The sequence below is a fragment of the Thamnophis sirtalis genome, unplaced genomic scaffold (genome assembly GCF_051295495.1).
Source record: "Thamnophis sirtalis isolate CommonGarterSnake01/CBP01778 unplaced genomic scaffold, rThaSir2_p1.2 scaffold_5, whole genome shotgun sequence".
NCBI lineage: Eukaryota > Metazoa > Chordata > Lepidosauria > Squamata > Natricidae > Thamnophis > Thamnophis sirtalis.
This window is the reverse complement of record NW_028261385.1, coordinates 17,289,941-17,434,119: the sequence shown is the minus strand read 5'-3', so window position 1 is coordinate 17,434,119 and position 144,179 is coordinate 17,289,941. Positions and strand designations below refer to the sequence as shown.

At 43.0% G+C, this 144,179-nt stretch overlaps 1 protein-coding gene across 2 annotated transcripts; it reads right to left on the bottom strand.

Moving 5' to 3' along the window:
- Nucleotides 1-53,350: 53,350 nt before the first annotated feature.
- Nucleotides 53,351-138,455, bottom strand: ONECUT2 (one cut homeobox 2). 2 transcript variants are annotated; one of them, XM_087715349.1, is made up of 2 exons: nucleotides 137,092-138,455; nucleotides 53,351-55,414 (listed from the first exon to the last, which is right to left on the bottom strand). In XM_087715349.1, exons 1-2 carry the CDS (start codon nucleotides 138,269-138,271, stop codon nucleotides 55,128-55,130), a joined length of 1,467 nt encoding a protein of 488 aa, XP_087571475.1. In that variant the 5' UTR covers nucleotides 138,272-138,455; the 3' UTR covers nucleotides 53,351-55,127. The 2 variants fall into 2 exon arrangements, with proteins under 2 accessions (XP_087571475.1, XP_087571476.1); XM_087715350.1 differs by lacking the exon at nucleotides 53,351-55,414 and adding an exon at nucleotides 105,279-105,565.
- Between the last annotated feature and the right edge of the window lie 5,724 nt (nucleotides 138,456-144,179).

Genomic DNA, 144,179 nt, shown 5'->3' with positions numbered 1-144,179 from the left:
GCCCCTTCTGCAACCTTCTGATAAGCAAAGTCAATGGGAAAGCCAGGTTCACTTAACAACCATATTACTAACTTAACAACTGAAGAGATTCACTTAACAACTGTGGCAAGAAAGGTTGTAAAATCGAGCAAAAGTCAATAAATGAATTACTTAGCAACAGAAATGTTGACCTCAATTGTGGTCATAAGTCGAGGATTAACTGTATATCGCTGTTATTTAACTGAATTCTAGAATTCCTTGACTATAATTTAGAGTAGAATCCAGATGTGGAATCCAACCTAACCCGTGTGTTCCTGTTCTGAACTAGGCTTCCTGTTACGGCAAAACACTCACAAGTCCAAAAACCCTCTTTTTAATTCAAAGGCTGTGAATAATATTCATTCACAGTCCGTAATGAGTTCCAAATAGTATTAAAGAGTTCTACAACAGGCTGCCAAAGTCCTTCGGCATAAGGCTGATAAGCATCCACCTTTATCTTCTTTGAAAATGCTGCCAAAGTCTTAATTGGCAATTCGCTTGGCAAAGAGTCTAAACGTATTTTCAGAAGGTAAACTGACCAGCATGAACCAAGTTGCTTCTTGCAAAGGCTCATGTGCCTTTGCTCCTCCCTTATGTCCTATGAGAGGGGCCAATCACCTCCAAACCTTACTGCCGAGTCGTTTCTTCTGTTTTAACTGTACTTGCCTTCTGGCAGCTCTGCGCATGCGCGCACTGGGAACAGGGGGAGCCTGTTCCTCTGCCTCGCTGCTTTCCGACTCTGGAGGCTCCGGAGGCAGCACATAACTCCCAGATGGCTCAGCCCCCCCCGCCTCTGACTCAGAGCCCTTGTCTGAGCCTACCCCAGACTCCAGGACTAGCCCATGTTCCTCCCCAACCTCCTCGCTGTCCGACTCTGCTGCCAGCTCCACAGGCCGCCGACGGAGCATAACAGTCCCATGAGGAGATGGGATAGCTAGTGACAGGACCAGATGGAGGATCTGATTCAAGTTTATTTCTGACATTGGAGCTGAGTGGTTGATATAGGGCCAGTCACTATCTCTCAGCCCAATCTACCTCACAGGTTTGTTGTGGAAAAAGATGAGAGGAAGGTATGAGATTTTTTTTGCACTTCTGGAGGCAGAAGTGATTGCAGGATGTGGTTAAGAAAAGTCAAGATGGCCACCACAATGGTATGATTGAAGTTCTACCCATTTTTTTTCATCTACGTCACACAACTCCTGTTGTTTCTGGGAAGAAATCTATTGTGAGCTGATGCGGGAGAGAGAAAAAAGGAAAGGACTTCTCAAATGTTCCTATGGGATAAACATGTACCCCTACACATATGATGTGGGAAGAAGACAATGATCTACACTTAGGTCATAAAATGGAGATTTCTCCACAGGCCATGTAGCAATTTGCCCCTTTCAGAATTCCCTAGGTCATTTATTCCTTCTCCCCTTGCTCTTTCCCCACACGCTGTCATTTTTAAGGATGATCCACTATGTGTGAACTCTCACCCACAATCGAGGCCTAATTACGCTTCTTAAGTGAGCGTGTTGCATTTCGAAGGAAGTCTTAAAATGAGCACTTATGCAGTAATGCTCCTGAGTGCTCAGTGCTGTGGATTTTAAAGCTTGTGGTGCATCCTGGAACCCACGCTGAGCTGAGAGCAGCCTACTCCCACAAGTACTTTTAGCACAGAGTTATTAGACCATTAACGGCCTTTGATTTTGGTTTTTGTCGGACAGTTAGGAAAGCAACGTGTAATTGGATCCAAAAGGCTGTTTGTTTGTTTTAATCTACTGTTTTAATATGGTATGGCTTCCTGCCACTACCTTTCTCCAAGAGATGGACTCTGGAGTAATTTGGAGGGGGTTTATTTAGGATGAAAGCCCTCCCCTCTTTTTTTTTTCTGCAGAAAGCCACGTGCCATGAGAAGAAATGTTGCTCTTGCTTCTGTTCAGGTCTGGAGAGGGAGCTACATAATGGAGTAAAAAGGCCAGAGATGGTATTCAGCAGGTTGTGACAGGTTCTGGAGAACAGGTAGTGGAAATTTTGAGTAGTTCGGAGAACCGGCAAATGCCGCCTCTGACTGGCCCCGCCCCAGTGGTGAAATTAAAATTCTTTTACTACCGGTTCTGTGGCCATGGCTTGGTGGGCATGGCTTGGTGGGCATGGCAGGGGAAGGATACTGCAAAATCTCTATTCCCACCCTACTCTGGGGCCAGCCAGAGGTGGCATTTGGCGGTTCTCCAAGCTACTCAAAATTTCCGCTACCGGTTCTCTAAACTACTCAAAATTACCACTACCGGTTCTCTGAACTACTCAAAATTTCTGCTACTGGTTCTCTAAATTACTCAATTTTTCCACTACCAGTTCTCCAGAACCTGCTGGATTTCACCCCTGCCCTGCTCCCATCTATTCTCTGCCTCCCAGCTGATCGGGAGGGAATGGGGATTTTGCAGTATCCTTCCCCTACCACACTCACCAAACCATGCCACGCCCACCCACGGAACCGATAGTAAAAAAAAAATTGAATCCACCACTGAAAAAGACCCACTGTGTGGTTTGCACGCTACAACTGTTGCTTTACACTTAGGATCTTGACATTGTAAGTCAGCTATTCTCTGAGGAAGTTCTGCTCTGTGAAGCTAATTCTTCTGAGAAAGATCTGTATATATTACAGGTAGTCCTTGACTTACAACCACAATTGTGTCCAAAATGTCTGTTTGTTAAGCGAGACATTTGTTCAGTGAGTTTTGCCCCATTTTATGACCCTTCCTGGCACAGTTGCTAAATGAATCCCGCAGTTGTTAAGTTAGTTACATGGTTGCTAAGTGAATCTGGTTTTTCCCATTGACTTTGCTTGTCAGGAGGTTGCATGCTGATCACATGCCTCCCCCCCCACCCAGGACACTGCAACCGTCATAAATATGAACTAGTTTTCAAGGAGCTGAATTTTGATCACATGACCATGGAGAATGCTGCAATGGTCGTAAGCTTGAAAAACGGTCATAAGTTACTTTTTTCAGTGGGGCTGTAACTGTGAATGGTTACTAAAGGAACTGTTGTAATTTGAGGGCTATCTGTACAGGTAATCCGCAACTTAAACAATTGTTTGATTAGAGATTGTTCAAAGTTACAATGCCACTGAACAAAAAAGTGATTTGCAACCAATCCTCAAACTTACAACCGTCATAGAATCCCCAGGGTTACTTGATCAGAATTTGAGTGCTTGGCAATCAGCACATGTGTACAGTTGTTGCAACATTCCAGAGTCCCATGACCGATATCTGTGGGGGAAGATGGATTAGCTGAATGATTGCATGATTCACTTAACAACCATGTCCAAAACGTCATTAAATCAGGTGCGACCAGCGGTGGGATTCACTTACTTTCCCTACCGGGTCGCAAATGTGAATGTGAAATGTGATATGCGCCTGCATATGTGCACTGCCTTCTGCGCGTGCGCAGTGCTTGTGCATTACATCACGGTGGGTGGGCGGAGCCTCTCGCAGCTGCCGCAACCAGTTCTTCCGAACCGGAGAAAACTGGCTGAATGCCACCTCTGGTTGTGTGATCCATTGAACAACCATTCTGCTTAGCCACAGAAATGCAGGTCTCATTTGGGTTGGGAAGTTGTGGACTATCTGTAGGTTTGAATTGTGCTGCTTTCCTGTGTTGGGTTGTATACAACAGTGGTATTCACAAGAGGGACCTCAAGCCCTTCATGGTAGTGGATCTGGGTACTTGAGAGACCGCCTACTGCCAATCACCTCCACGCGACCAATTAGATCCCATAGATTAGGCCTCCTCCGAGTTCCATCTGCCGGTCAATGCCGACTGGCAACTACGCGGAGGAGAGCCTTCTCGGTGGCAGCTCCGACCCTATGGAACGATCTCCCCGTGGAGATTCGTACCCTCACCACCCTCCAGACTTTCCGCACAGCCCTTAAAATCTGGCTATCCCGTCAGGCCTGGGGCTAAAGACTGTAACCCACCCGAATGGTATGAATGTTGTGCTTTTAATTATGTACTGTTTTACGTGTTAAATGTTTGTTCCCCACCCCCTTTGAGTTGTAAGCCGCCCTGAGTCTCCCCAGGGAAAAGGGTGGCATATAAATAAACTCTCAATCAATCAATCAATCAATCAAGGTCCGCCCACCCATTGCAAAGGGGGTTTGCCGGGTAGCTGCTCGTGAGCGTGGTTGCTTCATGGCTGTTGCGACAGCTCAACACAGCCATTCACCCATGAGGCTGTGCCCGGCTCTTTGGGAGCTCGCTTGCAAGAGAGCAGCCGCCCGGCAACCCCAAAACAATAAACCCTCCCCCCCCCATAATAAAGCCCAAGCCATATTTTGTAGGTAAAAAGAAAATAAGACCCTGTCATATTTTCGGGGAAACACGGTAGCAGATGGCTGGCAAACAGCTCCCCTCCTTTTCCTTTACAATTTTCAAAATCAACCATGGGGTGTTCTTGGTGCTCTCTGAGATTGGTTGTTCCCTTGCAGATGTTTTGTTACCCCTAACTAGGTCACCTAGCACTGAAGATGTGGCGTAGTTGTGATAATGAAACATCTGTGAGAAAACAGCCAAGCTCAGAGAATAATAGCAATAGCAATATAGCAATAGCAGTGGACTTATATACCGCTTCATAGGCCTTTCAGGCCTCTCTAAGCGGTTTACAGAGAGTCAGCATATTGCCCCCAACAATCCAGGTCCTCATTTTACCCACCTCGGAAGGATGGAAGGCTGAGTCAACCCTGAGCCGGTGAGATTTGAACCGCTGACCTGCTGATCTAGCAGTAGCCTGCAGTGCTGCATTTAACCACTGCGCCACCTTGGCTCTTGGCCCACCTTGGAGCACCAGGGACCCCCCATTTCAACCCTGAGCTACAACTATTCTCCTTTATTGAGTTGGAGGAAGTTAGCACCCACCCCTCTCCTAGAAGACTGAAATATTCTAGGAAATATTAAAAAGGCAGAATACTATCTTTCCCTGGATGAGAAATGGAGAAACATGGTGTTTTTTTTAAGCCAGGAAGCAGACTCACTCTTAATAGCCCCCACCCTCCTCAATAGCCCACAGAAAATGTCAGCACTTAAGTGATAAAGAGATAGGTAGGTTTATTCATAAGCAAATGCCCTCATCCAGGATCCAACAAAGGTAGGATTAGCCCTCAGCCATAATAGGAATTGCCCCAAACCCTCTTCATTACACCATCACCCAGCAAGATTCAACCAAGCTTGAGATTCAAGACACTACAAAGTTACCCCTGCTTGGCCCCATGGGAGTCTGACAACCAATTAGAATACATTTCTTACACAGGAACAGGAAGCTCCAAGGCGGGGCCCAAGAGAGGGTATATAAATCTAACTCCTTCTCTCACCCATGTGCTCTTTTTTTTGGCCTAGGACCTCAAGCCATGTGGTCTTGTCCACCACTAAATCATCTTTCCAGACAGCTTCCATGTTCCCAGTGTCTTTCTTCCCACATGGAACTGAACCCAGATGGACATTTCGTCCAACAGGGTCAAAATATCTTCTTTAAGCCAGATTCAAGCAAGCCCTTGCTGTAGTAGCTTACTCTCAGGGTTCCAACTGGATAATTTCTCATTCCAGATGTAAGAATCTGAATTAAGATGGCCTATTTAGCTGTCGTAACTAACACCTCTTCCCTCCACCCTTCAAACACTATTCCAAATTTTATAATTGCTTCCGAGTCCCTGTATTTAAAAGGAAAGAGAGGGAGAAACAGGATTGCCAGTCCGGTTGTTGTTTTCAAAAGACATACTCTGAGGATATGTAGATAAGTGCTGGAGGAGAATTTAAAAGGAACAAAATGCTCTCCTGGGGCCCATATTATGATTGCTTTCCCTCTATTGCCCTGTCTTGATTGATCCCTCTATTGAAACATACTTTTTAAAAGGTACTTCTTAATCTTGGCCATACATACAAATTAGAAGGTTGTCTCAACCGCCTAATAGCTCAGTTGGCTTAACATTGGCTATGCTTGTACACCATGCTAAACTGGGTCAGTGAACCGTTTTTTCTGCATCGCATCATAGATTAATCTAACAGTCTGTATTCCCACAAAACATTTAACTACAATCAACAGCAACAGATTTCATCTTTCTCGCCCCATTCTCCCACCCCAAAGTATGATAGAAAATTAGGATGATGGGCCTATGTCCCTACTAGGACATCGACTGACTTAAGTCTGTTGTGAAAATTCACACAATTAGTAGAAATGTACAAGAATTTCTGTAGGCAGCAAATCTGAATACCCTTCTTAGTAAGTAACACTAACACCAGCAGCAACTGAAGCCTGCTAGCACAAATCTTTCTTTGTCCATCCCAGAAACATGCAGGTGAAAAGAAAGTATATTATTAAAAACTTCATACAACCACTGTAGTTATTGTTGTTGTTTCTTATTTTATATTTTATCTTATCTTAGTGGGGGAAAGGTGTTTTTTTATACCTTCTGTGAGTTGTGCACTACCATATTTTGGGAGTATAAAATGCACCCTCCCCCCCCTAACAGAGGGTGAAAATCTGGGTGCATCTTGTACACTAAATAGAGCATTTTTGGCCTCCCAAAACCCTACTCCCTTCACAAATATGGACATGCAGAGGCTTTGGGAGGCTTTTAGAGTGCTCCTGGGGGCTGGGGAGAGCAAAAATGTGTGAAAAATGGGCCAGTTTTTGTTTCCCCGCCCCAGCCCCCAGGAGCACTCTACATGCCTCCCAAAGCCTATGCATGTCCTGTTTTTTGCAAAAATAGCAATAGCAGTGGACTTATATACTGCTTCATAGGCCTTTCAGGCCTCTCTAAGCGGTTTACAGAGAGTCAGCATATTGCCCCCAACAATCTGGGTCCTCATTTTACCCACCTCGGAAGGATGGAAGGCTGAGTCAACCCTGAGCCGGTGAGATTTGAACCGCTGACCTGCTGATCTAGCAGTAGCCTGCAGTGCTGCATTTAACCACTGCGCCACCTTGGCTACAGGTACAAGTACAGTAATAAGTATGTTCCAAACAGGCATGAAATGTGCTACTGATTCGGAACAGGGAGCGTGTGTGCTCATTTCGCTCACATTCTGCGCATGCGCAAGGGTCTGTGATGATGTCTGAGTGGGTGGGCGGAGCCTCCCGCCACTGCCACTACCGGTTCGCCTGAACCGGGGCAAATCGGCAGAATACCACCCCTGGTTCAAAAGTCCCAACATGTTACTGCATTTCAGGTGTTTAGCAACTGGCCCATATTTATGACTACTTGCAATGTCCTGTGGCAATGTCACTTAACAATCACATGGTTCACACATTCATGACTACCATAAAAACTCTCTAAAAATCAGGTCTGGTCCTGTTGGCGCCTTGACCGCAATGACATACGGCTCAAATTCCAGCCCCAATTGTATTCGTTGTCAGGCCTGGAAGCCATCTTTTGAGTTGGGCCTTCAGGCCTGCCACATTTATTGCAGTGGGAAAATGGAAGGGGGGGATTATATGGAGTGGAGTAGATATAGTCAAAATAACATTCCTTTCTCAGAGAGTCAAGGACATCTTTCCCTGCACCTTGCGTGACATGACTGGGAGGCATCTCCAGTTGGGACAGTGTGCCTGATTGGGCCATGTGATGGAAATGTGGGTGCTGGGCAGGGACTTAAACTTTCATTTGGGTGGGGGAAACCTGGAAACTTTCAGATTTGGGTTTTCCCAGATGTGTCAATATAACATCTCTAATAAAATGGAACTTTGAAGAACCTCAAACCTCGGAGTCTTCTTTTGTTGAGGGTGTTACTTGGGACCCTGACCGAAGGAAGAAAGGAAGGAAGGAAGGAAGGAAGGCAGGCAGATTGTAATGAGAGTGAGGGAAGACCTGCATTAGCATTTGGCCACCAAGGTGCCCCCAACATGAGTGATGTTAAACTTTTCCATTATGTGGTAAAATAAGGACCATCTGATGCAGGGGTGAAATCCAGCAGGTTCTGACAGGTTCTGGAGAACCGTTAGTGGAGGTTTTGAGTAGTTCAGAGAACCAGTAATGGACTTTTCAAGTAGTTTGGAGAACCGGCAAATGCCACCTCTGGCTGATCCCAGAGTGGGTTGGGAATGGAGATTTTACAGTATCCTTCCCCTGCCACGCCCATCAAGCCAAACCTACCAAGCCACGCCCACAGAACCGTTAGTAAAAAAATTGAATTTCACCATTGATCTGATGGCAACCACCATTTGCTCAAGTCTGTGCTTTTAAAAATGTTTGCTGAATTGCAAGGAGCGGAACTCTGGTTTAAAAAATGAAAACAAGAACTGGTGTTATCCGGTAGTGGGATTCAAAATTTCTTACTAATGGGTCAGTGGGCGTGGCTTGGTAGGTTTGGCTTGATGGGCGTAGCAGGGGAAGGATACTGTAAAATCTCCATTTCCTCCCAATCAGCTGGGATTCAGGAGGCAGAGAATAGATGGGGCCAGTCAGAGGTGGTATATTTACCAGTTCTCCAAACTACTCAAAATTTCCGCTACCAGTTCTCCAGAACTGGTGAATACCACCTCTGGTGTTATCCATTTCTGACCCTTGAAACATCATCCCACTTCTCTGTTTTGACTGCATTTGCAGCCAAACACCCAATTCTATCTTTGAAGAATGATCGGGCAAAATAAATCAATAAAAAAACAATATCTTAGCATTTTGAAAGAACTCATCAGGCCTTTCTATAATATTTCAGTGTACGGTGTTTATTATTTGGAACAATCCTTTCTTTCCCCTTCAAGGTCACATTTTTTGGGGTGGGTTTTTTGGCTTATTTCCTTTCTACATCGATTAAAAGTAAGAAACCAGCTAAACTTGAAATAATCATGCAAGATCTTGCCGGGTCAAGAAGCAAAGGGACCAGAGCAAGGTCACAGGAATAGAGTGATTGCACAAAATGAAGTTAATCTGGCTGGCACCGAGTGTAAAATGTTAATGGGGAATGGAGTATAAATGTCATGACCTTACACTGATAGAAACAACAGTACGACAGAAATGTAATTTTTGCCCTAGAAGCTCTCTTTAAAAAATATTATTGGTGTTTGCTAGCCAAGAGGGAAAGGCGTTTCCTGGGTGATGAATGGATGCTCCTTTCTATATTATTATTTTAGGTGGCATTGCTCAAAATTATTCTTATAGCCCTTGTATCCAGGTTTTGAAGAGTATGTGGAGAAGGATTTGGAAAGGATGATATTCTGAACTGGAGATGTCTTTCCTAAATGGGAAATGGCAAAAGAATGAGTTTATAAAAACCTGAATGCTACACAATAGAATTTGTGAAAAGAAATTATATTCCCCCAAAGTCTGTTAAACACCCAGTTGATTGGGAGAAAGGATGGAGGGAAGGATGGAAGGAAGGAAGGAGGGGAGAGGAGGGAGGGAAAGGAAGGGAGGAAAGGAAAGGGCGGAGGGAAGGAGAAGAAATGATGGAGGGAAGGAAGGCAGAAAGGAAGAAAGGGGGGAGGAAGTGGGGACAGAAGGAGATAGGGAAGGAAGGATACTTTACCAAGGCACACACACACATATGATAGATAGATAGATAGATAGATAGATAGATAGATAGATAGATAGATAGATAGATAGATAGATAGATAGATAGATAGATAGATAGATAGATATTCAAACTACATGGACAGTTATGGATTTGAGTATTGAGCAGTATCTGAGTGTTAATGTTATCCCTTCACTTTGTCCAACTCAAATATTCATTATCTTTTTCCAACAATGACTTAGCATCCAAATGAAAGTAACAGATGTAGAAATGGTTACTGTTCTGGAAATTTTAGCTGTGCTCATCACTGTTTCCAGGAATACAAAAACACCATCTCTGATTGAGCTCAGGAGCCCGTTTTCACTGGCAGAAGCACTGTGGGCCAGTCCATCTCTGTTTCCAGGGTGCCCCCGGGGGGCAGATCTAAGTACCCCGTAGGCTGCATCTGGCCCCCAGGCCTTGAGTTTGATACCCCTGGACTAGGGCATCAGCTTCTCTGGTCATATTACTTGGGTCTGAGTAGAATCAGAGACCCAAACATTTCTAATCTCTTCTTTAGGATTTCTGATTTCACTAGAATGTAACTTGGTTCTGCCAATGCTGTCTTTTTCCAACTTCCCACTTAAATTACCAGCCTGAAACAATCTATAAGCACTTCCACATTAACTATTTATAGCCTATCACTGCTATCCTGCAATGATATAGCACTAATGTGGATGGGTGGATGATGCTATAAATTGCTCATGTGGAAATCTTAGAGGTCTTCTGCAGAGCAGTAGCTATGCACCCTCCTCACAGAACAATTTTGTGCAGAGAGAGATATTGGTTAAAAAAAAAAGTTTGATGGAGCAGTTAAAGGTACTGGATTCAAAAGCAGGAGATATGGAATTCTGGTCCTGCCATAGGGGTGACTTTGGAATAGACAATCTCTCTCAGACCTAAAAATATTAGAATAAAGGCATCATCAAGAGCAGGGGTGAAATACTATCAGTTCGGGGTGGTTCGTCTGAACTGGTAGTAAAAAATGCTATTGGTTCGCCTGAACCAGTAGTAAATGCCTAAAAAAGTTTTTAAACAGTTCCGACGATTCCCTTACTGCTCACTGTTGCTGCCCCTGTGCAACGGAGCAATAAAGGCCAGGCCAGCCCCGCGCCACCTGCCTGCCTGCTTGCCGCTTTCCCTGCCAGCCACCCAGTTGACCAGGTGGGGCCCGGGTTGCAGCCGGCGGGGAGGGGGGGTTAGGCTAGCATGAATGCTGCTTACCTGTGTATAGGCAGGAGGAGGTAGTTCTGTAGATCCACATGGTGAAGGCGATGCAGGGTTAGCGTTGGAGTGGGCTGGTTCTGGGGCGTGGCCAGCCAGTGCAATAAAAATTGCTCTGCACATGCATAGGAGCAAAAAACAAGATGACAAGACACAGCTGTTCCCCCCCCCTCACTGTTCTACTTACCTTTGCAGATTCAGAAAAGGCTTCCTAGTGCCTGGGGTGTGTGTGTGCATGAAGTAAACCGGTAGCAGACTTCAGAGCATTTTACCTCTGATCAAGAGACTCCTACCAACACTGAAAGGCAAATCGTTTGTATATAAATAAAGAGCAAACCTCACTCTCCCCTAGCCCTGATGATGTTACCTAGATGGGTCATGAGATGTCTACAAGAAAGCAACCAAGTTCAGAGAGCAGCAAGGGCATCACACACCCCAAATATTCTGGATCGCCAATATGGCTTTATGTTTTTTTAGGTTTGAGGAAGTTGTATAGGTCAGAATAGATTTTTTCAAAGATCTCCTTTCATCTATGCAATTTTTCCGATTGAATCTGCTCCTCCTTGGGAACGCAGGACCATTCCAGGAAACTTTGGGGCAGATGGACATTTCCAGGGACAGGCAAATTTGAAAATCTCTACCTAGATTTTTGTTTCTTGACCTTGGCCACCTTAAGATGTGAGGACGTCAACTTCCGGAACTCTGGCTGGGGAACTCTGGAAGTTGAAGTCCACACAACTTAAAGTTGTTGAGTTTGAGAAGCACTGGCTTAGTCTGTTACAGTTAGTGTTCAATCCTTCCCACTTGGAATTGCATTTCCTCTTTAAAAGAAAATACTTCAAGTCTCCATGAGAATTATGGGTATCTCATGAGGGCCTTTTTGTACCTAGAGATGGTCTTTTGTACCCAGAGCCGAGGTGGCACAGTGGTTAGAGTGCAGTACTGCAGGCCACTTCAGCTGACTGTTATCTGCAGTTCAGCGGTTCTAATCTCACCGGCTCAAGTTTGACTCAGCCTTCCATCCCTCCGAGGTGGGTGAAATGAGGACCCAGACTGTGGGGGCAATATGCTGACTCTGTAAACCGCTTAGAGAGGGCTGAAAGCCCTATGAAGCGGTATATAAGTCTAACTGCTATTGCTATTGCTATCTTCTAAATTTAAGATATGCAGGGAACTAGTGCCATTCTTTTTTTAGGTGCAAAGTGACTTGGTACCAGGGGTGGGCTTCAAAAATTTTAGCAATGGGTTCTCTGTCCAGTTGCTGGGTGGGCATGACCATGGTAGGCATGGCCTAGTTGGCCTCCTGCACCAAGGTGATGGTGGTGGGGAATTTTCACCCTCCTCAGGTTCCGGAGGCTTTCCTTGAGCCTCCGGTAGGGTGAAAACGACCTCCCCCGGGCTACGGAGGCTCTCTGGAAATGGTTTCCAGCCTTCCGGAACTTCCAGGAGGCCTGTCTTTTGGCCTCCCCTAGCCTCTGTGTGGACCCTGTACAGGCATCCCAAACTGGCTGCATGGGTACTCCTGGGAGGGGCGGGGCATGATGGGCAGGGCGAGGCCAGCCAGGGGTGGGATTTGCGGGTTCTCTGAACTGAGCAGACTCTTAGCTAGGGGTTCTTCTGTGCGAACCCACAGCAGCTGATCCCTGCAGTTGGTACTTTGTATTGTCCCCTAATTTGTAATAGAAAAAAATAGATTTTTCCAGTCTTTGGGTTATTCAGATAGGGTTCAGAATGTGAAAGTAATTGGATGGAAAGCATTTCATATCAGCTGGCTTTTAAATACATACATTGAGAGGAGACTAATTAGGCTCTGAAGTCCAATGCTAAGTGGTTTATAACGACAGCCCATATAAAGAAGACCTATAAACATTCCAGAAAGATTTTCTGTCCAATCTCTTGTCTCTCTGCTGGGAAAGAAGATATATTTCGCCTAAGGCGACTACATTTTGTCTTCTTTCCTGACAAAAGATCTGGAAAATTAAGGCAAAGCTTTGTAAAACATGAGGTCTCTGTCCGTTAGACGGTTGTTAAAGGCAGAGACTTTTGATAAGGAAGACTAGTTGGTACCATTAGTACATGAACAAATCAATCCTTTGCATCCCTAAAATCACAGATTTGGTGGCAGTCTGGAGAGACCAGAAGGTATATGTGGACTCCTCAGTGCTTTCTGAGCTGGGTTGTTTACTTGCACACATTTCATTATTCTGCATTACCTAGCATGGATGATATTACCTAGTTAGGTAATGAAATGTCTGCAAGAAAACAACCCAACTCAGACAGCACCAAGAACTCTACAGTTCAACCCTGAGCTACATACATTCTCTTCTATTGGAACAAAAGAAATCTACTGGGGGTCAAGCAAGAAAGATGAACATACCCGAGTTTTGCTCACTCTGGGAACTAACAACCTGCTTTCCAGTTGATCAGACTTAACCAGTCTGGCATGGAGAAAGATATTTTCCATGTTATGGTCTGATACATCTCAAGAGCATCATTTTACCCTTCAGCAGGCAGAATTGGGATATGTTGAAACTGTTGTGGTTGCCTTCGAGTCAGTCTTTACTCCTATTGGCTGCCTGGACAAGTCCATGCAGGTTTTTTTGGCAAGATTTCTCTGAGGTGATTTGACCTTGCCTCTATCTAGCTCAAGCTTAAACACTCAAAGAGCCACAAAGGTCCTAACTTGAAGCCCCCCCCCTCCATTCAATTCTAGAACTGACAGGAAGTCTGGTTTCCCCACCATAGAGTCTCCTCCTAGTGCAGAGTCCTAACCAAAAGCCTTATCAATTGTGAAGCTGGAAAACACGCCCCTTGCCATAGAGTCTCCTCCTGGCACACCCTACTTCCTTCCCCAACCGGAAGCTCCTTTCAAAACTGTGGTGCTGATTGGTGACAGGGAGCCGCAGCAGAGGGATGGAAGAGCCACATACGGCTCCAAGAGCCACAGGCTGCTGACCCTGTTCTAGGTGATAAACTCTCAGAATTCATCAGCCAAGTCTCCTTCTAGGTGCTGAGAGAGAATGACTGGTTCAAGGTCATCCAGCTATTTCTGTGCCCAAGGCAGGATTAGAACTCACCTTCTTCCCCATTATAGCCTGGAGAACCTAATGGCTCTAGCACTGAATCATTAAACCAGATATCATATCACATTAAATGTGTTTGTTTGTTTGTTTTTATCATTAAATTTATATGCTGTCCATCTCACTGTTTCAGTGATTCTGGGTGGCTCCCCACAAAATGAACTTATAGAAAGGATAAACAGTTCAAAATTAAGAAAGGTTAATAAAGACTAAAAACCAAGCTTAGCTTAGTTTGCTATACAGAAAATCCTGACTTAATTGCTACCTTGTTTACTGACCATTCAACGTTACGATGGTCCTGAAAAAGTAACTTTATTCCCCAGTCCTCGCACTTGTGACTCATGCAGTGTCCTCATGGTCATGGTACCGAAATTCAGGTATTTTGTAACTGGTGGGCATTTACAAGTGTTGAAGCATCTCACAGTCGCATTTGTGTTGTGGCCCGCCTGCAGAGCTGATGGCAGACTCGGACAGTGAGGAGGTTGGGGAGGAACATGGGCCAGTCCTGGAGTCTGGGGAAGTGCTGTGCATTGAAGGCAGAGATGGGCCAGGGCCATCCGACAGTTATCAGCTCTACCTTCGGAGTCGGAGATAAGTGGGGCTGAAGAACACCAGGAGCTTGTTCCCGATGTGCACACGCTCAGAGCTGTCAGAAGAGAACAATTAAGTAACAGAGGTCGACTCGGGAGTAAAGGCACAAGGAGATGCTGAAGGGCCCCTCCCATAGGAAATAAATAGGAGAAAAAGAGGAGTGGTGTTTGCAGGAGACAATTAAAAGCCCCCAGGACCACTCTACAAGCCTCCTAAAGGCTATCTGTGCCCTTTTGGGGGGGGGGGGGGACAAAAATGGGCCTGTTTTCGCAAAAATGGGCCATTTTTGGGAGGTTTGCAGAGTGCAAAAACTTTTTATATAAAATTTGCCTCTTCAAAACCTTGGTGCGTCTTATACTCCAAAAAATACGGTGAGTGGATTTCACCGCTTTTTTGATGACATTTTCAAGCAAAGCAAGCGCAGGAATGATACCTGAAGCATGGAATGAGATGCTTTATGCTACTCCTGCATGGTTTTTTTTTTCCCACCCCAAATTGTCTCTACATTCATGTCTTATGTAGACTTGACCTAATCCTGCTCTCAACAGGATGGGGAAGTGTTGAGAAAAAGGACCTGCCAATCTTAGTTCACAAAGGAGGCAGGGTAATTAATGTAGTGAATTGATCTTGTCAGTAATTGCCACTTCAGATCCTCTCCAAGGCCATTTGTTTACATCCAGACATCCACTCCAGAAAATCATGGAGTGGTTTTCTTCGTGTAGTAAAGTAGTTCTCAAGTTACAATGGGGTGATCATGCTCCACGATTGTTATTTCTGTTTAGGAGGCAATCAAGCGGATTTCTGATGAACAGGAAAATGCCCCTTAGTAGCTAGGCACGTGTATATGACAAATTTATTTTATGTTTATTTATTTTATTTATTTCGTCAAGCATATATTAGATAACATATATGTATCAACATGATTTTGAATACATGAAATGGATATGAATAAAAGGGAACATTAGGACAGGAACGGTAGGCGTGCTTATGTGCTTATGCACGCCTCTTACAGACCTCTTAGGAATGGGGTGAGGTCAATTGTAGACAGTCTTAAGGTTAAAGATTTGGGGGGATGGGGAAGAAACCACAGAGTCAGGTAGTCCATTCCAGGCGTTGACCACTCTGTTGCTGAAGTCGTATTTTCTGCAATCGAGTTTGGAGCGGTTTACCTTAAGTTTCTATCTATTGTGTGCTCATGTATTGTTGTGGTTGAAGCTGAAGTAGTCATTGACAGGTAGGACGTTGTAGCATATAATTTTATGTACTACGCTTAGGTCAGACCGAAGGCGGTGTAGTTCTAAGTTGTCTAAGCCCAACATTTCAAGTCTGCTGGCATAAGGGATTCTGTTGAGAGCAGAGGAGTGTGGGACTCTTTTCATGAATTATCTCTGGACTCGCTCAATTGTATTAATGTCTGATATGCAGTGTGGGTTCCAGACAGATGAACTGTATTCAAGAATTGGTCCAGCAAATGCTCTGAATGCTCTGATTAATAGTACAGTGCAGTGGTGGGATTCAACTGGTTCGCACCTATTCGGGAGAACCGATTGCTAACTTTCTAAGCAGTCCGGAGAACCGATTGTTGGAAGAAATCTCCTTTTGTTTTTTTTCCACTTTACAGGGCTAATCCTGTAAGGAAGGCAGGAAGGAAACATTCTGGTGTTGTTTCTAGCCTCATCTTTATCACCCTGCTTACAGAAACTGCCTCTCCGGTTAACCCTGATTACATTGTAACAGCTAAGGCAAAGCACCCATCGACATGAGTGATGTTGAGTTGGCCATGCCCACCCAGTCACATGACCACCAAACCCTGCCTACCCAGCTGGTCATTAGGGCAGAGAACTGGTTGTTAAATTATTTGAATCCCACCACTAGTACAGTGTTACCAGAGAAGAAGGTACGCAAGATTAAGTTAACAACTCTTAATGCCTTTTTGGCATTAAATAATTTAATTGCTGCCTTTATGAAGGTTCATTTTTCTTGTTTCAGACAGGGTGATTTTTGAATGTCAGCTACATTCCCTGTAGTTACCATTCTATAATGATGATTACTAGCTGTGTTGACACAATGGTTAGAATACAGTATTGCAGGCTAATTCTGCCGACTGCCAGGAGGTCGATCCTAACTGGCTCAAGGTTGACTCAGCCTGTCATCCTTTTGAGGTCAGTAAAATGAGGACCCAGATTGTTGGGTGCAATAGGCTGATTTGGTAAACCATTTAGAGAGGGCTATAAAACCCCTCTAACCCATGATTCCCTGTGCTCAGTCATTCAGTCCCTAGTCATCTCACCACTGGACTACTTGAATGTGTTCTACATTCGGAAACGACAGCTGGTGCAGAGTGTTGGTGATTACTTTTAAAACCCTTCATGGCATCGATCCAGGTTATTTGAAGGGCTGTCTGAGATTGGCCCATACCACTCATGCCGGCAGAGGAGGCATGCTCTGGGTCCTGTCAGAACAATTCTTCAAGCTGGCGGGGTCCAGGAGGAGGGCTTTCTCTGCTGTGGGTCCTGCCCTCTGGAACATCTTGCCCCACCGATGTGAGGTTTCTCTCCCACAACCCTCAGATCTTTTCATAAGGGCTTAAAGATGTGGCTTTGCCAGTTGGTGATGGATCAGCGCAACAGAGGTGATTGATTGAATAATAACAGATCCCATCTCTCCCCCACTCCACCTCTATGCTCCCCATGAATCTGTGGTTTTAATGTTTGTTTTTTAATTGTTTATGTTTTAGCTGATATGTTTTAGCTGATATTAGCTGTTACTCTGTGTGTGTGTGTGTGTGTGTGTTTGTGTGTGCGTGTTCCAAGCATAACTCTGGAACGCCTTGAGCAATTTCAACCAAACTTGGTACACATATGGCTTACTCTCTGGAAACAAATATTGTGGGGGGTAAGACACCCCTAAAACTCCTCGGGTGTGTGCTCTGTTGCGCCTTAAATGGCTTCTACTGTATTGCTATAAAATGGCTTCCACTGTGCAGCGCAGAGTGCCATGGTAACGGCTTCACAGTACTCCACAAGGGGGCTCTGGTAAGGGGGAAAATACATTAGAAATTACATTTGGTCTGGACATTTTTCCCCTATAAATAAATACCCGGGCAATGTCAGATTATTTGGCTAGTAAATAAATAAATCAGTAAGATGGATGGATGGAAGGAAAAAAGAAAGAAAGAAAAAAGAAAGAAAGAAAGAAAGAAAGAAAGAACTATGAAGCAGTATATATAAGTCTAAAATGCTATTGCTATTACTAACCTGCTAGACTGAGAAATTTGATTCTCCTCAACCACCTCACTATTTTGATGGTAGACCTGAATAAGAATGTTCACTTCTGTTGACAATGAACGAGAGCTAGAATGATTCTATAATCACAGTAACTGCTCTCCTCTCACAATGCTGCATCAGTTATAATTCCAGATATGCTGTCCATTGGGGAAAAGGGGCTTTTGACAGATGGATCTTTCTAGGGACAAAGATAGTCCAGTGGTCACTACAGCTGGACCAAAAATTGGTTGATGTCCTTATATGCTCTGTTCTTCAAAAGATAAAAATCAAAGGCTATTACAGAAGATGGAGACATAATGGCTTACACTAAATCATAATCTCTATCCTGTCAAGAAAGGACTATGCAATTATAACACCTAGACTGATAAAATAAAAGTAGAAGATGCCAACAGGAACTCCCTAGGAAAACATGTCATTAAAAAAAGAGAGAGAGATTAATGGATTCTCTTCAAGAGCTGCTGCAACTATGCAAACAATGTAAGACACCTTTGAAGCAAAATAAATTTGATTATGACAGATAAAAGTGGAATGAGTCAGATGCAGCAGTCAATGAGAAACACGGCCATAAATCTGGGGACTTAATTGGATTCAATTCTGAAATAAACAACTTTAGAATGCAGAGACTGGGTGAATTACAGAGGTATCATATATTTTTTTCCTAACATTTTTGACAATCCTCTGATAAAATCAAAGTGGTTACTTATTTCCCTCTATAATTGCCAGTGACTGCTTCAAAATTAGCAAGCATTTAATTGGGATTTTTAAACCATGGAAGGCTCTATACAGGAATGCAATATTCTCTATATATGTATATGTATATGTATATGTGTATGTATGTGTATGTGTATATATATATATATATATATATATATATATATATATATATATATATATATATATATATATATATATATATATATGTATATATATATATATATATATATATATATATATATATATGTATATATATATATATATATGTATATATATATATATATATGTATATATATATATATATATATATATATATATATATATATATATATATATATATATATATATATATGTGTATATGTATGTATGTAGGTGTGTGTGTGTGTGTGTATGTATATATGTATATGTAGGTCTCTAGTTGTTCGGGTTTTCTCCCGCGTAGAATTGGAGATGTCTTGGCGACGTTTCGACGAAGTCTCATTCGTCAGCTTCAGGCTGCTTCAGGCTACTGCAGGCTTGGTGTTTCCAGGAGTAGTGTGAGATCTCAGCTGTTTCTTCCTTTTAACTGCGGGGGTTTGAACTGATTGGGTGGGGGCTTGGCTGTGTCTTGATTGGGTGGAGGTGTGTCCTTATTTGGTGGAGGTGTGTTCTGTTCTGATTGTTTGGGGGGTTGTGTTTCATGTGAGGGTAGGGGGGGGGTTAAAGAGGCTAATTGTGCTTTTGCAGTTTGGCTTCTGGTTCTGGGTCGTGCCTCCCCCAATGCTCCCCCCTAATGGCTAAGATCTCTGCCTAGAGTGCCTAGTATGCCATATAGCCCAGGTTCAAATCCCAGTAAGGGTATGGCTAGCTGATGAGAGCTAAATAGCTTGAAATAGATCTATACTAGTCTCCCTTTATTTATTTATCAGCACAAATAAAAAAACACAAATATAACAAAGGCAACAGTAAAATATTGGGTTTCTGTCGTGATGGACTCTTGTGACGAGCCGAAGGACAGATGATGGAAGCAGTTAGCTTCCTCCCATAATTGGGGCTTACCAGGGGTTGTAAAAATCTAATAGATACCTTTCACCCTGGCTTCGCTGATAAACGGATAAGAGCCTGTGGCCTAATGGCTAAGATCTCTGCCTAGAGTGCCTAGTATGCCATATAGCCCAGGTTCAAATCCCAGTAAGGGTATGGCTAGCTGATGAGAGCTAAATAGCTTGAAATAGATCTATACTAGTCTCCCTTTATTTATTTATCAGCACAAATAAAAAAACACAAATATATATATATATATATATATATATATATATATATATATATATATATATATATATATATATATATATATACACACACACGCATATCTATACCTATGCCTATACGTATATGTATATGTATACATATATGTATATATGGACTACACACACACACACATACACACAAACACACACACACCATAATCCACAGTGGTGCTTATTTTGGTTGCCAATTTGTTTATACACCTAAATAATATCATAGCATGTTTATAGGGTGGTAAGATTATTTTATTCAATTTAAATTAATTTGCTCTAATTTTTATGAAGAAAGATTATAGCCAAATCAGCTTATTAAATGTAGTCTCCAACATGTACAGTAAGTATCTTATCTACATTGAAACAGCAGCAAGAAGAAAACCCTGATTTTTGTATGAGAATCTGCCACTTTTATAAAGGGACATCCACATCTGATCATTTTTTTATTCTAAACATTTAATTTAATACACAAAAGGCCCTTCTAAGAATCTCTTTGGTGGTTTTGTGTATCTGTTTCTGCCTTTGATTCAGTGGGTAGTCATGGTTGAGACGTCTCAACTTAATCCTATATTTTAAGCAATATATTGTATATAGTGTCATCTCTGTTTCAAGGTGAAGAGCCAGCACTGTCTGAAGATGTCTCTGTAGTCATGTGGCCAGCATGACTAAATGCCAAGGGGGAACAGAATGCTGTTACCTTCCCACCAAAGGTACTATATACTAGACTCTAGTATCATCTAGATAAACACTAATGTTCCCGACTCTACGAATCGAATAGAATAATAGAGTTGGAAGGGATCTGGGAGGTCTTCTAGTCCAACCTCCACCTTAAGCAGGAAAACCTAAACCACTTCAGACAAATGGTTATCTAATCTCTTCTTTAAAACTTCCAGTGTTGGAGCACTCACAATTTCTGGAGACAAGTTGTTCCACTTATTAATTATTCTAACCAGTGGTGGGATTCACTTACCTTATGGTTCACAAATATGAGCGCATGTGGCAGGTCTGTGCATGCGCACCACCTTCTGCACATGCGCAATGCTTAGGCATTACATTGGGGTGGATGGGAGGAGCCCATGGGTGAAATTCAGCAAGTTCTGGAGAACCGTTAGCAGAAATTTGGAGTAGTTTGGAGAACCGGCAAATACCACCTCTGGCTGGCCCCAGAGTGGGGTGGGAATGTGGATTTTGCAATATCCTTTCCCTGCCATGCCCACCAAGCCACGCCCGCAGAATCAGTAGTAAAAAAATTTGAATTTCACCAATGGCGGAGCCTCCATAGCTGCCGCTACCACTTTGCCTGAACCAGAGAGAACTGCCTGAATACCATCTCTGGTTCTAACTGTCAGGAAATTTCTTATTAGTTCTAAGTTGCTTTTCTCCTTGGTTAGTTTCCACCCATTGCTTATTATCCTGCCCTCAGGTACTTTGGAGAATAGCTTGACTCCCTCTTCTTTGTGGCAGCCTTTTAGATATTGAAACACTGCTATCGTGTCTCCCCTAGTCCTTCTTTTCATCAGACTATGCATACCCAGTTCCTGCAACTGTTCTTCATCTATTGTAGCCTCCAGTCCCCTAATAATCTTTGTTGCTCTTCTCTGCACTCTTTCTAGAGTATCAACATCTTTTTTACATCATGACAACCAAAGCTGAATGCAGTATTCCAAATGTGGCCTTACCAAGCATTATAAAGTGATGTTAACACTTCACGTGATCTTGATTCTATCCCTCTAACAAAAGCATAAAGCAAGGCTTTTTATTGATCCCTATTTTTAATATATTGGTACAATGAAATGAAAATTTTTCTCTTCTATGTTGGTACACTAGAACCTTTAATTTTGTGGATTTCAGTTCAGTAGCTTTCAGTGGAGAAGACAAAATGTATATTTTGGTTAATAACAAATTTTGCCCCAGAGAACAGAGAAAGTGTGTGCTTAAATGTTACGTACATTACATTCTTATTGATTAGATTTGTTATCACCAGCCCACTGCAAAAGACAAATTTAGATGCATACTCCATACATTACATGTTAATGTGTGTGTTATATATTTTGCGTTACTTTACATATACTATGGCCAGCTTATGCCTATTTACCATTTCATGGCCATTTCGTTTATTACCCTTTCCCTCCATTAGCTCTTTAAATCAAGGTTTTAGGGTAATCTGATGGATGCTGAAAACAAATGGATTCTTCACATTGATGGTTCCCTTAAAACCCGAGAGGGTCCTTGGAAAAGAAAGGAACGTACAAGAATAAATTTAGATATAGAGGAAAGAGAGGGAATGCAGAAGTCTATCAAATATCATGTTGAATTTTGGATAGCATTCTCACTGAGGTGTCTCTTCCTAAATTAGGGGGCAAACTACTATTCTGACAGAAATGCATGAGAATTGTAAATTATTTTGACAGCTACTATGCAAAACAGTAGTTTAGAAATTATTACCTGGTCTTCAACCATTTAGAAAGGGGGCTGCTTTGAAATTGGTTTTCATATTTCACCATTAACCAGCTAGTATAGCCCAACTGGGATTAACAGATGGGCCCATCCAGGGAGATAAAAATAGCTGAAAAGCTATTTTTCTTAGATTTAAAACCCTATGTTAAATTAGAAACTTTAACTTGCCCAAGATGTTTCTGCTGAAGTTCCTGGTATATTATCTCAGGAATTTTGTAGTTACGTAGTCATAATTAGTCTTGCTTTAATTATTGGTTTATATCTTATGTAAAATACTTACTTTGCATTTTACTTTACATTGTTCCTTAAATAAACATGAATGCTGATTTAGGTCAATGGTTTCTGCAAGAAAGGAACATTTATAATCTGTCCCTGTGATCAGAATGGTTGTCCCCAGGGAAACATAAAAAATGGTGCATAGGAAATTAGGATATAAGCATGCCCTTTAAAACAAGGTCCCCAGTGGCTTTTGGTTGACATCTAAGTGAGATCAGACATGAGGAACAGGTCTCCGTGCTCCTGTGCCAAGTTCCCCATCAGCAGGCTCCAAAGGGAGCCAAAGCTGCACTGTAGGGGTGGTGAAGCAAAGAAGGGTGCTCTGTGAGGTCACGGAGAATCACAACTCTCTTTTCTGACCCAGGGTTCTTTTTCCCTCTCAGCCATGGTGGGAAGAGGCAGCCTAAAGATGGCTGCCATGAAGCTAGGACAACCGAGGAACAACTAAGACTGGTGCTGGAGCGAAGTAGGTGAACAGTGACTGGAATTGGGAGAGAGGATTCCTTTTTACTTAAAACCTAACCCCAAGGAATAATCTAGAACTACTTGCTTGCTACTAAAATTAGACTGACTAGTGGCAACACTGAAAGTTGAGAGTGCCACCTGCTGACAAAAGGAAAATAAACAAGTCTGGGAATACTTATATGAAGGACTATGAAAATATTTACTGGGTTATATCTAACCACCCGATGACTACTGGAGGCTTAAATATAAGAACAAGGAAGTTATTTAATTAAAGTGACCCCTGAATGCTATGCTAGAAAATTGAACCTATAAAGGGGAGATAAAGAGGCTTGGATAACTCCTGCGACTATTTAAATGGAACCGATTAATTACCTATCGGATACAAAGAACTGTGATTAGTTTACTTTTTGAAGGGCAACTTTAGGACTGAATAAATGGTTCTTGGACTACTGGATAAAAGTGGGATTTCTTAAAACAAAATAAGATGATTCATAAGGAGGAAATGAGTGGAACTTTGAAGGAGATGGCATTGATTTTACAAAGCACAAAAGACATTATGGAGAAAGGATTTAAGGAGATTATGGGGGGGAAATGGAAAATACTATATGAGAGATAAAGACCAAGATGCTCAGAAAAGGAAGGAGCTAACAGAAGGAATGGAGGAAAAGACAGAACCGAAGAACTAGTAAACAAAAGAAGAAGACAAGGAGGAGATAATAATAAAAATAGTAGTAATTGATTAATTTAACCAGGGGGAAAATATATTAAGAGAGTTAAAAAGAGAATTGGAGATACAGGAAGATACTTTTGAAAGCGATATAGGGGTTTGAGCAGATATTTTGAAAGCTAGGCAGTAGAAGAGGGTCAGAGGTGGGTTCCTACCAGTTCGCACCTATTCCCGTAGAACCGGTTCGTCAAATCTACCGAACCGGTTAGAAGAGGTTCCACCAGTGGACCCGGAAAGCAGGCCACACCTACAGAAGAGGTTCCAAAAAATTTTGAAACCCACCACTGGTCCTTGGATATGATTATTCTACACTATCATGCTCATGTTTATAAAACTCAGTGCCTCTGTGAAAGGTAAGGATGACTACTGCGTTTGTGGTGCAATCAGAACATTGCGTGTGTTGAAGTTGTTTTAACGCAAACCAAAGATGCCTTTTAAAAAACAAGTTTACATCATATTCTTATGCATGCCAGTGCTGTGTGAGAGGTAATTTAAGGTGGTTCTGACAAGTGTCGTCGGCATCTTCATATCCGGTCACATGGGCGGCAACCCACTCCCATCCGGTCACATGGGCGGCAAGCCACTCCCACAAAGGAGGCCACACCCACAGAGTAGGTTCGAACAATTTTTGAAACCCACCACTGAAGAGGGTAGAGATGGGAGAAACACCTGGATTGAATAGACAGGATGTAGATGCAGACAGAGATAAAGACCAAAGAGAGGACTATGGGAGGCAACTCAAAAAAAAAAGAATAGCAACCTAAGTACTGAAGCAGGAAGAGACGATGGATGGAAAGGAAAGGGTTTATTTTGTTGTTGTTTTGATCCCCCCCCCCTTTCTTTCCCTTCTTTATTAGAATGGTGGCATGATTAGAAGTTAGGTAAAAATAAGAGAATGGGGAAACATTTGTATATACATATCTCTATATAATGAAAGAAAAGTAATAATAAAATGGGAAATCTAGAGATTGAATGATGGTATTATTAAGTATGTTTAAATAATATTGTGATTGGAATAATATTGGAATAATATATTGAAACATTAAGTAATCAAATAATGAAAGAACATACGTTAATATAAATGTGTATTACTATCAGAACTATATAGATTTGATGATTGTAAAGAATATAATTAGAACAATTTTTCATGTTTAAATAATATTGTGATTAGTATTAGAACGGTGTATTGAAACATTGAATAATGAAAGATTGTATCTTAATATAAATAGATGCAAAGAGTGAAATAAAAATGAACAGGATTCAAAGCACCAGGTTGGCAAGAGATGGTGGATAGAAAGAAAACATATTTTAATAAAAGGGTGACATGATTAAAAGTCAGACTAGAGACAGAAATAGAGAATGGGGGAATATTAGTATATACATTTTATATAATAAAACAAAAGCAATAAAACAAAAGCAATAAAAAGAGGGAAGCTTAGAAATTGAATGGTGATATCATTATGTATGATCCAATAATATGGTGAGTGGCTTTAGAGAAATATATTGAAACATGGAATAATTAAATAATGAAAGGCTATAACTTAATATAAATGTGTATTATTAGAAATATATAAGTTGGTTGAATGTAACAACTATGATTAATATTATTAGTTTTATTTGTATCAGAATGTATGACACCCAGGTGCCACACTGTTCACTCATAGATATGTGTTCTGACCTCCTCCTCCGTCCAGTAACGAATGCTGAGACAAGCTTAAATGAGAATGTCCTTTAATAACAAATTCAGACTCTCAGTGGCTGAAAGCCAAGTAAACAAACAGATAAGGACCTTGGCAGCAAAACCGACAAACTTTGGCAGCAATTCAGACCAATTCTGATAGCAATCCAGCCTGCCAAGTTTGTTTCTCTTTAGTCAAAGCATTGACTTCTGCAAAAAGAGCGTGGCACAAGCAGTCTCTTTTATAGTCTGGAAAGGAGCCTAATGACCATCAGCTGAGCGTAATTACCTCCTGTAATTACGTAGTTGTTCTTGACGCTGAGTAGCCCTTTGACGGTGTGCATCCCGGAAGAACTCACAGTTGGTTTCTGGATCACTCTTCCTTGTCTCCTCCCCACTGATCCAAGGCTCAGGTGCCACCTGGTGGCCAACCAGTCTCTCTGTGCCCTGCTCAGAGTCAGAACCCTATCCAGGGTCCTCCACATCCTCCAGGGCCAACTCATAGGGCCCCTTGCTGTCGGAGTCTGATGACAGCTCCAACGGCTCCTGCTGGGCCACAACAAATATGTATATGTAAAATAAAATAAAAAACCTGAAACAAAATAAAGGTGTCCCCAACCATGGTTGACACCAGTCCACAGCATACCAGAAACCGGTCCATGCACACAAGCAAAGCCTCATCCACAGAATGCAATCAGCATGCAAAACCACACCCCCTTTGGTCCATGGAAAAATCTCTCTCCATGGAACCAGTCCATTGGGGCCCAAAAGTTTGGGACTCACTACTTTAAAATGTTTTCCAGATTGGAGAGATACAATGGGGTAGTGGTTACAGTGCTGGAACAGGTGCAGGAAAGGCCAAGTTTAAATCAGCTTTATGACCATGGAAGCATAGTTGATGGTTCTGAGCCAGCTCAGCTTAGTTCAAATGTGAGTGTGCATGGCGCTTGGCCTACTATGCATGCGCTTTGATCACGTGTGGGGTTTGCACATATGCACACTGCTTGAAAAGGTGCCTAAATAGGACAGCATAGAACTGGGGTGGATGGACAGGCCCACATGCAATTTCCATTACCGGTTCAGGTGAACTGGTTCGAACCGGCTAAATACTATCTCTGGCTTAATTCAGCTTATTTCACAAAGATATTGCAAAAAAAAAAAAAAAAATGAGGAGGAAGTCCTAGACTATACCCTCTTGAGGTCTTGGAAGAAAGGTAGAAGAGTTACTATTAATACATTAATAAAGGCTTCATCATTATTGATCAATTAACAATTAACTGACACCGTGATTAATTAATTCTACGAGCAACAAGCTATGAATAAGTAATGAATGTCTGAGTGTATATTTTAATAAATCACTTGCATGGAATTCTCACAAGGAGGCAGTGAAGAATGAAGTCTGTGCTACAATAGAAGAGATACTCCGTTCCCCCCACCCCTCTGAGAATGGATGATTGGTGGAGCTAGCCCTTTAAATCTTTGCCTGGAAAGCTCAGAGATTTAGGAAGCAAGCCACAAAGAAGACTCTTGAGATTCTGAAAAAGAGAGAGAGAGTTCATCAGGCAAAGGTCCCAGCAGTGTTGCTACAGAGAGAAACTGCCTCACGACCTACAACAATGAGATTTAATAAATCAATATTATAATATCGAGAGAGGTGGCTTTAAATGCCAGGGTACTGTTTACCAATTTATGTTATCAAGAACAGTTGAGATCAGAAAACCGGGCTCAAATTTGTCAATCAATACCAGATCTGTATTCTATTAGCCCTGCCCGAATGAAGAACACAAAACCTACCAGATTTATGATTATGACTCTTATGACTGACTTGGAAATCATCAGCAGGCCTCATTCTTGGGGTTGTATAATAAATTCAAACCCAATCAGGTTAATCCACCTTGTCTGAAAAAAAAAAACTAAACTTCCTTTAGCTGACGACAGCTTTTGCTGAACTGAGGTTTCAGCCCATCTGTATGGCAGTCCTAGATAGGGAGTTCTCTTATCTTTTTCTTGGTTAATTGTAAATGTATCTTTTCCAGTGAAGTAAATAAAAACACTTCGCTTTATTTACTCTCCTGTCAATCGTTTAGACCCAAAAAGGATTTGGTTGCATGCAGCTCCTTGTCACTCATGGCTACAAAATGAGTGATTGAATACAAGGCTCGCGTGATCTTATGAAATATGGATTTTCATGAAATGTGTGGCTGTAGCTATAACCAATATATTGCTGTTTTCTACAGCTTGTATTAATTTCAGTCCTTCTCAGCCTGGAAAAGCTTCACAGAAAGGATACTAGAGAAGCAGATATGACTGCATGTTTTCCAGTCCTGAGCTTTATGCAAGAAGTCTTCAAAATTCAACATCTGAGACTTTTAATACTGGAGGAAATAACAGGAGAAAGAGAGGACAATATATATATATATATATATATATATATATATATATATATATATATATATATATATATATATATATATATATATATATATATATATATATATATATATATATACATATACATATACATATACATATACATATACATATACATATACATATACATATACATATACATATACATATACATATACATATACACATACATACATACATACATACATACATACATACATACATACATACATACATACATACATATATATATATATATATATATATATATATATATATATATATATATATATAAAATATGAGTACTCAGATTTTCAAAAGCATTCCTCAAAGCTAGTAAATAAATGAAACTTGCTTCCCCCACCACCGGTGTTAACAATGGAATCTCATTAGAAAGCCAACCCAGAATTGTATCTCATATTTGTGTGTGTGTGTGTGTGTGTATGTGTGTGTGTGTGTGTGTGTGTGTGTGTGTATGTATGTATGTATGTATGTATGTATGTATGTATAGATTAGGATAGGACAGGACAAGACAGAATAGAATTATTTTTTGGCCAAGTGTGATTGGACACACAAGGACTTTTCTGTCTGGGGCATAAGCTCTCAGCGTACACACACTCTACCACAACAACAAAATGATAGGCCATAGATCATAAATCATAGTTACAGTCTAAATAAATAAATGCCCACCCATTTTATCCCAGGTCCTTAGCTTAATTCCAATTTGGTTCTTGATGGGTTTACTCTTTCTCAGACAGAGCTGGGATGTGATGTTTTTGTCCAGTTGATACTGGTGAACAAGATATGGCCACCATCTTGCTATTGGATTAATATATTGCACATTTGTGGGGGCTGATTTTGACAATGACTCAGAAACTTTGGCTGATCTAAAATGCAGCCAAACTCCTTTTAATAGACTAGCACCTACAGGGACGGATTTAGATGAAAAGAGGCTATTCCACTTATGAGGCCCTTTCACCTCCCATTTTTAAGTTTGTAAATTACATGAGAGACAATAAAATACATCATTACTGTGATATATATCAATATATATCAATATATATAGCTGGCCTCCCGATGGAGGGCGGCTCTGCTCTGCGGCAAAGGCAGCGAGGCCAGCCGCCTCCCCAGCTGCGCTCAGCTGCCCGGCTCGGCCCCCTTGCCCTCACCTTCCTGGCCGCTGGTGGGCTCCGGGTTGACGGGGCGGTTACTGGGAGCGGCCGCGCCTCTCGCCCGACCGCCAGTGCCGGGAACGTGGGCGGGCTCCCCAACTGCTGCGGCGCTGGAACAATCTTAACCAATACATTTTAATGTTTGTTTATTAGTCATGTGCGTAGAATTTCTCCTTATTTTTGGTTCAGTGTTTTAGTGTTCACTGTTTTTAGAATAGTGTAATTTTAATTTTGCTAACAATTTGAATGTAGGCCCCTCTTGATCTTGAGGCCCTAGGCTGAAGCCTAGTTAGCCTATAGGAAAATCTGGCCCTGAGCACCTATATTGTAGAGGAATAAACATGAGCGGCGTGGTAGCATAGTGGTGAAGATACTCACTTCAAAGCCTCTAGCTTTGAGAGTTCAAAGCTAGATAGCAGCCGCTGTCTCTCTCCTAGTGAACAAAGAAAAAAAAATTGTTGCAAACTCCGCATAGGCATCATGAAGGGCATCCAACCAGTAAACGCTCAACTGCATCCAGCCTCTCTGACTCTACCACAAATTAAGGAATTATACAGGGTCCTAAAAAGGGAGTTTTATTACAGAGGACGAAAGAGATAGTTGCCATCTTCAGGCTGGGTTTTGGGTTTAAAGTGTGATCGGAGGTGCCGTCTTTCTATAAATCTTGGTGGGGTGTGTGGAGTGCTGCCTTTGTTTCAGTAAGTGGAATTATTGGTTGTGTAGTTGTATCATGATTGGTAGTTTGGTGCTGATTGGTGCTGGCTGTGTTGTTTCGTGTTGTAACGGCCTGGATGGTGGGTGGGACTCGTTTGTTGACTAGGGCTGGTTTCCAGATGTCTGGTACGTGGGAGGTATCATCATGTTTATTCATATTGTGGGAGTGTTTCTCTATTTCGATAGCTTACATGATTATTCTCTTGTTGAAGTGTTCTGTTTTGGAGATTAACCTGGTTCCTTCAAAATTAATTTCATGTCCTGTAGCTTTAAGGTGCTGGAAAAGGGAGGTTTTTTTCTTTTTTTCTTACTGCGTTCTTGTGTTCTGCGATGCGTGCATTTATTCTCCTGGGGGCTGTTCCTCTGTCCTGGTCCTATTAGACCTCTCAGCGGCTTTCGATACCATCGACCAGGTATCCTACTGCGACGACTCGAGGGGTTGGGAGTGGGGGGCACCGCTTTACGGTGGTTCTCCTCCTACCTGTCAGATCGGTCGCAGTTTGTGTTGACTGGAGTGCAGGGATCGACCCCGAGGTGCGTCACTTCTTGGGTGCCCCAGGGGTCGGTTCTCTCACCCCTCCTGTTCAACATATATATGAAACCACTGGGTGAGATCATCCTGGTTTTGGGGTATGGTATCATCAATATGCTGATGATACCCAACTTTTCATCTCTACCCCAAACCACCCAAACAATGCCCTTGACGTGATGTCCCGATGTCTGGAGGCTGTGTGGAACTGAATGGGGAGGAACAGGCTCAAGATCAATCCCTCCAAGACGGAGTGGCTGTGGTTTCCGTCATCCCGATTTGTGCATCTTGTTCCATCTTTGATGATAGGGGGAGAAATTTTAGCCCACTCAGAGAGGGCCCGCAATCTGGGCGTCCTCCTGGATATGCGGCTTAGTATAGAAGAACACCTGAGGGCCATGACCAGGGGGGGCTTTTACTAGGTTTGCCTGGTATGTCAGTGGCACCTGTTTCTGGATCGGGATGCTCTGTGCACAGTCACTCATGCCCTCGTCCTTTCTCGCCTGGACTATTGTAATGCTCTCTACATGGGGCTGCCCTTGAAGAGCACCCGGAAGCTTCAACTGGTCCAGAATGCGATTTTGCGGATTGTCATGGGGGCACCCAGGTACTCCCATGTTACACCCCTTTTAGGCGGCCTGCACTGATTGCCGGTTTTCTTCCGGATGCGATTCAAGGTACTAATTATGACCTTTAAAGCGCTCCATGGCTTAGGCCCAGGGTACCTGCGAGACCACCTACTGCCACCGGTAGCCTCCCATCGTCCAGTGCGATCCCACAGAGTTGGCCTCCTCAGGGTGCCGTCGGCCAGACAGTGTCGACTGGTGACCCCCAGGGGGAGAGCCTTCTCTGTGGGAGCGCCTTCCCTCTGGAATGAGCTGCCCCTGGAGCTTCGTATAATCCCCGACCTCTGGTCCTTCCGACGTGCCCTAAAAAGTTGGCTTTTCCAGCAAGCCAGCCTGGCCTGAACAAAACAAATCAAATTATTGATTACTGTTAATTTTAATTTTAATTCTTTTTTTAAAAAGGTGTCATTGTCAATTTTAATTGGGTTTGGAATATCCTTTTTAATTTCTTTTTAACTTTTGTATTATGTGTTTCTTTTAATGTTGTACACTGCCCTGAGTCCTTGGGAGAAGGGCGGCATATAAATCAAATAAACCTAAACCTAAACCTAAACCTATTCGTTTGTCCTATGTAAGTTGCAGGGCAGAGTTTGCATGGTATTTCGTAGACTTCTTGGTTTTCTAGCTGGATTTTGTCTTTGGGGTTTCTTAAGAGGTTGGCTATTTTTTTCAAATGTTCTTCTCAGAAATAGTACTTAGACTTATATAGCGCTTTACAGTGCTTTTACAGCCCCTCTCGAGGCGGTTTACAGAGTCAGCCTATTTCCCCCAACAATCTGGGTCCACATTTTACCAACCTCGGAAGGATGGAAGGATGAGTCAACCTTGAGTCTGGTGAGATTTGAACTGCCAAATTGCAGGCAGACGGAAGTCAGCAGAAGTTGTCTGTAGTACTGCACTCTAACCACAACGCCACCGTGCTCATAAATGCATTTTTGTTTAAATACTGGTAGTTGAAAAAAAGTACTGAAAGAAAAAGGAAGCTTATTACTCCACTCTTTCTCTTCCTTGTTGTGGGGTGGGTTCCAGCAGTCACTACCGCCGGTTTGCTTGTGGCCATGCTGCTTGCACGTGCATGCACAGCGCAATAAAAATTGCTCTGCGCAGAAGCAAAAACCAAGATGGTGGCATCTATAGCACCGCCCAGAGAACCGGTTCAGGGGCGTGGCAGGCCTGGGTCACTGCCCGTTCCAGCGACCCAGGCCACCAAACTACTACCAGTTTGGCTGAATCAGTCCAAACCGCTAGGAACCCATCACTGGTGTGATGCCACTTGAGACAAACCTGAGGCTTTTCTCTCCCTTTTTTGAAAATTTTTTATTTTTATTTTGGGTTAAACAGACAAACACAACACAAATAAAATAAAATGAAATCATCTCTTCTGTGTGAAGTAAAATAAAGGCACTCTGGGGCTCCCAGATCTGGCCTGCAAAATTGCAGATGGCTGATAGATGGCAGCCCCCTAGCAGTCATTCAGATTTTCCGAGTTCAGATTTTGTAGATCTATAAATCAACTTCAGGTAACCACTTGGCTTCTTCTCCTTCTTGGCTTTACTCAGGTGTTAAAAGACAGATCTTCCCTTACAGTTTCTCCAAAAGCGGTTGAGCTATTTAGAAAAGGCATAGTTATTGGCTCTGTGCTGTGGCATGCTTTACTGTGCTTTGTTGTGACCAGGGGGGCATTTGCCCAGGTTCGCCTGGTGCACCAGTTGCGCCCCTACCTGAACCGGGAGGCACTCGCGACAGTCACTCACGCCCTCGTGACCTCAAGACTGGACTACTGCAATGCGCTCTACATGGGGCAGCCTTTGAAGAGTATTCGGAGACTACAACTTGTCCAGAATGCAGCCGCACGAGCGATTGTGGGTGCACCTCGGTACACCCACGTTACACCTATCCTCCGCGAGCTGCACTGGCTACCGATCAGTCTCCGGATACGCTTCAAAGTGCTAGTCGTCACTTATAAAGCCCTTCATGGTATTGGACCTGGGTACTTGAGAGACCGCCTGCTGCCAATTACCTCCCATAGACCCGTTAGATCGCACAGGGTTGGCCTCCTCCGGGTTCCGTCTACCAGCCAATGCCATCTGGCTACCACCCGGGGGAGGGCCTTCTCTGTAGCAGCTCCGGCCCTTTGGAATGAACTTCCCACAGAGATTCGGACCCTCACCTCTCTCCAGGCCTTCCGGAAAGCCGTCAAAACCTGGCTGTGCCGGCAGGCCTGGGGTTGATGAGTTCCCCTCCCCTCTCGACTTGTATGGCTGTATGAATCTCGTTTATTTTAATTATGTGTATTGTGTTTGTATCCCCTTTTCCCCTTTTAAGTTGTTCGCTGCCCTGAGTCCCTCCCGGAGAAGGGCGGCATACAAATAAACTAAATCTTAATCTTAATCTTACTGTCTGGATGTTAAGGTGTGGGTGCTAGTGGTATCAATGCATCCTCATAATATCAAACACTATCAGTTCAGTCCAATAATCCAAACAGACTAGATTTAATCCTGAATAGGCCAGTGTGGGTTCCAGATCCTGGTGCAACCAGTATGGTGCAATGGGGCCCGGTGTCCACCTGATGAATGCACACAGCGTGCGCGCACACACACGTAGCACGCACATGCGTACTTACTGTCTACGATGCTCCATGACGTCTCTGTGATGCTCCAGGTGCTCAGCGGAGCGTTGCGCAGCCACTGTATTCTCCATGCACATGCACAAAAGCCCCGAAGAGCTCAAATACTGGTAAGGACGGTGGGTGGGCAGGTGAGCCCTCCAGAGTCCCATACTGGAATGATACCCAGTGCTCCCGGCAGGCACCAGTACGCTTGTACCAGGGAGTACAGGATGTAACCCACCACTGGAATAGACCCCTCAGGGGTGGGATTCCACCGGTTTGGACCGGTTTGGGTGAACCAGTAGCTCTGACTATCAGCTGGGAGTGAGCTGGTTCACTCCGACTTTCAGCTGGGCCTGCCTGCCTGCTCCTGCGCTATACTCACCTATATTCCCTTCTCTGAATCCCAGCTGATAGGCATGGCAGAGTGGATTGCTGCGTCTCAGCTGTTTTCCTCCCCAGCAGTAATGCGGAAGGCAGGGGTGGGTTCCAGCTGCTGCTACTGCTGGTTCGCTCAGGGACGCACTGTATGCGTGTGCATGCACAGTACTAAAAAACTGCTTCTGTGCATGCACAGAAACAAAAAAACAAGATGGCGGCACCTATGGCGCCGCCCAGAGAACTGGTTCGGGGGCATGGCAGGCTGAGTTACTACCTATTCGGCCGAACCGGTCCAAACTGTTAGGAACCCACCTCTGGCAGAAGGTGATTTCTCCGTAAACCCTGCATGCATGCACAGCGCACGGAAAGTGCATGCTCAGCGAACTGGTTGTTAAACTGGTAGGACCCACTCATGGATAAAGTTAAATGAATTCCCCTTGTGCTGATTACAGATTAATTCTTAAACATTAAAATGAAGTCCTAGATAATCCCTATAAAACCAAGTCTTTCTAGGCACTCATTTCTATGGCTCTTTCAGTGTTCACCACTTGTATGAGAAGGAGGGGGAAAAAAAGAAAACCTGAATGTGGGGGGAAATGAGTAGAAATGTGAGAGGTGGGAGCAACTAAAGTGTCTGTAGTGTTAGAATCCTCAAATGCGCCATCCTGTTCGTTCTCGTTCTCTCTCTCTCTCTCTCTTTTTCTGTTAGGAACATCGGAGGGTAGTGGGACAGAAAATGACGACCATTGTGTTTCCTTTGTGATGGCTAGAAACTCTATAAAGATTGTGGCTTCTCTAGTCATCCTTGATCATGTGCTGTGGTCCATAATGAGGTATCTTCTGATTGAGTATGAATTGCCGGGCTGTGGGAACCAGAATTTCTAAAAATAAGTTATTCGTATCTAGCATTCAACTGTTAAAATAACAATGCAAGTAGCCCTCTACTTATGACCTGTCACGTAGTGACCACTTGAAGTTCCCATGAACCTACCTGGAGGATACTTACGACCCAGATTTGAAGTTCTGACAGACCACCGGTGCCTTGCAGTCAAGTGAACAAGCGTTGGACGCTCAACAAACAGGCCACATTTATGACCATTTGGGCAATGGTCTGCGGTCATGGGACCATGCTTTATGATGGATTTGCCAAAAACCTCCATTTACTACTATATTTTTTTGCAAAACCATGCCCATAGTGGTCCATTGGTTTTGTTTAATGACCACGGATTCGCTTAATGACCACCACAAGAATTGAAAAAAAAACTTATTACTGGTCTTCACACTATATAACAGTGATGGCTAACCTTTTTGTCCTTGTGTGTCAAAAGCGTGTGTGTGTACGCATGCCCACACCCATAATATAATGCACCCTGCCCCTCTGCACATGCCAGCGCATGTACATGACCCCCTCATGCCCCGTTTTGGGCCTAGCAGGCCTCCTTGAAGCCGCCTGGGACCAAAAACGGGCCACAGGGAGGTGTGCTGCACCCCCTCCTGTTCCCCATTTTAGGCCTAGCAGGCCTCCCTGTGCTCCCCCTGCTCCTGCGCATGCACACATTACTCCAACCCCCCACAAATGCATGCATATCTCCCGCATGTGCGGCAGAGACCCCAAAACCAGCTGTCTGGCTGGCATGCCTGCAGATTGGGCTCCATGCACCACCACAGTTCGCCATCACGGCTATATAACCATCCCAGCATCCGGATGGTCATGTGTTCAAAATTTGGACATTTGACAACCCATATTTATTTTTCACACTGTTGCAGGGTTCTGGGTTCATGTGCTTGTCATTTTCAACCTTCCCAGCTGGTTTCCAACAAGCAAAGTCAGTGTGGGAAGCCAGATTCACTTAATGACCACATCCACCCCACTCATTAGAATGGGGAGGCAAGGAATGTTGTGGGTCCCGTCCCCTAAGGAGATACATCTGGTGGGACCCAGAAGAGGGCCTTCTCTGTAGGGGCTCCTTCCCTCAGGAACATTATCCCTCCAGAAATTAGACTGACCCTCTTTTGTAAGATGTGATTTTGCCAGCTGGTCTGGGTAATCCAGAGTGGTATGGAACCCATTAAATGGTGGATTTGAGTGTGTGTTGTTGTTGAGGGGGGGTGAGGGTTAATTTTTTTAATTTATTATTTTTATTTTTTCTATATTGTGTTTTTATTATCAGTAAGCTGCTTAGAGTTCGCTCTACGTGAGTATATATCAATCAATCAATCAATCAAGCAGAGTAGAACTGGAAGGGACTTTGGAGGTCTTCTAGTCCAACCCCTGTTCGAGCAGGAGGCCCTATACCATTTCAGACAAGTGGCTGTCCAGTCTCTTCTTAAAAGCCTCCAGTGATGAAGCACCTATAACGTCTGAAGGCAAAGCTGTTCCACTGATTAATTGTCCTCACTATTAGGAAGTTTCTCCTTAATCCCAGGTTGCTTCTCTCCTTGATTAGTTTCCATCCATTGTTTCTTGTCCTGCCTTCTGATGCTTTGGAAAATAAGTTTACCACCTCCTCTTTGTGGCAGCCTCTCAAATACTGGAATACTGCTGTCATGTCACCCCCTAGTCCTTCTTTTCTCTAGATTTAGCCATACCCAATTCCTGCAACCCATCTTCATAAATTTTAGTCTCCAGAGCTTTAAGCATCTCAGTTGCTCTTCTCTGCACTTTTTCCAAAGTCTCAACAACTTTTTTTGTAATGTGGTGACCAAAACTGGATGCAGTATTCCAGATGTGGCTTTATTAATACTTCATAATTTATAATACTTCATGTGATTTTGATTCTATGCCTCTGTTTATACAACCAAGGATTGTATTAGCTTTTTTTTGGTTGCTGCTGGCATATTTAAGTGATTGTCCACTAGGACTCCAAGGTAAATAAATAAAGATAAACATAAACAATTGCATTGATTTGCTTAACAACCATAGCAAAGAAAGGTTGTAAAATTGGACACTACTCACTCAACAACCACTTTGCTTAGAAACAGAAATAAATTTCAGAACCTAGTTGTAATTAGCTTTTGGGAGTGGGCTCTGTCATAACTCTGAATGGTCGCAAAGGGACTGGTCATAAATTGAGGATTACTTTTAATTTATTTATTTATTTATTTATTTATTTATTTATTTATTTATTTATTTATTTATTTATTTATTTATTTATTTATTTATTTATTTATTTATTTATTTATTTATTTATTTATTTATTTATTTATTTGATGTTTATTCTGCTTTCATTAGTTCACAAATAACTTGTAAGTAAACTAATAAGGAACATTAGTTTATAAATAAATATATCTATTATTCTTTCCTACTTTTCCCACAATAACAACCCTATGAGGTAGGTTGGGCTGAGAGAGAGAGAGAGAGTAACTGGCCCAAAGTCACCCAGATGACTTTCATGCTTAAGGTGGAAAATAAATTCATAGTCTCCTGGTTTCTAAGCAATACCTTAACCACTCTAATATCTATCTCTCTCTCTCTCTCTCTCTCTCTCTCTCTCTCTCTCTCTCTCTCTCTCTCTCTCTCTCTCTCTCTCTCTCTCTCTCTCTCTCTCTCTCTCTCTCTCTCTCTTTCTCTCTCTCTCTCTCTCCTCCTCCTCCTCTTCCTCCTCCCTCCCTCCCTCTTTCTCTCTCTCAATCCCTCTATAAGAGGGATGTCTGCAGAATGTGATTCAAAAGACAATATGGAGGCCATAATACAAGGAGTCCTTAACTTACAACAGTGACCGTTCAGAGTTACAACGGCACTGGAAAAAAAGTGACATGGCCATTTTTCACACTTATGACCATTGCAGGATCCCCATTTCCATGTGATCAAAATTCCAATGTTTGGCAATAACTCATATTTATGACGTTTCCAGTGGCCAGGGGTCACATGCTCAGCTTTTGCAACCTTCTTCCAAGCAAAGTCAATGGGGAATCCAGATTCACATCCGATCGTGTTACTCACTCAGCAATTGCAGCGGTTCCCTTAACCACTGTGGCAAGAAAGGTCGTAAAACGGAGCAACATTCGTTGAACACATTTTCACTTAGCAACATAAATTAGATTTATTATTAACATTTGTATGCAGCCCCAATTTTGTGGTCGTAAGTAGAGGACTACCTGTAGGGTAGATGAAGCTCTGCCACACAATTAAAAGGTAAACAGAGCATCAATCGCACCACTGTGGCTGCCATTACCCTTGTGGAAACTTGTTAAAGAGAGATCCAACCTAGAAGCAAGGAGACATTTTCCGACAGTGAGAACAATTAATCAATGGACTAGCTTGCCTTCTGGGATCACGTTGTGGCCCGCCAGTAGAGCTGACGGCAGACTCAGACAGTGAGGAGGTTGAGGAGGAATATGGGCCAGTCCTGGAGTCTGGGGAAAGCTCTGAGCAGTGCTCTGAGAGGGGCCCAGGGCTGTCCAACAGTTATCAGCTACCTTTGGAATCAGATATTAGAGGCAGAAGAACAGCTGGAGCCTGTTCCCAATGTGCACAGGTGCGGAGCAGCCAGGGGAAGGGAACAGTTAAGGAACAAGGGTTGACTCAGGAGTAAAGGCACAGATGAACAGTGAATGGCCCCTCCCATAGGGAATAAAGGGGAGGGGAGTTTGCAGGAGGCAATTAGTTCAATTCATTAGGAGTATAAGACGCACCTTTCCCCCCCTAAAAGAGGGTGAAAATTTGGGTGCATCTTATACACTGAATGTATCCCCACCCACCCACTGGCCCCAACCCTTTGGCCTCTGCCTCCCAGCAATTTACCTCCTTGCAGAAATGAGGTGGGGGCCTTGCAGAGGTTTCAATAAGCTATAGCAGCGATGGCGAACCTTTTTTGGCTCGCGTGTCATAAGCGGGGGGAGTGCAGGGGGTGTGTGCATGGGTATGCCACACCCATAATGCAATGTGCGACCCCCCAGCACGCATGCATGCATGACAGGTGCAACCCCCATTTTTTGCATGGTTTTTATGCCCTCCCCAGGCTCCAGAAGCTTTATAGGAGCCTGGGGAGGGCAAAAACACCCTCCCCTCCCTTCTGGAGGCTTCAGGAGCTTCCCTGAAGCCTCCAGAGTGCAAAAAACTGGCCCTATGGGCAAACCGGAAGTTCAGGAACAGACTTCCGGTTTGCTCGTAGGGCTGGTTTAAGCCCTCTGGAGCCTTCAGGGGCCTTCCGGAGGCTTCCCTGAAGGCTCCAGAAGACTAAAAACAGCCCTACAAGCAAATTGAAAGTTTTTTTTAAATAAATGCTTTTATCTGAAGAGACCACGTGCTATTGTTTTAAAAAATGCTATTCTTTTAAATAGCAGAGAATAAGTATACTTCCAGAAAGCACATCAGTCTTAACAGCATCTGTAGAAGTATAGTCTGAAATATAACACTACAAATAGTGTATATTGTCTGTACTGTTTGTTGCAAGGAGGCAAATTGCTGAGAGGCAGAAGCAGATACTTTTCCCTAGGTGCGTCTTATACTTCGGAGCATCTTATACTCTGAAAAATATGGTAATTGCTGCTACAGCGTGGCATTTGGAAGATATCGGCCTGGCAGCTCTCCAAGCCTGATAAAGGTCTGTAGTTGTGAAATCTACTGAAAGACTGTTGGCTGGGACTTTGCTGGAGAGGATCTTGGGAAACCTAGGTCAGAACAGATTGTGGGTGCTCCATTGATGGAGGTTTTCAAAAGTAGACTGGACAACCATTTGACTGGGATGGTACAAGCCTTGTGCCTTGAGTAGAGGGTAGGACTAGAACAAGGCTGTCAAACTCCTGGGCCACGGGCTGGATGCATCATGCGCTGGCCACTCCCACGCCCGGGTTAGCAAAGGGGGGAAAAGTTGCAATATGTCACGTGAATGCAGCCGTGATGGTGTGAATTTGACACTCTTGGACTAGAAGATCTCTGAGGTCCTTCCAACCTTCTGATTCTATGCTTTGTGTTCTGAGCACACTCTGTGGACATTCCTGTTTGAGTAAATTCCACATGAAAGAATGGTGTTACATCTGAGGCTTGAGGAGATGAAGACAGAATAGTTACATTTCCCCTTTAACTAATGCAAATGCAAAGAGTCTATTTGCCTTGCTCAAGAGATATTCTCAAACTGAGAGAGAGAGAGACTAGTTAAAAAAAGAGACCATGTTTTAAATGATTGGTACACTGTCTAAAGGTAAAGGGGACGCGATGGCTCAGTGGCTAAGATGCTGAACTTGTCCATCAGAAAGGTCGGCAGTTCAACGGTTCAAATCCTTAGCGCCACATAACAGAGTGAGCTCCTGTTACTTGTCCCAGATTCTAGCAATCTAGCAGTTCGAAAGCATGTAAAAATGTAAATAGAAAAATAGGAACCACCTTTGGTGGGAAGGCATTCTGTGCACCTTCGGCATTTAGTCATGCTGGCCGCATGACTATGGAAATGTCTTCGGACAGCGCTGGCTCTTCAGCTTTGAAACAGAGATGAGCACTGCCCTCTAGAGTAGGGAACAACTAGCACATATGTGCGAGGGGAACCTTTACCTTTACCTTTATACTATCTTAAATAGAGCTTGAATCCAGAGACGTCTATTGGTATATTTGAGCCCTAATGGAAATAGAATTTTCTTAGAGATGATTAATTCCTAAACCCATATTATACTCTCAGTGGCATCTCTTCTTCTAACCCACATCTGAGAGTATCCTTTTTCATTGCACAAGGATGCAAAATAATAATAATAATAATATGCAGACTTTTCTTCATTTATTCAACTTTGACAAACCATACGTGTTTTTCTCTTTATTTTTCACATCAAGAACTATAAATTAAGACTTTGACACATATACAGTAATTTGTTATTAAGGTAAAGGATGTCTGTTGGCACAAATAATTGAGTAAAAACCATTTAATAATAAAATAACATTCATTCTGTAGCTACTTTATTTGTTTGGAACACGCGATTTAACATATCACCTTCACAAAATTAAAAAATAAAAAACAGAAATAACAAAACAAAACAAAAACAGAAACCCCAAGACATATAATGGCATTATAAAATATACCTTAAATTACAAGTATTCTTGGCAAAAACATAGTAAGCTGGGCCACCTACTCTTTGCTTCCAAGCTGTAGGTTTGGCCGTTTTCTCATACCCCTTATTTCCTTTGGATTGAAAGAATAAAAATGCATTTGAAGAGTACGCAAACGTTGCAACAACTGCATTTTGGTTAAGAATTATGGTTCTTGAATCTGTTTTTTTTTTTTAAGCATAACTGGAACTTACTTGAAAGAAATATTTGGTTTACTTATTGCGGAAGAACATATAAAGCTTTTGGGAAGTTTTTAACACTATTACAATCATTAACTGTCTTACAAAAAACCTATTTAAAATCCTTGTATCCATTACCATCTTTGGCAGATAAATAGGAAAACAAAAATAAACAGACCATAGTACAAAGTTTTGTTTATCACAATCTACTATTATAAGGCCAAATAAAAAATATGCTCCTTTGCACTAATGTAAGCACACGTCCAGTATATTCTTAATGACAAAAGACATATAAACACGCTATGGATGTTCAGGCTGGACATTGTTTTGTATAGCAGATTGCTGTTTTCCACACAGCCCTAATTCCTAAGTTGCACCCTCCTAGACAAAAGTAAAGTGTACTTAGCAGTTTTTTTGGCTTTATGGTGCAGTTGAACAGGTAGGTTTTAGGAAGAAAGTTTGCAATTTGGATCAGTGAGAGCCTAAACTTTACTATTTGAATTGGTGAGAGCCCAGCTATAAAGGTCTATCCATATGCTTTTTCTCTTTAAAATAGGCTTGTGATCATCCAGGCTGGTTCAAATGTGCCTTAGTAGGGTAGACTGAGTGGTGCAAGGTATACACTCAAGGCTTTCTTTAAGTTACAAATATTTTGACTCTAGTTTGCAGAAGAGTACCCAAAATAATCTTTCTAATGTGGGTTAGAGAGCAGCCTATCACATCTACATGTCTTATGCCAACCTGGTGTTTCACTCTCCAGGCAGTGGCCTGGTTCACCAGAAAGTCCTTGGGACTCTCTGCTTTTGCATTAAGAAAACTCAAATCAGCAAAGTCTCACCAGATAAATATAATACTCTTCATTATTCTTCACTGCCCCCCACCCCCCACCAATATATAGCTAAATCTTAATTTATAGACCTGGGTACTGTACATTGTTGGCAAAGGTCTAAAAATGACTCCTTATGGAGGAAGAGGAGGAGGAGGAAAGTAAAACAGAACATTTAACAACCACTCTTCAAACATGCTAGAGAATCAGGATCCAGTTGCATAGGCAAGGTAGATAAACAACCATTAAAACTGTGCTGAGTTATGTGTGTGTGAGAGAGAGTGTGTGTGCGCGCGTGTGTGATGTGTTTAGGCTGAAATATCCAAACAGTCTGTTGTCAGTCACAGCAGACAACACAACTGTAACAGACCCTGCTAATTCCGGTGGGGTTTGGTTTGTGCCAGATGTTGACTGTCTTATTACAGCCCTGCCCAGAAAGGAGCATCATTCTAACATTTGAAAATGGTCGGTCATTCCCTGCAAATGCTGAAAAACACTGCCAGGTCTCACCATCACTGTATAAATTTGCAATCATAGAAACTATATTGCTAGTTCTTGTTATGATCTACCATAAAGCCAAAGGAACTCCTTTTGTGTTAGAAAAAATGCACAGCTCACTCATTTCCAGTAAAAGGTGACTTTTCAAAACTGCCACACCTAAACAATGTTCGTCTTAGAAACAGGGGAGCTATCGGCTGATTTTATTTGTTCATCTTAATTTGAAGTCAAATTCAATATGTACCGGACATATGTTTATTTCTGAAATGTGCCCTAATCCAAATGCTTATTCAAAATGGAAATGCCTCGTGTTTGCAAATTGCTATTTCAACGTTATGAGACGGAACTGTGCACGTTTTCACAGCCTAAATGCATGTATACACAAAACTGCTCCACAACCGCTAACGGATAACAGGCTTCATGCATAAATGAAATTTCATTAAATGGAAAGGAAACATTTATTTCCAAATGAAAAAAAAATAGTTGCTATTAAGAACCACAATGCATTACACTGCTAAGTTTTTATTTTCTCTTTTGCTTCATGCATCAAAATGATAGCACTGAAATCATAGGAGTTGCTAATTATAATACTACACTGTTAAACACAGAACAATTAATTGTTCAGACCAAGTAGCACAAATGTAGAAAATAATCATACTTTTTTTTTTCCCAACAGAGCAAATTAACACAGATTGTTTCTTCAGCAAAATATGAAAACTGTAAACTTTGGGCTCATTCTGCAACTTTTCCCAATCCGGAATAAATAAAACACCCAAAAGGAAGAAGACTTACATACAACTTTAAGCGCACCGTTTTTTTTCTTTTTCCTGTCTATTACAAAAGCACAACCTAAAAAGCTTTTTTAAAATTTCTTTTAAATCACAGTTACCAAAATGAAACAAGTGAATAATTTATTACATACGCTATAATAACATTACTCTAAACACTATTATCTATGAGGTATATCTGAGAAAATTCGGTAAGGAATTGAGCGGTCTGCCTTGCCAACATGCCCAAGTTTTATATTTTAAAGCTTTGGAACCATGAAGAGAGAAAGAAGGAGAGAGAGAGAGAGGAAAAAGAGAAAAAGGACCTTTGGTATTATTATTACAAACCATGTCGTTTGCAGGGTTGCATCGCAAAGCACCACAGTACAATAAGACCACCTCTTTCAAGATGGTGGCCCAGTTGACGCTGAGGTATTCACAGGAAGAATTTAAAAAAAACACGAAAGCACAGAAAGGTCTAGACTGGCAAAATCGTTGCTTTGGTTAAAGCAAGGCACTCGTCCTGTGGTAAACTCACACTTTGCACATGAAACATGGGTCTGGTAGAAAAAAGCAATTGCCGTCAAAAAGTCCTGCTAATTTTGATGCTTTTCTTGTATTTGGGGGGCCTGGCCCTTCCTGGACATTCCCTTGAAGGGCAGGAAGCGTATGGGAGAGGCGGGAGAGGAGGCCGGGAGAGTTCATACAAAGATCTAACGTTGCCTTCCACCCCTGGAAGGCATCCTGAGAATTGTTATAGCTCTAGATTGAAGGCGTATTGCCATAAAATATGCACAGTAGGGCCCAAGAGAGGGGGAAGATGCTACCTTAGAGGGAAGGATGCGTCAAGGCAAAATCGAATGGTTGAAGGGTGGGCTGTTTTGTACTGATGAAGAGCACACTTTGTGTGGGAATCAAAAGATCATACTCTAACTGGAAATACCTTGTTGGAGGGGAAATAATCCTGAGGGGAGAGAACTATCTATCACCTTTCAGTTTGTCCATAGATATTTTATATTTTGCTATCCTGAATCTCACCCTAGTATCACTTTTGTTATTAAAATTAAAGGATCCTTGAGGAAATCATTCAAAAACTAGAGAGTGGGTAAAGTTATTTAATCTTTTGGGGTTGATTCCCCACCCCAACACACCCTGTTTGATGAAACAAGGCAGGGTAAAGCTAGAAAAAGCTGAATGTGTTCCATGGGCTCTATAAAAGTCAAAGTGGCCATAGTGTTAAATGTGTTGTTTCCTAATGTTGTTCAAAAAAGTAGTAGTGACATCTTAGTAGCATAGCCTTTATTGTCACTGTACATCATGTATATCTTGTGGCACTTCAGCTACAGGTTATTAGGGCCTCCCCGTGATTATGCTGCTCAGATTTGGTTGCAAACTACTGAATGATAGCATTGCGGACTTAGGTTTAAAAAAAAATAAGTCATCAAATAACTGTGTTTCTTTTCAATATACCTAGCATATCTCCTCTATAAAATTATTCTATAAAAACTCACTAGAATAGGCTGCTACCTCTGCCTCTGACTTCTCCAACAACATGGTTCCACTTCTTATCCTGAAGTTGGCTATAACAATGTCCTAATTAATATCTCCTCTTTGTTACCAGCCTTGGTAGGGAAGCTTCCATTAAAGTTCCCATCTTAAAGGTTTTCGCTGGAAGTCCAAATAGGTGGTCAATACACTTTCAAGTGTGAGATACGTGGATGTGATTTGCACATAAGTTACTTTTGTTTCACGAGGCCTTTTGGTTAATCAGCTGGCCACAGATTGATCAAAGAGACTGTTTTAGTGTATTTTATAGATTTTTTTTTGAATGTTCAGTCTATTACATTGTTTCAATAGCTTTACTCTTATTTGTTTCACTGCTGCATTTATTGCTATAATCTAAAACACAAGATTCTAATTTTACAAACTTTTTTGTTGCTGTTCATTTTTAACTTCATCGGTGATTCAGCATAATTCACATGGTAGTATTATATTTCGTTTTATCCCACGTTGGAATAAATCTAGGTGACTTGTTGTCTTAGCCATGAGACACTGTTTTACAGTATCTTGCTTCTTATGACGTTAATAGCACTTTTAGCTATAGCACTTAGACTTATATAGCGCTTCACAGTGCTTTTTACAGCCCTCTCTAAGAGGTTTACAGAGTCAGCCTATTGCCTCCAACAACCTGGGTCCTCATTTTACCCATCTTGGAAGGATGGAAGCCTGAGTCAACCTTCAGCCTGGTGAGATTTGAACTGCCAAACTGCAGGCAGTTGGTAGTCATCAGAAGTAGTCTGAGATGCTCTCAAAATCCTGCCCTCAAAAGATGTTTGGAGTAGCAATCTCATTTTGGTATTCTGTCCCAGGACAGTAAAGTGGTAGCAGCCATACTATATTTTAAAATGTATGTGCATGCATGTATATGTGTCTGAATATGTGTGTGCATGCATGCATGTGTATGTATGTCTACATGTATGTGTATCTATGTGGGTTCATGGACCTTTTGAAATCTCCCAGAAACCCCCAATGGGATTTGTTTAACAATTTAACAACTGGCAATAAAAAAAAAAAGAACTGAACCGAAAATTGCAGAATGTATTCTGGGAGCAAATGTATGGCCAGCTGGATCTTCCCTATTCATTCTAGTGTTGTGAATCACTCCAAGCGTTTCCCTTTGCCAGAATTTTATCTCTTAAACTTCACTTTCAGATGGACTGAGTGCAGTGCAACATAAAAGCACTTTGAACAAACTGAAATAAGATATAGTCCAATTATCCAGTCATGGATATTCCGAAACATGACTGATTGAAATTAATTCTATTTACTTCTAAGTGTGGATGAGGTCTTAAATATATCTAGCCTCCATTCTTGATTATAGTGTTTGGGCTTATTGGAGTGGAAGCTGAACCTGTTTGAAGGACATCCATTGATTACATCCAGTGGTGGGATTTAGCCAGTTCACACCTATTTGGGAGAACTGGTTGTTAACTTTCTAAGCAGTTCAGAGAACTGGTTATTGGAAGAAATCTCCTTTTGTTTTTTTCCACTTTACAGGGCTAATCCTGTAAGGAAGGCAGGAAGGAAACATTCTGGTGTTTCTAGCCTAATCTTTATTGCCCTGTTTACAGAAACTGCCTCTCTGGTTAACCTTTATTACATTGTAACAGCTAAAGCAAAGCACCCATCATCCTGAGTGATGTTGAGTTGACCATGCCCATATGGTCACATGACCACTGAGTCCTGCCTACCCAGCTGGTTATTAGGGCAGAGAATCAGTTATTAAATTATTTGAATCCCACCACTGGTTGACTGTTCATGCAACTTCTTAAACCAGTTCCCTTTGAAGTGTATATACCCAGGTCCTATAGCTCAAGCTTATTACTCTGAGTCTGACTACAGCTCTCTAGGGTGAGATTAGAGGACCTTTCTCCCCAACATCTTTTGAGTGGAAACCCCAAAATCATGAACCCACCACGCATGTTTTTTTCCCCCCCATTCTAAGCAGCTCCAAAATTTTCTCTAGAGTTTTTGGAATCCCAGTCAAGGCCCCAACCAGATTTAGCCAGAAATACAGGAGCTAACTCAAATATCAACTAGGGATTGCACAAAGGATTCCCATTTTCATCCGTACTATTTGGATTGCTTCTGGATGGCATGCCCATCCCTATCAACCAATTCAAAGTGGGTAGCAATAGCAGTTAGGCTTACATACTGCCCCATAATGCTTTTCAGCACTGTCTGGGTGATTTTTTTACAATGCAAGCATTATTTGCATATTGTCCCCAACAATCTGGGCCATGATTTCGGAAGGATAGAAAGCTGAGTCAACCTGGAGCAGGTTAGAATCGAACTCCTGGCAGTGAACAGTGAGTTAGCCTGCAATACTGCACTTTAACCACCGCACCACCAGGGCGCAATACTGCACTTTAAGCACCGCACCACTAGGGCTCCAGGTGAAAAGGTGAGCATCACAATGAATTTCTCTTCTTGAAGACTGTGCTTAAGATCAAGCTGATAGGTTGCGGCAGAAGGGGAAGGGGAACAGGGCGGGAAGGACAGGGACCAAGCTAAATACAAAAAAAATAAAAATAAAAAATCAGCTCCTTCAGAATTAGCAGGATCCCTCTAACGTTTTTCTTTTTGGGGATGGGTGGGTGGGTGAGTAACTGAGTTGCAGCTGTACAAACTGGATGTAAAAGAGAAAACGTTAAAACTATCAAGGGCACAAGCAAGATGCAGACCGCACAGAGAAAGAATTCTTTGGTATCTTTGGTATCATCAACACGATTAAAATTACAAATGGAAAAGTCAAGTGAGGTAGCCTCTTTGGTTCTCACTAGAAATAGAAAGTTTTTTTTTTCCTTTTTCCTGTTTTTTTTAAACCTTTTTTTTTGTTTGTTTGTTTTACATACACACACACACACACAAAGTTCATTCTTGGAAGCAGCTACTTTAAGGGTTTCTCTCTTTTTAAAATTACCTACTTTTTTTTTTTTTTTGCTCGTTGTTATTTTATATCTTTTTTCCCCCAGCTTAGGTTTTTAAAAAGCCACAAAGTTCAGGCAAAGTGTTGTAGTGTTTGGGTTTTTTTTTTTTTAAAGAAAAAAAATCCCTTGTTGTTCCTGAATGTAGAGTTTAGACAAAATATTCCGTGCTTGTCCATAAAAGAAAAGAAGAAGAAATAATAATAAATCTATTGTTCTGACAGCAAATAAATTGTAGTGCTTTAAATTGATTTATTAAAAAAAATAAAATCTAAACTATACAAGGGCACCTTTAGTAGATGCTGAATAAGTTAAATAAATAAGTTATATTATGAAGGCATTTATGTGCCATAATAATAATTAAAAGGTATACCTCACTATTTTTTTCTTTTATCTTTTAAGTGAGATGAAAAGGAGGAATTAATTTAAATAACTTAAGGGTTGATCATTTTATAAAGTATTGAGATTGATTAAAATATATAAAACATACCTCAGTTTGGGGAAAGGGATGTGAGAGATTTTTCTTTTCCTTAGTAACTTTATTATTGTTGTTGCTATTATTATTATTTTGGTAACCTGAAACTGTAACAGAATCTGGAAACTTTACCGATATTCCCTTTTGCCCCCAAATAAAATGTCTGAGCTAACTTTCAGTTTGCATCTAGGATGCACTACAATTCTAAGTTCATTAAATAAGCAAAAAATAATTCTAGCAAATAAAAGGCAGAATCCTGAAAGATGCTGATGAACAGGCCCCATTGAAATTTAAGACATATTTACGTAGAACATCCATTCATTTCAATGGCACATGCTCAGGAGCAGATCCAGGTGAATTGCAACTACAATAAACAAGAATGTCATCAAAATAATCACCAAAACCAATCAATTAGACCCCCTTCCCTGCAGTTTTAGCTCTAGCTAAAACTCTTATTTATAGTATACGATGGTATACTATAAATATACCATTTATATGTATGAGAGTTTGCCTCTCATGATAATATGGAATGAACGCTTAACTAGAGCTAAGACTTCAGTTTTGAATCCCCATCTAATTAGAATAAATTTCAGAACTGATCAACAAATATAATGGGTTATATAGCCCAAACATATCAGGACAGAAGTAAAGGCTTTGTAGTTATCCGGCAAAAAACATTTAAAGGATAACAAAGAAAATAATAATAATAATTCCCATAATAAATATATACTAGGCCAAGTGTCATCTAGAAAGATCACAAAATATTTAAATATGCTGACAAGCGAGAAAGAAGCTGCAGAATTTGTGTTTCCCCCATTGCTATGTCATTTCTACATCTTGTCTTTTTTGCTTGTTCCTTGGTTGGTTTTGGGTTTAAAAAAAAGAAAAGAAAAGAAAAGGAGGTTGTATTCCCATAGGTCGGTCTGAGCGTTACATTTTGCTGGTTTTGTCCTTCATAGTCTTTGGGTTTAGCTTTAGTTAAGAGAGATCGAGAATAAAGCTATTCAACCGAAGTAATCAAGCACATTCTTTGTTCCTCCACAGATGATTAAACAATATCCAAGGTTTCTTGAAAGTTGAATTCATCTTGGATGTGCCCATGAAAAATAACTCCAAGCATAAAGGTAAAAAGAGATGTTGGGATACTATTACACCATCATTCCTTTGAGAAAGAGAGCATATAAAATAGGCAGTACTCAAGGCAAGCAGACAGATGCTTAAATCAATACAGACACATAGCATGCTTAAAATACCGTCGCCATCTCCTAAAATCCCATTTGTACTTGGCTATTGTTTGACTTCCTGCCTGGGAAAAAAAAAACCATAGTTAGGTAAAACTGTCAAAGAAAGCAGCCGCACCAGACAATAACTGACCAGGACAAGGGAACATAAAATAATTCCAGAGTAGGGACCAGATGAAGCTGTTTAGATTGTAATGTAATGGATAGAGAGAGGATGAATAACTGGGAAGGTTCTGTGTGGGTTAAAAAGAGCTGTCTAAATTGGGATTACAACAAGATTTTAAATTTTAATACTTTTCATATATAATTAAAACCAGAATATGCCTCTGGACTGAATAAACAGAGCCCAGCTCACAGGTTCTAACTAGGATCTGCAATGGTTCATTATATATTTCCTTCAACATTAGCATTGATGGCTTAGATATAACATCACCATTTCTCTAGATCAGTGTCCCACAACTTTAAGCAATAGCAATAGCACTTAGACTTATATACCGCTTGATAGTGCTTTACAGCACTCTCTGAGCAGTTTACAAAGTCAGCATATTGTCCCCAACAATCTGAGTCCTCATTTTACCAACTTTGGAAGGATGGAAGGCTGAATTGAGTTAACCTTGTTTCCTGTCAGGATCGAATTCCAGACTGTGGGCAGAGTTAGCCTGCAATACTGCTTTCTGCCACCAGGGCTCCACCAGCAAGCTGGTGGAGGAATTATGGGAATTGAAGTCCTTATATTTTAAACTGCTAAAGTTGAGAAACACTGCTCTGTAGTAAGGATTACTGGTGGATCTACAGTTTGTATGTGTGAATATCTATCTATCTATCTATCTATCTATCTATCTATCTATCTATCTATCTATCTATCTATCTATCTATCTATCTATCATCTATCTATCTGTCTTCATGCACAATAAATATAAATGCATTCTACATAAAAAATGTACATCCCTACCACCTTCCATACCTAGATTTAACATAATGCTGAAGTAATTAAACCAAAGCTGAAGTAATCTTAAAATCCTATTTGTTTTCAGAAACAGGTCCTGCCTTTGGTTAAATTATGAATGTCCTGTGCTTGCCACAAACACTTTAAGAAATCTCAGTCAGACTGGCTTACTCTCTCTTCTGTTTTGAACAACATTAAAATAACACTGAAAAAAATATAAATCTTAGCATGTACAACAAGGACTATATTCTATATCGTCCTTTGAAAAAGGTGTTTAAAAACATGGATGAACTAAAAGTATTAATTGATCTGATCAATTTTGGGATGGGGTTTGTCCCCACTACTCCTCTAAAGATTGGATAAAGAGTGAATTAATGAGAACAAAATCCGTGGTTAGCTGAGCAAAAGCTTCATTTCCTGCTTAATGGTTAGATTTTTTTATTAGATCTTTTTAATGCACCTAACACATATGAGCACTTAGAGGAAAGCAAATATACCCATCCTTGTTCTCTGTAATATGTTGGCTTCTCAAATAATTATTTTTTTGTGGCAGGAATTCTGTTTATTATAGCTAACCTAAAAACCAGTAGAGAACTGAAGACTGTGGATAGCTTTTCTACCCTTTTCCCATGAAAAGCTTAGATCTGAAATGACTCTCTTTTCCCCTCACAGGTACAAACAGATTTATTGGGATGTTCTTTTATGTGGAGATTCTAGTTCAAGCATAGTGTCAATATGTCTTGAACAGTTCAGAATATCCATGTTACGTATATCGAGATAATATGAATCATCGTATGTATGTATGTATGTATGTATGTATGTATGTATGTATGTTGTACTTATATGCATATAAATATTAGCAAAATGGCTAGATTTCCACTGAAAAAAACTGAGTCTGCCATGTTCTTTCCTAGGGACAGATTTTTGAAATTCTGATTTTTCTTAATTTATTGCTCCAAAACATCGTGTATAATAGGAAGCAAATTCCACCTTTTTGTTCTTAAGCCCCTTGTATCCAGTTTATTCTATGGATATGAAAACTCTAAATTTCATATCCATAGAGAGCAAGCAAGAAAGACTTTGACTGAAATAGGCAGGAACTGTTACCTAGGCAAAAGCAGATAGAATTTTTTTTTTTAAGTCCAGAACAATGAGATAACATTCAGAAATCGCTCAGGCAGAAACCTCCTTGATTCACTGGTGTATAAGAAGGAGAAGGCAATAGGGCACAATCAAACTTGCAAGATTTGTGTCAACCCCATTAGGTAGATCAGTTCTGAAAATCAACTCCTTAGGAAGATTAAAACTGATTTAATGGAGATGGGCTATAATAACAGAGCCTTGCAAGTATGTTTCTGTACGTTCTAGATGATGGGGAAAAAAATCACATCAGCAGATCCATATTATGAGTTAGAAAGAGGAGCCGGGATTCTGGATTTTCAGAACAAAGTTTATAGGCTTATTACCGTGTTTCCCCCAAAATAAGACAGGGTCTTATTTTGATCCCTGAAATAAACACTTGACTTTATTTTCAGGGAGGTCTTATTATTTTTGAGGAGCAGGAGGCGATGAGTGTGGTCACCTGATGGCTGCTGATGCGTTGCAATATTTCGGGGAGGGCTTATTTTCAGGGGAGGGCTTATTTTAGCACATGCACTCAAAAGCCCGATTGGGCTTATTATCTGGGGAGGTCCTATTTTGGGGGAAACAAGTAAAGGCTAACATCCTTGACTGTTGAGTTCTGGAGGTCAGTGAGATGGGAACTGAACAGTGCTGAGCTCTTGTGATACAGGTGTGCTAGGCAAGACGGGAATATGGTAGAATGGGGCAATAGGGTATAAATTGAAATAGCTTAAGAAGGGAAGCATGATTTTCCAGGGATGCACTGATCTAGCAGGAAGGCCCTAGATTGTACTCATGTCTCAATAGTGAATCACACGAATTACTAAGTCAAACTGTCTGAACAACTACAAGTAGCCTTCAATCAACAACCATTCATTTAGTTTGAAATTACAGCAGCACTGGGGAAAAAAGGTGACTTATGATCATTTTTCACCTTACAATCTTTGCAGCATCCCCATGGTCATGTGATTAGAATCTGGGCACTTGGCCACTGGCATGCACTTATGACAGTTGCGCCATCCCAGGGTCATGTAATCACCATGTGTAACGTTCCCCAGCTGTCTTCCGACAAGCAAACTCAATGGGGGAAGTTGGGGATCTCTTATCAAACGCATGATTAACTTAACAAGTGCAGCGATCCATTCAACAATGGTGGCAAAAAAAAAGACCACAAAATTGGGCACAACTTGCTTAATGACTGTGTTGGTTAGCAATGGAAATTTTGAACTCAATTGTGGCTGTAAGTTGAGGGCTACCTATAATTGTTCCCTGGCCAGATTGTATGATGTGAGGCTCCTTTCCAACATATTCCTGTATCAACAAATACAAATATAATTTCTTCTACATTGATAATACTTTTTCCTCCAATCCCCAACCCTTAGATGAACATTTTCAAAAGCATAAAAAATCACATAGCCCTCTTGATTCAAAATTAACATTTGACTGATGAAGTTTTCCTTCCTACATCAGGTTTAGTTTAGTATCCCAACATCTTATACTTGGAGTTCATGGAATCCTGAGAAGATTCCATGTGGGAGCAGAAACTAGGAAAAATAAAATAAAAACAAGAAAAGAATTTTAAAAGTCATCCCTTTTGTGTGTGTTGGTTTGTTGTTGCTCAAAAGAAACATAAACCATTTACCTTCACACAGATCAATGGTGCTAAAAGCATTATTCGCTGTGCAAGGGGAGAGAATGAACTGAACTAAAAGTTGTGAGAAATCCTCATTCTTTGGTATTGTAGCTGTTGAGGTTTCGGTTGCTCTGTTCCTTGTTCTTTTGAAAAAACTGCATAGGCACAAATTAAAGACAATCTTCAACTTTAAGATTACTGAGTTGTCAAATGAAGCAGCAATCCTGTTGGCTTTTCCATTCGTTTCCTTTCTTGTCAACCCTTTCTTTGAACTCTGCTTCCTAAAAATGTACCAAGATGTCTGTCAAAACACAGTGTGTTATCATTGGTTTATTTATTTTTTCCTGACGTGTTTCCTTGTTTGGTTTGGTTTTTTTAAAATTATTATTCATTTCTTTCTTTTATTTTATTTTTTTCCCCTTAAACGGAACAGTTTGTTGCAGAAGAAATAGGTGCAGAAAAAGTTTCTTTGGTTTCGATTAAGTAGTACATAAAAGAGTCTCAAGTGTCTTTAAAGGATCATTACAGCATTTGGCTTGCTAGTAAACACTCAAGTGGTGTTTGAAGGAAAGGGGCTATTCACTGGTAAATGTGCACATTGTGTGACCAGAGGAATTCTGATGAGGACAATAGTGTTTATGCATCGGTAGGTGAGCACGGTACCCTAGTGCGATTAAAAGTTAGCATTGCTACTTCACTCGAGAAACTACATCTCTTTCAGCCCCCTGGGAAGGTGGGCTGAAAGAGCCATAGTTTGACCAACATTGTTGGCTAATGTATGCAAGATCTGACAAAATCGACAATGACAACAAAATGGCAATGAGATAAGGATATATAGACATTATGATGGTCTTTGGTTTGCAGTCTCCTGCATCTTTGGTAGTGTTGCATTTCTCTGACATGAAGTGATAAATGGAGATGGTTTTTTCGTCCATGGAACAGGCTTGGACCACACTTTTTAAAGGAAGTGCGCCCATGGTGAGAGACAGTTGAAGGCGTTTGTTTCTTTTTCCTGCTGAAACACCAACTAATAGAAATATAAAAATTATGTGGCAAAAAAAAAGAGATATCCTTAATCTACTTCGATAATAATGGCATGGTGAAATTAATGATTTGGTGGGTTTTTTTAAAAAAAACAACAACACATAGATCTTTGTTGCATTTGCTCTTTGTGTGGTAGCATCTAAACGGGCTTCCTGAGTGTGAGTCTGCACTATGTACACATAGAAATTGTGAAAAACCTGCAAAAGTGTGCTTGAAACCAACATGTTCACTAACAACCCCCTCCTGACTCCGAGCACGTCCTAGAAGAACAGGCAAACAACCCACAGCTGTTTACATCTATTGCTTTTGTGCTTGATAATTTGGCTTCTGGGAACCAAATCTTTGATCCTTGTCCTTAGACACAATTCTTTTTTTTTTTAAAGAAAAAAGCCCACATAGGCTAAGTTGGATGATACTGAAAAATATTGAGTCTCTAAAGTACAACCCAGTGTTCTTAGGTCTAGTTAACATTTGTGCTCAGTATTTGCTTATTTCCATGTTTGTTTGCTTTGGTATACGAGTGTGGAGAATCTAAGTGTTTAGAAAATGGATGGGGTCAGCTGGGTTTGAACCTTCGATAGTGAGCAATCTGTTCAATTAGGTGCCATTTTGTTGGCTGCTCCTTATGGCCCCAAAGATAATGAACTTTGATTGGCTCTATCACACCATCTATGAGTTAATCTAAGGCAGGGGTGTTCAACCTTGGCAACTTTAAGACTTGTGGGCCTCAACTCCAAGAACTCCCCAGCCAGCCATGTTGGTTGGGGAATTCTGGGACTTGAAATTCACAGCTCTTAAAGTTGCCAAGGTTGGGCACCCCTGATCTAAGGCATGAGAGAGCACCTCCTGTTTCTGACATGCTTAGTCTGCCTGGAATATATTTTTGACCTGCACGAGAAAGAAAGAAAGACAGACAGACAGACAGACAGAGAGAACCCCCAAAGCCTAATTCTCATCTGAATTAAATTAAACTGAATGCCCCGTGTTGCAAAGTAGTATTACGGTTTAGGAGAATTGTGCTTTCAAATCACCAGTGAAGGGCCCCGTTAAGAATCCGTTCCTTTTAAATAGATATTAGTTGAGTTGTGCCCAATTCAGATTCGGTTCTTTGATCATGCTTTGGTACAAGTGCTGGAGGTTGCCGAGGATCCCCCGGTGCTCAGATCATCCTGCCATTTCTCAAGACTCCGCCTCCTAGCATTCATGAAGAAGTTACTGACCGTAGTAAGTTCCAAGCCCAGCTGTTGTGAGATGGTGATCTGCATTTCTTTCGATGGACGTTTGTTCTCTTTGAAAATGGCAAAAAGTGTTCTGCGTTGGAGATCAGTGAAAACCAGACGAGATTTCTTCTGGGAGTTGTTCCTATCTTTGTTTGGTTCTTGCTCTTTGCGTTTGCATGCTTGGGGAAGGAAAGAGGGAGACAAAAGAAGAAGACAAGGATCAGTGCGTGTATAGGAAGCCACAGAGCTGATGATATGCGGGAAAATGCCAAGGAAACTAGAGACTAGGTCAGTGGTCAGTGGTCAGTGGTGGGTTTCCATTTTTTACTACCGGTTCACTTGTACATCTGTGATGCACTTCTGCGCATGAATCTGAGTGGGTGGACAGAGCCTCCCGCCACCTCCACTACTGGTTCGCCCAATCTGGGCTGAACCGGCTGAAACACCGGCTGAAACCCACCTCTGTCAGGGGTGTTAAACTGGATTGTTCAAGGGCCGGATCAGCATTCTCCTCCTCCTTGGGGTCGGAGGGGGGGGGAGACAGGATGGACACCTCCAGCAGCATCCTGCTGGCCAAAATAGGGCACATGAGTCCCCTTGTGTCCCATTTTGGCCAGCAAAGTGCCATAGGACACTATCCAGGCTGAAAATGGAGCATGGGGGGAGGCACATGCCCCCATGCCCTATTTTGGCTACCAGAGGCAGTGCAGGCCAGTCCTTTGCTATTTCCAGGCTGGCACTGAGGGCCAGATTTAAGCACTTCATGGGCTGCGTCCAGCCTGCAGGCCTGGAGTTTGACACCCCTGTTATGGTAACTAGTCTTTGCAAATTGCAGAATCATTAGGGTCTCTTCTGATTGAAATGATTAATAATACAGACTGTGGATATTGTTTGCAATTTTTAAATATATTTCAGTTAATACCAAATACGAGGTTACAGATAGTCCTATTATAGAACAGTGGTTCTCAACCTTTTCTTCAACACGGACTCCCTTCAACACCTTTTGTGACCATGGACTCCCAATAGGACCAGTTCAGGGGCGTAGCCAGCCGAGTTGCTACCTACTCGGCCGAACGGGCTGAACCAGTAGGAACCCCCTCTGTATTGACTTACCTTCCCTACTGGTTCACAAGCCTCTGCCATGTGGACAGCCTTCCACGTGAGTGCTTTTGGTGAAAAAAGTGCCTAAATGGGATGCCATAGAGCCGGCGGGAACGGGCGGGGCCACCTGAGATTTCCACTACTGGTTCAGGAGAACCGGTCTGAACCTGTAGAATACCACCTCTGACATGCATGTGCAACTCCATTTGCGTGAGCAGCAGGAGTTTGCACTCGTATGAGAAGCTCCATTTCCTGCCGCTCACATGGAACCATTCTCTCTCCTTCCCCACCAGTCCATCAAATTGGAAAGATTAGGGCCGGGTGTCCTGGGTGATATACGGCATACCAGCCTAGCTGCTCCCCTTTTATAGGGTTGGTAGTGCCATACAGTACATAAATAACAGGGAGTTCATGTACCTCTAATCTTGTTTGATAGCACAAGAAGAAACAGGGAGGGTAAGAATAACTGAGACAGAATTGGAGAGGATTCATTTTCCTCTTTTTGCCAGTCATGCACACTTTGGCCTATTGCCCTAGATTAATTTATAATGCAATCCTGTGCACATTGAAACAAAACAATTTGCATTGAGTTTAGTTTAGTAGGGGTTTGCTTCTAAGTAAGCACGCAAAGGTTAACTTCATTCTCTTAAAAGTGTTGCTGGCCAGCAGCGTGATGAAATAGACCTGATCCAACTGTTAAATGATGCAAAAGGTAAAGCGGGATGAGTCCCTGCGGATTTTATTTGGCTCGTCATAGCTGATTTTAAGGGGTGGGCTCATCTCTGTTTCTTTAAACCAGGGTGTCAAACTCAAGGCCACTGGGCCGGATTCCGCCCATGGGGTGCTTAGAACTAGCCCACAGGCCTGCCCTGGAAACAGCAAAGGACTGGCCTGCATTGCCTCTGCTAGTGAAAACAAAGTTTGAGAAGTCCACGTACGGCTCACCCAGGCTCTGTTTTCAGCCACAATGGCCTCCTGGAGCCCTCTGCCAGTGAAAACAGAGCCCGGGGACGCCTCCCCCGGCTCCATTTTCACTGGCAGAGGGCTCCAGGAGGCTGTCATAGTTGAAAATGGAGCCTTGATGAGTGATGTAAAGCTGGCCACACCCACCCAGGCCATGTCACCTGGTCCCCTGAGATCAAACACAATCCTGATGCGGCCCTCGATGAAATCAAATTTGACACTCTTGCTTTAAACCACTGAGCTAGTGCTGTCTGAAGACCTTTCCATGGTCATGTGGCCAACATGACATCATGCTACAGGGCAAAGCCTATAGTGAAATATGGAATGCTGTTACCTTCCCAATGAAGTGGAACCTATTTATCCACTTGCCTTTACATGTTTTTGAACTGCTAGGTTGGCAGGAGCTGGGACACATGATGTGAGCTCACTGTGTCCTACAGTGCTAGGACTCAAACTGCCAGAGTATAGAGACCTTCTCCAACATCCTTCCAGCCACTGAGCCACCACGCCTCCTGTTAAAGGATATACTTACTATGGTACAATAATGAGCTGTGGTGGCATAATAGTTAGAATGCAGTATTGCAGGCTAACTCACTGCTCATTACAGGTTTGACTTTGAGTGGCTCAAGGTTGACTCCATCCAGTGGTGGGATTCAGCCCGTTCGCACCACTTCGGGAGAACCGGGTGTTAACTTTCAGAGTAGTTTGGCAAACTGGTTGTTGGAAGAATCATGAAGGCAGAGAACCGGTTGTTAAATGATTTGAATCCCACCACTGATTCCATCCTTCTGAGGTCAGTAAAATGAGGACCTAGATTGTTGGGGGCAATAAGCTGACTCTGTAAACCACTTACAGAGCCGAGGTGGCGCAGTGGTTAAATGCAGCACTGCAGGCTACTGCTAGATCAGCAGTTCAGCGGTTCAAATCTCACCGGCTCAGGGTTGACTCAGCCTTCCATCCTTCCGAGGTGGGTAAAATGAGGACCCAGATTGTTGGGGGCAATATGCTGACTCTCTGTAAACTGCTTAGAGAGGGCTGAAAGCCCTATGAAGCGGTATATAAGTCTACTGCTATTGCTATTACTTAGAGAGGGCTGTAAAGCACCGTGAAGCATATATAAGTCTAAATGCTATTGCTATAATGGAGCAATCTTCCTTCCTTCTCCTAGAGTCCATATTGGTCAGGAATATTGTAAATTATAGCCAGCATATATAAAGTTGAGAAAAGGTATTCATACATCTTCTATGCATATCCATATAATTTGAGAGTGGGCAGAAGGATTGTCCTAATATATTGGATGCAATAACTTTGGACCTGAAGTGATACATGCACCATATAAGTACTAAAATAGTCCCTGTGAACATAAATTATCAGCCACATGCCTGTGTACATTACAAGAAGAACTAAGGACACATCATACAGCAAAAAAAAAAAAAAAAGTTAAAATAGATCTTTACAAATTTAGTTAGAAATAACTATTGGAAGTACCATCACATTCAATATTGTTTAGTTGTAGGTTTGCAGCCAGATTTTTTTTTAATACTATGAGCATGAACGTTCTGCTTTAGTGAAGATAAGGGTGTGGAAGTTAGTTTTATCAATTTATCCTTTATTTGCAATGGTCAACATTATCTTTCCCATTGAATCCACCAACCCTGTAGTGATATTGATATAGGTTGATTCAAATTGCCTAATAATGAGCTGAGATTTCTGAATATCAGTTGATGAACTGAATTAAGTTGGAGACTTGATTTGGCTAAGTCTGATCAGACACACAAGGATGTGAGTTAGACTTACTTTTACCTTCTCTTTCTATCTGGGAAATGCTATGCATGACATAAATGAAACCTTCCTCCAAAAGGAACAATCATTTGGTATCTCATAATCTATATATATAAAAACCAAGTATCACTCACTCATCACGAAATCTCCAGAAACGTAAAGCCTACAAACTTGAAATTTGGCACATATGTTCCTCTTGGCTTCTAGGTGCTCGCTAAGAAAGGATTTTTCGAAATGACCATCAGATCATTAGTATTTTTATACAGTAATACGTTCTGATACTAAGGAGTTCTACTTCCCCTCCCCACCTGAAAAGAACTCTGTTCCAACTACCAGTTGCCTCAAACACTCCTTTACCTGCAAAATAGCTGATATTCCACTGCTTCACTCAGCAGTGGTCTGGGGCTTCTTAGTCTACTAAACATCATTACCTCACCAAAATGTCTATGCCTTCCACCTATGGAATTGCTTCCAAACTCAAAGTGGCAGGAACGATATTCCCCTATGTATTCGAATCACCGACCGTCACTGATCCAATGGACTGTGAAATGAATTTCTCCTGCAAAGTCCAATCACATAGTTGCAAGCATGGGTATCCAGCTAGTATCAGCTAAATATGTTCTGTATAATAAGCTAGTTATGATGTTTCACTCTACCAGTAAGATTGAGAAGCACAGGTTGGGCAGCAAGAAAAATAAATTGGTCAATAATAGGAAATTTGTAAGGATGGATCATATGAAAAGACAGACCATGTTTCTCATCAAACCCATATTTGATTATGACATCACCACAAATCTAGTGAAACCCTTTTGTCAAATTGGAGATTAAACAAATTATATAGAATATCTTCTCAAAAATTCAAAGAGCTCTACACAGGCCAAATACATATTTACAAACCGGAGATTCCCCTGGATTGTAATCAAGAAGGCTAGTATGGAGCATCAGTCTTTTACAATTTGGTAGTCTGCACCCAATTAAAAACAAACAAACAAATTTTAGCCCTGAGAATTCAGGAAATGGCTCGATCTGAGATGTGGTTTGCTTATCAGAATGTGATTCTAAGAACAGGTTCAGAATTCCTTGAACCTGTAGCTGTATGATGGATCTTGAAAATCTTTTTTTTTTTTGATGACCTTAGTTCTTCCGTGAAACTAAAATGCAATTGACAGGTTGGATACAATCCATAAGTAGCATCTGAACATTGCTTGTCAAGTGCAACTCAAGAAAAGTTCCAAAAAATCTGTGAAGCATATGATTCATATAGTTGTCCACAGTCTAGAAAGCTACAACTTCCATGGTTGGCTATAGAATTATAAGGGGAATATATTATATTGGTTGGATATTTGTATATTTTACATTATTGTAAGTCTCTTTTCAATCTGTGAGATGGGAAGCAAATAAAAGTAAATAAATACTAATAATAATAACAGCAACAAAAAATTGCAGCTTCCTGCAGTAACACCAACAGAATTGTAAAAAACTGCACTACTTGGAACATCGTACATTTTAAGAAGGTACTTGGTTGATACCTACAATGTTGGCAGCAATCTGTATCAACTATTAGCAATGATATTGTGGTGGATTTTTGAATGTTCAGTTGACTGAGTTTCATATTTAATGAATAAAGATAATGATAATGATGATGATGATAATAATAACAACAACAACAACAACAACAACAAAAACTCCACCATTGCCGGTCCCAAGCCCAGATGAGAAAGGAGGAGGGTTGGGGTCAGGTTGGCAACCTGGCCCCATTAAAAAAAACCGCCAACCCATACAATATGGTGAAAGAAACGAATAAAAATTTTATACCGCATCGGTCATCGTGCGGGTTAACAAGGGCCGCAGCGGATGTTGGGGTCCCTGGACATCCATCGACAAGTGGGCTACAAGTGGACCAGCCAACAAAACGACAAAAATATAGTGCAGATGAAAAACGTGCCATAATGGCCTGTTACTACAACTCAGAGCCAGAAAAAAGAGGTTATTTAAAGTGAATGTATGAATTATGGAAACAACAATATCCAGATTCAAATGTTAGTGAACAATGACTAGCAGATCAAAGGGGATTTATTATACGGAATAAAGTGTTTAGTGAAGTTGAACTTGAGGAAATTCAGGCAAATTGCAAAACCAAAAAAACAATATCACAAGCAGAAATAACTGATATTCAAGACACAACTAAAGACATTATAGTAGAACTCCCAGAAGAAGCTCTCGGGGAGGAAATAACACTACCACCATTAGAACCAGTTATCACTGAACCAACTGATGAACTAACTCAAAAACAAAAAGAATTGAAGGATAATATCATGGAGCATTTTCTGCTTAATGAGGAAAGGCAATGTTTACCATCACTAAAAACTGTGCCTAAGAAAATTTTGAACCATTTTGAAAATGGTTAATGCAGTGTTTTCAACAATTGAATCGGGATCCATCTTGGAAACGAACCAGTTAATGTACAGCGCAGCTGTAATAGTCACTAATGAACTAGGCATTAAAATCAAAGTACCTAGTCACACAACAGAAAAAGCATCAAAGCCAAAGTGGAAAATCCGATTAGAACAAAAAGTCAAAAAATTAAGGGCAGATGCTAGTAACTTAAAGAACATGCATGAGCAACGGCTTAAAAACAACAAAATCATAGATCGGCTAATCAGAAGATATAGATTGGATACAAGAAACATCAATGAAGCTGTAGAGATTGTAAAACAGCAGATAACAGCAACAGCTAGAAAAATTGAAAGATATGAGGCACGAATCATCCAATATAAACAAAATCAGCAATTTCGATCAGACCAACGGCATTTTTATCAAAGTCTTAATGTGAATGGGGACACCAAAAGTGAAAAACCAGAAAAGCAGGCCACAGTTAAATTCTGGAAAGAATTGTGGGAAAATGCAAAGGACTACAATAAGGAAGCAAAGTGGATACATGACTTTGAGAAAAGCATTGGCAACAAACAAATGCAAGTATTAGAAATAACAAATGAGATGGTCAAAAATCGAGTAAAAAAGGTAAAGAATTGGACATCACCTGGAAAGGACCAATTACATGGTTTCTGGCTCAAATATCTGACCAGTTTACATGCAATATTGGCCAGGCAATTGAATGAAATTTTGCAAAAGGGCCAAATTGATGAATGGTTGACAACTGGAAAAACATATTTGATTCAGAAAGATGCAACTAAAGGAACAACACCTGAAAACTACAGACCAATAACATGCTTGCCAACAACCTTCAAATTACTCACAGGTATTATTGCAGACAACATGTTGTATTATTTGGAAACAAACAACATCTTGCCAGTAGAGCAAAAAGGCAACAACAGAAGGAGCAGGGGCACAAAAGATCAGCTCCTAATTGATAAAATGATATTAGAAAATTGTAAGAACAGAAAATGAACTTGTATATGGTCTGGATTGATTACAAAAAGGCATTTGACTCACTGCCACATAGTTGGATCATAAAATGCTTAGAAACAACTGGCATTAGCAAAAATATTACATCCTTTACTGAAAAGGCGATGAAACAATGGAGAACTGAATTGGCAGTAGGGAATGAGAACTACGGAATGGTTAATATCAAGCGAGGAATTTTCCAGGGTGATTCACTTTCACCGCTTCTCTTCATCATCGTGATGATCCCACTATCAGTAATTTAAAAAAAAAATGAAATTAGGCTACCAAACAGCCAAAGAAGATGAAAAAATTTCTAATTTATTATATATGGATGATTTGAAACTCTATGGAAAATCAGAAATAGAAATCCAATCACTGACAAACACAGTCCGAGTATTCAGCACCGATATTTCAATGCAGTTTGGCATGGAAAAATGCGCCACTGTATCCATAAAAAGGGGCACAATCACTACATGTGAGGGAATTGAAATGCCCAATGGCCAACTAATTAAATGCAATGAAATTGAAGCCTACAAATACTTAGGCATTCTACAGTTGGATAACATCAAGCATGGAGAAGTAAAAACTATTGTCAGGGGAGAGTACACCAACAAAGTTAGGAAAATTTTGAAATCTAAATTGAATGGTGGAAATACAATCAAGGCCATAAATACCTGGGCAATACCAGTTATAAGATACACAGCTGGTATAGTTAACTGGACACAAGCTGATTTGGACATTTTGGACCGAAAAACCAGGAAACTAATGACAATGCACTACAATTTACATCCACATGGGGATACTGATAGACTGTACCTGCCCCGAAAATCAGGTGGCAGAGGATTATTACAAGTGAAGCAAACAGTTGAAGAAGAAAAACATGCACTGGCTGATTATTTAAAAGAAACTCAAGAACATCTATTAATCGAAGTAAAGAAGAAAAATCTACTGAAGGCCCAACAGACGAAACAAGAATACAGAAAAGATGTGATAAAATCAAGAATGGAGAGTTGGCAGAACAAAGCACTGCATGGCCAATTTCTGGAAAAAATAAAAGATAAAGGGGACAATGAACAAACTTCGTTATGGTTAACAACAGGTACATTAAAGAAAGAAACAGAGTCACTAATCCTGGCTGTGCAAGAACAAGCTATCCGCACAAATGCCATTAAGGCCAAAATCGAAAAATCCTCTGATGATGCCAAATGCAGACTTTGCAAAGAAGCTGATGAAACTGTTGGTCACATCCTCGGCTGCTATAAAAAAAAATCGCGCAGGCTGATTATAAATCGCGGCACAATTCAGTAGCACAAATGATCCATTGGAATTTGTGCAAAAATTATAATGTTAAAACAGCAACAAACTGGTGGGAACATCAGCCCGAAAAAGTCACCGGAAATCAGATGGTCAAGATCTTGTGGGATTTCCGTATACGAACGGACAAAATACTGGCGCGTAATACACCAGACATCACACTGGTTGAGAAAAATAAGGTCACAATCATAGACATCGCAATACCAGGGGATAGCAGGGTCGCCGAGAAGGAACATGAAGAAATCGCAAAATACCAGGACTTGAAAATCGAAATTCAACGATTATGGCACAAACCAGCAGTGGTAATTCCAGTGGTAATTGGCACACTGGGTGCTATTCCAAAAGCACTGGAATTACATTTAAAACAGTTAAAAATTGACAAAATCACCATCAGTCAAATGCAAAAAGCCGCACTGCTTGGATCTGCACGCATATTACGAAAATACGTTACGACGTCCTAGGCCCCTGGGTGGGGCCCGACTAGTAACCAATGCCAAATCCGGCGAAACAACTGGCCGCTGTGATACAATTGTATAATAATAGCAACCTTGGGTGCAATCCCAAAACCAACTGGAGCACCAATTGAACACCATCAGCATTGACAATCAATTGCAAAATGCAGTTTTACTCACAACAGCTTACATCCTGCAACAATACTTTTAACACCATCATACATTCTCATATGCCTATCCCAGGTCCTTGGGAAGGACAAACATGCCAAATCCAGTCTAAACATATAGCTGATTATCCAACAAACCATCATAATGAAGTCATTCCAATTCATTGCTTCTGCACCTTTCTTTATACCAGTGTTTCTTAGTAACCTTGGCAACTTTAAAATGTATGGACTTCAACTTCCAGACATTTTCCAGCTGCTAGCCCCCATTGAAGTCTTTACATTTTAAAATTGAGAAACACTGTCTTACACTGAAAACTAAATGGTCATTCTTAGACAAAACAGTTCCCATCCTGACATATTTGAATCCAATTGCTAGAACATTAGATGAATAAATTTAGTCATGTGAAAATTAACCAGAAGGCTAGAGGACCAAGGGCAATGCTACCATTCTAATAAGGCTAGCAGTGCTACTTTTTCCACCTTAGGGTGTTTTGGAGAATAGGTTGAAACACGGTGTAGTATAACTATTGCACACTAAGAAACTCAATTAGGGTCACAGAGGACATCTATGTCAAAACTGTACAATCCTCTCTCAGTGAGTGGGGATGGGGGAGGGATATAGCATCATCTATCTCCAGTCTACAACACACTCCTTTCAACAGTTGGAAGAAGTCTCCACACCCATTTGTACCACTCAGGTGACCCTGATGACACAAATAAACCTCCAAGTGGCCTCAATGACTCTCTAAAAGAATGCAATTGACCAGGTGTATAAATCCTTCCATTCCCCACCATCCAGTTAGAGCTGAAGAAGCTTCTTGGATAAGAATAAAACATCTTCAAAGGAGAAAAAACAAGATAGTCCAGTTGCCTCTTGAAAAAAGTGCATTTGGGACAACCATGACCTGGATGACTGAGAATCTCCATAGACCTCCATCACTTGTTCTGAGACAGTAGCCCATTCTCTCAGCCCGTCTGCTATTATGAGGAGGAGCAATCTTCAGGACATGGTATGTATAGTTTTGCAGGCTTAAATTATACTAGAATTAAGAGTTCTAATTCAGTACAATTCTCCTGCGAGTCCTGTGGATTGCAAGGTGATCAAAACGGTCAGTCCTAGAGGAGATCAACCCTGATTGCTCTTTAGAAGGCCAGATCCTGAAGCTGAAACTCAAATATTTTGGCCACCTAATGAGAAGGAAGGACTCACAGGAGAAGAGCTGGGAACGATTGAGGGCAAAAGAAGAATGGGACGACAGAGAATGAGGTGGCTGGATGAAGTCACCAAAGCAGTAGGTGTGAGCTTAAATGGACTCCAGAGGATGGTAGAGGACAGGAAGGCCTGGAGGAATGTTGTCCATGGGGTCGTGGACATGATTTCACAACTAACAACAACAACAACAACAACAATTCAATATAATTGTTTTAAAAGAAATATTTGTTATACTAAGATTCAGACATATAATTGTAGAATCCATGGAATATCTATTTTGAAATTTACATTTCTTAATTCCATTCCAGCCCGCAGTGTACAAATGCCTGCTGAATGTGGTGTTTATCTACCATCAATGAGTGGTGTCAGAAGGGGAAGGAATCTTCTGGCCTTATTCATTTATTATTTAACATTTATTTATTATTTAACAAATCCCCTGCTTTTCCCCTTCTGAAAGCAGAGTTGCTCAAAAGTGCTTACAATATATAAAAAGCACAAAAATCTAACCCTGCAATTTAAGACCCAATCTTAGTAAAATTAAGCAAAAGCCCTAATCTGCTCAAGAGACAAATATCTTCCATTGCTGATGGAATACAAATTGAGGTAACCTTCAGATGAGCACTGTACAGGTGGAATAGCATCAAAACATGGTCTCTCTGAAGGCATTTTTTCCTGCAAAGAGGAATGTCCCTTTGAGTTTAGTGGAGGTAGAGGTTCTCTCAATAAACAGTTTCTTCAAGCCCCAACTCAATGAAGATGTTGCAAATGGTCCTTGACTTACAACCGTTCATTTAGTGACTCTTCAAAGTTACAACAATACAGTAGTGGGATTCAATTTTTTTTTACTACCGGTTCTGTGGGTGTGGCTTTGTGGGTGTGGCATGGTTTTGTGGGCATGGCAGGGGAAGGATACTGCAAAATCCCCATTCCCTCCCCATTTCTGGGGGAAGGTTACTACAAAGTCCCCATTCCCTCCCCACCCCACTAACCTGCTTTCCAGGTCCATTTTCCTGTTCAGGACAACAAAAGAAGATCAGCTGGGAGGCTGGGTGGCAGCAGGGGCGCGGCCAGCCTATTTGCCGTTTGTCTGAACTATTCAAAATTTCCGCTACCGGTTTTCCAGAACCTGTCAGAACTGGCTGAATACCACCTCTGCAACAATACTGAAAAAAGTAATTTATGACCATTTTTTTTTTGTACTTAAAACTGTTGCGACATCCCAATGCTCATGTAATCAAAATTCAAGTGCTTGCAACTGATATTCATATTTATGACGGTTGCAGTGTCTCTGGGTCATGTGATAACCTGTTGCAAAATCAACAAGCAAAATCAATGGGAAAGCTAAATTCATTTAATAATCATGTTACTAACTTAAGAACTGCAGTGATTCACTTAATGATAGTGGCAAGGCAGATCATAAAATGGGGCAAAACCAGAGGTGGTATTCAGCAGTTTCTGACCAGTTCTGGAGAACCGGTAGCAGAAATGTGAAGTAGTTTGGAGAACTGGTAAATACCATCTCTGACTGGCCCTGCCCCTATCTATTCTCTGCCTCCCAAGTCCCAGCTGATCGGGAGGAAATGGGGATTTTGCAGTAATCTTGCCCTGGAATGGAGAGAGAATGGAGATTTTACAGTATCCTTCCATTGGAGTGGGGAGGGAATGGAGATTTTGCAGTGTCCTTCCCCTGCCATGTCCACCAAGCCACACCCACAGAACCAGTAGTAAAAAAAATGAATCCCAACACTGGGCAAAACTCACTTAAAAACTGTCCCACTTAGCACATTTTGGGTTCATTTGTGGTCATAAGTCTAGGAATTACCTGTAATTGATTCTGGAGTTTGTTCCAGTCAAAATTCCTGCAGCTGCATTTTGCACCAAGGAAAGTTTTAGAGGCAGTTCAGCCTTTGGTCTCAGTATTCATCATTTGTTTAATACTCAATGCAGAAACTAGAAGTTGTCGGTGTCGACTGCCTTGTGACTCACTACATTATTCCTTATGGGAAATATTTGTTTGGTACTCATCATTTTTGGTACTCATTGCATCTACCAGAACCAATTAACGATGATGATTTGCTTGTGGCCGCTCGCACACTTGCGCATGCTTCTGTGCATGCGCAGAAGCATCTGGGCAGGTGGGAGGAGCCTCCCGCTGCTATCGCTACCAGTTCGCCTGATCCGGGCCGAACCGTGAGCAACCCATCTCTGATTTATGCCCAACCTCTTGGCACTGAGTAAAGAGGAAATTGTCCTGCACCACATATAAAATATATAATATACTTTTATAATGTAAAATCACGTAACAATGTTAAATATTTATGATCTTGTGAGTCCCACATTACTAGCTGTCCGCAGGCTTCAGGTTGGGCCTGTCCGGCCTAAAGTGTGGATTAGGGTGTCAAAAAAGTCAAGATGGAAGTCATAGCCATCCACTTGACAGCGTGTTCTTTATTTATGTATGTTGCTCACATGATGTACTAGCTGATAATCTGGCTCTGCCCGGGTATTTATTCATCCCAACCCTCCTTCCATGAACGTCGACGCAATTTCTAATATTGCATTTTCCCCCTTACCAGAGGGAGCCCCCTTGTGGAGTATGTGAAGCCTTTACCATGGCAACTCCACAGCGCTGTACAGTAGAAGCCATTTTAAGGCAGTACGGTAGAAGTCATTTTAAGGCACATTTTAAGGCTTAACAGAACACACACACACACATATGTATGTGTGTGTTAAAAAATGGCAGTAGGAAGCTATTTGTGTGACCTTGAGCAATGTTTTGAGTCTCTAACAACACCTCTTCTCCCCCCACTCCCCCCCATGAAAGCATCTGCCTGGTAATGTTACATCACACGGGGCAGTGGGGAATTTTGTTTCCTTGATAAAGGTTTGTTGAAATTCTGAGAAATGACCATTGGCTTTCATTTATTCTCACTTTTCCGCTTCCATTTGAGAGTTAGCATTTAGATAGGCCAGGTGCTGGGAAAGACTCCCTGTTCGTTCCAGGAAATGCTTCAGCCTCTTATCCAGAGGGGTCTGAGGGATTATTACAGGTTTAATCAGGTTATATGAAATTCCCCATTCCACCCCCCCACCCCTCCCCTCTGGCCTCATTCATCTTGCTTTCAGTTAAGTTATTTATTTATGATACTTATCTCCCATACAGTTCCTTCAGAAGCCAAGAGAAGTTATGGAATATGATCAGGCGCTCTTACCTATTCACAGTCGTTCCTAAAAGGGTTTTGGGGAGCTTATTTTATCACATAACTAATTCATGGCCTGAGGCATCCTGTATTTTATACTTATCAGTTGCTAATAATAAATAATGCAACAGCCACATGCTTTTCAGTGCAATTCGGTAAATACTTTCCTTTAGCTGTTAAGTTTACCCTGGAAAAGAGATCACGGAGCTCTGATTCCATTGCCCTCCCTCCCTCCCTCCCCCTGGGTGCCACAGATATGTGAGACTCTAAAAGGGAAAAAGAGAAAGCATTTGTCTATGGTGAGATGTTTTATGATGGAGGAAGTGCAGAAGAATTTGTGCTGAGGGCACGGCATAAAATATTCTGAGTCACTTTCTGTCACTAGCCGGCTCTTAGCCGTGAATTAAGACTCAGCAGACATTTTGTTATTTGAGGGTGGGATTTTTTGATGCCGAAAAGGAATATAGTTATCATTATTATCATCATTACCTCTTAGGACCTGGGGTGCAGTGAAGTGCACTTCTTAAAAAAAGAGAGAAGAGTGGAATGGAATAGAATAGAATGAGGACCTTGGAGGTCTTCTAGTCCAGCCCCCTGTTCAAGCAGAAGACCCAAACATTTCAGATAAGTAGAGTAGACTCTTTTTTAAAAACATCCAGTGATGAAGTGCCCATGATTTCTGGTGGCAAGCTGTTCCACTGGTTAATTGCCCTCACTGTTTGGAAGTTTCTCCTTAATTCCTGGTTGCTTCTCCCCTTGATTAGTTTCCAACCATTGTTTCTTGTCCTGCCCTCTGGTGCTTTGGATAATAATTTGACCCCCCTCTTCTTTGTGGCAGCACTGGAATATTGGAATACTGCTATCATATCATTCCTAATTCTTGTGAAATATTTGTTAAGTGAATTTTGCCCCATTTTACGACCTTTCAATCCTAGTTGTTAAGTGAAACTATCTTCTCCATTGACTTTGCTTGTCGGAGGATCGCAAAAGGATGCTACATTTGATCTTAACCAAAAGGCCGAGAAGCAAAAGGGGACCACATGATCCTGGGACACAGCCAAGGTCATAAATATAAACCAGTTGCCGAACATCTGCATTTTTGTCACTTGACCCTAGGGATGCTACAAAGGTTGTAACTGTAAAAACCGGTTGTAAGTCACTTTTTTCACTGCTGTTGTAACTTTGGAGGGTCACTAAATGAACTATTGTAAATTGAGGACTACCTGTACATATAGGCAGCCTTTGACTTACAGCTACAATTGGCCCAAAAACTTCCGTTGCTAAGCAAGACAGTTGTTAAATAAGAAGTGCTGTGCTTTACAGGCTTTTTGGCCACAGTTGTTAAGTGCATCATTGGACTTAATAAGTGAATCATGTGATTGTTAAGTGAATCTGGCTTCCTCACTGAAGGTCGCAATCGCATGATCCCAAGACAGTGCAACCATCATAAATGGGAACCAGCTACCAAGCACCTAAATTTTGATCATGTGACCCTGGGGGTGCTGCAACAGTCATTAAGTGTGAAACTGATCATTAATCACTTTTTTCCCCAATTCTGTTGAAATGTCCCAAGGAAAACAGGTTCCTTCTTGGCTATCACCTCCATCCAGATCTTCCTAAGGCTTCATTTAAGCTCCCCTCCAAAACTCTTCCAGGCATCTCTGGAGAAGCTGAACCAGTGGTGGGTTCTGGGCGGTACGGCCTGGTACGGGCGTACCGGTGGTAGCTGGGAGCAGCTGCTACCGTACCGGAACGGTGGGTCGTTTGGCCCATCCGCCTGCCCGTGTTTCTTACCACTTTTTGATGTGAATGGGCCAATTGCGCACATGCGCAAGCGTGCAGCGCCTGCGTGACCTCAGCCGAGCAGCTGAGTGTCGCTGGGTGGTGGTATGCGCATGCACGTGCAGCGTGCGTGCCTGTCAAGGACACCTGGCCCCGTCACAGCGTACCAGTTGCGACGGGATCCGGAACCCACTACTGAGCTGAACCCCCAAAGCTCAGTTGCTGAACTAGAGGAATTTTTCTCCTTCTTCTCTCCCCAAAGTCCACCTTGACTTTTCATCAGCCTTTTTTTAAAGTCCCAGCTTTGTTTTTATCATATAGATCTGTATAAATAAAATGGCCTCCTGTAGAAAAAAAATGATTGTAAGTTGAGGGCTGCCAGTACAGTGCTATAAATCGGCAATTTGCCTAAATCCTAGTAGTGCAATTGTGAAGGAAGGATTTGGAAGACTGCCCAAAAGGACTTGAAGGCACCAAAGTCCTCTGATTTTGGAAGCATCAAACGTGGGATGAGATCTCATGACTATGAGCAAGCAAAAGGAATCCTGAACACCTGAATATAAATTTCACACATAGATTACAGATTATATTCTTAATCTCCACCCCTTTTTTCCCAACCACTGGTAAAATAAGTTCCATGTTTTGATAATAATTCTGTGTCTTCTTTCCGTTTAATTTTCAATGTAAGTCTATCAATTTCTACACAATCTAGTATCTTCCTAATTACCTCTTTGTCTCATGGTATTTCTTCATTTTTCCAAAATTGTGCAAATATAATCCTCGCTGCAATTAGGACATGTAATATTAGTTTAGTTTAGTTTACTTTATTGTCATTGCACATCATACAACGAAATTAAATCCCATCTTCAGTGTAAAAATTAAAACACAAACACACAGTCTTCACATGCTATAGAATTGAATTTGAAAACCCGATATTGCATTAATATTGCACTGTATATTCAATATAGTTAATATTACATATATACTTTGCTTATCAGGTTTTTCTGGTATTATGCCTAATAAAAACTGTTCAGGTTTAAAAGTTGCCTATTCCTTGTTGGTTGGATGACAATTTCCAAAGCTGATAATGAACATTTTCACAATTTCTTTGCCATAAAATTCCAGACTACCCCACTGCCTGGTGAACATCCTCCGAAAACTGTTAAATGATGGAATATAATACTTGCAACACAACACTGTGTCTATCATTCTCTTCAGATCTAAAGGAGGCAGGGAACAAGAGGCTCTGAATAAGTCTGCATTGGATGTGTGGCAGTGGTGGGTTTCAAATTGTTTTAGAACCTCTTCTGTAGGTGTGACCTGCTTTGTGGGTGTGGCTTGCTGGCCATGTGACCAGGTGGGAGTGGCTTGCTGGCCATGTGACTGGGTGGGCATGGCAAACTTGTAAAATGTGGTGAAACTCACTTAACAATGCTCTTGCTTAGCAACCAAAATGTTGGCTCAAAAACTCTGGCATTTGAAGCACGCAAGTCTTAATGCTGTCAAGTTACAAGACCCTTGCACCCCTAACCCTTTAGAAAAAAAAAACCAGGGGAGTTCAAACTTGACAGCTTTAAGACTTGTGGACTTCAACTCCCAGAATTCCTCCTCTTGCTCTTCATCTTGATGATGTGGGGATGGGGGGGGAGCTGGAACTGGTTCTAAACAGCACTGTAGATTTGTGGAACCTCTTCTATAGAAGATCTTAGACCTGGCAGGAACCCACCCCTGATGTGTGGGCTGGCAAACCCAGCTCTGGGCTGAATCTCTTTGGTTCAGAATAGACCCCATATTTTTTTATTTACTACAATATTCATAGCCTACCCAATCTTAATGGATGTTGGACAGGATACAAAAAAAATCCTAAAATTTCATTAAATATTTATAATAACAGAAATCAACAACAAAGAAACCTTGAAGATCAAAGATGCCATAAGGGATAAATACCCTAATATGGAATAATATTTAATGAATAAGGGAACTCATCTTCTGAGCCAAATGTATTTCTGAGTTTGGGGCATGTGCTAAATGTGCCGATTTTCAAAGTGTAACACTGAAAAACCAAGACATTTTGTAAGGTAGGTTGTACCAATTCCAGGCGTGTCACATTTATCTTGGGGACAATCATGTCTACATCCATCAAAACTGTCATCTATAGGGCTGGGAAGACTCTCTTGAACAATTTGGGAGCTACAAGGAAATTGGATAGACATCCCCTTACCCAGAAGGGACCAGCTACCCCTTCCTCTGGACTACAACCTTTTCCAGATGGCAAATCATCACACAAATCTCTCATTTCTCAAACTATATACTCTGCCTTACTGTCGATGTTTCTAAATTTTACAGTTCTTATTAGTTTATAATATAAGACACAAAGAGAATACAAAAGCAAATATTAAGGAAATTAGGAAAGGAAAAGGGGAAGTGATTACCGGTAGTGGAGGAAAGGAAGGAAAAAAGAAAAAAAGGCATTGATTTCCAACTCTTTTGGTTCAGTAAAATCAGAGGTGGGTTCCTACCAGTTCGCACCAGTTCGGTAGAACCGGTTCGTCAAATCAACCAAACCGGTTAGAAGAGGTTTCACCAGTGGACCCGGAAAGCAGGCCACACCTACAGAAGAGGTTCCAAATTTTTTTTAAACCCACCACTCACACACACACACACACACACACACACACACACACACACACACACACACACACACACACAGACTCACACAGAGAGAGAAAGAGAAAGAGAGGAAGAAATAAATAAAGAAAAAAAGAAAAAAAAAGAAAAAGAGAGGGAGACGAAAGAAAAAAAGGAAAAAGGGACAGAGAGACAAAAGGAAGGAAAGAGAGAGAGAGAGAAAGAAAACACATGACCAGCAAGCCACTCCCACCAGGTCACATGGCCAGCAAGCCACTCCCACAAAGGAGGCCACACCCACAGAGTAGGTTCGAAATTTTTTTGAAACCCACCACTGAGTAGAATAAAGCATTAAGATCTACCCTCAACTTTTTACTTTTTTATAATAATAGAAACTAGCAATTTCTGCAACAACAAATCTATCTAATCGGTAAAACCCAAGGTCAAAGTTTCATATTTTTCTACCTCAAGCAAAAAGTCCTGAAGTAGTTTCCAAGTTGAGGTAAAGGTGTTTTTTTTTCTCTTTGAATAAAACAGTCAATTTAGCCATCTCTGCTAGCTCCATCAGATTTTGCAGCCATTCATCCATTGTGGGAGTCAAGGTGACCTTCCATTTCTGTACACAGAGTACAGACACTATGGCCATACTAACCTGAAAATGCCCGATCTCGACTGTCAATGTTTCAAGGTAGTCACAGACAGTAAATAATGACAACAACAATAATTCGAAAACAAGCACGGAAAATAGTTGAATTTTCAACTGATGTGCAAGTTCTCAGAGTAAAGTCAGCAACATAGTGGACTTCCATTCCACAACTTATTTCAATCGAAAAGTGGATTTAAACTTTTTGCTCCCCAGATCTGTATTTCACAAATCCAAATGTAGTTTATTTGTTTGTTCATTTGTTCGTTTATATCCCACCTTTATTATTCTTATAAACAACTCAAGGCGGAGAGAACACATCTAATATTCCTGCTTCCTCCTATTTTCCCCATAACAACAACCCTGTGAGGTGGGTTGGACTGAAAGTGAGTGACTGGCCCCAGGTCAACGAGCCAGCCTTCTTGTCTGAGGCTGGACTTGAACGATTCCTGGTTTCTAGCCTGTTTTTTAAAAACACTTAGCAATAGCATTAGCACAAAAAAATACTAAAAAACATGCCAGCAGTGTCGACTGGGGAACCAGTTTGGGGGTTTGGCTAGCGTGGTTTGCTGCCGGTTCTGCGACCAAGGCCAAAATACTACTACCGGTTTGCCCAAACCGGTGCAATCAGTACCAACCCACCTCTGATAGTATAGCCTTTATGTATACAATGTATACAATGAAATTGGTTTTAGCCTCCCTGGTCCAATCCATGACAAAAAATACAAACAACATAAATAATATAAAGAGTAATCCCTATGCAAGTAATTAGGAAAAAGAAAAAGAAAGAAAAAGAAAAACTATCAATATGTTTCGACGTGTCCGTGGAGTGATATGAGCCGAGGTGGCGCAATGGTTAAATGCAGCACTGCAGGCTACTTCAGCTGACTGCAGTTCTGCAGTTCGGGTGTTCAAATCTCATCGGCTCAGGGTTGACTCAGCCTTCCATCCTTCCGAGGTGGGTAAAATGAGGACCCGGATTGTTGTTGGGGGCAATATGCTGACTCTGTAAACCGCTTAGAGAGGGCTGAAAGCCCTATGAAGCGGTATATAAGTCTAACTGCTATTGCTATTGCTATTGATTGTGTTTAAGAGTCTGGCAGCCCAAGAATAGAAACTATTTTAAGCCTATTTGTTCAGCTGGCTATGCCTCAATATCTTCTGCCCAATGGTAGAAGTGCGAAGAGACACTGGCGAGGGTGTGAATCATCTCTGAGTAGCTTCCTTACTCTACTAAAACAGCGAGACCTGGCAATGTCATCCAGTGGTATTAGAGGGCAACCAATGGTTTCTTGTGCCGAACTGATCACTCTCTGTAGTGCCTTCCTGTCTACAACAGTTAAATCAGTGTATCTTACTGTAAGGCAGCATATGAGGACACTTTCTATCATGAACCGATAGAAAGAGGTCATCAGCCATTGTTCCACCTGATTTTTTCTCAGGACTCTAAGGAAATGAAGTCTCTGTTGGGCCTTGACAATCACCAGGACCATGTTGATTATCCAGGTGATATCCTGACTGATAAGCACCCCCAAGAATTTAGAGGAAGAAACCCTCTCCACACAGCCCCCCTCGATATACAGTGGGGCAGGTTTCTCTCTGTGCTTCCGGAAATCTAACACCATCTCCTTTGTCTTACTAATATTTAGATGTAAGTTGCTTTTTAAGTACCGTGCGGATACCTTTTGGACTTCTTCCCTGTATGCTGATTCATCCTCTAAGTTATGAGACCCAGCACCACTGTGTGGTCTGCAAACTTTATTATGATGTTGGATGGATCAGAGGATATGCAGTCATGTGTATATAGTGAGTACAGGTAGGAGCTGAGCACACAGCTCTGAGGCCTATTTAAGCATGCTAATTACCATTCTGCTGAGTGACATGCATGTGCACCAGGGGTGGGTTTCTCGCCCCGTTCCAACCGGATCGGTTGGAACGAGGCCGGCGGCGTCCTCATGGTGCGCGCATGCGTATTAGCGTCTGCGCGATGCTCCAGCTGCTCCTGGAGGATCGCGCAGGCGTTCTGTGCATGCATGGAAAGCGCGAAATTCAAAAAAAACGGGTAAGGAGCGGGCGTGGGTGTGCGGGTGCGCGCAGGCGCAGGGGGGGGCCTTCGCCGTTCCCGGAAGTTACTTACTTCCGGGTTCGGCGACCAACCGGATTGCAGGGACCGGTGCGAACCGGTTGAAACCCAGCCCTGATGTGCACATGTGTGCAGGGACAATGATAAAATAGGTGTCTTGACTGAGGGCCACAATAGCTAGTTTTCTGGACAATAGGAAGTACCGTATATACTCGAGTATAGGCCGACCCAAATATAAGCCGAGGCACCTAATTTTACCACAAAAAACTGGAAAAGTTATTGACTCGAGTATAAGCCTAGGGTGGGAAATGCAGCAGCTACCGATAAATTTCAAAAATAAAAATAGATACCAATAATGCCATTGCCCATTGAATAACATATACAGCCTGCCTATGCCCATTAAATATACAGTAGCCATTGTAAAAATTTGCTCTGCATAACAAATTATTATCACACAATACCGGTGTATTCAATGAAATACTTCACTCACCTCATGATGCTGATGTCCCGCTGTGATGATGATGTCCCGCCTCCTATGACACACGGCACAGTGATTCCTATCATTGGATCACTGTACCAGAGGAGGTGGGACATCGCTATGTGGCTGCTTGCCATAACAAGGAGGAGGTGGGACATCGTTGCAGAGCGGCAGGAGGGGGAGGAAGGGGAATCGTAAGATAGCCCTGCATTACATTAGAACGTGAGGAGGGGGGATGGTGCGGTGCACGCTGCGTGGCAAACTGACACAGAGGGAGGGGAAACTCAGGGGCGCTGGGCCATTCACGAGCGTCACCCAGCGGCATGGCCCCGCCCCTTTTTCTCCTCCATTTCGGGCAAATTTTTCACTGACTCGAGTATAAGCCGAGGCGGCTTTTTTCAGCTCAAAAAGTGGGCTGAAAAACTAGGCTTATACTTGAGTATATACAGTAGGAATAGAAAGGATGTGTCTTTGCAAATTCTCCTTCAGCTGTGATTAACTAATTGCACAATCCATTCCTGAGTTGACATGAGTGATTAATGAATAACTTTTTAAGTATGAACTGGAAGCTGAGTTCAATTACCATGAAGTTTTTAACGAAAGAGGCTCACTGTAGCAGAATGCTAGAAAAATTAACATTTAATGTGCTAAAACTGTTAGCACATTAGTTGATCTTGTGAGATTAATGGACAGCAGGGAAGCTTCGCACTTCATAAACTGATCTGTCTGAAGCCTCTGTGCTTGCACATTATTTCATATCACCCCAGGAAAAAACAGTCTCTGCATGAAATGGGAGCAACATTGAAGGACAACAAAGAAAGGGAAGGAAAGGCAAAATCATAGCAGTATCGTTCATGTCATGACATCTTCACATAATACTTCTATCAGGTAGTCCTTGTTTAGCAACTGCCTCATTTAGTGATGGTTCACAGTTACAAAGGTGATGAAAAAAGTAATAGCAGGTTTGTAAAACAAAGAAAAACGAATAGTCTAGGGTTGTTATGGTGAACCTATCGCCATCATGGGAACGGGCTTCCGGTTTGCGTGTTGGGCCATTTTTCGCACTCCGGAGGCTCCAGGGAAGCCTCCTGAAGGCTCCAGGGAAGCCTCCTGAAGGCTCCAGAGGGTGAAAAACAGCCCTAAGGGTAACCTGGTAATTTGGGAACAGTGACTTCTGGTTTGCTCGTGGGGCTGTTTTGCACCCTCTGGAGGGCCTTGGGGAGATGGGGGAGGCTGTTTTCACCCTCCTCAGGTTCCTAGAAAGCCTCCAGATCCTGGGGAGGGCAAAAGAAGCACACCCAAAGCAGGGGGAGAGCGCTGGTCATGTATTTGTATTTTTGTATTTCCCTTTATTTGTATGCCGCCCTTTTCCCTGGGGGGACTCAGGGCGGCTCACAGTTCAAAAAAAAAGGGGGGGGGGAGGACAAACAATTTCTAACATACAGACAATACATCATTATTAAAAACGCAACAGTCACACAATTCGAGTGGGGTTAGAATCTTAACCCCAGGCCAGCCGGGACAGCCAGATCTTTAGGGCGGCGCGGAAGGACTGGAGGGTGGTGAGGGTCCGAATCTCCACAGGGAGTTCGTTCCAGAGGGTTGGAGCAGCCACCGAGAAGGCTCTCCTCCGGGTAGTTGCCAGTCTACACTGGCTAGATGATGGAATTCGGAGGAGGCCTAATCTATGCGATCGTATCGGTCTAGTGGAGGTAATTGGCAGTAGGCGGTCTCTCAAGTACCCAGGTCCAATACCATGAAGGGCTTTGTAGGTGATAAGTAGCACCTTGAATCGCACCCGGAGATCAACAGGCAGCCAGTGCAGCTCGCGGAGGATAGGTGTTACGTGGGTGAAGCGAGGTGCACCCACGATCGCTCGCGCGGCCGCATTCTGGACTAGCTGAAGTTGCCGAATGCTCTTCAAGGGCAGCCCCATGTAGAGCACATTGCAGTATTCCAGCCTAGAGGTCACATGTGTGCAGGGGGGGTTCATGTGTGCATAGCATTATGGATGTGGGCAGACCCACGCACAATCCCCCTGCACTCCCCCCACTTTTGGAACGCGATCCAAAAAAGGTTAGCCATCACTGGTCTAGGGGTTGAGACCTCAAGTGAGAAACCATGGGACCATGAGTTCTGCTCCTGCCTTAGTCACGAAAGCTAAGACTTAGAACCAGTCATTCTCTCTTTGTCCAACCCGCTCTTGTTATTGGGTCACTAAATGAGGACCACCTATATAGCATGTAATCACATTCATTGCATGATAATATGAGTGACTTCACTTAGTCCCCTGAGCTCCACCTAAAAACATCCAGGACATAAGAGTTGGTGTCTTCCTTTTCCTTGGTTTCTAATTCCTTGCTATTATTCTTCAGATACTATAGTTCTTATCATGGTTGTAAATAGTTAAATGCAATTACACATAAGCTAAAGTTACAGATTTCCTTCCTTCCTTCCTTCCTTCCTTCCTTCCTTCCTTCCTTCCTTCCTTCCTTCCTTCCTTCCTTCCTTCCTTCCTTCCCTCCCTCCCTCATCACAGATTCTCTAGTTGAATTATGTAATATGTGAAAAATAGTCCACTTGGTATAGTAGAATAGTAGATGATGGAAAAAACTGAAATTTATATTGTAGCCTTAGAGTAAGAGGTCAGTTAAACTTATATGTTGAAAAAAATGGAAGTCATTTCTTTATATATTTTTTCTTCCTTTCCTTTTTTGCACTTTCAGCTTAGACTTAAATACTGCTGCACAGTGCTTTACAGCCTCTCTAAGCGGTTTACAGAGTTAGCATCTTGCCTCCAACAATCTATGTCCTCCTTTTAATGACCTTGGAAGGATGGAAGTCTGAATCAACCTTGAGACGATCAGGAACAAACTGCTGGCAGTTGGCCGAATTAGGCTGCAATAGCAATAGCAGTAGACTTATATACCGCTTCATAGGGCTTTCAGCCCTCTCTAAGCGGTTTACAGAGAGTCAGCATATTGCCCCCAACAATCTGGGTCCTCATTTTACCCACCTCGGAAGGATGGAAGGCTGAGTCAACCCTGAGCCAGTGGGATTTGAACCGCTGAACTGTTGATCTAGCAGTAGCTTGCAGTGCTGCATTTAACCACTGTGCCACCTTGGCTCTTATACTGCATTCTAACCACTAGCTCTGCCTATTCTAATGTGTGGTGCCTGGATTTGTGGATTGTCTGGATTGTGATGCCAACTGTTTTTTTCCCACATACTCCACGGACACCCCTGGAACTATGAACTACTTTTATCTGTCCTGCTTCTCCAGTTATTTCACATTGCTTGGTGTTCATTGAGTTTCTGTATCCTATACACACTTAAATTTATCACTGCCCCACCCCATTTCCTTGCCTTTGTTATATGCTCAGATGTAGCGACCTTTCCTTGAAATATTTGACATTTTACCCACAAGGGAAGAGCAGATGATGAATTTAGTGGAGTTTGCTGAGATGGCAAAACTGACAGGTTTGATTAGAAAAAAAAGACTGTTTAATTTTAATACTGTTTGGAAACCTTGCTGGACTTTTTGCATGAAACAGAACAAAATGAAATTGTGATAGGTATTTTTGATAATTAGAAAGAGTAGTAGATGATAGGAAAAAAATGAAATTTATATTGTAACTTTAGAGTAAGAGGTCAGTTTAACATGTTGAAAAAAAAATGGAAGTCAAATTTTTATTTCCTTTTTTCCCTGCACTTTCAGCTTTATTCTCTAGTTTGCTCTTTACTCTTTCACTTTTTCTCATTTTAAGTTCTTGTTAGTTTCTATATTCCTTGTTTAAATAATTAATAATTTTCATTTATTTTATTTTTAATTTAAGAAAAAGGATTATAATCATCCAGGCTCAGATCAGTTTTGTTCACCCTTATTAAGACCTGATGCATTCATTATTATTTTTTTTAAGCTAAAATGCTATACTGAGATGTATCCTGAAATTTCTCAAATGTTCTTCTTTTTGTTAGAATATTCATGACTGGGAGAGACATGATAACAAGGTCAGCCAATGAGTGGGCATAGCAACAAGGTCAGCCAATGGGAGCTGAAACAGCTAGGGGCCAGGGTGTGGTTTAGCCTGCAACCTTCTGAGTCTGTGCAAAGAATTTAAACATAAATTTAAGACTGTCTAATCTGAACTCTGAAATGAAACTAACTGTTCTCTCCTGCTTGTGTTCTGCTTGTAACTTCTACCACCTTGAATGAATCTACTATTGGTATTGTACATTCATTCATTTGTTATTATGTATATAAATAAGTTAATGAATCCAGCTGAATCAGTTATCTGTGTGGGCTTTCTGGATTTGATTTTTCCGCAACAAACTCTGAAACTTTTTACCTTCAAAAGCTATCCATTTTATTCTCTTCTGCGTTCCTATCTTATTCCCAGAGGGCTTGAGAACTTTTTCATTTCAATTTTTCTTGATTGTGCTTTGGGCTTTACTTCATTTCTAGAGACAGGGCAATAGTAAAAAAAATTGAATTTCACCACTGGTTTAAAGACAAATCAGGTAAATGTTGGAAATGTCATCAGACACCTATCTCATATTATCATATGTGGTGGACTTGCGTAGAAGCAAAAAAAATATTGGACTAAAATACATATGTGGCTGGAAAAGATGATGCAACAACATACTGATTTAAACCTTGAAATATTCTTGTTGGGGATTTTACCAGAAAACTATAGTAAAGAAAATGTATATCCATGTTACAACAGCAGCTAGGATTGCATTTGCACAAAATTGGAAAAGTGAAGAGGTCCCTGCAGAAGATTCTGTGATTAGGAAAATACTAGAATGTGCAGAAATGAACGGATTGACACTGGCTATCAAAGAGAAAGAACAAACTGATTATTATACAATTTGGGAATCATTTTACCGATGGTTAGAGAATAGACATAAGAATCAATAGTAGAAGAAGCTGTGTAAAATATAGAAAATGTATTAATAGTTAATATAATTAAGAGAGTTAAATGAATCATGATGAGTATAAGTATAGTATCAGACATTTAAGGTATTAGAAATTAAGCCAAGAATAGATTAAATAATGAATATGACTGTAAATTTTAATTGCGGGCACAAAATATTTGTACCCAGATGACACACTGTTTAATAGAAAATGGATTGTTTATATTAAAATAAAATTTTAAAAAAATTAAAAAGTCCAGGTAAGAAGCTTTTTGGATGACTTTGGACTACTCTCTATCTCTTAGGCCACCCAAGTTTTTTTTTTTGGTTGTTGTTGTTGTGGAGAAAGAATGGGAGAAGGGAGCATTGGGTAGACCATTCTTCTAGAAGAAAGATGGGATATTAATTAGGAGGAGGAGAAGCTGAAGATACAAGAGTCAATGAAAAGTAACTAGGAAAAAATATACAGAGCTTTAAATAAAGATCAAGAGATTGTGATGGGAAAAAAGTCATATTGATGCTAATAGTGGTTGTTGTGGTTGATGTATAGCAGGTCTAAGTCTAAAGGCTTGGATAAAACAAGAATGGACATACTCTTGACCCATTTTGGGTACCAAAGTTCAGTACTTGGAAATGTACATCAATTAAAATGATATCTTTAGCCATCATGCAGATAGATCCTAGAACTATTCTAGATATGATCGTCAAAAGTACTGAATGAATCCAGTCAGAATTACCTGATAGATTGGATGGTGATGATGATGACGATGATGATACAACTAACAACAGCCCAACCATTACTTATGGCAGCCCAACTGCAAGCCACTGTTGACACCTCACACATCAAGATTAATTATATCTCAGCTCTTGGGTAAGGCTCAGATCATGAAGAATAAATATCAGCTGTGACATACAATTGAGTAGGTGTCCTACTTTGTAGACTATCTATCTATCTATCTATCTATCTATCTATCTATCTATCTATCCATCCATCCATCCATCCATCCATCCCTCCCCCCCTCCCCCCTCCCTCCCTCCCTCCCTCTGTGTGTGTGTGTGTGTGCTGATCTTGTTGTATTTGGGTCTTTTCCCATGTAAGATTGAGATTGCCTTGGCAATGTTTCGGTGAGGTCTCACTCACCATCTTCAGGCTGGGTTTTGGGCTTAAAGCATGGTCGGAGCTGCCATCTTTCTATGAATCTTCGTAGGGGTGTGTGGAGTGCTGGCATTGTTTCAGTAAGTGGAATGATTGGTTGTGTGGTTGTATCATGATTGGTAGATTGGTGCTGATTGGTGCTGGCTGTGTGTCCATTGTTGTTTCATGTTGTAAACCCAATAGGGGAAAAAAGTTATTCCATACAAGATGAAGCTTGCATAACAATGAAAAACACAATGGAAGGAAATCAGAAATATTTCATCTCCACTTAAGGGGACCATTCACTTCATTTTAAGTTATTCAAATTAGCATCAAGGATTAAGAGAGGCCATATCCCTACCAATGTGGCATAGTCCTACACATAGCAATTCACTGAATCCAAGAGGACATTAGAGATACTAAATTCCGTAGCAATGTATGGGACTGCATAGTTACTCCCTTGGAAGTGTGCTTAAGAAGTGCGGCTCATTCCAGGGCTTAAACATCTCATTGAACTATAGCAAATCAATCATTTCAATAGGCCATTCATCCCTAACTCCCACACTCTACATTTTTGCACAAGAAAAGCGTGCATATTGATTTATTGTGTGTTGTTTTATGTGTGCTGAATGAATATCGCTCAAATGAGTTATCTGCCTGATGGAACTCAAAAAAACCCAAACAAACCCCATTGCTCAATTTGATTTCAAACAGACCTCCATGTGAAGGGAAATTCAATTACGTCAGTAATGCTGAGTGCAATGAAACGACTGTCAAAAAAAGGCTTCTAAAGGTTTAAAATGTTTTCCTTTCCCCTGTAATTTAGTTACAGCAAGCTCTTGTATATCTGTGTTAGTACAATCTCTTAAAATGTGGGCCCCAGAAATCAATTTGATTACCTCTCTGAATTAAGTATGCACAAATGAGAACAATTGAGATCGATATAAATTAGGTTAAGTACTCCGCTGTGTACAAAACCATTATGTAACACACACAAAAAAAAAAACAATGGGAAGGGAGACACAAATAAACATAGCACGAGGGGGAGGCCAGGATGGTAAACATATCTGCTTATTGCCATCAGCTAGGTGCACATTAAGCACGTGTGTTATTTTTAACTTAATAAATACTCTCCAAAGGCACTTTACATATAGCTGTAAAATGTGCCTTCTACAAGCCTCCTTGGCTGAGTTGGAGGGAGGGAGGGAGGAATGGATAGATGGATAGATGGAAGAGATGGATGGATAGAATAGGATAGGATAGGATAGGATAGGATAAGGCAGAATAGAACAGAATTCTTTATTGGCCAATGTGATTGGACACACAAGGAATTTGCCTTTGATGCCTATGCTCTCAAGACAAGATACATTAATCACAAATCCTAAACTACAACCCTTAATGATAGTCAGAGGGTACAAATAAGCAATCAGGAAACAATCAATATCAATATAAATCGTAAGGATACAAGAAACAAAATTACAGTCCTGCAGTCATAAGTGGGAAGAGATGGGTGACATGACCGGTGAGAAGACTAATAGTAATAGTAATGCAGCCTTGGTGAATAGTTTGACAGTGGTGAGGGAATTACCATATTTTTCAGAGTATAAGACACACCTTTTTCCCCTCAAAAAAGAGGCTGAAAATCTGGGTGCGTCATACACTGAATACAGCATTTTTTGCCTCCTGAAATCCTGCCCCCCTTTACCAAAACGGCTGTGCATAGCTTGTGGCAGACTTTCAGAGAGGTCCTGGGGGCTGGGGAGGGCAGAAATGAGCAAAAAACAGCCTCTTTTTTTTTTTGCTCAATTTTGTCCTCCCAGCCCCCAGGAGCACTCTATAAGCTTCCTATGCCCCTTTTTTTTTGACAAAAACAGGCCCTTTTTCACATTTTTGCCCCCCCCCCTCCAGGAACACTCTACAAGCCTCCTAAGGGCTATTCATGCCCTTTTTTTTTGAAAAAAAAAAAAACCAGATCTGTTTTCATGAAAAACGGGCCATTTTTGGGAGATTTGCAAAGTGGAAAAACTTTTTTTTTAAATCTGCCTCTTCAAAACTTTGGTGTGTCTTATACTCCGGTGCGTCTTATACTCCGAAAAATACAGTATTTGTTTAGCAGAGTGATGGCATTCGTGAAAAAAATTGTTCTTATGTCTAGTTGTCTTGGTGTGCAGGATGGATAAATGGACAGACAGACATATAAGGACCCATGCATCATACAGATGGATGTACATTGGATGGATGGATAGATGGATAGGGCAATATCTCTATGAATGGGTGGATGGATGGATGGACAGATACAGATAGGCCTTGTATCCTGGCACAATCACTGGATTCTTAGAAGCACCTAAAATAAACTTGTACAATAAAGGATAAACGTAATGCCCCAACACACACACACACAGGGCGTGTAGTGTCTTCCACTTTTACAGAAAGGTGGACAGTGGTGGAGGTAGATGACTCTCCAGTAGGAGGTCATTCTAGAGAGCCAGCCCACCATGGAAAAATAATCCTTCTGAGCTTTGCACCCCTTCCTGAAAAAGGAACATTGTAGTCCAACACAACATAAACGTGCTCTACATGGGGCTGCCCTTGAAGAGCATCCGGCGACTTCAGCTAGTCCAGAATGCGGCCGCGCGAGTGATTGTGGGTGCACCTCGGTTCGCCCACATAACACCTATCCTCCGCGAGCTGCGCTGGCTACCTGTTGATCTCCGGGTGCACTTCAAGGTGCTACTTACCACCTACAAAGCCCTTCATGGTAGTGGATCTGGGTACTTGAGAGACCGCCTCCTGCCAATTACCTCCTCGCGACCCATTAGATCGCATAGATTGGGCCTCCTCCGAGTTCCATCTGCCAGTCAGTGTCGACTGGCAACTACGCGGAGGAGAGCCTTTTCAGTAGCAGCTCCGACCCTTTGGAACGATCTCCCCGTGGAGATTCGTACCCTCACCACCCTCCAGACCTTCCGCACAGCCCTCAAGACCTGGCTATCCCGTCAGGCCTGGGGTTAAAGACTATAATCCATCCCCACCCGAATGATGAATGTTGCTCTATTCTCTTAATTATGTATGTCCTATATGTCATTGTATGTTTCCCCTTCCTATATAAGTTGTAAGCCGCCCTGAGTCCCCTCAGGGAAAAGGGCAGCCTATAAATAAACTTAAACTAAACTAAACATAAAGACTCTCGGTTGCAGAGGACGGTGGAAGCTTGGTCCCAGATAGACCAATCTAGCATGTTTTTTGTTCCAGGATCTTCTATTTCAAGACAAAGGCACTCTTTTGAAGCCTAACTAACATTATGTCTTATATGCAATCCTGGTTCTGAATGTTAATAAAGTTGAAAACTTCTTTTGGAAGAAAAGTAGGAGTAAGTGCATCAAAACGCTTTAAACAAAATAAATATGTGAATCATAAGGCTGTGCTTTATATAATAATACACATTATCATTGGTGTTCACATCAGCGTAGTGGTAAAAATGCACGATCCTTGCAAAAATTCAATAAGACCAGTCACTATTCATTATTCTTAGTGTAGAAGTCAGCTCCAGGCATTTCCTGACTCACAGCTCAGTCTAACAGCCAGGACACCGTGCAAATTCTACCCACTGCATAACTTTTAAAAGACATATTCACCACATTCAAGTTTACTACATACAACCCTAACCCTAACCCTAACAAGCGCCTGAGGCCATTTGGCTGCAGCACCTCCCTCAAAGCCCCCCAGACCCTGCAATCGATTGTACCACAGCTTCTGGCTGCCAGCATTGGCAGTTAGCTGATTGGCTGGCGGCTAACTGACCTGTGTGGTCAAAAGCCCAGGACAAACGCTGCTGTGGCAAATGGGCCGCACGGAAGGGCATGGGACAGAGAGGCCATGGCCCATTGTTCAGGGTGAACAGCTGATGGGGGGGCAGCTGAGAAAAGCTAGAGATTACAGCGCTGAGGTGGGACCCTGGCGGAGAAGCAGGCGCAGCCAAGGGTGGGAGCCTAAACGTCCCATTCCGTACAGGTTGCATCCATGTTTTTCTATGTCACTAATTTAACTACATTGCAAAAAACGATGATAGATGAAATCTAGGTAAGAGGCATTTCTGACACCAGTTGTGGTTGAAACCATCATTTCTTTTAGGAAAAATTCAGGTGCTTGCCCATTGGTTCGTATTTATGATGGTCGTAGTGTCCCTGGGGGTCATGTGGTCTGCAACGTGCTCTACATGGGGCTGCCCTTGAAGAGTATTCGGCGACTTCAGCTGGTCCAGAATGCAGCCGCGCGAGTGATCGTGGGCGCGCCTCGTTTCACCCACGTAACACCTATCCTCCGCGAGCTGCACTGGCTGCCTGTTGGTCTCCGGATTCGCTTCAAGGTGCTACTTGTCACCTACAAAGCCCTTCATGGTATTGGATCTGGTTACTTGAGAGACCGCCTGCTGCCAATTACCTCCACTAGACCAATAAGATCCCACAGACTAGGCCTCCTCCGAATTCCATCAGCCGCCCAGTGTCGACTGGCGACTACCCGGAGGAGGGCCTTCTCTGTCACTGCTCCGACCCTGTGGAACGAACTCCCCGTGGAGATTCGTACCCTCACCACCCTCCAGGCCTTCCGCATAGCCCTTAAAACCTGGCTGTTCCGACAGGCCTGGGGCTAAAGACTTACAGCCCCACTCCAAATGGTATGATTGTTGTGTTTTTAGCTGTGTATGGTCTCTATGTCCGGTAACTCGTTTGTTTCCCCCCCCCTTTGAATTGTGAGCCGCCCTGAGTCCCCTCAGGGAAAAGGGCAGCATACAAATAAAGTAAATTCAAATTCAAATTCAAATCCCTTTTTGCAACCTTCTGACAAGCAAGGACAATGGAAAATCCAGATTCACTTAACAACAGTATTACTAACTTAGCAATTGGCAAGAAAGGTTGTAAAATGGGGCAAAATTCACTTAACCAGTGTATCATTTAAGAATAGAAATTTTGGGCTCAATTGTGGTCCTAAGTCAAGGACTACCTGTACAGTTAAGTGAATCTATTCTTCCGAATGGACTTTTTCTTTTTGCCAGCAAAAGAGTTGCAAATTGTACTCAAATGCAAACTGATTACTGGATGGTGAAATTTAGCGTGCCTTCCCATACCCGTACCCGTTGGTCAGGACTTGGTCAAGGTCACCCAACCAGCTATTGTGCCTTAACCATGACACTGAATGGACTCTCAGTGTGAATTTCATTTAGCTTTTTAATGGTTTAGTGTTTTTATTCATTTATTTTTATTTTATTTTATTTAGTCAAACATGAATTAGATAGCAGATATAAGTATAAACATGATAATGAATACATGAAATGAGTACGAATACAAGGGTATATTAGGACAGGGACGGTAGGCACATTGGTGCCCTTATGCTTGCCCCTTAAAGATGTCTTAGGAATGGGGTGAGGTCAACAGTAGACAATCTAAAGTTTTGGGGATTTGGGGGAAGAAAGTGCATTCCAGGCATTGACCACTCTGTTACTGAAGTCATATTTTCTGCAATTGAGTTTGGAGTGGTTTACCATAAGTCTGTATCTATTGTGTGCTCGTGTGTTGAGGACCCGGATTGTTGTTGGGGGCAATATGCTGACTCTGTAAACCGCTTAGAGAGGGCTGAAAGCCCTATGAAGCGGTATATAAGTCTAACTGCTATTGCTATTGCTATTGTTGTGGTTGAAGCTGAAGTATTCATTGACTGTTAGGACATTGTAGCAGATAATTTTATGTACCATGTTTAGGTCGGATCGAAGACGGCAAAGTTCTAAGTTGTCTAAGCCCAAAATTTCAAGACTGATGGCATAAGTTATTCGTTGTGAGCAGAGGAGCTGAGGACTCTTCTCGTGAAATATCTCTGGACTTGCTCAATTGTATTAATGTCTGATATGCAGTGCAGGTTCCAGACAGATGAGCTGTATTCGATAATCGGTCAAGCAGATGTTTTGTACGCTCTGGTTAATAGTACAGTGTTACCAGAGAAGAAGCTTCGGGAGTCCTTCGGGAGTGGGCGGCATACAAGACAAATAAATAAATAAATAAATAAATAAATAAATAAATAAATAAATAAATAAATAAATAAATAAATAAATAAATAAATAAATAAATAAATAAATAAGCTGTGCAAGATTAGGTTAACAACTCTCAATGCCTTTTTGGCAATGCTGTTACAATGAGCTCTGGCACTTAGATCATTTGAGATGAGTACTCCAAGGTCCTTCTGTGAATCCATCCTATTCATTCATGGCTCAACAGAAGCCAAGTTCAACTAGAAAATGGATTCACTAGTTAGTACCTAGTACATCAAGCAAGGTGTGTGAATATAGCCAATGTTTAATCCAGTACATTCCCTACCCTTTGCTCCCTCTCTACAAAATGTGTACCTTACGATTAGCTTGATGGGTTGGCTATCCCCTATTTTCACACCTTAGCAGCTCCAGTCCGTATCTCCTACTCCTTCCCAAATAACCAGCAATCATTCCTTACAGTTGAAATCAATGGACAGCTGGTTGACTTTTCAATATTTTCCCTTATTACTAGAGCTATTTGAGATAAGAGTGCTGTCCCAGATGCATTTCACATGCAAATCTCAGCCAGAAATCAATAAGAAAAAAAAAGAAACAAGAGAAAAGGGGCAGAAAGAAAAGAATCTATAGCAGTGATGGTGAACCTTTTTCTTATGGCCTGCCCACACCAATTCAATCTTCCCTGCCCACCTGTGCATGCATGCGCGACCTCACCCCGCACACGCATGCACGACCCCTCCCCAGCCTCCAGAGGCTTTCCTGAAGGCTGGGGAAGGCAAAAACAGCCTCCCTCGGCTCTCCGGAAGGCTGAAAATTAGCTGGCCAGTGCGCGCATGCACGCCAAAGCTGATGGCTGGTGTGCCAGCAAATATGGCTTCGTGTGCCACCTATATCACAGACCTATAATATACCGGCCTGTTCCACCCTTATGACTTTCCGAGTTCTCTCTGTTACATCACTTGGTTGCTTCCTAGCAGTGGTGGGTTTCAAATTTTTTTAGAACCTCTTCTGTAGGTGTGGCCTGCTTTGTGGGAGTGGCTTGCCAGCCATGTGACTGGGTGGGGGTGGTCAACTTGTAAAATGTGGTGAAACTCACTTAACAACGCTCTTGCTTACCAACCAAAATGTTGCCTCAGAAACTCTGGCATTTGAAGCACGCAAGTCTCAAAGCTGTCAAGTTACAAGACTCTTGCACCCCTAACCCTTTAGAAAAAAAACCCCAGGGGTGTTCAAACTTGACAGCTTTAAGACTTCAACTCCCAGAATTCCTCCTCTCGCTCTTCATCTTGATGATGTGCGGACGGGCGGGGGGGGGGGAGGGAGCTGGAACCGGTTCTAAATGGCACTGTAGATTTGTGGAACCTCTTCTATAGAAGAGGTTAGAACTGGCAGGAACCCACCCCTGCTTCCTAGCAAAGGTGAAATCTGGCCTGAATCTGCACACTCCTCGGGCATTTATAATAACACTGAGCTCAGCAGGATTTTCTTAACAGGCTGGCCTACATATCAGCCTTCTACAATCTGGTGCTCTCCAGTTACGTGGACTATTATCCCTAGATGTGTAGGAAGCAGGGTGGTGTTTGGGAATTCTGGGAGTTGGTTGAACCTCTTCTGGATAATAACAGGTAGGGGAAGGATAATGTAGGTACAGACACAGATACTAGGCTGGATTAATACTTTAATAAAATAACAGATGGGATTGAAAAAAGTTAGCACCCCCTGCCCCTTCTAGAAGAATGAAATATTTTAGGAAATATTAAAAAGGCAGAATATAATATTTTCCTAGATGAGAAAAGGAGAAACATGTTTTAAAGACAAAGCAGCTTCCTGCAGCTCCTTGCCCACCCCACCACCCCCCTTCAGCTCCAAGGTGATGGGATTAAGACATGGCCCTCAGTAATGATAGGATTAGCCCTCTACCCATTTTACCACATGGCACCTGGGAAGATTACATCACCCAGCAAGGCTCAACCAAGCCTAGGGCACAGACAGACTACAAAGACAGCCAATGGCATACATTTCTTACACAAGAACAGAAAGCTCCAAGGTGGGGCTCAACAGAGAGCACAAATCTCTCTCTCTCTCTCTCTCTCTCTCTCTCTCTCTCTCTCTCTCTCTCTCTCTCTCTCTCTCTCTCTCTCTCTCTCTCTCTCCTCTCTCCTCTCTCCTCTCTCCTCTCTCCTCTCTGTCTCTCTCCTCTCTCTCTCACACTCTCGTGCTTTTTGCCCAGGATCTCAAGCCATGTGGTCCTGTCCACCATTAAAACCAACTTTCCAAGCAGCCATCATGTTTCCAGTGTCTTTCGCCCCACTTGGAACTGAACCCAGATGGACATTTCTTCCAACAGGATCTTGAGGTCTTCTAGTCCAATCCCCTGCTCAAACAGGAGACCACATATCATTTCAAATACTACTTCTATGAAGCAGTTATTTTCCCCAAAGGAACCCGAGAATTCAACTGGTTCAAAATATAAACTACTATTGCTAACATTCCCACCAAGTTGAGTTGGGTTATATTTTCTCAGATTTCCATTCATTGGAGATGGCTTTGGAATGTGAATGTTCTCCAATAAGGTTGGATACTCTTATACACTTAAGTATTTCTCAGTCTTTTCTATGAGTTCTCCTGAGTTGAAATCACACGTTAGAAGCTTGGGAAATGTGACCTTTGACTAGTTGGGCTGAGATTTATGAACTTCCTAGGAATTAGGAGCATAAGAAGAAGGTTCCATAAAGCTATCACAACTATTCCTAGAAAGATTTCAAATTAGTATTTTTAAACAGCACCTTATACCATCACCACCTGCTTAGGACAATCCAAACTAAGTTAGGATTTAACAGCTGTATAAAAGCCCAAAATTTCAGTAATTCAAACTGACAGTGAGTTTGAAATGGAAAAATTATGAGTTGAAACACAAGTTTAAAAGAATTCAGCCAGAGTCCTCTGAGAGAGAGTACAATCCAGTCTCACCAGACTTTGCACCGGCACTAGCTGAGGTCAAGCTGTCCTCTGTCTAAAGTTCTCAGCTTCCAGAAACCCTTATTAAAAGTTGCATATAATATTTGTAATAGGACTGTAGCAGTGGTGGGTTCCAGATCCCATTCCAACCGGTACGGTTGGAACGGGCCTGCCATCACCCACATGGACATGTGCGGCGCGTGCATGCGTTGTAGCTGCAAACGATGCTTCTGCAAGCCTCCATGATGTTGCAGTTGCTCAGTGGAACATTGCACAGGTGCTGTATGCACCATGCGCATGCGCGGAAGCGCCGAAAGCTTTAAAACACAGTAAGGAGCTCGGGTGGGCGGGCCTCCGAAGCACCGTACTGGAACAGTATCCAGTGCTCTGGGCAGGCTCCGGTACTCCCATACCAGGGTGTACCACTTGCAACCCACCACTGGACTGTAGATATTCTCAGTCATCCAGGTCATGGTTGTCCCAAAGGTGCTTTTTCAGGAGGCAATTGGACTTCCTTATTTTTTCTTTTGAAGACGTTTAGTTTTTCATCCAAGAAGCTTCTTCAGCTGTGACTGGATAGCGAGGAATGGAAGGACTTATATTCTTTGCAGACAGCTGGTCATTTGTATCCTTTTAGAGAGTCATTGAAGCACTTGGAGGTTTATCAGTGTCCTCAGGGTCACCTGAGTAGTGCTCCTACCGGGAAAGCTACTCAGGTCACCGTGAAGACACAGATAAAACCTCTAAGTACTTCAAGGACCCTCTAAAAGGATGCAAATGACTAGTTGTCTGCAAAGAATATAAATCCTTCCATCTCCCACTATCCAGTAGGAGCTGAAGGAGCTTCATGGATGAGAAGTGAAGCATCTTCAAAAGAAAAAACAAGAAACTCCAGTTGCCTCCTGCAAAAGCACCTTTAGATTTGTAATAAGACTTTATATTAGTTGGAATTGAGGTATGTACAAAACTTGTTTCAAGGGAGCATTGGTGTTAAAAAACAAATGGCTAAAAGAAAAATAATATGTTTTGAGTTTCAAGAATGGGATAGAATTGGACCTCCGGAAATGTCAAATCTTAAATATCCTGCAATAACATTCAACAAAATATCTCACTGAAAATACCTGGCTATGTTCATAAAAACATACCCAAAGCAAGAAAATTAGCCAAAACAATCATTAAAATACAACAAACTAACACACAAAGATATCACATGACATGACAAGAGTTGTGGTAGCACAGTGGTTAGGATTCAGTATTGTAGGCTAACTCACTGCTCATTGCCAGCAGTTCGATTCTGACCAGCTCAAGGTTGACTCAGCCTTCCATCCTTTTGAGGTTGGTAAAACGAGGACCCAGATCATTGTGGGCAATATGCTGATGTTGCAAACCACTCAGAGAGTGCTATGAAACACTATGAGTGAAATGAAAGTCTAAATGCTATTGCTATTCCAAGCAAAAATAGATAAACATATGTATCTTCCTTATCTTCCACCAACCAATATTTTGCTTCAGATGAACAGTTTTTACAAACAGTTATTCTTAAAGCAATTGTTTGAATTTGTGTATGGTATTTTCATGAATCAATGCAATTTCACATAGACTTTATTTTAATAAACTTTTTTAAAATGGTGAATTGAAATATTTGGAATTTTAATTTTAAATGAAAATTATATGTAGGCTCATGTGTTGAATCAAAAATGCAAAACTAGACAAGTTCACATTCATTTGCAATTTATAGCTTTCACTTTTTGAGCCAATAACACTGTACTGGTTATCGGGACATGCACAAATACATTAGGAAGGCCAAGTAAATTCTCAAAATAACCCATTTTCCTCCAGTTTAATCTTGAATACCTCCAGGATCTGGCTTATCTAAATTCCAACTTAATTTACAAAGAAAGGGAAGGAGGGAGGGAGGGAGGGAGAGAGAGAGAGAGAGAGAGAGAGAGAAGGGAGGGAGGGAGAGGAAGGACAGAGGGAGGAAGAAAAGAAATAAAGGAGGAAGGAAGGAGAGGAGAGGAGCGGAGGGACAGAGGGGAGGGAAGGAAGTGAGGAGGGACAGAGGGAGGGAGAGAGAGAGAGAGAGAGAGAGAGAGAGAGAGAGAGAGAGATTGCTCATAATCTATTCTTAAGATGTAGAATGGTGTCAATAGTTCACATAGTTAATCAGCATGATGCATGAATATTTCAAGGCTGATAGGTACCTCTGCAGATTTTCTTCAGGTCAAAAAACATGATTCCGCCATCAAATGGTGTAATAAGTTATGCAAGCATTAACCCGAGCAGAATACATTCAGAAGAGGATGTTTGTAGACTGCAGAACAGGGACTGGCTGTCTTTGGCTGTCCTAATGAACTATCGGTTGTTTGTATAGATTGATCACTCGGTGTTTCATTGTTAACTGAGTGACCTACACTAGCTGGAGCCACTAACTGTACAAACAAACCACTTGGCCTATTTCAGAAACACTTTTATTCATCTCAGTTTCTTCCCTCCATTCCAATATCTGCTTCGGCCTTTCAAAAAAAAAGCAATCCTTGAGTAGCAGATACTCAAAGTCAAGCATAACATGAAAAAGTAAGCAAGATGAAGCGGGCTTGCTGGTTTCACAATGCAATTCATTGTAGACAGAATCCCATGTCATGTTGCCCAATGAGGAAATATTTGTTCAACCCTGATTTGGTACAACTCTTTTGACTTGAATATTTCTTTATGCTTTCGTGGCAACAACACACTGACCTTAGGAAATGGCTTTCTGTGCAATTAACCTGAGCCACAAATGAACCTTGGCCTCTGAACTCTTTGGACAAACACCATCAGCACTTTGACCAATGAACAGAGCCACCGTTTTTTGTTCATCTTTAGAAGAACAGAGAAAAGGAAACCAAAATGGAGCAAACAAACCCACATCAAAGAAAGAAATGGAAGATGCCAAAGAATATTTCACTGCATGGAAGGTAGCATGGATTTGACTTGTCATTTTGGTCTACCATCTTTTGCAAATTCTTTTTTCAGAAATCTCTTCCCCTTCACCAAACAAACAAAAGAATTCAAAACAAAACCCAAAGCACCCCACTGTTGTCTCAAAGAGGATGAAAAAATAAAATAAAATGCACATGCTTTAAAAATACTTGAAATCTCATGAACCTTTGAGGTTCTGGATGAAATTCTCCACAATTATAATGCTCTGGGTTAAAAGCTCTCAATAAGTTTACTTTCTCATATTCAATTGCACGGATATGCGATGATTTCATTCAAAACCCCATAGAACTTCTGGAAGTGCAAATACTCAAAAGAGTAGGTAGCCTTGCAAAATTTTGACCGTTAAAAATTAATTTAATTTTGTGGGTTCTGTGGAACCATCAGGAAATGTGTGATGGATACTGAACAATTCCTACTTACATGCATCTTACATCATGGGAAATGAGTCACTCAAATTTTCCCACCTCTTGCAAACTATTGCCAAGGCTGCCATCCCAAAATTGATTTTTCTACATAAGTGACACACTTGGAAAGCATTACCTGATGGCCTTAAAGGTAAAGGTTCCCCTCGCACATACGTGTTAGTGGTTCCCGACTCTAGGGGATGGTTCTCATCTCCGTTTCAAAGCCGAAGAGCCAGCGCTGTCCGAAGATGTCTCTGTGGTCATGTGGCCGGCATAACTAAATGCCGAAGGTGCACAGAACACTGTTACCTTGCCACCGAAGTTCATCCCTATTTTTCTATTTCCATTTTTTTATGTGCTTTCAAACTGCTAGGTTGGCAGAAGCTGGGGCAAATAATGGGAGCTCACTCCATTACACAGCACTGGGGATTCGAACTGCCAACTTTTCTGATCGACAAGCTCAGCGTCTTAGCCACCGAGCCACCGCATCCCAAAAAAATGTATCCATAGCAAAACACAAAAACCAACCATGAAGAAGGAATGCAAGTACTATTAAGAAGTGAACATGAATATAACCTTCGGAAAGAAGAAATGAAAAAGAAGCAAAAGATAACCCCATTTTTATTCTCTTTGGAGTAAGAGAAGACAAAGGAAAAGTCTGGTAGACTTTTAAGGCCTGTTGTTACACCCGGAAATTAGTTTTTCTCTCAGGACCCTTCCCAATTTTTATTAAAAAATGTGCAGAACAAAAAATCAAGATGGCAGCACTGAGGATAGAACCAGTTCAGGTGCGTGTCTGGCTGAGTTACTACCTTCTCAGTGGTGGGTTTCAAAAATTGTTCGAATCTACTCTGTGGGTGTGGCGTCCTTTGTGGGAGTGGCTTGCCGCCCATGTGACCGGATGGGAGTGGCTTGCCACCCATGTGACCAGATATGAAGATGCCGATGACATTTGTCAGAACCACCTTAAATTACCTCACACACAGCACTGGCATGCATAAGAATATGATGTAAACTTGTTTTTTAAAAGGCATCCTTGGTTTGCGTTAAAACAACTTCAACACACGCAGTGTTCTGATTGCACCACAAACGCAGTAGTCATCCTTAACCTTTCACAGAGGCACTGAGTTTTATAAATATGAGCATGATAGTGTAGAATAATCCTATCCAAGGACCAGTGGTGGGTTTCAAAAAAAATTGGAATCTCTTGTGTAGGTGTGGCCTGCTTTCCGGGTCCACTGGTGGAACCTCTTCTAACTGGTTCGGTAGATTTGACGAACCGGTTCTACCGAATAGGTGCGAACTGGTAGGAACCCACCTCTGTTCTTGACCGAACTGGTCCAAACCGGTAGGAACCCACCTCTGGGCTGCACCCCTCAGTTGACTTACGAGAGATAAACATCTACCCCACCAGCTTTTAACCCAGCTCCTCATATATGATCTACGCTCCTGTCTGCAAGTAAGGAAAGACTGTTATTTTGATCAGCAACTGTTGCGAGAAAATACGAAACTGTGACTTTGCAACCTCCATTTTTATTTCTTAAGGTCATCTTTTTTAAAAAAGGATTTTTTTTTTAAGATCATCATTGAGGACCTGTATACTGCACAGGTAAAAAAAGAGGGCTGTGAAAATATCTACAGACCCCTCATGTCCTGGACATAAATTGTTTCAAGTTCTACCCTCAAAACGACTCTATAGGGCACTGCACACCAGAAGACACAAGGACTGTTTTTTCCCCAAATGCCATCACTCTGCTAAACAACTAATTCCCACAACTCTGTCAAATCATTTACTAAGACTGTATTACTATTATTTTTATTATTTTATTATGTTTTCTCTTCGATCCTAGTATCTATTGTATTTTTCAGAGTATAAGACGAATCTTTCTCCCCCTAATAGAGCGTGGAATGTTAGTGCGTCTTATACACCAAATACAGCCATTTTTGGCCTCCCGAAGCCCCCAGGGCTGTTTTTCACAAAAATTGAGGCTTTTTTGCCTTCCCTCAGCCCCCAGAAGTCCTTTGCAAGCTTCAGCAGGCCTGGGGCAAAGCAAAAATGCCTCTGGTTTTGTGAAAAATGGATGAAAAATGAGCCGTTTTACACAAAAACGAAGGGTTTTTTCCCTTTGCCTCAGCCCCCAGCAGCACTCTGCAGGCTTCAGCAGGGCTGGGGCAAGGCAAAAACGGGAGGGTTTCTGCCTTGCCCCAGCCCTGCTGAAGCCTGCAAAGGGCTACTGGGGGCTGAGGGAAGGCAAAAACGTTTTTTTCTTACTTACCTGTTCTTGGTGCATCTTATACACCAGTGCATCTTATAGTCTGAAAAATACAGTATCTCTTCCCACTTATGACTATAACCATGTTGCTTGTATCTTTCAATTTATATTATTTTTATTTGTTTCCTAGTTTGATTTGATAGCTGATTAGTAACCTTGACTATCACTAAGTGTTGTATCTTTTTATTCTTGATGAATGTATTTTATTCTCCTTATGTACACTGAGAGCATATGCACCAAAGACAAATTCCTTGTGTGTCCAAGCACACTTGGCCAATAAAGAATTCTATTCTATTCTATTCTATTCTATTCTATTCTATTCTATTCTATTTTATTTTATTTTATTCTATCTGTAGGGTCTGCGTGGGACCACAGGGATTCTTTCGAATAAAGCTAAAGTTTGAGAATGCTGCTTTATATGTTTGCTGCCTCTGACTTAGTTTGTTTCTACTCAAAAAAGACAGGTAGTTCTCGACTTACAACACAATCAAAACCAGAATGTATGTTGCTAAACGAGTCAGTTAACTGAGTTTGCCCCTGATTTTATGACCTTTTAGCCATGGTTGTTAAGCGAATTATTGCAGTTAAGTGAATCAGTCAATCATTAAGCAAATCTGGGTTCCTTTGTTGACTTTGCTTGTCAGAAGGCAGTCACAAATAGTGATCACATGAACTTGGGATGCTGCAACCATTTGTAAATACATGGCAGTTGCCAAATACCTGAATTTTAATTATGTGGCCGTGGGAATACTGCAGAGGTGGTAAATGCACTTGGTTGTAAGTCACTTGGTTCAGTGCTACGGGAGAGAATTTAAAGAATTTAAAGAAAATGTTCTGTGCAATGTCCATAGGCAAACTAGCATCCATAAGCTAGTTGACTTTGATATATATAACAGAATAATGCAAGAATTGGAAGGGACCTTGGAGATCTTCTAGTCCAATTCATTCCTCCTCAAGCAGGAGACCCTATACCTGTGATGGCGAACCTATGGCATATGTCATCTCTCTGGCCACACCAGCCATCGCCCATTGCTCTTCTGGGTTCCAGCGTGCACATGTGCACCAGCCAGATGGTCTTCATGCATGCATGTGCACCAGAAACTAGAAGACAGGTACTGGTGTGCATGTGCACACTGGAAACCGGAAGCTCAGCTTCCAGGTGCACGCATGCGCACTGAGGACTGCTCTTCCAGTTTCCAGTGCTCCCATGCATGCATCAGGGAGCTGCTCTTCTGCTTTCTGGTGCTTCCCCACCTGCGTGCGCTCCTGTTTCAGCACTTGGTGCCGAAAAGGTTCACCAACACTGCCCTCTACCATTGCAGACAAATGGCTGTCCAATCTCTTCTTAAAATATCCTCTTCCTTTTCAGGGTAGCTGTGCTGAAATATTATCCAGATATTTCCCTTTCAAATGGGCTGCTTGTTTAAATACCATTCATTGTTACTAGGATGAATCCACTTAAAAGACTATTGCAGGCATAAAGGCTAAAGTTATTGAACGTAAGGGAGGAGGGGGTGCCTTTTAACTAGGCTGTTTCCTTAAAGGGAAAGATTGGATCAATAGGATCAATAGGAAAGGTTTCCCTGGGTCTGCATGGAGAGGGAAAAAAGGAGACCTTCTCGCTCATTTTAACTTCTCTCTCTCCAACAAATGCAAATCAATGAATGTGTGTTTACAACAGATCCTTCTAAGAGACTCAAACGGGAGAATGCCATCACTTAAGCCAATGGCTGGGAGAAGAAACCAAAGGCGAAGGAGCAGGGAAGGAGGGAAGCCAGGAAAAAACAATGGTGCTGGACAATTGCCAGAAGCCCTTGGGTCACAGCCAATTTGCATAAAATGGAAAGTGAAGAACCCAGAGGCTCCAGGGGGAGAAAAGGAAAAGCCCCTCTGACCCAGCTCCAAAGCATTCAGTAGGCAATGGGTCAATCTGTATTTTCTGTAACAGATGCAGTCATAAAACAATTTGCACTCATGCCATTAAGGAAAAAAACCCAAACAGATCTTTACGCGCAAAACACATCTTAGTGGAGAGCAGACCAACCACATGGATTGGGATTCAAAATTGTATGGATATTATTTATTATTAGCTCTTCATCATAGAAAATCTCTATCTCTCCCCACTACAACCATGTTGCTTGTATCTTTCAATTTATATTGTTTTTATTTGTTTCCTAGTACGATTTGATCGCTTATTAGTAACCTTGACTATCACTAAGTGTTATTCTTCTGTTTAAATGTGTTTTATTTTCCATTTTCATTTTGTACAGTCACATATATACTGTGCATAACCGGGGCCATATAACATTAAACAATAAACACAGCCATTCCTCTTGTCAACAATACCCCCCAAAATATAAACCCAATGTACCACTTCGACCCTCCATACACCCTTTCTTTCGCCCCCCCCTCCAACTTTCCTTCTTCCCTCCAACATTCCCCTCTACCCTACTTCTCCTCCTCCTCTATCACTCCTCTCTCCCAATACACTCCCTCCCTTCCTTCTCACCCTCCCTCCTATCCTCTCTCCCACCCTCTCTACCCCTTTTTCTTCTTTCCCTCTACTCCTCCCTTCGGTGTATTTCTACTATCACTAAGTGTTATTCTTGATGAATGTATTTTTATTCTCCTTATGTACACTGAGAGCATATGCACCAAAGACAAATTCTTTGTGTGTTGAATCACACTTGGGCAATAAAGAATTCTATTCTATTCCTGTTCCTATTCCTATTCCTATTCCTATTCCTATTCCTATTCCTATTCCTACTCCTATTCCTATTCCTATTCTATTCACAGCATATTCTTAGAAGCAAATCAGCATGGCTTTGAGAGCACAAGCTATTGTGTGGTCACAGAATACAATGCAGGTTGGATGGTATCATAAAACCCTGAACTGGTGCAGAATTATTTCAAATATTCAAGACTTTAAAGCATATTTAGAGAAATATGAAATATCCTAGGAAATATTGAAAAGGCAGAATATTTTCTCTGGATGTGAAAAGAAAGAAACATGTTTTAAAAGACAGAATAGCTGCCTGTAGCTTCCTGCCCGTCCCCACTTTGTCAATGGGCCATTAAGAAGGCGAAGCTAGACCACTTTACATAATAAAGGCTTCCCCACTTCATCTCCAGGGGGATGGGATTAAGGCATGATTATATTGGCGCCAACTGACCACATGGCATCTGAGAAATCAACCAAACCTGGATTCAAAACACAGCCTAGAGAGTTGCCCCTGCATGGCTCCATGGGAGTCTGGCAACCAATCAGAATACATTTCTTACACAGGAACAGGAAACAGAGAGGTGGGACTGAACAGGTTATAAAAAGCCTAGCAAGCCCCTCCCTCAGCCCTTCTCTTCTTTTCCACCAACATTGAAGCATGTGATCACCTTTTCTGTTCAGGATTCAAGCCATGTGGTCCTGTCCACCATTAAAACCATCTTTCCAAGCAGCCTCCATGTCGTCTCCAGTGTCTTTTTCCCCACTTGGAGCCGAACCCAGAAGGACATTTCTTTCATCAGAAGGAAGGAAGGAGATTATAATAAGAGGGAGGGGGTCTTAGTACTTGGCCAACACATGTGCCCCCAACATGAGTGATGTTGAGCTGGCCACACACCCAGCCATGCCCCCTCCCTGAGGTCAAACACAACCTTGATGTGGCCCTCAATGAAATTAAGTTTGACACCTCTGAACTAAACCTATATGGTAAAAACTTTCAAATTCTATGGTACATTAAAGATTGAGATCTCATGCACTAAAAGCACTCTTTTCAGTTGAATCCTTATAGCAAATATGTCAAGTTCCCTAAGAGTAAAAGCTATCCCCCCCCCCGCAGTTTTAATCTGATTATTCTACTTTTAAGTGCAGGATTTGGTTTAGAGAACCAACTTTAATAAAAGCTAATACCAAAGAGTGGTGGCAAACTATGGTCCGCGGCACGATTGGTCCATGACAACATGCCAATCAGTTCTTAATTATTAAACTGACCTATCCAACTCAGTTTGGTCCCACAACATTCCCAGTGATTCCGCCATAGAAAGAACTGAACAATTGTACTTGGTTTAAAAATATGTGTGTTGGTTCAAGGTTGGCTGAAAATAAAGACAGGCCATTCTGGAAGCTTACTAAGTAATTCATTAATACAGAAATATGTGCTTCAGCAAGACAATTCTAAGAGTCTAGGCTGTATATTGATTTTCTTCTCAGAAGAGCAGGATACCAGCTTCTCAGCAAACAAAGCAATCCTCACAACATCTAAGCAGTTAAAACAGTAGTTATATTCTATATTCTCACAGATTTGGGTTCTTCCAAGTAACTCTGGGTTCCGGCATCACCAGCTCAAGGTTGACCCATCCTTCCATCCTTCTGAGGTCAGTAAAATGAGGGCCCAGATTGTTGGCAGGGTGGGTTTGATTTAAATCAAACATCACAATTTAAATCATGCTTTAAATCGCTAGTGAAAAGTCTAGATTTAAATCAACTCAATTTAAATCATAATTTTTAAAGAGCAACTGTCATCTCTGTCCTGCAATGCCTCTTCTTCTGACCCGCTGTTGACTCACCGACAGTCCCATTCATTTTAATGGGATGGTTGGTGATGCGGCAGTGACACAACAAGGTGAGGGACATGGCAGGCAGCAGGTGAGTAGATGCCTGCTAACAGGTGTTGTCATGATGGATCTAAAAGGACAGGTGCTCTTTAATATTAAATTTATAAGCTGCTTAGAAGGTTTCACTTTCATTTTTACTGCTTGCCCTCCCTCCTCACACTTAGAACCTGGTAGCACAGATCCGTGGCACGACAAAACCGTGGTCCACTAAAGCGCGCCTGATTAAAGCGCGTACCTGACGTCATCAGCAGCGCGACAAATACGACCGCGGAGATTTTAAAAAGCAATTTTAAAGCAAGCCGATTCACGTAAAGGTAAGGGTTAGGTTTAGGGTTAGGGTTAGGGTAAGGGTTAGGGTTAGGTTTAGGGTTACGTTAAGCGTTAGGGTTAGGGTTAGGGTTAGGTTAAGGGTTAGCGTTAGGTTTAGCGTTAGGTTAAGGGTTAGGTTTAGGATTAGGTTTAGGGTTAGGTTTAGGGTTAGGTTTAGGGTTAGGTTTGGGGGGTTAGGGTAAGGTTTTCGCGTTAATTTTAAGTTTACCGCTCACAGCGTGATGTTTTCGTCGCGCTGTGATGACATCAGGTACGCGCTTTTGTCGAGCGCGCTTTAGTCTACCGCGGTTTTGTGGTGGAACCACACAGATCAATGGTAGGTTTCTATTATTTTTACTACCTGTTCGCTTGTGGACGTGTGACACTTCTGCGCATGTGCAGAAACTTCTGCGCATGCACAGAAGTATCCGGGCGGGTGGGCAGAGCCTCTCGCCACCACTACTACCAGTTCTACTGATCCAGGCCGAACTGGCAGCAACCCACCTCTGGAACGGATGCATTTCTCTTCAAACAATCATAGTGTTTGTAGTGTACATAGATTTGCAAAACAATGGGATAAAGGAATATTCCTGAACTTTGTTTTATGATTTATCATAAATCATGTGCAATTCTGCAAATGCATCAGTGCCGTGCATGTTATCTCAGCTGGCAGAGCTTGGATTCATTGGAATGAGTTTACCCAAAGTTGTAAATATTGCAGAATACACAGCCTCGTGTTACATAACTAAACTCCATTTCATGCTGAATAAACCAAATTACTGATGTATCTTACAGAAAATTATATTTAGATAGATTTTTATTCCAAAAGCATTTTATTAAAATAAATTAGATAAAAATCAAAACAATCCAATTTAAATTTTTTTAAAAAATCATTTTTTTATTTTTTATTTTTAAAAAATATTGATTTTTATCCACTCTGGTTGGTGGCAATAAGCTGACTCTGTAAGCCACTTAGAGAGGGCTGTAAAGCACTGTGAAGCAGAATATAGTCTAGGTGCTATTGCTAACTGGAGATATACTGGCATTTTGTAATATGTGTCTATTTACAGATGTACTCTGTTTCCCTGAAAATAAGTCCTTCCTGAAAATATTGCAACACAGCAGCAGTCATGAGGTGACCACACTCACCACCTCCTGCACCTCAAAAATAATAAGACCTCCCTGAAAATAAGGCCAGGAGCTTATTTCGGGGATCAAAAGAAAATAAGACCCTGTCTTATTTTGGGGGGAAACTGTATACATTGAACATAAGATGTGTTCCACAGCCTCAATCATTGTGTAAAACATTTTGTTTCTACAACAGTGTTTTCATGAAGGAAAGCAACTCCAGAGCCTTTTTATAGAGGGCAATTCAGTTCACCTCTGTCTCTTCCAGCCTCGCTCCCGGATTGCTGGCATGTCCTTCAATTTATTGTTTTCCTCACTTCCCACTTCTACCTGGCCTAGTGGGAAAAATAGGGATGAATCATAGCCACCAATTATCTTTACTGTCTTGGGCCTACATAGCCCCTACTGAGAGACATCAGGAGACTAATACAGGCTATCAATAGTCCTCTGTCTTTTCATAAGTCAGGAGTGGACAGCCTTTTGAATGGCCGGGGACTCCATTTTACACGTTAGGGGATGATTGAAGATATAGTGGGCAACAATGCCAGCCATCTTGCACCTGTATGACTAATGCTAGGAGTCACCGTTTTATTCATTGGAAAGATTTACACACTGTCCCTATCTTTTACATCTTGGTAGCCTTGCAACAATCGATTAAACTATTGGATCAATAAACAACTATTAGTTATTTAAAAAATGAGAATAAAGCAATTAAAATGGCAAGAGTAATATTAAACCTTTGGGTAAATAAATATGCTTTCAGCTCTCTTCTAAACAATGTTCAGCGCTAATATTAGCCATGTGGAAACAACCAAATTGGATGCCGAGTACAAATGTATAGGAAGTTGCAATTTTCAAAACAGGTTAAGACAATAGTTTCCCCCTTTATGTAGAAAAAGCCTGAGAAGACTTAGCCAATAGCAACAGGACTTAGACTTATATACCGCTTCACAGTGCTTTACAGCCCACTCTAAGCGGTTTACAGAGTCAGCTTATTGCCCCCAACAATTGGGCTCCTCATTTTACCCACCTTGGAAGGATGGAAGGCTGAGTCAACCTTGAGCCTGGTGAGATTCAAACTGCCAAATTGCAGGCAGCCGGCAGTCAGCAGAAGTAGCCTGCAGTACTGCCCTCTAACCACTGTGCCACCACGGCTCATCCAAGCTTGCTTTTATGTAGTTTCTCATTTGAAAGCAGAGAGCACTTGCTAGAATTCTTATGCTGTTCCTTAATCTTCTGTGTAGTAAATGTGAGTGATCAGAGCTTTGAAAAGTTTAGATTAATCGTTTCCAGTCTCAGTTTATATATGAAAATTCTGATAGGTGTAAGGCATTGAAAAGGCACTCTGGCCATTTCATAGGGTGGCTTGTATAGAAAAGATGGTTTTGTAACTTGACCTTACATTCAATCACAAATATAGTGAATTGGCTCAAAGGGCAAACAGCAGTGAAGCTATTTCAAACTTAGGGTTACTTACAATCTTAAAGAAAACAGAGAAGTGAAGTGAAGTGAAGTGAAGTGAAGTGAAGAGAAGAGAAGAGAAGAGAAGAGAAGAGAAAGGGAAAAGGGGGAGGGGATGGGACAGGAGCAGAGGTGGGTTCCTACCAGTTCGCACCAGTTTGGTAGAACTGGTTTGTCAAATCTACCGAACCGGTTAGAAGGGGTTCCACCAGAAAGCAAGCCACACCTACAGAAGAGGTTCCAAAAATTTTTGAAACACACACACACACACACACACACACACACACAGAGAGACTCACACAGAGAGAGAAAGAGAAAGAGAAAGAAAGGAAGGAAGAAAGAAATAAAGAAAAAAGAAAGAAAAAGTGAGAGAGATGAAAGAAAAAAAGGAAAAGGGGACAGAGAGACAAAAGGAAAGGGAGAGAGAGAGAGAGAGAGAGAGAGAGAAAGAGAAAGAGAAAGAGAACACATGGCCGGCAAGCCACTCCCACCAGGTCACATGGCCGGAAAGCCACTCCCACAAAGGAGGCCACACCCACAGAGTAGGTTCAAAAATTTTTTGAAACCTACCACTGGACAGGAGAATTATTGGTCAAGTATGGTTGGACACACAAGGCATTTGTCTCCAGTGCATAAGCTCTCAGTGTACATAGAAACAACAAAATGATAAGTCATAGATCATAAATCCTAAGATTACAACAGTTGAAAAATCATAATAGACAAATAGGAGAAGGTAGTAGGAAAGATGAGAGGTGAGAAAGATGAGAAGATGACAAGGGTGAGAAGATGACAAGGATAACAGCAATACAGCCTACTACATGGGTACATATCTTTGGGCAGAAGGCAGCTCCAATTTTTTGAGTTTAGTGTCATATTATGTTCCACAGCCAATTCCTTGAGACATCTAAGAGAACAGAAAAGAAGTATAACTAAGTAATCAGCATGGTAGTGATACTTAAAGAGAGCCAGTTTGGTGTAGTAGTCAAAGCACCAGACAGAAACTGCGGGACCATGAATTCTGCTTTAGACATGAAGCCAGCTCGGTAACTTTGGACAGTCCCTCTTTTGGCCCTAGGAAGATGGCAATGACAAGCCACTTCAGAAATCTGGCCAGGGACTAAACCAAGTAGGCAACAGGAATCAGCAGGGACTCAAAATCATCAACACACACACACACACAAAAGGTCCAAACCTGGGAAGGATTTTTCCCAGTGGCTTCATTCGGTGCTAAATAACATAGAAGAAAAGACAACTTTCCAGGAGTGCCACATTAAATCATTCCAGGGGAAAAGGAAACATCTGCAGAGCAGCAGCATAGTCTGCAGTACCAGGAGCTGCCAGATGATATGAAGGTTGTTCTGTGTTTTTTCTCTTAGTATAGATCAGGGGTGTCCAACCTTGACAACTTTAAGACCCGTAGACTTCAAGCATGGCTGGTTGCACCATGGCTGACCAGGGAATTCTGGGAGTTGAAGTCCATAGGTCTTAAATTTGCCAAGGTTGGATACCTCTGGTATAAATCATCCATCAGGACAATTGAGGTGAAGGTTAGGTCTTAACCTACACTGAAGAGATCAATACAATTGATTTCATCTAAAAATTCCTGGAGTAGCAACAGCACTGTTTTCTCCAACCACTTTGCCAAATACGGAATATTGGCCATAGCAGGGGTGGGTCCCGGCAGTCAGTACTACTGGTTCGATTGTGTGCAATTCATGCACTCACTTGATGCACGTTGCTTGTGCATGTGCAGTTCAATAAAAATGCTTCTGTGCATGCGCAGAAGCGGAAAAGAAGAGGGCGGCACCTACAGCACCACCAGGAGAACCGGTTTGGGGCGTGGCAGGCCTGCATCGCTCCCGGTTCCAGTGACCCAGGCTGCCAAACCACTACTGGTTCGGCTGAACCGAACCGGTAGGAACCCACCACTGGGCCATAGGCTAAAAGTTGTTTAAAGTGATTTCAACATGATTTCTTAAGCAAGAACTCCACTAACCATCTCCTTTAAAGATTCCACACTGAAGAAAGGATAAATAATTATCTGGCCAGTCATTGGGCAGACAAATCCTTAGAGCTCTTTTAAAGTCAAGTTTTAATATACCAGTAGTACGCATAGATCCAAGAACCTTATCTAGCCTATCAGAAAGTAAAGAACAGAGCTGACTCAAGCGGATGTTACTCAATGGAGGTTTTAAGGAGGATGTGGCTCAAAATGTCATCGAGTTCAATCCAAATCTGAATGTGAAGAACTGACCAAATTGTAGATCTCGCAAGGACTAGTAAATCCCAGTTTGGGACAACTACGACAGGATCACACCTGAATTTGGATTTCTGTTTGGTCTTCTGTATGTTTATTTGAGGATGTACACAGTGCAACCTTCTGGGGGCAATGGAAATTGTATTGGACCTGGAGCTGCAAATTAAGAGGAGATAAGGACCATATATAGCGAGTTCTCTGGTTGTCTATCCCTGTCTTAGAAGCAATGCATCTGGTGCTTGCTGTTCTTGAAGAAGTCTCATGGTCAAATATTGAGCTCAGGTTTTTCCATGCTCTAGCACAGGGGTCTCCAACCTTGGCAACATTAAGCCTGGAGGACTCAACTCCCAGAATTCTGGCTGGGGAATTCTGGGAGTTGAAGTCCTCAGGCTTAATGTTTGCCAAGGTTGGAGACCCCTGCTTCAACATATATTTTCACTTTCATCAAGGAGTTTTAGATGTTGGAATAAGAGTTGGAAAGGGGTTGAACATAGAGATACAGGTAATCCTCCACTTACAATAGTTCATTTAGTGACCTTTTGAAATCGCAACAGCACTGAAAAAAGGAGCTTATGACTATTTTTCACATCTGTGATTACAGCATCCCCATCGGGTGATATACATATGGATGCTTCACAACTGGTTCAGATCTATGACGGTTGCATGGTCCCAGAGACATGTGATCCCCTTCTGCAACCTTCTGATAAGCAAAAGTCAGTGGGGAAGCCAGATTCACTTAACAACCATTTTACTAACTTAACAACTGCAGTGATTCGCTTAACAAACGTGGTAAGAAAAGCTGTAAAGCTGGGCAATAATCGCTTAACAAATTTCTCACTTAGCAACATGAATTTTGGGCTTAATTGTGATCACAAGTCAAGGACTGCCTGTATAACTTTATTTTAAGGCAGCTTAGCTTCAGATGTGATTTAAAAACAAAACAAGACTTTAGAAGCCTTGAAAGTAGGGAATGCCAAAACTTGCTTGGAGAACAGACTTCAAGAAATAATCTCTTCTGTCTTATTAGCAGGGAGAAAATGTAGCTCATTTGTCCCCTGCAAAGCATCTTCAGTTATTCCCCTCCTCTTAATAGAATTTTGCTCCTTCCTGATTTCGTATGATTAATACTTACAACATGCTCCAAAGTCAATACTGGCTGTATATATTTAAATTATTCTCTTCCTGAAGCTGAATGTGTATATATATTCAATTATTGGAACCAAAGTCCAAATATGATTAAATTATGGTGGAGGTATGCTTATAACCTCAACAAAGTCTGCCTGTTTCCATGAGAATAATTCATCTTAAACATGATACAGTGCATCATGGCATGAATACTAATATCTTCCTTTTATCTCTTTCTCTCCTTTCCTCCCTCTTTCTCTCTCTCCTCCTCCCTCTCTCTCTCTCTCTCTCTTTCTTTTTCTTTCTCCCTCTCTTTCTCTTTTCTTTCTCCCTCTCTTTCTCTCTCTCTCTTCTCTCTCTATTTCTTTCTCCCTTTCTCCCTCTCTCTCTCCCTCCCTCTCCCTCTCTTTCTCTCTCTTTCTCTGTCTCTTTCTCTCTGTGTGTCTTTCTTTCTCTCTACCCCCCCTTCCTCCTCCTCCTCTAATATTTTGGCTTTTCCTCAATTGCTCAGGAAAAATATTACTATTGCACTCTATATTTTATTTTTAAAAATCCTTAAACATGGTTAAATTTCCATTTGTCCTATTATTTAGTATGATTTCTATACAGTGAAAGCCTTAAACATTCAGCCTAGCATAGATGACAAGAAACAAGTTTCAGGAAACCTGCGAATGGATTAGGAAAGCAACAGCTATTTCATGCCTGTTCTTAGCTTGTTAGAGATGTGTCCCAAGAAAAGAGATATTTATTTAGCAATCAGCTCATGATTGGGTAGCATCCCATGGTGTTTTTCTACTTTGTAAAAGCATTCTGAGTTATGGTTCTCTTGGTGGGATGAAAAGACAATGATTTTGGCCATCTCCTTCCTTCCTTCCTTCCTTCCTTCCTTCCTTCCTTCCTTCCTTCCTTCCTTTCTTTCTTTCTTTCTTTCTTTCCTGCCCTCAGGTGCTTTGGAGAATAAATTGATCCCCTCTTTTGTGTAACAGTTTGTCAAGCACTGGAAACTTCCTGCTACCTGAAGCTCCCCATATAGAGACCCCTCTAGAAGTTTTACACAAGAATTAAAGAGCCTCTTGATAAAGAAGGAGAGTGCAAAAGTTGTCTTGAAACTCAACATTAAGAAAACTAAGATGGCCCTCTTAATTCCTGGCAAATAGATGGGGAAGAAATGGAGGTAGTGATGGATTTTATTTTCCTGGGCTCCAAGATCACTGCAGATGGGGACCACAGCCAAGAAATTAAAAGACGCTCCTGGGGAGGAAAGCTATGGCAAATCTAGACGGCACACTAAAAAGCAGAGAAATCACCCTGTGAATGAAAGTGGGCTATGGTTTTCCCAGTTGCAATGTATGGCTGTGAAAGTTGGATCGTAAGAAGGCTGAGTGCCAAAGAATGGAGGCCTTTGAACTATGGTGCTGGAGAAGACTCCTGCGAGTCTCTTGGACTGCAAGGTGATCAAACCAGACAGTCCTAGAGGAGATCAACCCTGGCTGCTCTTTAGAAGGCCAAATCCTGAACAGGAAACTCAAAGACTTTGGCCACCTAATGAGAAGAAGGACTCACTGGAGAAGAGCCTAATGCTGGGAAGGATTGAAGGCAAAAAGAAGAAAGGGATGACAGAGAATGAGGTGGCTGGATGGAGTCACCAAAGCAGTAGGCATGAGCTTAAATGGACTCCAGAGGATGGTAGAGGACTGGAAGGTCTGGAGGAACATTGTCCATGGGGTTGCAATGGGTCAGACACGACTTCACAACTTACAACAACCAAGAAGAGTCTTTTGCATCTAAGTCCCACCCGATTCTACTAATGAACAGATCCCCATCAGACTATCCACTCCCTGTTCTTCTGAGAGATGGTCAGAACTTTTCACCAGTGGAGGAAAATAAATTACCATGGACCCTAAAATCATGAGTGTGATAATCAAACAAGTTTCAGTCATCTTCTTTTACTTAAGAATTCTGATCTAAAATCATTTTTTTTTCTTTTTACAACACTGATCCCCTTCATGGGGGTGCAGTTGGGGTGACTGATTAGAGCTGTGCGTTTACTGGCTGGATGCCCTTCCTGACACCCATAAGGAGTTTATAGCAGATATTTTCTCTTTGAGCCCTGACAGAGAAACCTCTGTTGCTGCGTAAAATTGAACTTTCAGCCACTTGAGTGTGAGGTGCGCATCTCCACCTCTACGTCGCTCTAAAATCTTCTTACTTAATTTGTCAAAAAGAAATTTTGCTACCAACAGGTCTTTTTAATCTAGTCCAGGATTTTTTTAAAACATGCCACTGCCTTTCTATCACCATAGATACTGATGTAGGAAGGATTGCTTTTCCACTCCAGGGAAAGGATCATAGATCCAAGGACTGTGACCTTCACTCAGTGTACACATGATCTCATTCACCTGTCTCTCATTGAAACTATTTAGTAACTCATGCAACTGGATTAACTTAAAGGACAATAGTGGGAATATTTCAACAATCAAACAAAATGCATTCATTGGTAACAAAAAGAAATAGGGAGAATTAAGAATTAAGTTAGATTCAGTAAAGTCTTGATTACTAGGGGGAAAATGATTTGATGCAGGATATAGTAAAATAAAGGAGGGATAATGATAATAACATGTGTATGTATGCATATGTATGTGTATGTGTGTGTGTGTGTATGTATGTATGTATACATACATACACACACACACACACACACACACACACACACATACATTATAAGGAAATGAGATGTAAATTGTAAACAGTGATTTGGAGAGAAAGATAGAAAACTTTGTTATTAAATATTATGGATGTTTAGCTAGAATAGGACATAAGGATTTAGTGTCATTGGAGGATTTTAGAAATAGTAAATGAAATGCCAGTATGTGGCTATGTATTAAATCTTGGTATATTTTATGATGAAGGACGTTTAAACAACTATAGTCAAATGAAAATGGAGGTATGAGGACGGTAACATGTATAAATATCGGAGTTAAAATACTTGAATTAATATGAATTATGTTTGATGTCTGTGTAAGAGATGCATGAAAGTCTTTTGTAACCAACTGATACACTTTCTACAGTATGTAAAAAAGGAAGATTTTATGTGCTGTGTTTGTTTTGAAAAAATAAAAATAAAAAAAAACTTAAAAAAAAAGAAATAGGGACATTTTAAATGGTAATGTAGAGAAGATGCCAAAAGATAATTATTCTGAGGTGTCCTCTGGCACTACTGTATTGAGTAGCTACTGAACTGTGTTTAAGAACTAGTCAAGAATACATTAATTCTTCAAATAAATATAAAACTGAAAAGCTTTCCTTTTAGGTTTGATGGATAAAGAACTTAAACAACAATAACAACAAAAATGGGAATCATGTTATTATGTATGTTGAGATCAACAAGAATCTTATGAACACAAAGATGGACAGACACACAAATTCCCACAATGATGGGAAAAGGTAAAGGTAAATGTTTCCCTCGCACATATGTGCTAGTTGTTCCTGACTCTAGGGGGCAGTGCTCATCTCTGTTTCAATGCTGAAGAGCCAGCGCTGTCCGAAGACATCTCTGCGGTCATGTGGCTGGCTTGACTAAATGCCAAAGGCACACAGAACACTGTTACCTTCTCAACAAAGGTGGTTCCTATTTTTCTATTTGCATTTTTACATGCTTTCAAACTTCTAGGTTGGCAGAAGCTGGGACAAGTAACAGGAACTCACTCCATTACGCAGCACTTGGGATTCAAACTGCTAAACTGCTGACCTTTCTGATCGACAAGCTCAGTGTCTTAGCCACTGAGCCTCTGCGTCCCACAATGGTGGGAATGGATGGTAAAGATGATGGAGTTAACAGAGAGGGCAAAATTGACTGTTTTAATTAAAGAAAGAAATTCATCTAGTTTTGTTTATCTACTTGGAAACTGTTTATGGACTTTTCGCTTGAAACTGAAAAAAATAAATCAAAATAAATAAACAAACCAGGTTTGTTAGAAACCTACTTAGGAAATGGTAAAGTAGACAAGAGCCTTAGATCAGTGGTTCTCAACGTTTTTCTTCACCATGGTTCCCCTTTCAATAACTTTTGTGGCCACGGACCATGGCCACAGACCACCAAGAATTAAGAATTAAATTGTAACATTTCTTCAAGCCTTGGAGGGTGGGAGAACCCCATGAATATATTGTGGCCCACTGCCTTAGGTAATAAATGCTAGAAGACAAAAATAATATCTCTTCATGAATTCCATGGATAATCTAGTACATCTTAAGAAGACAGAGCCATGTAAGAGCTTAAGGTAAAGGTTCCCCTCGCACATATGTGCTAGTTGTTCCCGACACTAGGGGGCAGTGCTCTTCTCTGTTTCAAAGCCAAAGAGCCAGCACTGTCCAAAGATGTCTCACTGGTTATGTGCCCAGCATGACTAAACACTGAAGGTGAACGGAATGCTGTTATGTTCCCACCAAAGGTGATCCCTATTTTTCTACTTGCATTTGTTACGTGCTTTTGAACTGCTAGGTTGGCAGAAGCTGGGACAAGTAACGGGAGCTCACTCCATTACGCGGTGCTAGGGATTCGAACCACCGAACTGCCAACCTTTCTGATCGACAAGCTCGGCATCTTATTTACTGAGACACCCCATCCCTCATGTAAGAGCTTATTCTGTATTATATTATAGACAATACGGAAGGAGACATTCTTCCATGCGGTTTTTTTTTTTGCAAACCTATTGACTACATTCACACAAGACACTTTTCTTGATTACAGAATCCATTTTTCTGGTTATGGATGGTTTTTCCTCAATGGGAAGACATTCTGCCCCTTTGATTGTTTTATTATTTCTAATATTCTTCAGTGTGCGCAGTATCCATGAATGAGATGGGTCAACTAGTACCTAACAGTCTATTCAGTGTTCCTGCCATCATTACTACCAGTTTGGTGCCTGAAAATTTTTGCATCAAGATAAACATCAAGGAGAGCATAGCGGAAACAAATTATCTCATACTTTAATTTTGCATCTTATTTTAAAGAAACCATTAGAATTATGGTAATTAAAAGCAACTACCACCCTCATGCCCTTTAGCTGAATTTGGCAAATTCACTTGGTTGTACGATTAAAGCCTTAGCTAACTAATGTTAATACTAAAGATATTTGCCTTATTTGCAGAACTTAATACAATACTAGCACGTTGCTGAAAATTACATGCAAGGTTAAGCAGCCTTTCTTTGCCTTTAATGTGCACTTATGGAAATTTTATTTGATTGCATAATCTATATTTTTAGGGCATGCTTACCAGTGGTGGGTTCCTAATCGGTTTAGTACTGGTTTGCTGAAATTTGCTGCCGGTTCTAGCGACCCACTCCTGATTCAGCTGAACCGGTAAGAACCACTGATGCCTACTGATGCTAACCACTGATGCTTACCCGTGGTTAACCTAACCATGGCTTGCTAGATTAGCCTATTTTCTGGATATGCATAACACACGAACTAGCCATGCAGGCTGTGTTCCCAGTGGCTTCCCCAGGATCGATCGGTAAGCAATCTATTTAAATGGATTAGGCTATTCAAATAAGCAGTTTAAAAGAAAGAGTCTTGAGTCTTACTTTCTAAGTAAGGGGAGACTTAGGAGTCTATCTTTGCATTTATTTAGTGGAATAAATCTAGTGCAAAAGTGGAAGCTTCTACCATGCCCATTAAAAGTGAAAAATGTTGAGTTTAAATTGAATTTAAAATACATGGTGCGTATGTGTACACCCACACAATGCTTCCGAGATAGAATTGATAAATGGACTTGGCTATATGTGAAAAGAATAGCTAATGTATTTTTTTTAAAGTAAGATTTATCATCTTCATCCAATCATAGGTTCAAAAAGAATTGGCATAGCCCAATATTAAATGAGTTTCTTTTTAAAGAAATCTTTATGGATCGAGATTTGCTCTTTAGTAAATGTGCTTATTGGTTGTTGCTTTTAAACAGAGGATTCAAATGCATAAGCTGTCCCAATAGACATTTCTAATTAGAATTTTTAAAGAGATGTACACAAAGAGTTAGTACTGCATAGTGTGCTTTATTCAGGATTGGCTTATTGTATCATGAGAACTCAGCCAGAGTGATTAGATACTAATACCTTAGTATAAAGCCTTAGTAAGATTACACCTAGAGTACTACATCCAGTTTTGGTCAGCACACTATAAAAAAAATGTTGGGACTCTAGAAAGAGTGCAGAGAAGAGCAACCAAGATGATAAGGGGACTGGAGAATAAAACATACAGTATGAAGAACGGTTGCAGGAACTGGGCATGGCTAGTCTAGTGAAGAGAAGGACCAGGGGAGACATGATAGCAGTGTTCCAATATTTGAGGGGCTACCAGAGAGGAAGGGGTCAAGCTATTTTCCAAAGAACCTGAAGGCCAAACAAGGAATAATGGATGGAAACTGAACAAGGAGAGATTCAACCTAGAAATAACTGGGGGAGCAATGAACCAATGGAACAGAAATTGCCTTCGGAAGTTGTGGGAGCTTCATCACTGGAAGCTTTTGAGAAGAGACTGGACTGCCATCTGTCAAAAATGGTGTATGGTCTGCTTGGTCGGGGAGGGGGGGGGTTGGACTAGATGACCTACAAGCTCCATTAACTCTGTTAATCTGTATCTGTTATTAATGATAATAACTAGGTACAATGTAGGAATGGAATTGATTATGGTTTGTTCAATAAGCAACGCTTTAGCAAATTGAAATTTAACGTGATTGTAAACTTGATCACAGTTTTTTTTTCAGATTTCCTACAGTGTTAATGTAGGGATGACTGAACCCCCCAAATTTATCCTCCTTTCAGATATGTTCGTCTTCCAGTTCTGCACCATGTTGGCTGGGGATTAAGGGAGTGATAGTCCCATCACACCTGCAAATTTCCACAGTGGAGTCTCTTTTAAAGGACTCAACCCAAAAAAGGAACTGAAAGCCATAGAAGGAAGTTCAAATAAATTGTCTCTCTAAGAACTTTTTTCAGATTCGATAATTACAAGTAATCCTTGATTTACAGCTATTCATTTAGCAACCAGTCAAAATTATGACTTATGACCAGTGGTGGGATTCAAATAATTTAACAACCAGTTCTCTACCCTAATGATTTCTTCCAACAACCAGTTCACCAAACACTTGGTGGGGTTCAGCCAGTTCGCACAAGTTTGGGAGAACCGGTTGTGAACTTTCTGAGCTGTTTGGTGAACTGGTTACCCTTAGAGGGTCACATGCCCACAGTCACGTATTTACAACCACAGTGGCAATGACACTGTATTAGGAACATGCTAAGCAAGTACAACAATGAAACAACAGTCGCAATGTCCCAGGAACACGTGGTGGCTATTTGTAAACCTTCCCAGCCGGCTTCTGATGAGCAAAGCCAGTGGGGAAAACTTTGATTCACTTAATGATGTGCTTAACAAACACAACCAAAAAGGTCATAAAATTGGGTGTTCCTAAGCAGGGCACTTTACAACTGCCCTGCTTAGGAACAGAAATTCTGGTCCCAATTTTGTAGTCATAAATCAAGGACATGAAGTCCAGTCATGGCTGCCAGAATTCAATGTCTTTGCAAAAATGTACACTTATTCTGATCCAGGTGCTTTCTGTCACATCCTAGGAAAACTTATTTTAAAAAATCCCCTACAAAGCTCAAAGGTCACAGTTGGAGACTGAGCAACACACCAAGAGATGCACTCATAAAAACAAGCTGGGTCAAGATCAAGTAATGTGCTAAATACATATTTTGTCTCCTACAGAGGAAAACGACATTTCTGAACGCTTTTCTATGTACAATATAGCCCAGTCAAGTCTACAATGCGAATGTCCAGAGAATTCCAAAGAAACATTCAATAAGATTTACTCCCAAGCCTCATTGGTGATACCCAGGGGTGAGATTTAGCCGGTTGGGACTGGTTCAGGTGAACCGGTAGCTCCGACAATCAGCTGAGGAGTGAACCAGTTTGTTCTGATGATCAGGTGGGCCAACCCGCCCCTGCACTTTGCTTACCTATAACCTCTCAGCTGATTCACGCGGCAGAGCGGATTGCTGCCCCTCAGCTGTGTTACTCCCCAGAAGTAACGTGGAAGGTAAGTTTTGTTAAAACTGTGCACGCGCGCGGAGCATGCAATCACTGAACCCATCACTGGTGCTATCCATGTCATTTGCAAACAAAAAGCAAGTTGTGCGCCCCTCCCCTGCCCAAAAAACCTATCGAAATTAATGCAATCATTTATTCCCTATTTTAATTCAATTTCACATTAAAAATTGGGATCAACTTTTGGAGAATTCCGTGCAGATTTTACCTATGGTCTAGGACTGGGAGACTTGGATAATCTTCTGGCCAAAGAGAGGATTCCCCAACCATGAATGATGTTGGGATCACCAGCTTCTTGAATTAACTTATTTTCTGACATTGCACTGAGTCATACTCTAACCAAAGGTTCACGCCAAAGATTCACACAACTTATTAAACCTAGCCAAAGTTAAAGCTAATAAATGATAGTAATGTGTTCTGACCCCCCACACCCAAGCACACTCTGAGTCAAAGATAAGTTATGGCACTTAATTAACAGACTGACAGGTCCTTGGTAGCAAACCGGCACAGACAAGCTTGGGCAGCAATAAACACAGAAGCCTGCCAAGCTTCTAACAATGTTCTCCGACATTCAATCCTGTGTGGACTTCTGCAAAGAGGGGCGTGTGCACAAGTAGTCTTTTTATAGTCTGGAGAGGAGCCTAATGACCACCAGCTGAGTGCAATTACCTCCTGTGATTGCGCAACTGTTCCTGACGCCTATTAGCTCTTCGCTGCCGTGCATCCAGGAACAACTCACTACTGGTGTCCGGCTCACTCTCCCTTGTCTCCTCCCCACTGGTCCAAGGCTCAGGTGCCTCCTGGTGGCCAACCAGCCTCTCTGAGCCCTGCTCGGAGTCAGAACCCTGTCCAGGGTCCTCCACATCCTCCAGAGCCGACTCTTAGGGCCCCTTGCTGTCGGAGTCTGGTGGCAGCTCCAACGGCTCCTGCTGGGCCACAACAGTAATGAGGTATACTTTTTTTGTGTAGGTGATAGCCTTTCTGACTGTGAGTATGCTGAGTGATGGATAACCTTGCTAATCAAATGAAAGATGTAGAAGTTCTAAAATCAAAGACCACCAACTTCTGAGCTCTCACCCAACTATAGCAGGGGTGGGTTGCTGCCGGTGTTACTGCTGGTTTGCTTTGCCCGTGCCTGCCACACATTGCTTGCGCATGCACAGTTGCCTGTTTATTGTTGTGTGCATGCGCAGAACATTATAAAATGAGTAAAATCCATGGCTGCAACGGCATGAGCGACCAGGGAACCAGTTCGGGGGTGTGGCCAGCTGACCGTCTCTACCAGTTCAGCGATCCAGTTCCAATGTACTCTACTGGTTTGTCTGAACCGGTGCGAACCGGTAGCAACCCACCTCTGAACATACTTCTATAAAATCTACCGTACACATCTCTACTTCGAAGAAACTCTCAAAAGGACTTCAATAAGACTTGCTCTCTGGGTTCTTGCTTGCAAACAGCTGGCTAGTCCAAAAAATAACTTCTCCTTTATATGCTACTAGCTGGATACTCGTGCTTTGTAATGAAACTATGTGATTGGGCAATACAGGAGAAATCTGGTTGACCCCAGTTCAATCCGTTGGCTCAGTGGTGGTCGGTAATTGAAACACATAAGGGAATATCGCTCCCGCTGCCTTGAGTCCGGAAGCAGTTCCATAGGTGGAAGACATAGATATTTTAGTGAGGTGCCAACATTTACTACTGTAAGGAGCCCCAGACTGCGCCTGAGTGAAGGAGTGGAACATCTGCCAGTTTGAATTGAGGTAATGGAATGTGAGGCAACTGGCAGTTGGAACAGAGTTCTTTTCAGGTGGGGAGGGGGAGTAGAACTCCTTAGCATCAGAGCATATTAATTACTGTATAAGAAACACTAATGATCTGGTGGTCATTTAAAAAAAAATCATTTCTTAACGAGCACCTAGAAGCCAAGAGGAACATACATGTCAAATTTCAAGTTTGTAGGCTTTACAGTTCTGGAGATTTTGTGATGAGTGAGTGGTATTTGCCTTTTATATAGAGAGATTATACTTCCTATTTTCAGGAAGTCTTACATAATACAATAGGTTAAAAACTTCATTTTTCTCTGCAACCTGAAGTTATCCAGCCTACATTCGTTTCCTGGATCTGACTTCTTCTGCCCCTTTTAGGTACCAATTGGAAATCAGAAGAACCCTGGCGTCTCTTTGGTACATGTTATTCAAAGTGTCTGTGTGATTGTTACATAGGATTTACTGCCAGGTATTATTTCAGTTTCAAACCCCTCAATTTAACTTGGTTGGAGGGAGGAAGCTATGACTACATGCATGGGCACAACTGGACTAGGATACCACATGTGATACAGAAGAATCAATTCTGAAGGGCGGGCAGAAATTTACCAAAGTGCTCTTGCTTTTTCTGCTTCTCTTTTCCAATGTACCATATTTTTCAGAGTATAAGACACACCCTTTTCTCTCAAAAAAGAGGCTGAATCTGGGTACATCTTATACACTGAAAACAGCATTTTTGGCCTCCTGAAACCCCGCTCCCTTCTCCAAAATGACTGTGCATAGCCTTTAGGGGGCTTCCAGGGTGCTCCTGGGTGCTGGGGAGGGTTCCACCACAAAACCGCAGAGGAGAAAATCGCGCTCGACGAAAGCGCGCATTTGACGTCATCACAGCGCGACGAAAACATCGCGCTGTGATCGAAAAATGTAAAAATAAAGCGAAAACCTTACCCTAACCCCCCCAAACCTAACCCTAAACCTAACCCTAAACCTAACCCTTAACCTAACCCTAAATCTAACCCTAAACCTAACCGTTAACGTAACGCTAAACCTAACGCTAACCCTTAACCTAACGCTAAACGTAACCCATACGCTCTAAACCTAACCCTAACCCTTAACCTAACCCTAACCCTAAACCTAAACCTAACCCTAACCCTTACCTTTATGTGAATCGGCTTGCTTTAATTTTAATGAAATTTTTAATTTTTTTTCATCGCGCTGTGATGACGTCACATGCGCGCTTTCGTCGAGCGCGATTTTGTCCTCCACGGTTTTGACGGGTCACGGCTGGGGAGGGCAGAAATGACCAAAAAAGGGCAATTTTTGCCTCCCCAGCCCCTAGGAGCACTCTACAAGCCTCCTAAAGGCTTTGCATGTCCTTTTTTGACAAAACAATGGACCTATTTTTTGCTCATTTTTGCCCCCGTCCCCTCCCAGCCCCCAGGAGAACTCTACAAGCCTCCTAAAGACTTAATTTGCCTCTTCAAAACCTTGGTGTGTCTTATACTCTGGTGTGTCTTATACTCTGAAAAATACGGTATTTGACCTTCCAGAGGGATTATTACCATCCTCCTGAATAGAGCCGCACATTTACATTCTCGACAGATGGGAGAGAAAGTAGAAATGTAGCAATAGAGGTGATAATGGTGATAATGATGATGCTTGAGTTATAGAAAAAGACATGTGGTATTTTTCTGAATGAGAAACATGTATGGTATGTTTTCCTTAACTGACATTTCTCACTCCCCACCACCACATCGTGTTTCGTATTTGTTTAACAAATATTGATTTCATTGCTCGAGTTCTCCAAAGCAGAAGCTTTAGTTGATGAAGTAGTTAACCTTGATTTGGGAAGCTACAGCATCTAATATCAGAGGTGATATTCAGGCAGTTTTGACAGGTTCTGGAGAACCGGTATGGGAAATTTTGAATAGTTCGGAAATAGGCTGGCCCCGCCCCTGCTGCCTCCCAGCTGATCTTCTTTTGTTGCCTGAACAGAGCTGGAAAGCAGGTTAGTCGGGTGGGGAGGGAATGGGGAACTTGAGGTAACCTTCCCCCAGGAGTGGGGAGGGAATGGGGATTTTGCAGTAACCTTCCCCTGCCATGCACACAAAGCTACGCCCACGAAGCCACGCCCACAGAATTGGTAGTAAAAAAATGAATCCCACCACTGTCTAATATTTAAGGTGGGAATGCAACACTGTATTAAATATTTGAATATAAAATGACCCAAAATAATTTCCTTTTCAGCCCACTTCTGCAGACAGGTGTAAGGTCAGGTTCCAGGTAAGCATGCAACGAATCATGGAAGATAAGAGCTACCACTGAGGGACAAAAATTACAGAGCTGAACCTGTAATTTGTGGAATCATTCATGTCCTCTTTTTGAACAGGTGAGAAACAATAGTGGCTAAAAGGGAGGGACTAAAACCTTGACTTTTCCCCTTAAATTCAATTGCTTGGTGTCACTCTATCAGAAAGAGCAACCCTTCATGAGGTGTATGATGTGGAAATTCCAGAAAGAAGTGCAGAGAAGAGCAACAAGGAGGACTGGAAGCCAAAACATATGAAGAACGGTTGCAGGAACTGGGTATGTTTAGTCAGATGAAAAGAAGGACTAAGGAAGACATGATAGCAGTCTTCCGATATCTCAGGGGCTGCCACAAAGAAGAGGGAGTCAAGCTATTCTCCAAAGCACTTGAGGGTAGGAAAAGAAGCAATGGGTGGAAACTAATCAAGGACAGAAGCAACCTAGAACTAAGGAGGAAATTTCCTGCTAGTTAGAGTAATTAATCAGTGGAACAACTTGCCTCCAGAAGTTGGGAATGCTCCAACACTGAAAATGTTTAAGAAGAGATTGGACAACCATTTGTTTGAAATGGTATAGGGTTTCCTGCTTGAGCAAGGGGTTGGACTAGAAGACCCCCAAGGTCCCTTCCAACTCTATTTTTCTCTTAACTCCCCATCCTGCTCTTTTGGGGGGCATTTCAGGTAACTCAGCTTGCTCCCTGCAATCCGTACATCTTCAGATGCTGGATTTTACCTTCTGGAGCTCTGAGGATCATGTACCTTCCAGATGGCAGCAAGGCGATAGAGTAAACATGCATCCTTAGGTACTATCTAGCAGTCCTTTGGGTTTCAAATGCCCAAATCTGGCAACATTAACTGCAATTCTTCCAAAGCAGGAATTCTGGAACCCTAAGCTTCCAATGCATCGGACTACATGTGCTCTGGGAAGTATATATTATGCTTGATTGGATGTTTGCCATCAAGCCATTTTTCATTCCTAGCAACCCGTAGTCTTCAACTTATGACCACAGCCGAGCCCAACATTTCCATTGCTAAACAAGACAGTTTTTAAGTGAGTGTTGCCCCATTTTGTGACCTTTCTGGCCACAGTTGTTCAGTGAATCACTGCAGTTGTTAAGTTAGTAACATGCTTGTGAATCTAAGTTCCCCATTGACTTTGCTTGTCAAAAGATTGCAAAACTGGATTATATAACCATGGGACCCGGCAACTGTCACAGCCTATGAGCCACTTGCCAAGGGTCTGAATTTTGATCACGTGACCATGGAGATGTTGCAACAGTCATGTGAAAAACTGTCATAATTCACATTTTTCAGTGCTGCTGTAACTTTGAACAGTCGGTAAATGAACTGTTGTACGTTGAGGACTACCTACATATTATATTTGATTGTACATATGCCATCAAGTCATATTTTTACTCCTAGCAACCCGCATAGAATTCTTTATGACAATCTATCCTTTTAGGTCCTCCAACAGAACACTCATCGCTGATGTAACCCAACTCTTTCATCTTGCTGCTAATCATCATCATCTTCTTCTCTTTCTTTTTCACTTTTCCCAGCATCAGCACCTTCTTCTGAGATTTGGGTCATGTGACCAAAGAAGGATCATCCGAGCCTGGTCCTATGGCAAATCTAGACAGCATACTAAAAAACAGAGACATCACCCTGCCAATAAAAGTGGCTATAGTTTCCCCAGTTCAGGGGTGGGTTTCAACCAGTTCGTGGCGGTCCCCGCGAACCGGCTGGTTGGCGAACCCGGAAGTAAGCCCACCCAACCGAACCGGTGGGAACGGGGCGAGAAACCCACCCCTGCCCCAGTTGCAATGTATGGCTGTGAAAGTTGGATTGTAAGGAAGGCTGAGTGCCAAAGAATTGAGGCCTTTGAACTATGGTGCTGGAGAGGACTCCTGCGACTCTCTTGGACTGCAAGGCGATCAAACCGATCAGTCCTAGAAGAGATCAACCCTGACTGCTCTTTAGAAGGTCAGATCCTAAAGATGAAACTCAAATACTCTGGCCCCCTAATGAGAAGAAAGGACTCACTGGAGAAGAGTCTCATGCTGGGAAAGATTGAGGGCAAAAGAAGAAGGGGATGACAGAGAATGAGGTGGCTGGATGGAGTCACCAAAGCAGTAGGCGTGAGCTTAAATGGACTCTGGAGGATGGTAGAGGACAGGAAGGCCTGGAGAAATGTTTTCCATGTGGTTGCAATGAGTCGGAGATGACTTCGCAACTAACAACAAGTACTACCAAGTGCTAGTCTGCACTTGGTAGACAGGTCTGCTTGTTCCTTTACCTTGGAAGGTAAGAGACACAGAGACATGAATACATACACATACGCGCGCACACACACACACACACACACACACACAAACACTGTGTCTTTACCCTTGTGAAGTTCACCATTGATTAGGGCTCCTTCCTTCCCACCTTATGAACAGGTTTAACTTAGCAATGAACTTCCCCCATGTTTCCATATACACCTAGCCAGGTGTATATCACATGCCATAAATGCCTTAAAGAACTCTTAAATGCTCCCAACCACTTGGCCTCATCTGTTGGTCTACAACTGTTTCTTCAGAGCCCGAATCTTGCTTTAGAAGAGACCTAACAAGTATGAGTTGGGTTTGGAGGCAAGCTCTGTTGCTGAGCCCCAGGTTCCAGGAAAGTATTCAGCCAGGTCAGCTGGTAGAATTAGACTTAGAAGAGTTTTGGTTACACTAACCTGTTGGGGCAGATCATGAAGTAGACCTCGCTGTCATTGTTTGGAACAGAAGCTCGTCTTTCGCTGACTCGGCAAAAATTGAGTATCAACAAGGCTCCCAAGTCGGAGGTGCAGACCTCCAGAGGACCGTTAGGTGGCAGCAAAGTCTTTTCTCTGATGCCCTCTGGTGCCCGTCGACTGTTCTGCAACGCGCCCTAGCACCATAGTAGAGCAAGAGCTGCGCACGTTGGCCGCATCAGAGGCCAGAAGACGATTCCCACGTGCACAGCAAGAATTACCGCCCGAATTCTGCAGTCTACTACTAGGTGGCTTGTCCATCAGAAAGGTCGGCAGTTCGGCGGTTTGAATCCCTAGTACAGGTCTCCTGCGTGAGAAGGGGGTTGGACTAGATGACCTCCAGGGTCCCTTCCAATTCTGTTACTTTTTACTGTCTGTCTAAACACGCAATTGAGATTAGCCGCGTCGTTTCGAAGAAAGGGGGGGGGGGCTCGCTCCCTCTTTTCTTCTGCCTTTCAGGTCAGCAAGGACTTCAAACTCCAGAATCCCCAGCCGGCTTGATCTTGATCGACCGCTGACTCGAACTTCCAAAAACTTGTAGTATGGACCTTTGGTTAGAATCCAATTGGGGAAAGCTCCTTAGAGTTGAACGGCTCCTGTTGCGATGTGCTGCAGAAGGCAAATTAACTCTTCCGTCTCTGCCACGTGAATCTGAAAATAAGTGGCATCTAATTCCGGTGTTTGCGTATTTATTTTTAAATATCAGTGGTACGGATCAACTGTACTACGGTTCAATCAGATTCACGCATCGCGATATACTTTCGAATCAGCAAGACTAAACGAAGGTAAAACGCCTTTAAAAGGACTAGCGGCTTAATAGTTAAGAAGGTAGATTTAGGATTATGCGATTTGGCTATCAGTTAAGAGGAAAGAGAGATGATTTTACGATATAACTCTGCCCACAAAGCCGGGATTCACCCACCACGCTAAGCTCTAAATAAACCAAGGCGGTAGAGCCCCTTCCCACGCTGCGTGGGGACAGGAACTTCAGGTAAGGAAAGGCTTTGCTAGGGGACAGGGCGTTGGCCCAATCAATAGTAAATACAAACTATATTTAAATAACCCAGGCCTTAAAAGATGACCGGTGAATTCAGCGACTTATGGAGAAGAAACGTTTCTCCCCCGCGTTAAAAAAAACAAAAACAAAACATTTTTAACCATTGGGGTGGGGAGAATGGTGGCATCAGGGCCTGTTCAAGGCATTGAGAGGCCCCGGGATAGACTGCTCATTTTGAACCTCCTCCTGCGTGTCTTCTCGTGGTGTCCGAGTCACTTTTCTTCCCATTGAGGTCCAGGCAGGGGTGAAATTCAGCAGGTTCTGACAGGTTCTGGAGAACCCATAGCGGAAGTTTCGAGTAGTCCAGAGAACCAGCAAATATCACCTCTGGCTGACCCCAGAGTGGGGTGGGAGTGGAGATTTTGCAGTATCCTCCCCCCAGGAGTGGGGTGGGAATGGGGATTTTGCAGTGTCCTTCCCCCAGGAGTGGGGTGGGAATGGGGATTTTGGAGTGTCCTTCCCCCAGGAGTGGGGTGGGAATGGGGATTTTGCAGTGTCCTTCCCCCAGGAGTGGGGTGGGAATGGGGATTTTGCAGTATCCTTCCCTTGCCACGCCCACCAAGCCATATCCACAGAACTGGCAGTAAAAAAATTGAATTTCACTACTACAGGAAAGGAGAGGGAAAGGAGGGGGAAGAGCAGTGATGTATTAACCATTAAGCAGACTAAGCACATGCTTAGGGTGTCAGGCCCAAAGTTGAGAAAGGAAAAAAAAAAACCAATGAAGATGGGGGCACCAAGATTTGTCATTGCTTTAGGGCACCAGTGAGCCTTAATCCGTCACTGGGGAAGAGAGTCTCTACTTCCAGACGACCCGTACATGTCTGGGGAACGGGATTATTCTAAAGACCCTCCCAAACCTCCTTGAAAGGGTTCCGGGAGGCAGGGCAGTTTTAATGGGCTTGATGGACACTTGCCCGTGGACCCCACGAGCATAGGGGCCCCATACCAATCTGTGCATGCCAACCTTTCAGTACACCTTTGTATCATATAAATACAGCAACCTTATGCCTTACTGAGGATTATTGCGTTTTTCAAGCCTCGTGTATTGCACAAATGTTTATCATGTTGATTAGTTGTTGCTGCACAGAATGTTTCTTTTTTTAAAAAAAATAATTTTTATTAAGCTTCTTTTAAACATTAAAAAACCAAACACAAATTCCCACGCATTACAGCGAGTCCATAACAGTACCGTTGACGTCATTCGTATAAACTCTTGTTCTATATTCTCTAATATATTCTATATTCTCTAATGTATCTTATAATTACTTAAATGTATTAATGTTTACTTATTTATACAGTGTTATCATGTGTGTTAGCATGTTTCTAATGCTTCAACACCGATTTTGTTGGAAGGGCCAATAAAATAAATATATATTTAATTTTATCGACCATTTACAGCTTTATTCCTGGGAGTAGTTGTCGTAGGGCGCCAGTAGTTGCGGGGGGGGGGGGTACACTGCTTGGCCCGGGGCCCATAATGCTGCTAAGGGGTCCCAACTCCGCGGCAGCCGCGTGAGTTGTAGGGAAAGGGTCAGCCAGCGCCGGTCGCGCGTGGGAGCGGAGCAAGGCAGACCTTTTCGGTGGGTTTTGCTGGGAAAGGCGCGCGCCGCCGACCCAACCCCCCCTCCCCCTTTCTTCTCCACGCGCGCTCCCGCTCGCTCTTCCTGGAAAGGCGCCGAGCTCTCTCGGGTTCCCTTTGGCCGATCAATGGGAGCGGAGACCCGCGCGTTCCTCTGTTGTTGCCAGCATTAATGCGCTTTTAATCTTCGCAACATTATCAGAATCGATCCGCCCTCCATAGACGCACATCGGCTGGAGAAAGTGACACAGGCGCAGGGGGGGAAGGGGGGGCGCAGAGGCGAACGGGAATAAATAGAAACAACCAGGGGAGGGGAAGGAAAATAAAGGAATTCCCTCCTCCCCCCCCTCCTTTCCCGGTCTTTCTTTTCTTGGCTTCCCCATTCCCTACCCCGTTTGTTTCTATTTCTTCCCCTCGGCCTCTGCTCCCCGTGTCACTTTCTCCAGCCTAAAAGCTTTGCTTTCTTTTCCCCCACTTTCCCAGGCATAAAAGGCAGCCGGTCGGTGGTTTCTCTGCTTAGCCCAGCGCTGCCCGTGCAAGAGGAGGTTTTGCGCTCACCCTCCTTCTGCCTTGGTGGTCCTTATTTTCCTTTCAAATGCCAAAAGAAAAGAAAAGAAAAGAAAAGAAAAGAAAAGAAAAGAAAAGAAAAGAAAAGAAAAAGTTCGGTTCGTACCTAGAACTTGCTGCGGAGAAAGCGGGCACCGGCGGTCTGTAGCGATCCACTAAGGGTAGCCTTACCCCCCCCCCCCCCACGGCCGACAGTTCAAGGGTGGCAGCAGACATGGGGCTTAAACACCTTGGTTCGTTTGGTTTTGGCTGATTGTGCTTCGGATTGAAACAGTTTGGGAGGATGGGAAAGAAAGGGACGCAATTGCCAGTTCAGTCTTATTTCTCGCTAATTTAGCTCGGAGAGTTTTAAGCCACAAAGAGGGGATTGGCGGGGCGGGGGTGGTGGGGGATATCTACGGGAAAAATCAATCGGGCCTTGCAGGCATGTTTGGGTTTTTTATTATTATTATTTCATTAATTACATTATTGTCTTTCCCTAGAAGCAGGGGCATCTGTAGGATATGGCCAAAAATAGCAGCTTAAGGATGCCACACAAGGGCTAGTAGAAACACATCTCTATTGGGCTGTGGCTGCCATCTCTATTGGGCTGTGTGTGTGTGTTTGTGTGAGAGGGGGGAGGGAGGGGGGAGGAGAGAGGGAGGGAGAGAGAAGTGGAGGGAAGGGGGAGAGAGAAGGGGAGAGAGTGGGAGGGAGAGAGAGGGAGGGGAGAGAGAAAAAGGGAAAAGAGAGGGGAGGGAGGGACAGAGAGAAGGGGAGAGAGAGGAGAGAGGGAGGGAGAGAGAAGGGGAGAGAGTGGGAGGGAGAGAGAGGAGGAAGGAGAGGGAGGGGAGAGAGAAAAAGGGAAGAGAGAGGAGAGGGAGGGACAGAGAGAAGGGGAGAGAGAGGAGAGAGGGAGGGAGAGAGAGAGGAGACGGAAGGAGAGGGGAGAGAGAGAAGGGGGAGAGAGAGAGGAGAGAGAGGGTGGGAGAGAGAATGGGATAGAGAGGCAGAGAGGGAGGGAGAGAGAAGGGGAGAGAGTGGGAGAGAGAGAGAGGAGGAAGGAGAGGGAGGGGAGAGAGAAAAAGGGAAGAGAAAGGGGAGGGAGGGACAGAGAGAAGGGGAGAGAGAGGAGACAGGGAGGGAGAGAGAGAGAGAAGGGGGGAGAGAAGCAGAGAAGAGAGAGGGGGGGAGTCAAGGGCTCTATTTGCAATACCTAAACCCAGCCTCAGGAGCCTTCTGGCCAGTTTACCTATGAATGCATTTAGAGCCCCGTATCTTAATCTCAGCAACTAAGATGTGTGGACTTCAACTTCCAGAATTCCCCAACCAACTAATTCCCCCAAGCTCATTGGCGAAACACTGATTTAGGGCCTGAGAAGATCCCAGGCATGGAAGGAGGAGGAGGAGAAATGGCACAGGACAGAAGTTAGCCAAGGTCCATAAGCAGAGCCCCTTATCTCTACATGGGAGTTACGCAGATGCCGCTGACATTAGATTAAAGTCACCTATTGCAACTCAGACATGGGCATGTTTGTTCATATTTAATCATTAGCCAATCTCTGTCTCCCCCTCCCTCCCCTGGCAAAACAAACCCCCCCCCCCAAAAAAAACCAGACCTGTACAAGGTTACAGTTTCCAAAGTTCCTCACTTTGGCCTTTAGATGCCACTTCCCTTCCCAAACTCTTCCCAGAAAAAAAGTCCGAGTTGAGACCATTGCTAGGACCGGGTAAAAGAAGCATAACAGCAGCAGACCCGAGGCTGAGAAACTTTGGGCCCTTGTTCAAAATCAGAGTTAAAATTTTAACACCCCCCTCCCTCCCTCCCTCCCAGAGTTGAGACAAATCAGCCTGTGCCCAAATGCACAAACAATATCCCAGCAGCGCTTAAACCTCAATGAAAATTGCCTAGTATTATTTCTAATGAACGAGGTTTCCTATGGAGTAATGACTTTGCACGCACAATGTGTGGAATCCTTAAGAATCACCGCCGCCACTCAAAAACACATCCCGGAGAAGCCGATTTTGACCACTTTTGACATTCTTGCCCAACACCTAATTCAGTACCTAATTTTGAAGGAAGCAGCAGCCACACTGTGCTGTTTATAGGCCTCCTTTCATCCCCGGAGTGTGCACTGGGGAGCATCTGCATATACACGGATGCTCAGCTGTTGACCTCTGGCCCTCATTCAAGCAGCAGCTTTTCTTGGAAGCCTGTATTAAATCATTTTCCAGTTTCCATCTTCCGTATGCCCCTCCCCACCGTAATTAGGAGAATTGCTCAGAATCAGAAACAAGCCCCAAGGAGGAAATTGACTTGTGTGTGTGTGGGGGGGGAGGAATTAAGCCCTTGCTTCCAATTATTTTACCACGTGGAACAGCATACAATATTGCAAAGTCGCTTTCTTGCAAGAAGAGGTTATTGGTGATTACTGTACCATATTGTAGATGTACGACATCTTTGAGTGTCAGTTGCTGTGAATTAAAAGCAAGACTGGATAATTATTGTTGTTGTTGTTGTTGTTATTTTTGGTGGGTTGCTCCATCAGCCAATGTTTAGACTGGATTTAACCTTCTTTTTAAAAAATCCACCTATCAATTTCTTCCCAAGGACCTGAGATAAGCAGGTGGTGTTGTCTGATGATTTTAGAAGTATTGCCACAGGATGTAAGCTGTTCCAATACAGCTGCCTTTTTGAGGTTGACTGATGGGATGTGTCAATGCCAATGGTGTTCAAGTGATGCTCAGATGTTTTGAGATTGCACCCACGGTGCCTATGACGGTTGGCACTACCTTTGCTTTCTTTTGCCACAATCCTTCTATTCCTATTTGCAGGTCTTTGTATTTTGTGACTTTCTCAAGTTCTTTCTCTTTTGTTCTGCTGTCTTTAGGTACCTATTATTATATCTTATTTCTGATTGGCTCTGATGGAGGCTACCTATTGGATAACCAAGGTCCTCCCATTTGCAGTCTTTTTTACAAATACAAGTTATGAACATTAAAGGATCTGCTGGTGCTATTATATATATATTTTTAAATTAATCATGCCATTGCTTTTAATCAGTAAAAAGCAAGAAAAATACTAATCAAGGGGCATTATTATTACCTAGTTATTATTCATGAATAATGTGAATTTCAAAGTACACCCTAAGAAAAAAATACACTGTATGACTAAGAAAGAAGGCACACTTAACATAACTTCACACTGGCATCAATAAAACAAAATCTGCTATGAAAAAATGGCATCATTCATCATTAACTTTGTTAACAAAAACAAACCAACCCACCCACTCTCTTAGAACCCCCGATATTTAATTGTTAATGGACAATTTCTATGTGTGTGTGACTGAAAGTTAAAGGTACATCTGTTTATTTCTCCATGCCAGGCTGTTTCTGATACCAGTGAGTTATTGGATTAATCAATGATAAGGAAAGATTAGGACCTACTATGAACCAAAATGTGCCAATACTTTTGGGAAACAGATCCTGGACCATGGAGCATAAAGTAGGTGAAATGTTTTCAGATGTTAGGTTATTTTTTATCCTTGTGTCATTTTACATCTAGGTGGTGGATGGAAGCTAACACCATTTTGGTCTTCAGCCTAAGCATCAAGTTTTCTGGAGCTATAATGTCCCTTTTTATTATAAGTGGTAACTTTTGTTTCTTATTTCACAGTCTCCAAGAAATTAAAAATATTGTAATCAGTTTTGAGTAATATACACATTAATTTAATACATTCAGTCAATCTGTCCAAAGGCAGCTGATGATATATTAAAATATTTTCTCCCCATTGGACCATGAACAAAAGATAGTTACAACAAGTATTAATATTATACTGCACATGGCGTTGAATCTTCTGTCATCCATTACCTTAGATAGTGTGATGGCAAATAATGTTCATAAATATAGCAAACGGTCAGAGAAAAAGCTGATCTATTTCCTAAGAACCCTTTTCCAATTCTGGCAGGATCACCAACCATTTCTTGGCTGTTTGTGTTAGTGTTAATTCTATAATAGACATGAATGCAACACACTTTCTAGGGTTGAAAAGAAATCAAGCTTCCACACCTTGACAGAAGGCAAAAAATATATTATTGAACAGCATGGTTATCAAGACTTTTTGTTGTGAGAGTTGAGAGGCTTTTTCTATGCAGTATTCTAAAAATATTAAAGATAACATTGTTGTAAAGACATATACAGGTGTTAATATATGGTAAGTAGGTAGTTTTTTCTCTCGTCCTTTTTGGATTACCATATGTCCATTAAAAAATTAAAGAGTCTGAGGAAGGATCCGAGATCAATCACCTAAGCAGATTGTGCAGTGATTTCTATGAAGGGACCACACAGAAATGAGTTTGGGAATATAGACACATGTGCCCTCTGAACATCTTCCACATATATAACCATAATCAGCTCTTCTGTCACTAAGAAGATACAGAATTCTTTAACTTGAATAGTTTAAGGTCCCCTTTTCAATCAAGCTACAATTCAGACAAAAATCAACTTAGTCTTGCAATCCTAATAGAGACCAAGTTAGAGGGCTCGGTTAGAACTTTGTTTCTAAAGACAGTCTAATTTACCTAGGTCAGTTTAACATTTTATTGGATTGTGGCCATTTCGGAGAAATTGGTGGCAAAGAAGCAAGCTTTAGTTTTAAACCTTAATTAAGAAACACGTTCTGTGATTTTTTTTAAAAAAAGTGTCATTGAACTGCAATTGCAAGATAAACACTAAATCTAGATTCTAGATTAGCCTTAGCAAAAGGAAGCTCCCTTTGCAGTCATTCTTAAAATGGCATTTTTGATCGCTTCTTCTGCCAAAACTCCAGGGAAATGAATATGTACGGGTCCCAGACTGCTTTGCAAAAAAAAAAACGACGGTCAACAAAGGTTCCCACAAGATACCATTTCGCTAATTGCTCCCTGTATACAAACAGATCTGTAGGTGTCTTAGGGAGTATTCACACTTGCTATCGCCAGCTGCCCTTTTGCGTTCAGTGGCAGACAGCAAAAAAAAGGGGGGGGGATTTACTCTCTAGTGCCTAACACTACGCTGTATTTATGTCTGAAGGACCCTGGATGAGCTGATGGTGTTACATTGCAATGCGGTGCAAATATTATAACACAAACCCCTCCCCCCCAAAGAAGCCAGTTAGAGGGGTACTACTATCAGGTTTCAGGAGATGAAATGCTATAAACAAAACCAGACACAGCCCAGTTATTATTTACTTTTAGGCCCTATTGATTTCAATGGGGAAGGCTGAAGTCTGCCTTTCAATCCTCCCGTCACAATCAATGGGACTTAAACGTGCCTAATCGAGACCGTAACTGTGCCCTGCATTATTAACCGATCGCATCCGTCTACATACATATATTTAAGCGTTCGCACCCTGCCCTCCCTCTCAACTTGACGCGGTAACCGGAGACTCCCGTTTAAAGAAGCCCATATCGGGGGGGGGGGGAGAGAGAGAGAGGGAGCGAAAGGAAATAGCAAAAGCGTAAACATCAGGGAAGGTGCGAAGCGTGCGCGAATTTGCACGCTGGGGAGACGCGAGGAGGCCAGGTTTGGTTTGCAGGCGTCAAATGGGGGGCAGGGGTGGGGGGCTGTTTTCGTCTGTGGTTTAAGCGCCCGCCCGACGCGCAGGAATTGCGCCGCGGAAGAAGGGAAGCTGCCTCCCCCGCTCCGCAGCCTCCCTCGAGGGAGAAGGGCGGGAGGTTAATAAGGGGGCGATAATTGAAGCACCCCGGGTGTTGACCGAAGCCAGGGGACTGCTCAGAGGCGCCAACATTGCCCGCCGTTCTTGCAAAGGGAGGGCGTCACTCCTTGATCACTAGCGTGGGTCCGGCAGTGTGTGTGTGTGTATGCGGGGAAGACTCGCGTGTCTATGCGTTAAGAAGTGACGGGCTCCTTATAAAGGGCCCTTTCTGTATTCCTAACTATCCCCCGAAGCTGGGGGTAAGGGGGAGGGGATTTGCCCTTACCTTTCGACCTCATAGGCCCACCTACACGTCTAATGGGTAGATACTGTACCTTACTGGGATTGTCTAGCTCTCTTTTACTCTCGCGGCCTTCTCCCCCCCCCCTTTGTGATGTTTCTCCTAATTGAAAATCGTTAAATTTAGGGGGTGGGTAAGGCAGGACCGGGAGAGGAAGAGAGCTAGTTTTGCATAAGTGTAATTTATCGCAAAGGTGAAAACAATTAACTGGCCTTTTCCTCAGAGCGACTGGGGACTCCGGGGACCTTTCATCCCCGCCAAACCAAACCCGCCACCCTCCTACAAGGCGGGTTATAAAGCTGCGCTGCATTTTTTTTGTTTTCGCTGTTTTCTTGTTAAAAATGACACCTACCAGACGCTCCCATTTTTTTTTTAAATAGAGCGATTTCTATCTGGGCTCAGAGCCTAAATCGACATTAAATATGAAAAGAAACCAAGCCCGCCTAAGCGACTCTTCTCGCCCTGTGGGGCTCGAATATGCATTTTTAATGGATCCAGGAAAGGAGGGGGGAGGCGGGGGGGGCGGCGGAGGAGAAGAGGAAGAGAAAGCAAGGCTTCTTTCTTCTTCTTCTTCTTCTTCTTCTTCTTCTTCTTCTTCTTCTTCTTCTTCTTCTTCTTCTTCTTCTTCTTCTTCTTCTTCTTCTTCTTCTTCTTCTTCTTCTTCAACGAGGCGCTCCAGCCCGTCAGTGCCACCACCTTGCCCCACGAAGCGACTAACCCAAAAATTGTGGGGTTGCCCCCTAAGGTTGGAGATCCTATGACTTACCATCTCTCGGCAGCTAGAAGGGCCACGGCCCAGTGTGGTGATTTTTATTTCTCCCTCCTCGCCCTCCCCCCACTTATTCTCTCTTCTGCCCAGCTGACCGGAATCCCCGATAATTGTTGTTTTTTTTAAAAAAAAATAATGGATAGAAAAGGGTGCTTTCTTTTTTTCTTCCTCCTTCCCTTCGCACCTTCTCCTCCCTGTTTTGCTGGTCTTCGAGAGACTATATTTATTTACTCCCTGAATCAGTTCTGCAAATTTCGCTACGCGGGGAGGGGGTGGGGGAATAAAACGGGGTGGAAAATGGAGCAGATGTGGAGGAAAAGGACCCCACCATCTGGCCCCAAGATCCGAAACCATCAGATGGCAGAGGGGCTTTGCATACGAGGTAGACAACCTCTTTCGTTCAAATACCCTCCAAAGGGTGATTTCAGCAGCTGGAATCTTTCCGGACGCTCCCGTTTTTTCCGGGCCATGAGTGGTAAAGGATCTAAACCGCGCATTGACTTAGATAGGGAAGGGGGGCGCCAATGGAGATCCTGCCCTCAATCCTGAACTGGGCAGCATGGGTCCCCCTTTTGAACGGAACCAGGCTGATTCGCAACAAGTGAGCCGAGGCTAACGCGCCCAATCTCCAAACCGGACCGAGTGGACGTCCTGGCCCTCATCAATCGACTAAAGGCTGCAATGTCAACAGCATGAGTTGAATTTCAGGGTTAAAGGCTATAAGAGCATATGCACCAAAGACGAATTCCTTGTGTGTCCAATCACACTTGGCCAATAAAGAGTTCGGTGCTGTTGTGTTGTGTTCTGTTCTCTTCTCTTCTCTTTTCTCTTCTGATCAATTATCTCCTCTATTCTATTCTATTCTATTCTATTCTATTCTATTCTATTCTATTCTATTCTATTCTATTCTATTCTATTAACCCTCGGATAGCCTGGGTATTTGGCCCTGCAGACAAAATGGTGATTAACAGACAATATTATTTTTTTTTGCTCAGGGTTGAAACGAGGAGGGGGTCTTTGGTGCTCTCTGACCTTGGTGGTTTTCACGGCCCAAACTAAGGCAATGCCATCAGTGCTTAGTATGAATTCCCGATGGATGTCAACCTTCCCACTTTTCGCCTTAAGAAAGTTGGAGGCGAAGTGACAGCCAGCAAAGGCGCACCCTTTCCCGGAAAATGGAGCCGTTCCGCGGCGCTTACTCCAGGGCACCGCACCTCGCAGCCCCTCCCCCAAGTTGCCCTGAAGCCATCCTCGAAGTATGACCCACTCCTCTCCTCCCCCCGCCTTTTCTTCGGCCTATTCTAGAATAAGGCCGTTTGAAGGTCAACTCTTCTGGGGGAAAAAAAAAGCAAAGCGAGGGGATTCCTTCTCAGCTATGGCTCCAGTAATCCAATCCGAAGACTCCTCTGCTTCCAAAAAAGGAGTGTTTGAGGAATCCCAAAAAGGAATCGAGGACTGTGCGTTTTTCCACTACGTTTCACTTACTTTTGTAGCATTTTGAGAAATCAGATTAAAACATTTGTTCATCTGCAGCTAGCATCACATGGGGAAGGTTAAGAGAGCGAGGAACCGACCATAAAGAGGCGGAGGAGGGAGGTTTTGCTTCCTGGTCCTGGCGCTTGGTTTATTAGGCTTGCTGATGATAACCCGCGCATAAAAGTCTGGTCGATATGCATTTCAGACGTTTCTCACGTTAATTATCATCGCTAAGAACGAATGAGAAAGTGGAAAGGGGGGAGGGAGAGGAAGGAAAGAGGAGGGGAGGAGAGAAAGAGAGAGAGAGAGAGAGAGAGAGAGGACCTCATCTGTGGATGCGCGGTGTTTCCAAACTGCCTTGTTAGGAAATGGGTGACAAGCGTGCGGGCACACACACACACGCACACACACGCACACACACGAACAAAGGACGCCTATCTAGCCACGTCTCTTCTCCTAACCCACCAGCTCACAGTACAGCACAAACACGGGCGTTTGCATCTCCCCATCATTACCCGCGTGAGTTTCCCACAAGCGAGCGGCTGGGCTCGTAATTAAACGAGCAGGAATGCTAATTAATAATAAATCACTGGCAGACGTGCCAGATAAAACTCCCCTCTTTCCCTGCCTTCCTCTCTCCCTCCCTCCCTCCGGGGCAGGCTTTGCAAGCGCCCGGGAAGACAATCAAGGAAGCCGGGGATGCAAGCAAGCGCCTCTAAATATATACAAGAGATAATTGGGGGCAGGGAAGGGTAGGGTGAGGACGGAAGGGGAAGGGGAGGAAAAAAAAAGATTTAGGAGCTCAGCTCCTTTCAGCGAAAGTCATCGCTGGGAGCCACTCGCTGGCTTTCTCCCCCCCTCCCCCCTCCCTAATCAATACCAGCCAACGATTAATTGCTACAGGCCAGAATCCATCAAACACAGGTGAATGAAGCAATTGTCAGAAATAGGCGGGATTCCCCCCCCCCTCCCTTCCTCCGCCCGCATTTTCTGAAATACATTTGTAAACATTCCTGGATGGCTTCCTAGCTCTGCAGGAAATCGGGCAGCTTATAAACAAAAGGTCGCCTCGGATTTAGAAGGCAACGCGCTGCGTTTGACAGAGGCCGCCAGCAAATAGCAAAGGGAGAGGCGCTGGAAGGATGGTCGTTACCGTATATCGTTGCGCATTCTTGCGCCCTGCCTCCCCCGTTTATTGCATTTATTGTTTTTATTTTTTAATTCCCCCCCCCCGGCGCAGGCGCGAGAGGCCAAACAGCGGTCGAATGCATCCTTTGCAAGACTCCTTATTTGAGAAATCACGCGTGTTCGCGAAAGGTCTCAACAGCTTTAGACCTTTAAACGCTAGGCGGTCTCAAGCGAGGAAGACCGCTCGGTCGCAGCGTCCCCGTAAGCCTCGCCCCGTAAGTGAAGTCTTTCTCCAAACGGATCCCTTTTTCCCTTGTCCGGAATGGGGGCACGGTGTATTTTTCCGCGACACGCATAACAGTGTCAAATGGTCGAAACTCCTGGCCGAGTGTTATTAGAACAATAGAGGCGCGACTTCCCGCCGCGGCCGCTAGAGGATGCTGGCAAACAACTCGGCAGACATCAAAAGAACAATATCGGCGTACCCACAACACAAGTGATTGTTCTCGCACTCTTCGCTTCGAATCTATCCAATCTGTTCTGCAGAAAATAGCGCCCGTTTCTTCTTCCTCCCCCCTCCCCCCTCCCCTCCCCTCCCCCAAAGCCCTTCCTCTGAAGCATTTTTTTGGGGGGTGGCTTAAACGCTCAACGCCTCATTTTTCACAACCCAATCGTGAATTTTAATTGATCCACCAACCCCCTTCTCCTCGGTGACTTTGAAACGATACACACCAATAAGTGAAACAAAGAGGAAAGGGAGTCCTGGGAGAAAAATATGCATTCCCACACCTATCCGCATTAAGCACGGACGCCCCCCCTCCCCCCCCGGTTAACCTCGCACACACGGTCTTTCAGGCTTTAGCCAAGGGGAAAGCCGCACTTCGGCGTTATACCGCACGCGTGTCTAGCGGTACACACATAAACACAGAGTGCTGAACGGAGCGCAAAGGCTGGCGTTGGAAGAACACGCTCCTTTCAAAGCACAAGGAGGCGTACCTTCGCCCTACAAGGAGGGGAATGGAATCAAACCCCTCCTCCTTCAAGAAGTTTACAGAGAGAGTGTTGGGACAATGCACACACATACACACACACACACACACACACCCCTTTTGACCCAACGCAACCTTCGCTCCTCCAGAAGAGGTTATAGCCTTCTGACCACGGCTGCTCGAAGGTTGGAACCCCCCTCCCTCCCCAAGGGATCTGAAGGAAGAGAAGGAGTCGCCCTCCAGAGCAACGGAAGCACCAGGCTCTTAAGCCCAGGTTGGAAGCAGCTTAAAGGGAGGGCGTGTGAAAGTGACCAAGGTGTTGTCTTGTTAGCATCCCCATCGGAAACCGCGAGACAAGGATCATGGGATACCCGGCCAAGTTCAAACGCTGGCCTGGGCGCTCTTAGAAGGAGAACTCCAGCCGCCCCTCCGGACGTATAGGGCGCTCTGCTAGTCAGTCCGCAGGCACGTGAACACAAGTTTTCCCTCCCTTCCAGAGCCACCTCTGGACATTTGGGGGCTCTTTGGGGCCCCCCAGGCGAGCCACTTACCCGCAAGTCTTAAGGCTGACATCCTCTGGAACTCGGGTTCCTGCAGCCATTTCCACATTCTTCGGAAGGTCTCCCTGCCCGATTTCAGTTTACTCCAAGGCTTAGGGTTCCTTAGAAGGTCTGAAAGGGTCCCCTGAGAACGGCACAGCACCCGCTGGGCGAAGATGGCCTGGGGGATGCTGTAGCGCTTCAGCTCGGCGGTGATTCTCTGCGCCACTTCTTTGGTGTTGATCTCCTCCAGCTGGCCCGAGTTGCTCACCTGGCCGCTGGAGGAGGAAGGCGGCCTCTCCCGGCTGGAGGCCAAGACGGGCCCGTGGGGCTGCGGGTGGCCGCCGGGGTGATGCATCCCGTTCAGGTGAGCCATCATCGGGGCCGGAGGGGTGGCTAGGCCCCGCGAGAGGTGTTGGTCGCTCCGGGTCAGCATGGCCGGGTGGGCCTCGAAGTTGGGGCTCAGCATCTTCTCGGGGACGGCCGGCCCGTAGTTGTGGAGGCCCTGCTGGGGGTTGTGGAGGGAACCCAGGCCGTTGCCCAGCGGCGAGAGGCTCTGGCCCATCCCGGCCATCTCTTTGTAGGGCCCGTAGAGGTTGTTCATGGCCGGGAGTCCCCGCTCGTCGCGCATCAGGGTGAAGCTGCCGCTGACGTTGCCCGAGAGGCGCTGGTGCTGGTGGGGATGATGGGCGTGCGGGTGGTGGGCGTGCGGGTGATGGTGATGGTGGTGGGCGTGCGGATGGTGGAACTTGTCCGAGACGGTGGAGATGGGCGGCAGGGGCTGGAGAGGCGTCAGCGTGGTGTAAGTGCTGGCCATACCCAGGCCGGGCGGCGAGGAGTCGCAGGGCATGCTCATGGCGTGGTGCAGCGGGATGGAGAGCTCCGGCCGGTAGTCCCCTGCCCCGTCCAGCAAGGAAGCCATGCTGCTCACCATGGCCGAACGCGAGGAGGCGGAGGCCAGCTCCTGATGGGAAGGCGGCGGGCCCGGGGGAGCAGGCGGCGGGTGGACCCGGAGCGGGCCGGCGCTCCTGCCCGGTGGGTGGTGGTGCGGGCTTGGGCTGCCCATCAAGTCCTGCTCAGGGCCGGCCGGCCCGTGCAAGGGCCCCAGGCTCTCCATTGTCAGCTCTGGGTTCATGGCGCAGCTCTCCAGCTCTTTGGTGAGGCATCGATAGGGGGTGCAGACAGCCTTCATTCAGTCCATGGGGCGAGCCGGCGGTGGTGTGGCGGCGGCGGCGGCTGAGGCGGCCGTGGCTCCAGGGGTGTGCTGGGCGGGGGCGGGGAGAGAGAGCGAGCGAGCGCTCCGGGCGCCCGGTGGCGGCTGCTGCTTGCTGCTGCTGCTGCTGCGGTGGTGGTGGTGGTGGCGGCGGCGGCTCCTTTCCAGCCCAGCGATTCGAGCCTCTTGCCGCCTCTTGGCTGACGGCCGGGGCGCGCAGGGAGGGGGGGGGGGGTCGCTGTAAGGCCTCTCAGTTGTACCCGCGGGGGGGGGAAAGGAAGCCCCCGGCCTTGCCGCGCCTCAGCCTGCCCAGCGCCGCGGCTGCCTCCTCGCCATGTCCGAGCCCTAGCCTGCCCTTCCGTCTTCTGCTGGGCTAGCGGGAGCTGTCCAGAGTTGCGCTCGCGCCTCGCCTCCCACCCATCCCTCTAGCCCGGCCCCCCGCGCGTGAGGAGGGAGGGGAGTGGGGGCGGGCGCTCCTCTCCGATTGACCAGCCTCCCGCCCAATCTGCGAAAAGCCTTCCAGCAAGCCGGCCGACGAGGGAGAGGAGGGGGCGAGGGAGGCCCAGCTGCCAAAGCTCAGCCAATGGCGAGCCGCCAGGGGGGCGGAGCCTGGCCGCGGGAGGCTTCAAGCTGGCCTGAGAGATTCTCAGGCGCCGGCTCTCCAAACGCCGCCGAGAGAGCAGCGCGAGAGGATTGAAAAGAGGCTGCGGCCTCCGGGCTCTCTTCACCGGGGGGTCGAGTCAGGAGGTCGCCCCGCGCTTGGGCACGAGCCGGGACCCGTGCCTCGCACAAAGGCAGCGAGGGGAGGGCCCCGTGGCAGGGCGGCCGAGCCACGCCCCGAAGCTAAATAACCACAATAATAAGAGCAACCGTAGTAGTAGCAGTAATAATAATAATCGCTTCGCCGGCTCTCCACAGACTCGCCTCGCGGGAGGGGAAAGCAGGCGGACGCTGTCCTTCCCGCTGAGGCAAACGGGGGAGGGGGGGGCTGTTCTTTTCCCGCCCTCCGAAGGGGAGTCTTGTCAATCCCGGCGCTCCGGCGGGCGACGTCCCGAGCGGCCTTTGAGCAGAAGCCCCCTCAGTGCTCCAGTCTGGAACGCCGCCTCGCCTTCCCGCCTCGCCTCAGCCCCGGTCGCTAGGGCGGGCGCACTCTCCTCTCCGGGTAGAGCTTGCCGAGGGGGAGGCGGAAAGGCGGGCTGCCCGGGATCTGCGGAGCCCCCCGCCAGGCCGTCTCCCTCGCCTGCGCCTCCCGCGCGGCGGCTGAGAAGAACGCGGCGCCGAACTTCGCCGAAGTTGCCTTCCCGCGGAGAGGCCGCCGGAGCGCCTACCTGCTTTTCAGAGGCACTCGGGTTGGTCGGCCGGCCCTGCAACCCAGCCCGGTGGAGGCGGGGGGGAGGAAACACCCAATAAACAAAGCCGCGTGGGTGCAGGTGCAGATCTCTTTCCGGACAGGCGCAAAAGCACAGGCGACCCTTAGGTCGAGTTGTTTCGGATCTCAGCGCATCGCCTCCCCCCCCCCCATTGCTGTTTCCAATGAAATCACCATAGAAACCTTCTTCCAGGAAATCTGCCCCACGGACACTACATTATCGTCATGTTCCCGAGGACATTGTAAAGGGAGATCTCTGCCCCGGAGACATTCCTAACTAAATCTTGCTTTGCAGCCCGACGGAGAGCAAAGCCAACGCCTCCCGTCCTAAAAACAAGTGTGTGCTCGTCACAACGGCTGCTAAGTTCGGATCCAGCCCACCATTAACCTCCGCTTGGACGTTTTTATTGATACCGCTTTGGACGTGGGCAATACACGGGGAGAGCTGGAGAGGCACCTTAGCGCCTCTGTTCCCCCCTTCCGACGGCCCTCTTTCCTCTAGGAAACAGGAACGGGTCTTAGTCCAGCGTATATAAGCACCTTGACTGGGTAATAAACTTGGGCTGGGCTCAACCAGGTGAGTTACACCCGCTGGATGGGAAAAGCTGGAATTATCTCCAAATGCTTAGCTGGCTCGCTTGGCTTCTTTTAAGGTCTTTAGATTTCGCACAGAGAGGGAGTGTATCAAAGGTTGGCCCGGGATATTTTTACGTTTGAAAGGCAAAAAAAGGGTGCCTAGACCTATAATAATAAAGAGACCAGTCCGTGTTGTTTTAAACGATCTCGGTTGTCCTTTAAGTAAATCTTAAGGGCTCGGAGAAACTCGATTCGGAAGACTTGCACGTAGGGAATGCAATAGAGGACTGACTGCGTTCCATTTTCGATTGATCTCATTGGCTGGGAATTAAATCCTTTCAAATCTTTCCAGTCCAGGCTGGGCCCAAGCTGCTTTCCAGGAAAGGCGCCTGGGCCTCGAGTTGTTCGGAGACCCCCATCCGGCACAAAATAAGGACAAAGAGGGACGTTGGTCGAAGAGGCAGTGGCAGAATCCGGTAGAAAACGGATGGCTGTAAAATAAACTCAGGGGAAGGGTTCCCAACAGTGATATATTTCCTGGCTTCTAAAGTTGCTATTTATGCAACATTAACAAATACTATTTGAGGAAGTGGGTAGTGGTGGTAATCCAGGACTCTAAATACCCCCAGGGTTATCTGCCGATCTGCAATAGCAGCGTCCTAAGTTCCTTTACTTAAAAGTAACCCCATTGGGTTTAGTAAGGTTCAGCTTGATAGAGTTTTCAGATTGAAAACTTCCCATTTTAGTCTGGAATTCATCCTTGTCAATTTAGTAAACGCGCCTGCAGTTTCACTCTCCAATAAGCGGGCAACCTGGACTGACTTTACATGAAAGTAAAGCTCGCTGGATACCGCACGGTTGGGCCACTTTAGGACTCTTAACAGCTAGCTTTGGCCCAGCCTTGCCTCCTTCCATTGCTTTGGTGAATTTCTTGAGTAAGAGGAAGCGATCGCCCTTCAAAACCTGCTTAACCCAGCTTGGCTAAACCGGCAGTCCAAAAGTTTCGGCTTCTTTACGAAGGCTGGGGGAGGGGAGGCGTGGGGTGTAAGAACAGGTTGCCCCCCGAAGAAGGGTTGAGCCCGGCTGAGGTTGCGCAGATGTTGCCTTTGTTTAAAGAGACAGCAATTAAGGAGAGGGGGGCGCATAAGTTTGAAAAGCGTGACCTATTTTCTTTTGATCAGCTGTCAACGGAAGAGCGGGGGGTCTTCCCATAGCAGCCCCTTTCCAACTACTTCCAGCTGTTAGAGAAAACCTGGCTTAGAAAACAATTTGGGGCGGGCTGCGGAGAAAGGAGTCCCACTTTGGGATTAGAAAGGAGCGGGGGCTGCAAAACCAGCGTTGAGAAATACCGGCCAGCCCGAAGCGTTTTGTGTGTAGGGGACCCGCCGAGCCCCATTCCTTCTTCTGAAACCCAAAACTTGGGAAGCCAGGTTTATTCTGAAGTAACCAAAACTGTGTAGGTTTTAACTGGGATTTGCTTCCAAAGTGAGTAAATGGGGAGTGATTACTCGAAGGTAAAGTTAAAGATCACAGATCGCGAAACCGATTGGCTAAAAAGAACAAAATAATAATAATAATCCCAAATCTCTTTAGTTAAAATAAAATCCATGCGGGGGATGGAATGTTCTTCCGATTAAATTGGCCTAAAATGCAATAAAATGGAAATTTTAGGAGGCAGTTCTCAATGGGCTTATTCGGAAATGACTTCTCAGCCAAACTACATAAAACCAGTTTATAAGGATGGCAACTGTAAATTCGCAGTAGGTTTTCCTTGTCCAGCTAAATTGTGGTGGAGATTTCCAAGCCTTTCTGCCTTTATAGGGCTGTGAAATCTCTCTCTCCCATGCATATATTATATAGGTAGGCGTACACACAAAAACACATTCATATCTACATACACACACACAACATACATACTAGGGAAAAATAAAGGATACAAAAATATTAATCCATTAATTTTCAATTTTGTAGATCGATTCAACAAAAAAAAATATCCGTCACATTTTTACCCATCATCGTTTAGGCTCATACCAATGCTGCTTCATTCATTTCTGTTGCATTATATTATTCAATGAAATAAAAACGATTCTTATAAGTTAGTTATATTTTTTAAAAAAATAAGCAATGCTGTTAATAATCTACTTATTGGCATTTTGCAGGGAGGGCCTGCTACCATTTTTTTTATTTTTATAAAGATGGCTAGAATGGATCTGGCTAGTTTGGGATATTAGGAGGATCCTGATTTGGGTTTTGGGAAGAAAGATTTCAGATTTGAATGCAGAGAGGTTTTGCCTGACAGTCTCTTAGAATTTCCCTGATTCCACATCGCTTGATTGTAAGGATTTGTTTTTTGGGTGGGGGGGAGGGAGTCTAAGTTTTTGAAGGCCTTTCTAAGCTTCTTTGGGGCAAACTTAAAATATCATCTTCTTCTTCTTCTTCTTCTTCTTCTTCTTCTTCTTCTTCTTCTTCTTCTTCTTCTTCTTCTTCTTCTTCTTCTTCTTCTCCTTCTCCTTCTCCTTCTCCTTCTCCTTCTCCTTCTCCTTCTCCTTCTCCTTCTTCTTTCTACCTTGCCAGCTTTACACTTCCGGAAGAACTGATTCAGAAAAATGTTGGCCTTCCATTTTTTCCCACCCTTGGACGATCCAATCGGAATCCGGTTTGCCACCAGAAGCCAGATATTGCCTATTAAAAATTAACCGCCCCCCCCTCTACTTTCCAAGACTTCTGGAAAACCCTGGGGTTCCCCTTTCGTGCCCTGGATGGAAGGCGACCAGCTCAGTGGGTGAAGTGACTAAAACAACCGCTTCGCCCAAGGAAAAGGAAGTCTGCCTTGGCGTCCAAAGGATTATTTACGCCAGAAGAGCCGTTTGCGTTTAAAATAGGCCCAGCTGGGCTCGGGTAGGAACTTACTTCCAAAGAAGAGCGCGCCTTCACACGGGACAAGCTCGGAGCTTGGCCGGCCGGCTCTGGTGTCAAGCAGGCCGTTCCGCTGGCTTCCCGGCGCCTCGCTTTCCAAGCCCCTTAAAAGCGCTTTGCGAACCCCTCCGTTGGGCGAAGGCTTGGAGGAAATGCGCGCGCCGGGAGGGGGTGCCTTATGGGCTTGACGGCCTGCCTTCGGCTCCTGCCACCCCCATCCTATTCCCGAAGGGGCGGGGCGCCTTTCTCTTTCTCCGGGGAGGCGGAGAAGCTCAGGGGTGGGTACGGGGCGGAGGAGGCTGGAGAATGAGCGCAGCCGGGAAAGGGAGTCCCGGGATCACGTGGCGGGGGGGGGAGAGTTGAAAGGTGAGGGGCTGCGCATCCCCACCTCCGCCTCGATCTTGACCGGGTCTTCCCCGTGGCTCCTTCTCCCCAATCTTAAAGACCAAGGTCGGTTCCAGGGGATTTGGAGAGGAAACGATACGCGCGTAACCAAAGCAGGTTGAAATAGCAGTAGACTTAGCAATAGCAGTAGACTTATGGCTTTGATCCGCATTGGAGATGTATCACTTGGGCCTTGCGCGCTTTTCTTCTCCCTCCTTCTTACGGTACTTTCCCCGGTTCATTTTTTTTAATTAAAGAAAGTGGGCCCCATCCAGTTGGGAAGCGCTGCCTCGCCTTCTGTTAATATTGGAGAAGGAGAAGCAGCACCGCAGCCTTCGGCAGTTGCGCGCCACTCATATGAATGAGAATGAAAGAAGCCCATCGGCATTCCATATTTACGCCCTCTTCTTTATGTTTTATTCATCGGTAGGACTAAGCCAGGGGGAAAGTTCAACCGCCTTTACAAACGCGCGGTATTGGAAGGGCAGGAACCGACAAGGCCCAGCCAAAGGGCCGGATCCTCGGAAGACTCCGCCCGGCTGAAACTCCCCAAGGCTGGTTCCGGCGGGCCCGTGCCTTCGAGAGATCTTAAACGATGCTTGGAGAGACTCTGCCGTGCCCGGGCAAATGGCTCTCGGCCGC

What these genes read in the sequence shown, in the direction of transcription:
- ONECUT2 (XM_087715349.1), bottom strand. Translation starts at nt 138,271, where the DNA reads ATGAAGGCTGTCTGCACCCCCTATCGATGCCTCACCAAAGAGCTGGAG. An exon ending in GTCAGCCTTAAGACTTGCGG is followed by an intron (nt 55,415 to 137,091) that starts GTAAGTGGCTCG and finishes TCCTTCCCCAAG; the next exon opens with CATGCAAACGCAAAGAGCAA.